At 38.8% G+C, this 144,179-nt stretch overlaps 2 protein-coding genes across 3 annotated transcripts; both read left to right on the top strand.

The window, feature by feature from the left end:
- Positions 1-53,281: 53,281 nt before the first annotated feature.
- Positions 53,282-54,304, top strand: LOC308616760 (RNA-binding motif protein, X-linked 2-like; the record flags this gene model as incomplete). The annotated part of the gene is made up of 1 exon (XM_081233150.1): positions 53,282-54,304. The coding sequence occupies exon 1, from the start codon at positions 53,321-53,323 to the stop codon at positions 54,302-54,304; it is 984 nt and encodes a 327-aa protein (XP_081089276.1). The 5' UTR covers positions 53,282-53,320.
- A 13,381-nt stretch (positions 54,305-67,685) lies between these two features.
- Positions 67,686-135,468, top strand: CLINT1 (clathrin interactor 1). 2 transcript variants are annotated; one of them, XM_081230938.1, is made up of 12 exons: positions 67,686-67,925; positions 105,135-105,239; positions 105,772-105,868; positions 107,631-107,739; positions 108,692-108,856; positions 112,179-112,356; positions 116,155-116,401; positions 118,520-118,589; positions 125,832-125,906; positions 129,612-129,904; positions 131,553-131,757; positions 133,196-135,468. In XM_081230938.1, exons 1-12 carry the CDS (start codon positions 67,885-67,887, stop codon positions 133,540-133,542), a joined length of 1,932 nt encoding a protein of 643 aa, XP_081087064.1. In that variant the 5' UTR covers positions 67,686-67,884; the 3' UTR covers positions 133,543-135,468. The 2 variants fall into 2 exon arrangements, with proteins under 2 accessions (XP_081087064.1, XP_081087065.1); XM_081230939.1 differs by having other exon boundaries at positions 67,687-67,925; positions 131,607-131,757.
- The last annotated feature ends 8,711 nt before the right edge of the window (positions 135,469-144,179 follow it).

Below are 144,179 nucleotides of genomic sequence, written 5' to 3'. Positions count from 1 at the left end.
TTCTCTTAACTTACTAAAGTGTTGGGTTGGCCAAAAACTTTGTTCAGGTTTTTCCATAATATCTTACAGAAAAACCTGAACGAACTTTTTGGCGAAACCAATATTACAACAACACTAAGAGATAGGTCCTGGTATCTCCATTCTCCATATGGGGAAAGTGGGCCTGGAAAGGTAAAGGACTTGCCCAAGCTCACCCACAGCTGATAATTGATGGAGCCTGGAGAGTCCAACTTGGCATCCATACTCTTAACCACTACTCTACACTATCCTCAGTCCTATGAGGTAGATGCTGCTATTACCATTTTAAAGACAGGGAGCCTGAGGCTTAGGGAGTCCCTGGCACAAAGTTCACACAGTTAATAAAGAGAAGAGCTACAAGGAAAACTTCCTCTAATACCAAAATCCTATTCTTCACCCCCACATTTGAAGAATGTGCAGATTGTAGCAGGGTCTAGTCCAGTCATGTATTCTCAGCTCTTCTAGGCTCTACCTTATCAGGTATTTTAACAAGGGTCAGTGAATCATGCAACCCTGATGTAAACTCAGCAGCTCCTTAATCTTCCTTGCCTCCCTTTTGGAGATCATCATAACTTAGAAATATTCCCTTGAGTTCTTTAAATACTCTGCAAACAGCTGGCCCATTTTCAGGAACTCAGAACACACACACCATATTTAGAGTTCAGAGAGGGGAAAAAAAAAACCCTCACAGATCTGCAAGAGACAAGTATTTCTTCTGTAACTCCTCTCATCCTGAAAACCCTTTTGCTCTCTCCTAGTTTTAACTGTGAACCTCACCCCCATCCAGGAAATGTACTTTTCACCTCCATGCCCTACAAACAATGAAGAAAAAAAAGCAACCAACATTTCCCACACACTATTTCATTTGATTCTCATGAGTTTCTTTTAACAGCAAAAGGTATTTCACATATGTAGCATGATAATTTATTGAGAATTTACTGTAGAATGATAATCTACTGAGATATTTTTCTATGTCTATTTCTTATCTATCAGGAAGGAATGAATGGTATTTACTCCTTCCCAGAAGGCCTTTCTTCCAGGGCTAGAAAGGAAAGCTGTCTAAAAGGGATGGGGATGGGAGGACCCTAATTACAACCCAAATCATATTTGTCAGTTCTGAAGGCTCTACCCAGGGTCAGGCCTCCAGGAGAGACAGACTTTTTCTAGTAGGGCTGTAAATACTCAGCCAGTTGGCCAGAGGGGATTTGGGCAAAACATTCTAGGGGTAACTAGCTTGCAACTAATTAGGTTGTTCCAGAGTGAAGAGGAGTAGTCACTTGATGTTTTGGTGCATTGAGGGTAATCTGAGGTGAGATTCCTCAGGCCTATGGCTGGGGGATGAGGAAGAACTGGCCCTCCTCACACTCACGGTCTCTGAGGCACTGGTCTGAGTCCCCAGTGCTGTGACCTTGGGAACCTCAGCCACAGTCCCATAGTAGGGCTTGGCGCCATGGTGACCACTTTGAATTGAGGGCCAGAAACCTTCGCCTTTTTCCTGGACTGTATAAGCCATGAATCTCCGACCAGGCTAGGAAAGGGAGCCGCTGCTAGTCTGCCTAGTCAACCTTGACAAGTGGGGGCCTGAGCGAGGCTTAATATTTTTAGGATATGTAAAAACACGGCATTGCTTGCGCCCCACTTCATGAAACAAATATACTTCCCACAACACATTTCCTATCAGCACACAAGGAAAATAAATTTACTTTAATCTCAATTTCTTTAACATTAACCTTTTCCTCTCTTTCCTCCCCTTGGTTCTCTGATATCGTTCCTGTTGCATAGGCAGCGATACTTGAGGCAAGTCAATTCTTGTTTCTTTTACACATTTGCTTGTTTCATCCCCTCTGGTCCTCCAGAAAATCATTTCCATTATATAGCATTTTTCCTTTATCAGACCATTTACAGAATGTCAACTAGCTTCTGAGCACTGATTGGCAAACTAAGACCCACAGGTTAAATCCTGCCCACAGCCTGTGTTTGTAAATAAAGTTTCACTGGGATACAGCCACTCCCATTCAATCATGTATTATCTGTGGCTGTTTTTGCACCTTATCAGCACATTTGAGTCTTTGCAATAGGGACTCTCAAAGCCTAGAATGTTTACTACTTGGTCTCATTCAGAAAAAGTTTGCCAACCCTCGGTCTAGCAGAAGAAAAATACATGTTGTACTGCATATTACTAACCAGTACTCTATCCATCTTTGGGTGATGCTTTAAATAGAGGTCAATGCAAAGTGTTCTGGGGAGCACCATTAGATTTTAAATGGCCCCATATACATGGTTTATAGCTGCCATCTATATGAAGTTGAGGCTTCATATTGCAAATAATAAACTATTTAAGCTATATTTACTCAAAAAGAATTTGGGGGGACTTCCCTGGTGGTGCAGTGCCAATACAGGGGACACAAGAATCCGCCTGCCAATACAGGGGACACAGGTTCGATCCCTGGTCCGGGAAGATCCCACATGCCGTGGAGCAACAACTACTGTGCGCCACAACTACTGAGCCTGCGCTCTAGAGCCCGCGAGCCACAACTACTGAGCCCTTGCACCACAACTACTGAAGCCCGCGTGCCTGGAACCTGTGCTCCACAACGAGAGAAGCCACCACAATGAGAAGCCTGTGCACCACAATGAAGAGTAGCTTCCCACTCGCGACAACTAGAGAAAGCCCACACACAGCAACGACGACCCAACGCAGTCAAACGTAAATAAAAAAATTTTTAAAAATAGGCAAACTGAATTATACCATTTTTTTAAAAAATAATTTTTTATAAAATAATATGATGTTGAATTCTTCTCTACCAGTCAGAATTCAATTAGGTAACAGAACCACTATCAGTATTATGGAATATAAAATTTACTAAGTTTATTATAGAAATGATATTTTGCACAATTGTGGGAGATGCGGGGGAAGAAAAGGTCTGGAAAGGGCAACTGGAGGACCAGGGGAAAATCACTAACCAGCCTTCCTTTAAGCCTGGCCTGAGGGGACAAGCTAGAACAGAGTAAGGAAGCAATGAGGGTACAGAAAAGCTTGTGTCTACTAATGTCTACATTGAAATTGACTGCTATACCTCCTCTCCCTCTCCCTCTATAAAAGTCCCACTTGCACCCATTCAAAGAACAGAAATGCACCCCAAAATTCTACCCTTTGGAGGAGTTACAACCCTTTACCTTACATTGGAGTGAGAAGGGTCCACATTCAAACTCTTCATCTTTATCCCTTTATGTAAGAAGTGGTGATGATATTCAAGTTTTACTTCTCTGCAGGAGTTTCTGTCTCACTCAGCGTAAGTGTTAAGTCTGGACTTTATTGATGTTGCAAAACTTCCAGAAAAGTGACTGGGTGAGTGATGGTTTTGAAACATGTTTGCAAGTTCGTTGACACTTCTCCCCCAGGAGATGTGGAATCTAATTCAACCTCCCCTTGATTATAGATAGGCTGGCCTTGGTGACTTCTTCAAAGGGATAGAATGCAGTAGACATGACACCATGAGATTCATGTGGCCAGGTCATAAAAAGCAATACACTGTCTACTTGGCTTTTCTTCTGTCCTTAGAACATGCACTTCTGGAGCTCTGAGCCTTCATACACAAAGTGCAATTACCCTGAAGGCACCATGCTGAAGAGGTTATATAAAGAGACAACAAAGAGATAGAGAAAGGTATCTGATGAGCACTGGTTGACCAGCCCTCAGCTGTTTAAGACTCCTAGCCTAGGCTAGGAGCAGCTCTCAGATGAATCCCCTCTCCAGCCTCCAAGCTGCCCCAGCCCACACCAAGTAGAGCAGAAATGAGCTTTTTCCACCGAGCCCTGTTCAGACTGCAGATTTGTGAGCAAGTTAGATGTTGTTGAGGGGTGAAGTCATAAGTTTGGGGGTTGTTTATTGTGTAGCCATAGTAACTGAAATAGAATACAAAGCAATTTTCCAAATAAGCTATGGAGTTCTAACTCAGAACAGTTAGGTAGAGCTGCCAAAGATAAAAATGCACGTAAAGCAGTACAGCACTATGGAAGTTTATTCATCCACGTCATTCATCTGTCCATCCAACGAATATTTATGAAGCATCTACTTTGTGTGCTGGGGATTCAGTAGTCAAGACAGAAATGATCTCTGCCCTGATGGAGCATTCAGGCTACTGTGGATTAAGAGAGACAATGAAGGAGTAATTCATGAGTGTTACAAAAGGGGAAGCCCAGGATGCTTTGTCAGATAATAAGTCAAATGTCTTTTCTGGGAATTTCTTAAAGATACATTCCCCTTAATTAGTAACAGTCTTTTAGATTCTGGCTCTGTTCCAGACATACAGAGCAAAAGAAAGATATAAATTTACAGGTTCAGCAAACACAGGCTTCTCTGGGTTACAGGGGTTTTTGGTGGCTGCTTTCAACTGTGGCAGTCAGCTGTCCTTTCTCTGGATCAAACATACATAGACAAGATGCTAATTGTATGCTTTGTTCTGCACCTACTTTGAAATTATTTATAATGAAACTATACGTCATCTTGTCTAAGAAACATTGCTGTTCAGAGTGGCCATAGTTTGGTTGCAAATCGAAATTACTCACAAGATCTATATTAGAAGCTAAAAGCTTTCTCATCAGGCTGCTGATAATGAAGTTTGCTAACTATCCTGGTGCATAAAGTAGAAATATGAAAACTGATTCAGTCTAATTATCAAAGTGTTGGAGTTTTTCCGCTATTCTCAAAATGTAGCCATTGAAGTGGCTTGAAAACTCGTTGTCCAGAATTTAAATTGCCTATTGCCAAGGCTCAGTGACCGCTCCAGGAGTGAACGAAAGTGCTTAAAATCTCCGGACTGTTTGATTACAGGTACCCATCCATCGTTTGCTCAGTCATGTACAACTGTGCAATTAAAACAAATGGTGGCACATAAAAGGCTGCCTGAGGTAGATCTGGCCTGTGGGCAGAGTGCCAGCCTGTTAGAAGAAAGTGCCAGGCAGAGTGGGGGAAACAATGAATAAAAAAAACACAGGCCCCCATGCAACATTCATGCCTTCTTGGAGCTCAGAGTCTAGTAGGGGAGAAAGACAAGTAAATGGGCATCAGTAACACAATGCCTAAGAGCTGTGTTTCAGAATAGTGTGGGATCAGGGAAAGCTAACCCAGGGATGCAGCCTCTAAGCTGAAGGTTGTGTAGGAGTCAGCAAGGCCAAGGTGGAGGGAACATGGGGAAGAGGAAAACATGGTTCAGGCTGAGTCAGGTACCGCTAAGACACTAGAGAGACAGAATGTTAGAGGAACTAAAAACATTCAGAGTGGTTGAAATATTAGGAGGTAAAATGATGAGAGATACGGCTGGACAGGTAGGGAAAAGGGTCAGTCAGGTCATGGAGGGCTTTATAAGCCATTTTAAAGAGGTTCAACTTTCTATTCCCTAGATTTTATTTTTAACACAAAAGAGACATGTTCAACTAGCCTCAGAAATGTTTTTAAGAGATCCACTTTTATGAAGATCTAGAATAATGAGAGAATCAGTTCTTCCCTGGTCTTACATCAAAAAGACAGAGAACATGGAGTTCCCATTCTCATGCTCAAGTGTTTTTCTTCTGAAGACCAGTAGTTATTTACTCATTTACCCACTTAGCCCTGATCTCTCTGCCAGGCAGATTGGAGAGGGAGGGCACAGAGTGAAAAATATCATTGTTCATTCTCAAGAGAGAATTATCCAGCAAAAAGGATAAGGATTACTGTTTCTAACAAGCACCAGAGGAGGTAAACATTGAGAGTTCAGAATTGTCAAAGATTTTCTTTTTAATGTAAGAAAGATTCCTGTGTAGAACATAAATGCCTTTTCTCCAAGTCTCAGAAAAATCACATATCTTATAGTTTAGCAATGAGCACATGTGACTACACTACCAGCATTTGGTAGTGATCATTTTACTATAGACAAAGTGGTTACACATATGAAAATTTACTAAGTAATAGAATGACCATCATGTCTAAAAGTTGCCCTGTTTCAGAAGGGACACAAGCCAAGTATAGGATGTCTCCTAGATTGAGTGCTAGGCATTAAGTATACCCAGCATGGTGCCAGGGGGTGAGAATAAATGAATGAATTATGATGGTTTAAATAATGATGAATTAATGAATGAAATATGATGGATTAATTATGATGAGTTAAATACAAGTTACAGCTGTTTAAGTCCCGGCACAGGCCTGATGACATGAGGCAGGCAGGGCTTCTAGAGCAAACACAATTCTGTGTTCTGAAAAAACTTCACACTTTCCTGAACCAACCAGGCAAAACTCACAGTTAAGAAATGCTTTAACTTAAAACTGACTAAGCAAAAAGACAAGTGTGTTAGTTTTCTATTGCTGCTATAACAAATTACCACAAACTTAATGGCTTAAAACTACCCAAATTTAGTATCTTACAGTTCTAGAGATCAGAAATCCAAAATGAGTCTTACAGGCTAAAGTCAAGGTGTCAAGAAGGCTGTGTTCCTTCTGGAGACCCTAGGGGAGCATCCAATCCTTGCCTTTTCCAACTTCTAGAGGCTGCCCACATTCCCTGGCTCATGTCCCCTTCCCATCACTCTGTTCTATTTTATCATCTCTTTTTCTGACTCTCCTGCCTCCCTCTTTCCCTTATAAGAATGCTTGTAATGACACTGGGCCCACCCAAATAATCCAAGATAATCGCCCCATGTCAAGATCCTTAACTTAATCATGCCACAAAGCCCCATTCTGCCATGCAGGGTAACACAGTCACAGGTTCCAGGGATTAGGACATGGACATCTTTGGGAGGCCGTTATTCCGCCTCCCACAATAAGAAGAAAACAGACTGTAAGATCTGAGGGCCAGATTTCATCTGATTTATTCAACATCAACCCCAGCATAGTACTGGCTCATCATCAGTACTCAGTCACTACCTGTTGAATAACTGAGTAAATGAATAAGAAAATATAAATGATGTGCTATTTCTGCAATAACTCCTCATGTGAATAAGGTATGGATGGTTTCAAAATCTGTAATTTGCTGTCTCTTACAAATGAAGGATTGAATGGATACCAAGTTTCAGTTTGGGAAGATGAAAAAGTTCTGGAGGTGGATGATGGTGATGGTTGCACAACAATATGAATGTACTTAATACCGATGAACTGTGCATTTAAAAATTGTAAATGTTACATAATATACATATTTTTACCACAATAAAAGAATATAAAAGACTAATTCAAAGAGTATATAAGTCAAGAAAAAAGTTATACAATGGCCCTTGACCAGAACCATAACATCTGACTTAAATAAATATCCTTCTAATAATAATTCCCAGAAGAGAAAGGTATGGAATATCCTCAGCCTTAGGGCTGAATCCTCTTCTCATTATTTTATTTGCCTCCTAAAGCATTAGCATTTATCACAGGTTATGTTCATTAAGCCAAAATGTTTTCATTATGCTTTTTTTTTTTTTTTTTTTTGCATTACACGGGCCTCTCACTGTTGTGGCCTCTCCCGCTGCGAAGCACGGGCTCCGGACACGCAGGCTCAGCAGCCATGGCTCACGGGCCCAGCCGCTCCTCGGCATGTGGGATCTTCCCGGACCGGGTCACGAACCCGCGTCCCCTGCATCGGCAGGTGGACTCTTGACCACTGCGCCACAAGGGAAGCCCCATTATGCTTTTTAAGTTAAACTGATGCAGGAGAGATCAGTCAAGCAAGCAGATGTCTACTTGGGCCTTTGGTTGGTTTATTTTTCTAAGTGTCCTCATTTGTCTGCATCATGGTTTTAAACCCTCTCTAAAACACATTCTAACACACATACATGCTCACATGCACACACCTGCATACAAAGTCAGCATCTACATGGTGCCAAAATACTCTATGGGTTCATAGATGAAATCCAGCCAGACTGCTTGGGTGGGCTTTCCACAGACTCAACAATCAGGATGTGGAGTGAATCTTTCACTTATTTATCAGTTCATTTGGGCAAACTGTAGACACAGACTCAAACAGATCATTCTCAGAATAGATGGTCAACTTTTAACCCAAAGCAACAACTAGGAACCAATTAGAGCCATTCTCTTCAATGGAGCTTATTATTGGTGCTAACCTGTAAATAGAAGAGTCCAATTGTGAGGAAGGTTAGCAACCCCAAATAACACTCCCATAAGGTTTATTAGGCTTCTGCCAACAACCTTTGGGCTGCCTTAATTGCTTCTTCAGGGCTGGTTTCACACAGAGAATGGAGTCATTTCCAGTGCTCTAGTCTACTTCTCCCAGCATCAAATGTAGAAGATGAGAAAGAGCACAGAAAACTTGGGTCACTCTACTAAACCTAGAAGAGAGATATTTTTAAGTAACTTACACAATATTACACAATTAAGATCAGTAGAATAGAACCTGGAGCCCACATCTGTCTTAAAGTCTACCACGTTTCTAGATTCATCACACACTGACCCACAGCTATAGAGGCAGCCCTCAGGAAAAGAACTAGCCAATATCTGTCTTTAACAAATATTGAGCAGTTCTTCCTGTACCCTGCCCCCCTTTCAGCAGTCATGTCTCTCATGCTCTTAAGGGAGTCCAGTCCACCCACCACACATCCCTATTAAGGAAGAAAACATTATGGGGAACAAATTTTCATGCCAACTACAGCTGGAATTTACTGGGTGCTTACTCTGTTGCCTGGGCCTGTGTCAAATGTCTCATGTGCATTATGACATGTAAAATCTTTTTCTGAGATATGATTGGATGAGGCTGAAGACTGAGAAGTCATTAGCAAAACCAAAGCCTGAATTTATGACGCCAGACTGAGTTCCAGGCCTTTGGGGCTATGACTGCATCTTCCCTACCTTAGTGAATGTCAGTAAGTGGAGTACAATATTGACCTTATCATCTAAATAAAGCAGGGCAGAGAGGCAGTGGGGATAGCAAAAGAACAAGGAGCCCTTAGCCAAGGGAAGAAAGGACTTTTCTACAAACAATGCTCTCTTACATTTTGCTTTCAAAGAATTTCTTTATAGCAGCAAGGACTCTATGAAATACATTTGTGTTGGAAAGCACAAGAATGCATCAATATTTCTTCTGTGTTTTCTATGCCTTGGGTTGAAGGAGGTTGTTAGAAATTGTTCCTTCCAGGGTAAAGCTAACCCTGATGCTAAGAGATACGGAAGGAAAGACAAATCCAAAGTCAGTCTTCATAGCATCCCAGGGCCCTCTCGCTCCTCTAATCACCATCCAACATCTTAGAAAATTAGGCTCTATGGTTCCTAAGAGATTCGCTCACAAGAGGTTCATTATTTTTTGAATGAGCATGGAGTAAAAATCCTCTTGTGAAAACTGCCTTCCCTTGGACAGCTTAATGTTTTTTCCTGTCTCAAGATCTCCAGGGCAGAGAGCACCCCTTTGCAAAGTCAGGGAGGGATGTGGAGTGCAGGGAGAAAATACTTTTTATAGAGACTCAGGTCAAGGAGCAAGAGAAAATTCAAGCTGGATCTTGATTCTTCTTCTTTTCTTTTTGTTTTTTTCTCAGCCAGTAAAACCACCCAAGACATTGCTGAAATCCCTCTACAGACCAAAAGACTGAAGTTTGAAAGGAGGGATTCTACGCTCTTAATTTTTAGCTTTCTGAAAAGAAATCTTTTTCTCTGAAATTAAGCAGAGAAGCAAGGTAATGCCACACAAACAGTGCTAAACAACCTTGAAAGAAACTGGGGCAAATCAGTGTGGCAGGGATATTTCTTCTCCTTTGAAAGGGACAGAAAACCATACAGTTGTCAGATAGTAAGTCTCTAGCCTACAACACAGGACAAGGGAGGAAATTTCTCATGGGTGAAATTAATACACAGAAAATCCCTTGGTGGGAAGTACATATTTTCCAGGGAAGTTGGTGCCTGAGCTTAGAAAGAAGCAGAGTCAAAAGCAATGAACAGCTCCAGGACAGAGCTAAGCTGATCGACAACATGGCTTTTGCTTGAACTTGTAAAATTTAAAGAGTTGAAGAGTTCAGTCTTCCAGTGGCAAGTCTCCTGGAGAGCTTGTTTCTGTTCCCCTGCTGGCTACAGCATTTGAAATCCCCCAAGTTGAGTGGTCCTAATGGGGTGTGCAAAGAAAATTCCACTTCATCTAACTGACACCAAGCTAAGGTCAAGTTGTAAAGTTAGCCGAAGCGTTATGGTAAGTCTAGAAAATAAACCACATGGGTTTCCTGCCACCACCTCCACGGGGAAATAAATTCTACACCTTAATTTTCTCCTCTGCAAAATGAGGGTTTGATTACATCATCTCTAGCATTCCGTTAAGCCTTCACAATCTAGGTTTCTAAATTTATCTCTGGTCCCCTTTTATTTCCCTCTATTTCAATTCCCTCTCCCCCAGTTTTGTCACTTGCCTACACATTCCAAGGCAAAAGCCTGTTGCAGGCACTTCTGTAAATGACAATGTCTGTAAATATTGTCCAATCTAAAATACACACACACACACACACACACACAGTCAAAAGGATAAAGATGAGTACCTTCATTTAGTAGATGCACAAACTGAGATTCAGAGAGATTAAAGCACTTGCCTAAGATCAAAGATCAAGAAGAACTCTTGTGTCTGGATTTGAATCCAGGACAATCTGACTCTTAAACTCACATTGTCGCTACACCGTGCAGTCTCCCTGTGGGCCTGGATCTCTTCTATGAATCCCATGGCAAATGGCTCTTTTACTCAGCTTGAAACCCCTAGGTAGCGAGCCTCCACTCTCCATCAAAGTTTACTTGTCCTAGCTCTCATTTCCTCCAATGCCTACCACTATTGCATTTTCTTTCTGACAGAGGACTTAGCACCTATTCCAATCCACTTATAAAAAAAGAGGAAGAAACCAAAGACAGAGGGGGCAGCTTGCACAATCTCACAGAGTATTTACAGGTAAGGCCCAAATATAGCCCATCAAAACCCACCTCTTGGGCTTCCCTGGTGGCGCAGTGGTTGAGAGCCTGCCTGCCGATGCAGGAGACATGGGTTCGTGCCCCGGTCCGGGAAGATCCCACATGCCGCGGAGCGGCTGGGCCCGTGAGCCATGGCCGCTGAGCCTGCGCATCCGGAGCCTGTGCTCCGCAACGGGAGAGGCCACAACAGTGAGAGGCCCGCGTACCACAAAAAAAAAAAAAAAAAAAAAAAAAAAACCCACCTCTTTTTAAGCTATCACATAAAATCATTGACAACTAAAATATCACTGAATTCTCTTAATGTATTAACTCTCATGGATATTTTCTTTTAACAAAAAGATATGTTTTCTTCTTAATAAAAAGAATATGAGTTTATTTTGGACAATTTTGAAACTAAAGCAAAATAGGACAAGAAAGAAATACATTCATAATTCACCCAGAGAAGATTTACTTCCAGTACTTTTTCTTTTTCTTGTCCTTGGCATCATTTCAGTTTTATTTATTTTTAAATAAAACCTATTATTTTATGATGATAAATACGTAGTCCACGATGAGATACCACTAGATACCCATCAGAATGGCTAAAATTTTTTAAAAGACTGACACCATCAAATATTGGCAAGGATATGGAGCAACCAGAACTTGCTTACATCATCGGCAAGAGTACAAAAATAGTACAACCACTTTAGGAAAATGTCTGGCAGTTTCTTTTTTTTTATTCTTTTGAAAGAGAGATGGGTTTGGGGAGGACCTTTTTTTTTTGTAAATTTTTTGGTTGCGTTGGGTCTTCCGTTGCTGCACGCAGGCTTTCTTTAGTTGTGGTGAACGGGGGCTACTCTTCATTGCAGTGAATAGGCTTCTCATTGCAGTGGCTTCTCTTGTTGTGAGCACAGGCTCTAGGCAGGCAAGCTTCAGTAGTTGCAGCACGTAGGCTCAGTTCTTGCAGCACACGGGCCCCAGAGCACGCAGGTTTCATTAGTTGTGGTGCATGGGTCAGTAGTTGTGCTGCGTGGGCTCTAGGGCATGCGGACTTCAGAGGTTGTGGCTCAAGGGCTCAGTAGATGTGGCTCGCGGGCTCTAGAGCACAGGCTCAGTACTTGTGTGCACGGGCTTAGTTGCTCCGCGGCATGTGGGATCCCGGACCCAGGATCGAACCTGTGTCCCCCCCTGCATTGTCAGGCGGATTCTTAACCACTGAGCCACCAGGAAAGTCCCTGTCTGGCAGTTTCTTACAAAACTAAACATACACCTACCCTATGACCCAGAAATCCTACACCCAGGTATTTACCCAAAAGAAAAACATCTCCACAAAAAAGAAAAACTATAACATCTTTATTTATAACAGCCAAAAACTGGAAATAGCCCAGGTGTCCATTAATAGGAGACTGGAAATACAAACAGTGGTGTAGTCATACCATCCCCAGCAACAGAAACAAACTACTGATACATGCAACAGACTGGGCAAATCTCAAAAATGTTATGTTGAATAAAAGAAGCCCTACATAAGACTATAAACTATATGATTCCATTTACATGAAATTCTATAGCAAGCAAAATTAATCTATGCTGGAAAGAATTAGAACAGAAGTTGATTTTGGGATAGGGATTGACTAGGAATGAGGGAACTTTCTGAGGTGATGACAATGTTTTGTATCTTGATAAGGATTTGTCAAGTGGATGCATATGTCAGAACCCACCCACTGAATGCTACATAGGATTTGTGTATTTCATTGTAAGTGAATCTCATAAGAAAAAGTACACAAACAATATTGAATTTTAACAATATGTATGATGAAGTACTTGGGAAGAAGTGTACTGATGTCAACAACTTATTGTGAAATGCATCAAAAAACAAGATGAATTGGGCTTCCCTGGTGGCGCAGTGGTTGAGAGTCCGCCTGCCGATGCTGGGGACATGGGTTCGTGCCCCGGTCTGTGAAGATCCCACATGCCGCAGAGCGGCTAGGCCAGTGAGCCATGGCCACTGAGCCTGCGTGTCCGGAGCCTGTGCTCCACTATAGGAGAGGCCACAACAGTGAGAGGCCCGCATACCGCAAAAAAAAAAAAAAAAAGCTGAATTAAATAAAAGACTGGATAGATATGTGATAAAGCACATGTAGTAAAACGTTGATTGCAGAATCTAGATGGTGAGTATATGAATACTCATTGTAAAATTTTCCCAAATTTTCTGTAGATTTTGAAATGTTATAATAAAATGTTAGGGAGAAAAGTTTAAAAAATTGTAGAAAGTATGGAAAATTCAAAAAGTTCAAAGAAAATGAGACTCTCCCAAAACACTACTGCCCAACAGCAATATTGAAAACAATAGTGAACTGCTTTCCAACCCTTTTTTCTATATTTACGGGTGTGGGTGGGTGTTTCACAAAATTAGTATCAAGCAGATTTATATCTTCCTATTATGAAGTAGCGTTTTATCAATGGCCCTTTTCCAGATGATTAAATATTTTTCAAAAGTATTGTATTATAATTTATTTAAACATATTTCAAATATTTTAGGTTATAACACTTGGTTGAACGTACACAAGTAAATATACATTTTGCCCGGGGCCTGACAGCTACCTAATGCTTTTACCAAAGGAAGTGTTTTTTTAGGTCAGTACAGCGTTGTGGTTTAAAGAGTGCACATGAGCCCAACTCCGGCACCTACTCCACTGTTACCTAGGGAAATTTACTAAATGTTTCTAGATCTATTTCTTCTCCTGCGCTCTGAGGTAGTTTGTGGGAAGTGCCTAGCACTGTGCCTGGCACATAGCTCCCAGTAAATGGCAGCTATTATTATTTCACCCAGCCATGTTACTTGTATACTGTGACAGCTAGTCAAGAATATTTCGGACAACGGAAATACTCAGGGTTACATACAGAACCATAGATATAACAAGGACCATATCTAATTTGACTTAGTATCACTATGCCTTGCATGGTTTCAATCACATAAGAGGTGCTCAATAAATATAAACTGAATAAATAAAGAATGAATGTATAAATAAGAGGGTAGCTACCTGGCTTTAATTCATCTAGGCATGAGGTCAGCCTCAACCTCCCTTGTAATTTTTTCCTGCCCCATCCCCTGGAAGCAGCTGAACACATCTCCCCTTGGTTAGCTGAAATTGTATAATACACCTCAATTAACTAACTGGGAGACCAAGGTTCAAAGTCTTGCTCCATCTCTAACCAGTGGTGTGTCTGTGAACCAAAACATTAGTAACAACATTCCCATTATTCTATTAGATTCTTAAAATAGTCTCCAGTGAGGGAGGTGAAGTAGAGCATGTCATTCTACCCCCTGTTCAGAGGAGGAAACTGAGGCCCAGAGAAGTGAAATGATTTGTCCAAATACCCTCCACCAGACCAGGAGGCAGTCAGGTAAAAAACCTCTACCGGCTGGTTTGGCTCTATGGGTCTTAAACTGCAACATTTCCTCTTGACCACCGCCTGACTGCAAATAAGTTCCCCGATTGTATTGTCCTTTCTGCTACATCCTTCGTTGTTAACTCCCCTCGGGGCTCCCTTCCCCAAAGCCAGCTGTGCCAAGCTGCGCTAGGGATTTTTGACAGCAGAGGGGGCTGCTGAGCCAAACCGGGCTTTCTCCAAATAAGGAAGCGAAAGAAGTATGCAGGCCTGCTGAGATGCAGCCTGACTTCCTCATTCTAACCTGAGTTCTGAGAAGACTCATAGGTCACAGTAGTACAAAATACTCTAGGGATCTGTAGTACAAAATATAATCCATGAGGAACACGTGCTCTGGTCCTTGCTCTGCCAATAACAATTTGTCACCCCAGGAAAGTCCCTTCATTGTAATGTAAAGAAGTCCTAGCTCAGGGGTTCTCAAACCCTGAGCTGCACATCAGGATCTCCAGGGCTGCTTATTGAAAATACACAATCTGGGGCTCCAAGCCAGACCTACTAAACCAGAATCTTCAGGGACGGAACCAAGAAATCTATCATTTTACAATTTAAGATCCCGGGATTTTCTAAAGCACAGACATGTTTGGGAACCACTAAACTAGATACATTTGAAGGTTCTTTTTTTCATTCTAAAACTAAAAACTCAAAATGTAGTGATCTCTTTCCCACTTCCATAAAACATGACTGCTTTTATTTCTGGTTTATTGGTAACTGACTGCCTAAAGAACTGTCTTAAGAATGATTTGAAGGCAGGACCGTACTGTAGTAATAAAACACGAGCCACAAGTATGAATACCACATACAATTTTACATTTTCTAGTAACCACTTTAAGAAAGTTAAAAGAAACAGGTAAAATTAATGTTAATAACATATTTTGTTTAACCCAATACATGCAAAATATCATCATTCCAACTTGTAATCAATATAAAAATTATTGAGATATTTTATATTTTTTCTTTTGTGCTAGGTCTTCATGATCTGGTATGAATTTTACCTATAAAACATACGTCTATTTGGACTAGCCACATTTCAAATGTTTGATGGCTGCATGTGACCAGTAGTTACCAAATTAGACAGAGCTGTGAAGCCACATCAATAGGAGAAAGTGCAATAATCAATTAGAAGCATCCACACTGAGCAGGGAATTGGAGGGGAGGCACTCGTGCCATATAGTTGTCATCGCCGGGTAGTGGACACCAAATGGCCTAATTACTAGCTCTCTGAAGATCAGGAAAAAAAAAAGAAAGATTAGGGGTGACTCGGCCTAGGATTCAATCATGAGGAGGAAACAAGAAATTCCACACTAGTAATTAGTGGTTAGGAGCACTGTAATTGAGTATAACATTAAAATAAGAAAAAGATTTAACCAAAACAAGTGTAGAATAGACCCAAGCACCAGCACTTGAGAATATATGTTGTATTCTTTCTATGAAAATAATCTTCCTGACGGTCAGTGTCAATATAACGGACCTATTGAAGGGCTAAGATTGATTGATCTATAAGGAGAATTCACAGTGTGGTTGAATCTCCACTATGAGGAAACAGCCAGCTAATATACTACAGAAGAAGTGGGGGAGGAGGGTATCTATGGCCTGAAAATAATCATGTAATCAGTAACAATAATAGGCCATATTTAAAATTTATGATTTTAAAAAGCACTTTATCCATTCTCATTTGTTCCTCATGACATATGGGACAGGCAGGTGAGATGCATGTCCCCTTTTAGACTTGGGAACTGAGATTCTGAGTGTTTGCCTAAGTCTCATAGGCAGAGAACGAGTAGCATAGTTTCTCCACATGAAGCTCTCTGGTCCATATGGGAATTCAACCTTGCCTTCATTATCAGTGAGCTCTTTCCAGCTACTTACCTGATGCAGCTATAAATATCGTTAATTCACTTTTCAAAGGCCTTTCCTCTTCTAACAGATTAAGTTCCTGTTAGCCTCCTATCCACCCCCTCTTCTGTGTCTGTGTCTGCATCTCCTCTGCCAGTCTCTAATCATATGTGTCCCTGGAAGGTGTAAATGCCTTTGCCTCAGGCAAGGATGCCTTTTCTAAAGCACCATGTGGAGCCGCCAGCAAGCTTCTAATGTGGGAGCAGCACTTTTCTCTGATGGCTTAGTCCAGATAACAACTTGCAAAGTCACTCAGGAGGCATAGAAGGGTTTCAAGCTTGAAAGTGATGTGATGAGACAGGATGGTGCGTGAGGCAGGTGTGTTCACCTGCCTTACACACCTATATAGCACTAGAGCACTGTTGTTGAAGTGGAAAGAGAGAAACGGAAATAAAAAGAGGAAGAAGAGAATCATATCGTCATCATCATCATCATCATCAATATCGGCTCATCTTTCAGCTCTCAGTTTATATCAGTTCCTCGAGTCCAATCTACCTGTCCAACCTACCTAAAGTAGCCATCCTATCACTCTCTATAAGATCATCATCCTTTACTTTCTGCACAGAATCTGTCATTCCCAGATGTTTTTGTTTGTTATTATCTGTCCCCACTCCAGGTTGACTATCGGGTCCATGAAAGCACAAACTCTGTTTTATTCACTGGTCTTTCCGCAGATAATACAACTACACCTGGCCCTAGTAAACACTCATTAAGTATTAGTTTAATGAATTAATGAGGGGCTGAGCTAAGTACTTAACATGGTTTACAGGTTATATCACTGAATCCTCACATTAATCCAAGGAATTACGTTTTATCATCTGCACTTTACAGGTTCCTAATCTAAGTGTGAGATGACACGAGTTTATAATCTGCATACTGTAAAGTCACTAGTAATTGTCTAATCCCCAAATCTAAAATCCTTTTCTCAATGAAGCCTTTCCTCACTCATTCCAGCCTTGCTTCAACATTGGAGACTGTCAACCCTAGGTTTCTCCTAGAAAATCTCTTTTGGATTCTACTCATTCCAGTCATTCAACAGAAGTTTGTTAAGTACCAATTATGTACCAGTCACTATTCTAAGGGCTGTGTGTGCAAAGTTTTGATGGCCAAGCAGGAATTGGGAAGGGTCCCAATGTGGCGATGTTGCTTTTCTCCCCATCGTTTCTTCTCAACCTCCTCTATTTTTCCTCTATCCCTCAAATGTGAGTGCCCCCAAGGTCCAGCTGTAGGCCTCTCTCTGTGTACATTTCCACCTGTGATGGTGATTTCAATCTACCAAAGCCTCTTAAACAGTCACCTATGTGTAAATGCCTCCTAAATCTATAATCTCGAACATGGACCTTTCTCCTAAACTCCAAATCTGCATCTCTTTTCTACCTGGACATCCCATTACCACCTCATCTCAACTCAACGACCCTAAAATGGAATCTATCCATGTACCTCACCCTCCCAAACTAGTTTGCATTCCTGGCATCTATTCTCTCAGAGAAGTCACAAGAAAGAAACCAAAGGGGCAAACTATCAGTAGGAGTATTGACCTCACAGGATGACAGTCAGATTGGGAGAGTCTGAAGTAGAGCGCCCTAGAAATCAGGGCTGTAAGTACAATGGACACATTTTCAGCTGCACCTAAGGGTCAGCAAAAGGTCTAAAGGCTTCAGTGTAGAAGGTGGGATCAAGGGCTCCTACAAGAATGTTCAAATCCTGGCAATTAAGTCATTATACACTATTTAAAGCTCCCATTGTACTGATTCCACTTCAAAACCCATGCAGGGATGGGCTAGAGTCAATAAGGAAAACCTTTAACCAAATACACTTTCTTGCAAAGTTGCCCAAAGCATTTGAGTTGCAAAAACAAATGGAATATCCTTGGCCTAATGGATCCAGGTGAAAGGAATGCAGAGATTGCATAAGACTTTAGCCTAAGAAGTCAACTCAACCCCCATCACTGGTGGAGGAATTCCCTATACTGCAGAAAAGACAAATTGAATTCACTGAGGACAACCGCTAATCAAAAATCAGTACCTGTGTGCTGCACATTCTTTGAGAAAGAATGTCGTGATTGATGAATGATTTCTGCCATGGTGGGGAGGAAGACACAAGGTAATAACAGGATTATTTCACGTATTTGCCATCTGGGTGGTCAGTTTTTAGACGTATTCTACTAATCATACTGAACAAACATCAACATTTTCTTTTTGTACAAATGCAAAAAAGTAGATTTAATTTTGACCAAACATGTTTTATTTGAATTAAGCTAAGGAACAGCTGCTAACAATACCATACTTCTAAAGTCAAAGCCATGAGTTCAGTCCCTGTGGGCAAGATAACTTTGCTCTAGTGAGCAATTCCTAATTTCATCCCTCTTCAAAGTCACATATTTACTTATAACTATGCTATTCAGTTATGTAAAAACCAAATCAAAATGAAATGCACTGTTGGTATTTAGATGTAAATTCTCCCCAAATTAACCTATAGATTCAGTGCAATTTCAGTCATAAGTCCCAGTTTCTTTACAGAAATTAACAGAAGTTGATTTTTAAATCTAAACAGAAATGCAAAGGATAAGCAAAATAATTTTGAAAAAAAAAAAGTAAGGGGACACACACTACCTGATTTCAGGAGTTATTATAAAGCTATCTTAAAGAAAATGTGGTATTAATAAAAAGACATACTTACAGATAAATTGAACGAAACAGAGACTCCAAAAAGAGATCCACACATACAAACTCAATTAACTGATAACAAAAATGTCAAGGCAATTCAAACAGGAAAGGATAATCTTTTCAACAAATGATACAAGGGAATAAACCTCATCCTTCCTTTATATCATACACAAATGATAACTCAAAAGGAATCTTACAGCTAAATGTAAGAACCAAAACTATAAAAACTTCAAGAAGAAAACTAGGAGACTTTGGCGTAGATAAACATTTCTTAAGTCAGACCCATGAATACAATCAAAATGAAAAACTTTTACTCTACAAAAAAAAAAAAAAAATTATTAAGAAAATGAAAAGGCAAGTCCCAGACTGGGAGAAAATATCAGCAAAATAATTACCTGATGAAGGATTGTAACTAAAAAATATAAAAAACACTCAGAACTCAATAATAATAGCTTAAAAATGATAACATATGCAAATATTTGAACAGTCATTTCACCAAAATAAAAGATATACAGATAGCAAATAAGCAGACAAAAAGGTGCTCATCATTATTAGTAATTAGGGAAATGCAATTTAAACCACAATGGGATATCATTACACAATTCTTAAAATGGCTAAAATTAAAAAGACTGACTACCAAGTGTTGATAAAGATGTAACTGAAACTTGCATACATTGCTGGTAGAAATGCATAATGGTAGGACAACTCTGAAGAAAATTTGACAGTTTTTTTAAAAAGTCAAATATATACCTACCATAAAATTCAGACATTTCTCTCTCCTAGGTATATACCCAAGAGAAAAGAAAGTATATGTCCAAAGAAAGACATATGCAAATGTTCACAGCAGCTTTATTTGTAATAGGCAACTGGAAACAACTCAAATGTCTACCAATATGTGAATGGATAAACAAATTGGAATTCCATACAATGGAATACTACTCAACAATAGAAATGAACAAACTGTGGATACACATGACAACATGGATGGACCTCAAAATAATTAAACTGAGTGAAAGAAATCAGACAAAAAAGACTAATACTGTATGATTCCATTTATACAAAATTCTAGAATATACAAAATAAACTATAGTAAAAGAAAGCAGATCAGTGGCTGCTTGGGAATATAGGAGGGGACATAAGGAAACTTTTGAGAAGTATGAATATGTTCATTACATTGTTTTCAGTGACGGTTTCACAGGTGTAGGCATATGTCAAACTCATCAAATTGAACACTTTATATATGTGCAATTTATTTTATGGCAATTATACTAAACAGTTGTTTTTAAAAGCATGAGAAAAGACTGGAAATTTAAATAAAATGTTTAAGAAATTATATTTGATTACAGAAGTAAAGACACTATACATTTTCCTTTGCCTTATTTGTATTTTCCAAAATTCTAATATTTATTATTTTTGAAGGTTTTTCCCTCAAATATACCTTTATATTTGCTCATTATAACAAAGTTAAACAATAAAGGAGTTTAAAAGGCAAAATCTATTCATCACTCTGACTACCACCATCAAATCCCAATGCCAAATTAACCACCATTAACAATGTGGTGTGAGGCTTTCCAGACTTTTTTTAATGAATTAATTAATATGAATTGTGTGTGTGCGTACATACACACATATAGATTTTTTCCCACTTCTGTGGGAAGTTAGATCATGTAGTTTTAGAGATTACTGAACTAACACTAATTCTTGGAAATGCATGATGCATGATATTACCAGTTAGAAAAGGGCCTTATGACTCAGGTCCATCTCACAGTGAGTCCAGTGGTTCCCTGATTCCACCCCATGTTAAATACAAAATTTCTTGTGCACCCAAACTTATAAATGTGACTGGATCTGGCATAGTATTCCTTTTACCTTCACCCATCCAGATTCATTCCCTAACATATTCCCTGGATTTCCATATATAAAAAATAGAGAGAGACAAAATCTTCCACAATTTTTGGCACTTATGATCCTTCCCCATGAGTTACACTTTGTACCTGACCTCCTGGTGCCTGCCAAAACTAAGTCTGGGTTAAGTCTATAGGCAATGAGAGTGGTGAGAGGTAGGTATTGAGGAGGATCAGTATTCTACTGTAAAGCTACCACCTCAAGAGAGGCTCTTACAGGTTCTTCAGTCAAGGGAAACTAGACTTCTCCAATATGGAAGGTCACTGCTACTGACCAAAAATATTCAGCAAAATTTGGAAGTTCAACAAATAACAAATGTTGGCAAGGATATGGAGAATAGGGAACCCTCATACATCATCAGTGGGAATGTAAATTGTGGAAAACAATATGGAAGTTTCTCAAAAAAACTGAAAATGGAACTACCATATGACCCAACAATTCCACTCCTGGGTATATATCCAAAAAAACAAAAATGCTAATTCAAAAAGATACGTGCACCCCAATTTTCATAGCAGCATTATTTACAATTGCCAAGATAGGGAAATACCTAAGTGTCCATCCACAGAGGAACTGATAAAGAAGATGTGGTATATATATATAACAGAATACTACTTAGCCATAAAAAAGAATGAAATAATGCCATTTGCAGCAACATGGATGGAACTAGAGATTTTCATACTAAGTGAAGTAAGTCAGAAAGAGAAAGACAACCACCATATGATATCACTTATATGTGGAATCTAAAATATGACACAAAAGAAATTATCTATGAAACAGAAACAGACACATAGACATAGAGAACAGACTTGTGGTTGTCAAGGGGGAGGAGGGGTGGGGGAAGGAAGGATTGGGAGTGTGGGATTAGCATATGTAAACTATTATATATAGAATTGATAAACAACAAGGTCCTACTGTATAGCACAGGGAACTCTATTCAATATCCTGTAATAAATCATAATGGAAAATAAAATGAAAAAGAATACATATATGTATATCTACATATAACTGAATCACTTTGCTGTACACCAGAAAGCAACACAACATTGTAAATCAACCATACTTCAATAAATTTTTTAAAAAATTAAATTTCGCCATTTGCAGCAACATGGATGGACTTAGAGGGCATAATGCTAAGTGAAAGCCAGGCAGAGAAAGACAAATACTGTATGATATCACTTATATGTCGAATCTAAAAAATATGACAAACTAATGAGTATAACAAAAAAGAAGGAGATTTACAGATACAGAGAACAAACTAGTGGTTACAGTGGGGAGGGAGGAAGGGGTACTATGGGGACGGGGGAGTGAGAGGAACAAACTATTGGGTGTAAGATAGGCTCAAGGTTGTATTGTACAACACGGAATATAGCCAATGTTTTTGTAATAACTGTAAGTAGAGTGTAACCTTTAAAATTGTATTTAAAAAATAGTATTGTAGGGCTTCCCTGGTGGCGCAGTGGTTGAGAGTCTGCCTTCCGATGCAGGGGACACAGGTTCATGCCCCGGTCCGGGAAGATCCCACATGCCACGGAGCGGCTGGGCCAATGAGCCATGGCCGCTGAGCGTGTGCGTCAGGAGCCTGTGCTCTGCAACGGGAGAGGCCACAACAGTGAGAGGCCCACGTACCGCAAAAAAAAAAAAAAAAAAAAAAAAAAAAATAGTATTGTACCAATATAAAAAAATTTGGAGGTTCAAATTGCTGAGCTTTACTGGAATCTACCCATATATCCCCATCTTAATTTTCAGGATCCCACTCCTGCCAACACGAAGCATAAATTTAACATACGAGACCTTGTGAGACTTGTGAACTCCATTTGTGTTGTAATTCAGCCACTCACAGGATTAGACTTTGGGTCTGATTTTCAAAAACCTCACCCCATGGCTACAAAAGATAAGCCTTTTTTTTTTTTTTTTTTCAGAGAAGTCATAGAAGCTTTGTGTTTCCTTACTTGGCCCTTGAGCTAAAAATTAAAATCCCTGAGCTTATTATTTTCTTTCTCCAAATTCTCTGGTGCCCTTGAAGTAGTTAATCAACTCCAGTCCTTAAATTTTTACTTCCACTACAGTGTTTTATGGTAGCAGCTACTTGGTTACCTTGCCTTCCATAGGCACTTGGCTCCAGGTGACTACAGGTGATCAGTTAAGTAAGTGATTTGCCACTATATACCACATACTATCAGTGTCCCATTTACCACTGGCAACAGGCTGATTTATGCCATAAAATCAAATCTGATCAAACAGCTAATTCCAGATCCCAATCTTTAAGGTTTGATTTCCTGGAACCATTCCAGTACCAATAACTATATCAGAGAGGGTTCAGTCAGAGAAGCAAAATCACTCTGAGTATATAAAATAAATATTTTAATATAGAAATTGGATCTTACACAATTGTGAAAGAGAGGGTTCAGTCAGGGAAGCAAAACCATTCTGAGTATATAAAATAAATACTTTATAAAATAAATACTTTAATATAGAAATCGGATCTTACACAACTGTGAAAGAAACTGTGAAAGAAATAAAGGGCAAGTAGGGAAAACCAGATGATCAGAAGAACCACTAACCTGTTAATCTGAGAAGCCAAGAGTAATCAGCCTCTGAAGTATGAAGTATGACCACAAGTAAGGAGCTTGTGGAAAGGTCTATGGAAAGCTGTTGCTTCTGTGTTGCCACTGCCTCTGTGGGTCCACAGCCAAGCATCTAGTGCTCAGTCTGGGACCCACAGTTAGGAAGACCTGAGAGCACCAAGGACAAACTGGAACCCTACCAGCACCTGTCTGTCACCACAACTGACCACAACAACCCTCTGAGAGTAATGGCTACTTCTTTCTTCACTTCCACCTGCCCAATCTCACAAAACCTCCTCTTTCAGCCAACTCTTAACACAGAACCATACAGGGAAGGGAACTCTGGGAAATGATTCCCAGTTAAACCAAGCTGACCCAGCATAATCTGGCACGTATAGTATACTACAATGTAGGCGTATCATGCTTTCTTTGCTCCTTATTGATTATATGTACTTAACTTGATTCTATTAGCTGTTTAAAAGTGCTCCAATAAATATCCTTGAGTATATATATATATATTTTTTTTTAACCAGTATTTTTATAGATAAATTCTTAGAATTAAAGTTGCTGGGTCAAAGGACATATGCATTTCAAGTGTTTATAGATGAGTCCAAATTGTCCTCCAAAATGGTTATGTCAATTTATACCCTTTTCTGCCTTCTTTCCTTGTCCACACTGAATATCATTTGCCAATATGATAGAGAAAAATGGCATCTTGCTTTTTTATACCTTTATATCTTTCATATGTCAAGAGATTTACATTTCTTCTTTCAGTTATGATTATAGTCTTTGCTCTTTTTATACAGAGTTATCTTTTTCTTGTTGATTTTAGGAGTTCTTTATCTTTTAATATATTTTAGGTAAATATTTACAAATATTTTCACTCAGCCTGTAGTTTACATTTTAATTTGGTTTATACTGTTTGACTTTTTGTTTTATTTTGTTTTGGTTAGGATCCTATCACTTAATAGTGAAAAATGTCAATGTGTGCTTCTGGGCTTAGTGAAAATATGACTCTATCAGTGTAAAAATTCCCCACTTCAAGAAAAACCACAGATGTATAGATCCAATTGATGGCAGGTTAGAAGCAAAGCTGTCCTAAATGAAGCAAAGAATTATAGCTATTCCTCTGCTCTAAACAACCCAACTGTAATTTTGAGAAAGTTCACAGAATCCCAATTCTGAATACAGAAAATCTCTTGGAATATTTAACAAATAATCGCATTAGGTTTCAGAATTCCAATTGGAATTTCTTAGAGCCTATTTGACCAAGGGATATTAAAAATGAGGCACCCATGCTATCATCACCACCCCCGTCCCCTTTTTTCACCCATGGTAGGCAGTGCTAATTGATTATTCTTTCTTTCGGAGCCCAGATGTGTTCTAAAAAGCTTTCTCTGTGAAGCATTCAAGGGAGCTGTTACCAATCAGCCAGATAAAATCTGTTTTGCCACCCTGTTTCTAATCTAACCTCCCATTTTTAGAGGAATAAATGGGAGTCCAAGGCAGGGATGTGACTTACACAAAAACATTCAGCAAGTTAGTTGCAAAGCCAGAGCTCAAAGCTAGTCTTCTGCCTCCCAATCTAACACTCCTTCCATGGGACCACTGTATCTTGCCACCACTAGCGAAAGCCCTTCACGGAGCATTTGGTGAATACCTTTTCAAAGAATGAATACTACATAAATGGTTAATCACAGCATATGTGTCAATAGTATCCTGATAGCTTTAGAGCTGGGTTAACAGGGGACTAAGTTGGGCAATTAATAATCTATAAGAGGCACTGAAATACAATGACAAATCAAAGAAAGTGGAGACCTTGTCTCACTAAAAGCTCCACACGGAATTGGATGAAACATTGAGGATAAGTTGCTTGCAGAGGGCGTAGGGAGCAAGGGTCCCATCAAAGAGCAAGCTCAGCACCAAAAGATCATCTCTAAACTACTGCTCTAGGGACCTCCCTGATGGTCCCGTGGCTAAGACTCCATGCTCCCAATGTAGGGGGCCCAGGTTCCATCCCTAGAACTAGATCCCACATGCTGCAACTAAGAGTTCGAATGCCACAACTAAAGACCCTGCATGCCCATCCTGCATGCCGCAAAGAAGATGCCGCGTGCCACAATTAAGACCCCGTGCAGCCAAATAAATAAGTAAATATTAAAATAAATAAATAAACTAGTGGTGTAATTAACTTTTGTTTTGCAAAGTGGAGCAATAATAAATTGTTGGGGACAATCAAGGAGAGACTAAAGACTAACAGAAGCTAGCCTCCTCTCTGATCCTCCTCCATGCATGTTCCACTTCACTTCTAAACTGATCCTGAACAAATATTTAAGGACTATCAATTTAAAGCATCACCATATTATTGGTCTGCTCTGAGCACCAAATCACTGATCTTCAGGAGGCAGTCCCAGGTCTCCAGCTAACTCTGTTTACCCCCGCCCCAAACTCGACCCATCCTTGCATCTTAACTACTCTACCAAAGCTTTCCTGATTCCCACCCTGCCCACTGTTATCCGTTTCTCCTTTTGCTTATCATCTGCATCCTGATTAGGCCCTGGGAATGCGCCACCTGTTATCAGCAAGTACCCCTCTATGGAGGGACAACCTGCTTCTTCTTCTCTACCAGGCACAAACTGTGCCTTTTCCTTATTTGTATGCCATGCAGCACCTGGCTGACACAGTCAGTGCTCAAAAACTGTCTGTTGATTAAATGGCAAAAAGGAAAATTCACAGTGACTCCTGGGCTTGACTTTCAAAGGGTCTGTGGAGACTTTGGAAGCACACAGAGTTCCATTTCCTCAAAGGCCTGCCTGGGTCCTGTGCCATTTGTGGAACGGTTCTGCTTGGAGAGGAATGATTTTGAATTGCCTACACTGGCTTTTTTTTTGACTGACTCCCATTTTATCATAATACTACACATACAGTAGTAATTTGTTTCTATTTGCTCTCATGCCTAAGGCTAGCAACAATTTGTTGTGAGACCCACAATGTAATTTATGTTATCGTGTATCATAAGGGCTGGAATTAGGGAGAGAGATGAGAAAGAAAGAAAAGTGGGGCAGGAATAAGAGGAGGATGAGGTTGTTGGTAATGTGAGTTCACTGATAAATGCAAATCTTTATCTAGAAGGGTGGCTCTTAACTAGGGGGAGACTGTCCCCCCAGGTAGGTTACCACATTAAATATAGTACATCCAGTTAAATTTACACATTCTAAAATTTATTCATTGTTTCTCTGAAATTCAAATTTAACTAAACCCTGTATTTTTATTGGCTAAATCCAGCAATCCTACCCAGGGGACACGTGGCAATGTCTGGAGGCATTTTTGATTGTCATGACTTAGGGGTTGTTAAAAGATAAACTGAGGCATATTAAAATTCTTAAGAGTTTATTTGAGCAAAAATCAATTCGTATTGGGCAGTACCAAATGGGAAGTGATTAGGAACCTCCTCCAACAGGAGCTGGGGGCAAGACTTTTAGAGATAAGACCACAGAAGCAATGCAAGGAAAGTATTTGATTGGCTATGGCTTAAGTGGTTGCCCTATTTGGGAAAGCCTAGGTTAGCTGTTTGTGCTTGGTTAGCCTTAGGTTTTGATACCTTAACCTTGGGGCATTTACAGCCTTAGTTGTGGTTGCTTACATAGACTGCTAAGTAAGGCATTAGAACCACCTCAGTTTAATGGCTTCCTTGTTTAATTAATTTCACAGGGTGCTACTGGCATCTAGTAGGTAGAGACCTGGGATGCTGCTAAACAGTCCCCCCTATAGCAGAGAATGATCTGGTCCAAAATGTCAACACTGCCACTGCTGAGAAACCATGATGTAGAAGAATAATTTTCATCCCTAAAAAGTACCTAGTATGGCTAAAATAGCACCATAGGAAAAGAGTATGCATATGTATACATAAGCATATATATATATATATATATATATATATATATAGTACCCAGAAAACATGTATGCAAAGCTTTTGTAATTTAAATCTACAAGCTGTGATGATCTATGATTTTATCACAGTAATTTCTCCAATTTCTCCCAGGGGAGATAAGACAAAATTCAGATCACATTTGGGGGAAAAATACTTAGAAATAGTAAGTGATTCTCCAGGATTCCACAGAGCCCCAAGGAAAGCAACTAAAGCTCACAACTGCTAAACACACTATTCATTCCAGTAAAGCCAGCCTCTCTTCACCTCCCCTGTTCAGCTCTCACCACGCTCAGAATAGGGCAATTGCACCGGGTTTTCGTTTCCAAGAGATCAAAAGTTTTCACAACTGATTAGTATCCAAAAAGCAACAGCCTCCTTTAACCTTGAGATGCAAATAGCCCAAGATTGTCAAGGGATCTGAAGAGCTGGAGGCTCTGATTAGTTTCACATGCAAAGTCACAGGATGGTCCTGCCTATTCTCCTCGAGCAGGAAAGCTGTAATAAGACTGAGCTTTACAGACTTGGACTAATTGGTCTGTACCCACCCAGCAGAGTTCATTATTGTCATCCCCATTTCATAAAACACAGAAGGTGGGTAGAAATCTTTTTACTCCACCACCACTGGGCACGGGCTTCTTTATTTCCCTCTTCGGATCACTATACATAAACTCCAGGTACCAAAGGTGGGGATTGCTCTGCTAATTATTCATACTAGAGGGAAGGAAAGGTCTAGAATTAAGTCAAATCTCATTGCATGTGCCTCTTAACATTCCACTTGAAGGTGAGTCCTGGCCTCAAAAAGGTTTAAAACAGTTCAGCACTCTTATCTAACAGTTCAGGAAACCAGGGAGGAAATTGCTATCAATTACAGCCCAGACTTTGGAACATGAGCTAAATTGATTTTGAAAGACCTGATTGCTGAACCACTTCCCGCACACGGGTGGCCAGTACTGGAGCCACGGCTGACTTCTCCAGACGTGCCGTGGCAATCAAGATCCAGCCAGTTGGCCAAGTCCATCCTGCAGCCTGTTGTCACAACGGATTTTCCACTCACATATGTACAGTTATGTCTGCATGTCTTTTGTCATCACCTCGCTCTCTGAAGGGCAGCATGTCAGCCTCCTCCAGGACCATTTAATGGCAGGAGAATCTTCCATCAGGAGACCCTGCCTGACCAACGAGGTTTATGACAATCCCAGACCTCTCTAGGGTTTTCACCTTGATGTTTCCCTTCCTCTGGCACTGATGAGGCTTTATCTTATGCAAGCTGGCAGCTCGCTTTCTCAAATCGGCGAAAGGATACTAGTGGCAAAGACTTGCCCGGAGAGAGTGTGGCCAGCCAAAGATGCTGGTGGAATCCTCGCTGGCAGCACTGACTCTGACTGAACAGCTCGGCACTGGCTCCCTCACCCTTTAGGCTTTCCCCTACCTATCAAGAAAAAGGCAAGGCTGATAACAGGAGGTCCAGGCCCTACAAAGATTTCTGTCCCCCCTTACCTCTCGGGGACGCTTTTAACAGGAAGGTGTGGTGGGTTAAGAACAGGGCTCAAGTTTCTGCCACTTGGCTAACCTCATACAAGTTACTTTTTTTTTTTTTTTTTTTTTTTTTTTTTTTGCGGTATGCGGGCTTCTCACTGTTGTGGCCTCTCCCGTTGCGGAGCACAGGCTCCGGATGCGCAGGCTCAGCGGCCATGGCTCACGGGCCTAGCCGCTCTGCGGCATGTGGGATCTTCCCAGACCGGGGCACGAACCCATGTCCCCTGCATCGGCAGGCGGATTCTCAACCACTGTACCACCAGGGAAGCCCACAAGTTACTTTTTAACTGCCATTTCCTCATCTGTAAATAGGGGATAATGATACTGAGACCACAAAGAGTTATAGGGAACAATAAATGAACCATGGGCACATGGCAAGGACTCAAATAAATATGACCTTGTATAGTGGCGGTGGCGGTGTGGGCTCCCCCTGTCAATCAAAGTCATAGGCAAATTTAAGCCTCAGGCCCACTCTATGACACCCACGAAAATCCATCAATCATGGAAAAAACACACTCCAAGTGGCCTCATTTTCTTGTTAGCCTGTTGCACTCTAAAACCACTCTCTATCCCCACCCAGTCCCAGTGCACTACTCCTGCCCTTTTTTTAACAGAAATCTACACCACCCTTTGACCTTCACTCAGACAGCCCTTTCACATGCACCCTGGCACACATTAAAATCCTACTGCCCATTCCATCAAAACTCCTGCTGTCTCCATCGCTCTAGTCTCCTCCAGCATCACAGCATACACACTGGGCTGGCCCTGGGCACTGGCAGGTCACACCACTACCTTCAAAGGGCGACTTGAGGAATGTCAAGAGGCCATGCTTGTCCAAGGACCTCCCCGCAGTGGTCAGTCTCAGAGCCTTCCTTTTTTCCTTACTGGCCTAAAAGGCCCAGTGTGAAACTTCTAGTTTAGACAACATCAAGTAACCCGTGAGCTACTATAGAGATGTTCATTTATTACATGAGAGGTGAAGGAAAGCCACTTCTCTTACTAGGTACCCAGTCAGTCATTAGTTCACCAAAATTGATCGGATTAGTACATTGAAAAGAGAGCAGACTGAGAGAGCTGGGCCACAGATGGGGAAGTTTTGCTGGGATCATTGGGGAAAACATTTTACTGTATGAAGAACAGGCAGCTCTGGGGACCATAATTTTGGGGGGAAGAATGAGGGCTTGATATCTAGGAACTTAGGAGGTAAGAGGCCCAAGACTGTAGGGCAGACATATAGGAAAGTTCAACTTCTCCCACTTCGTGTCCTGTAGCCTGAGTCCTGCCTCCCTGAACCAGAAGGCAACAGCTGACTGGCTGAATATGCATGTTCAGGAACCCATGCTGCTGCAGAGAGAAAGGCATGAATATTTTAAATCTACATTTTCTGTTTCTGTCAGGAGGTTCAGAAACTTTTGCAATCAAATTGTGGAAGGCAGGAAATCTGAAGGTAGAAGTCATTACCTTCTTGGGCTTAAAGAACAATAAACTTTTTCACCTGTGGGGTCTGTTGGGTAACATCAAAAGAAAGGGGTAGCACAGGGAACTCTACTCAATACTCTATAATGGTCTATATGGGAAAAGAATCTAAAAAAGAGTGGATATATGTATATGTATAACAGATTCACTTTGCTGTACAGCAGAAACTAACACAACATTGTAAATCAACTCTACCCCAATAAAAATTAAAAAGAGGGGCTTCCGTGGTGGCACAGTGGTTAAGAATCTGCCTGCCAATGCAGGAGACATGGGTTCAAGTCCTGGTCCGGGAAGATCCCACATGCCACGGAGCAATTAAGCCCGTGCGCCACAACTACCGAGCCCGTGTGCCACAACTACTGAAGCCCACGCGCCTAGAGCCCGTGCTGTGCAACAAGAGAAGCCACAGCAATAAGCCTGCGCACCACAACGAAGAGTAGCCCCCACTCGCCGCAACTACAGAAAAGCCTGTGTGCTGCAACAAAGACCCAATGCAGCCAAAAATAAATAAAATTCAATAAATTAATTTTTAAAAAATTAAAAAGGAAGGGAGGGAGGGAGGGAGGAAGGAAGGAAGGAAGGAAGGAGGGAAGGAAGGAAAGGGTAGCGAGAAACTCCGCGCTTCCACTGCAGGAGGCGCAGGTAATATCCCTGTTCGGAGAACTAAGATCCCACCTGCATGCCGTGCAGCGCAAAGAAAGGGTCAGGGGAGGGTGCTCCGTGTGGGGCTTTTATCATGTCCCTGTGGTGGGTCACTTTATATGGGAAAAGAATCCAAGGGTAGAAAAAGCAATAATAAATGCAGGTGAGAATAGCACATACTGTAAAGTATCTCAATTTATAAAGTCATTACTTTAGGTGACCTGAAACACTTGAAGTATCAAACGTAATTTTTTTGACTTCTGTAGATGCCATTACCATTTGGCATCTAACTCCCTGATGTCTGCACACCTAAAACTAAAGAGGAAAAAAAGTAGGCAGACACAGTAGGGTAAAAAACTCTCCCCCCACCACCCCAAATCTCAGTGATTTGAGAGATAAAGGTTTATTTCTCATTCCCATCACTGTCCAGTGTGGAATGCAGTTCCTCAAGCACCCAGATCCTTCCAGTGAATTCTCTCTTTGGAGCTGGTCAAGAAGGGAGAAGGAGAGAGCCCAAAGAAGGCTACCTTGTGCTTAAACGGCCCAGCCCAGAGGTGACTTACATTACTTGAGCTTATATTACATTGGTGGGAACTAGTCACATGGCCCAGACTTAATACAAGGAGCTGGAGAAACATAGTCCAATGTATGTGCCCAGACAGAAGAGAAAACAGATTGGCAAGCACCTAGTCTCTACCATAGCAAGTGACGTTAATTTTAGCATCTAGTCAGTTTCACATTTGGTTTTCCCTTCATTAGCACAATACATAGTGCAGATTATGGTTGGGTTGAGCAAGATTCTAATTCAAAGTAGTCAGAGGAATCATCTTTCCCTAGATTGCCACATCCTTGGCAGGTTTGCGGTCACTTCCTATTTCCTGACCATAACAGACATAGCTCATTAATCATGACATTCTTCCCTATAACTCTAGTCACAGCCCCACAATCCTTCTCAGTACAGAACTACAGATATTCAGGACCAGTAGATCAGAGGCAGCATGCAATACAAAACCTATTTTCATCAAGAATCATTGGATTCTTTCCACCCCTTACATTTTATAGATGAAGGAGCGGAAACTTAGGGAAGTAAAATAACTTCATTCACTGACAAAGTTCTCTTTTGTCCCTACTATATATTAGACATGCTAAGTTTAAACAGTGCTCCTTCAAAAAAGATACAGGCCCTGCCTCCAGGAATTTAAAGGCCGGTGAGAAGTCAGATGAGAGGAGGGTAATTACAATACAATGTGACAAGTGCTACAAAAGAGGTAAGGGCAGGATGCTATGGGAGAACGTGACTGACATCTAACCTGCTCTTGATGAGGGTTAGGCAAATCTTGCTAGAGGAAGAGCCATCTACGCTAATCATAAAAATGAACAGACTTTAGCCAGGCAAAGGGTGAAGCTGAAAGATAAGAACATTTCAGGCAGAGGAACCAGCCTGTGCAAAGATCAAAAGGTAAAAATCAGGATGGCAATATATAGAAAACTGCAAGAAATTTAGCCTGACTGGACGCCACAATACAGAGAGATGAAATTAAGGGTGTATCAATTAGCTGCTGCTGTGTAACAAACCACCCAAAACTTAGTGGCTTAAAATAATATCATTATTATTGCTCATGAGTCTATAGTTCAGCTGAGCTGTTCTTCTAGTCTTGGCTGGCTCATTCATGTATCAGCAGACAGCTGAGAGCTGGGCAGGTAGTCTCTCTCTCTCTCGCATGTCTGGGTATTAGCTAGCTATAGACTGGTTTAGGATAGCCCTGGCTGTGACAGCTGGGCTCTCCTCCAAATAGTCTCTCATCCCCCTGCAGGCTAGCCTGACCTTGTCCACATGGCAGTGGCAGGATTCCAAAAGAAAGAGCAAAAGCACTCCAAGCCTCTGATGCCTGGGCTCAGAAATAACACAGTGCCACTTCCAGTGCATTTGTAAGCCAAAGTGACAAGGACGACTCAGAGTCAAGAGGTGAGAAAACAGACTCTACCTCTTGATGGGAGAAGCTACACAATCTTTTTGCAAAGCATGTGCGTACAGGGAGGAAGAATTTAGTCTATTTTTTAAAAAGTCAACCTGCCACAGAGGGAGAGCAGTGGCAAGAGGTAACCTGCAAAGACGGACAGGTCCAAGACATAAAAAGTCTTGTTTTTCAAACTCAGGTGTCCAGAGAGGCAATGGAGAAACAGGGAAGAGCAGCATATTCAGATGTGAACTCTAGAAAGGTGTTACTTTAACCCAAAAGATAGTTGATGAAGGCCTGGATCATGGCAGGAGAGATGGATTGCACAGTGATTAGATTCAAGAGATAACTACAGATACTTCCTGTTGTGGGCATGGAAAAGAGGGAAGCATCTAAGGTTTTATAGCTGGTGAGTAGAGAGCTAAGATTAAAGCCAGGCCTTCTACATCCCAATTTCATGTTACTGCCATTCTTCCCATGAGTACAGTATTTTAATTAAGTTCATGGATTTTTCCATCCCTCCCCTACCAGTTACAGTGTTTCCTTGGCTGCTTTCTGAATCCATTACCAGGAAACAGAGGCACCAAGGCCATTCTAAGAAGTAAACCTCATTGAGATATGAAGCCCTGCTTATCAGAGCTAACTATCAGCGGTAGAAAGCCTTTAGAGACAGGGAAATAACAATAGACCCTAATAACAAGGGTGTCCACCTGGTGTGGCCTGGAAAATCATTAACCATTGTTAACGAAATCCTGCTTATTGCTTACCCAGGAGCATGCTTTTCAAAGTTGCTTATGTGATAAGCAGCTCAGTTGCAAATCAGTGCCCGTCATTAGGAGCATTCACCCTTTTGACTTTCAATTTAGGGCTCATATCTGAAACCATTTTGTTTTTTTCTGCTTACAGCATCTCAGTCCTTTGGCCTGTCTCTCCCAGTCAGCAGTCTGCAGGCCTCAGTTCAATTTTAACTGCTCTAAAGAATGGCTTCTTTAGAGAGAGCTCCTCACAAGTGAATCCCACGCATGCCAAATCAATATTGCCCATATTTTTCTGATCTTTGCAAACATACCCTCCAAACCTGATGAAATCTACCTAATTGATTTTGTAGGTCATGGTGACAAACAGAAATTACTTCTGTTTATTTATAGTAGATAATTGCCCATACACTGCACTTTTCTAGCAAGGGGCTCAAATCAGGGTTTTTTTGTGTTTTTCGTTTTTTTGATGTTGTTGTTGTTGTTGTTGTTGTTTTGCGGTACACGGGCCTCTCACTGTTGTGGCCTCTCCTGTTGCGGAGCACAGGCTCTGGACGTGCAGTCCTAGCAGCCATGGCTCACGGGCCCAGCCGCTCCGCGGCATGTGGGATCTTCCCGGACCGGGGCACGAACCCACGTCCCCTGCATCGGCAGGCAGACTCTCAACCACTGCACCACCAGGGAAGCCCTCAAATCAGTTTTTGAATCTTCTTTCATTTAATATTACACCTTGACAGGTATGAGTCAGCTATCATTATTCGTTTCTTTTTTTCAGGTCCACTGTGACAGTTGATCTCCAAAGATGGTCTCAATAATTCTGCCCACCCTTTATATTGCATACCCTTTTTCAGCAATTCCCACCAAGAAGTGGAATCTGTTTCCCCACCTCTTGAATCTGATTTGGCCTCATCACTCACATGAACCAACAGAATATGGCGTAAGTGACACTGGGCAACTCAATTGGCCTTGCAGCTTCTGGTGTGGCTCTCCTGGAGCTGCTACCATGTTAATTAATGGCAGCCTGCCAGATAGCCTGCCAAGCTAGCCAGCTAGCCAGCTGGAGGATTAAACAAGAGAATGTGTACTAAGTCCCTAGCACATAGTAGGTATTCCAGTACATGTGAGTTTCTTGCCTCATTTTCTATAGTAATCAGTTCCTATCTAGGTAAGGCTTGAATTAAATTAGTAATTTCTGCACATTTCTTTTTAAGAGTAGAATGGTTTTTCCCTCTTCCTTGTTCAGAAATGTACTAAGAACCTGGTGTGATGGTGGCCAGTTGAAGCGTGTCAAATATGATTACCATCTGAAGGACAACAGCAGGGCTCTTCAGAAACCCTCTGCCCCTTACTGAGAGAAAGGGTTCACTTTGTAATATGTTCTCATCAATGAGCACAGAGAGGACTTTGAGTTCTGAATACTAAGTATAGTTCAAAAACCCAACTCATTGGAAAGGAAAAGGAAAATCACAGGTTTTACAACAAAGTCACTCTTCAGGTTCTCGGAATCAGTTTAAAAGACCAATTTTACTGTTTGCCTGCCAAACCTGAGTATTTTCGTCCTATGGCTGCTAACCGCATAGGTCTCCATGGGTCACCAAGGCCTCAGAGACTGGGCTGCTGTAGCAGGAAAAACCAGTCAAACTGGTGGAGGGCAGTGCAGCAGGTGGCAACTTACTCCTTCCTTGGAGTCCTTTGAGGTTTATAAGGAGAAAGGGGTTTGGGGGGTGGGGGGTGGCAGTGGTGAGGGTAGTGTGACATTTTCTTGCCAAGACTGTGTGACAGCAGCAGTGGCAGAGCTGATGACAGTCCAAAATCTGGAGAGTCATTAATAGAAAAAAATACAGTGCCTGCTAAAACCTCCTGACCACCAGCAGGAAATATGATCAACCAGGGTCTGTGGTCTTTCAAAAGCACCCATCCAAGACTCCAATGCACACTCTTCCATTCGCGGAGGCTGTGCCCATACGTAGGGTGCTGTGGGTGCTAGGGACTGAGAACAGAGAAGGGAGGAAGTGAGAAAGTCAATAAGCCCGACAGTCAGGTGGGGAATGTTACTCCTACGCCAGTTTTCTTTGGCATATGAGTTGATGCTTGCCAATACTTGCAATGAATTGAAGTCTGTATGAAAGGTGAGTAGAAATTGTGACTCAATACTCCCAATTTGAGCAATGTCACATTTTTTTAAAAATAAATTTATTTATTTATTTTTGGCTGCATTGGATCTTCGTTGCTACATGAGGGCTTTCTCTAGTTGTGGTGAGTGGGGTCTACTCTTTGTTGCGGTGCGCAGGCTTCTCGCTGCGGTGGCTTCTCGTTGCTGAGCACAGGCTCTAGCTGCACAGGCTTCAGTAGTTGTGGCACGTGGGCTCAGCAGTTGTGACTCGCAGGCTCTAGAGCACAAGCTCAGTAGTTGTGGCACACGGGCTTAGTTGCTCCGCGGCACGTGGGATCTTCCCGGACCAGGGCTTGAACCCGTGTCCTCTGCATTGGCAGGCGGATTCTTAACCACTGTGCTACCAGGGAAGTCCCAATGTCACATATTTTTATTTTTATAAACCATACAATATCCACCTTCATGTCCCAGACGACAAGGTCAGTGAGAAGATGACATCTGTCATCAGTCATTTTTGTGGCTTCTCTCTGTCCCGGTTTGTATCAGAGCATGGGTGTGGTGCACTTGGGGGAAAAATGGAGGTAAGAGCTCTGGTCAGTCCCTGCTGGTCACTGTCATCACCACTGTGCCTTCTAATATGTGTGTGAGGGTTGAGAGCTGCTCCCTCCATTTGTTGGTACTGGCCACTCTGTGTGCTCACTCCCTCAGCCTTCCTCTCCCTAAGGCCCTAGGCCACAGGGGTTGAGACATTCTTCCCAAGAGCACAGCAGCTACACAACCACCTGCTGGCCAAGGGCCTGTGATTTTTGAAGGGTTTTGTACAAGAGGCAGCCCAGATTTCAGACACCCTACACAGGAGTCTACAATCCCCATCCCGCCCCCGTCTTCAGGACAGAACTTCAGCACAGCCCTCTCATCTGGAAAATTAACAAGGTGGTCAATGCACCCGTGGACCAGGAACCTGAAACTCAAGGCTGCCTGCCCTTCCTCCGATGTGAATGGAAAATCTACCTCCTCATTCTTTGGCTCTGAGTCCACCACAATGAATAAAACAAAGCATAAACTAAGTAATTATTAATGACGGCCTCCCTGATGCTGAACCATGGTCATTTCTCTGTCTTTCCACTGTTGGTAAATAACAATAAACCTTTCCTGATAGACAAAGAAATGCAAAGTCACCCAACTTGTCCATGCTTTCTCTGTCCAAGCTACTGTGGTCTCTAAGACCGTCAATTCCCAGGGAGTCATCACCAATTGTTTACTTTTCAGTATGATTACAATATGATGCACAACTAGGCAGTTATGTATAATGGTCCCTTCTAATAATAATTATCATCATCATCATTATCATATATTATCATTTATTGGGAGATTATTTTGTAATAAGCACTATGTCAAGAGATATACTTGCATTACCTCATTTTATCCTCAGAACAACCCATAGAAGCAGGCATTATTATCCCCATTTTCCAGCTGTGAAAATCAAAGCTCAGAAAGATTAAATTGCCCGTGATCACCAGCTAATACATACAAGAAGTGGGGTCAAGGATACATTGTCTGACTTGAGAGCCCAAGCTTTGAACCTCTAGGATACGTAGCCTTCCTACCACATACAGGATATGCCCAAGCATGCCTCACTAAGCCCCCGCCAGCCTCTCCAGGCTTTTGTACAGCCACACATCACATTTCAGGTCCAGCAAAGAACATACAACTCCCTGAACACGATCTGCTGTTTTACACCTTGGAGCCTCAGTTTCTATGGATCACTCTGCTAGGATCACCTGCTCCCCACTGCTTTTGCTCATTCATCTCACACAAATCAGCTGAGACATAAGTTCCCCAGGAAACTTTCCCCAGGCTGGGTTTGTGTCCTCACTTTGTTGTCCCCTAGCACTCTAGGCATTCTTCTGTCATTGTCCTTACCACATCATGTTGTAGTATTATATTTCCTTTTTATTTATCTGTCCTACTAGACTTCAAAAACAGGAATTATGTAACATATGTTTTTTTTTTTTTTTTTTTTTTGCGGTAGGCGGGCCTCTCACTGTTGTGGCCTCTCCCCCTGCAGAGCACAGGCTCCGGACGCGCAGGCTCAGCAGCCATGGCTCACGGGCCCAGCCGCTCCGCGGCATGTGGGATCTTCCCAGACCGGGGCACGAACCCGCGTCCCCTGCATCGGCAGGCGGACTCTCAACCACTGCGCCACCAGGGAAGCCCGTAACATATGTTTTTATATAATATATAGTCATATATAATTTATATAATATATATTATATTATATATAATATATATGAGTCCCTTGAGCCACTGTTAACTAAAGCACAGATGAAATGACAAGGTAGCTGTGTCAAAATACTAAAGCGGGGCTTCCCTGGTGGCGCAGTGGTTGAGAGTCTGCCTGCGGATGCAGGGGACGCGGGTTCGTGCCCGGGTCCGGGAAGATCCCACATGCCGCGGATCGGCTAGGCCCGTGAGCCATGGCCGCTGAGCCTGCGCGTCTGGAGCCTGTGCTCCGCAAAGGGAAGAGGCCACAACAGTGAGAGGCCCGCGTACCGCAAAAAAAAAAAAAAAAAAAAAATACTAAAGCGTATCTGTATATCAATCAGGTAAATGGTATTTATACATATATAAATATATACATATGTCCTGTTATATACATTAACGTTATATATATTTTTAATTTTTATTTATTTATTTTTTTGCGGTACGCGGGCCTCTCACTGTTGTGGCCTCTTCCATTGCGGAGCACAGGCTCCGGACGCGCAGGCTCAGCGGCCATGGCTCACGGGCCCAGCCGCTCGGTGGCATGTGGGATCTTCCCGGACCGGGGCATGAACCTGTGTCCCCTGCATCGGCAGGCGGACTCTCAACCACTGCACCACCAGGGAAGCCCTTAACGTTATATTTTATGATACATTTGTATTTTATATATATTTTTAATCTCCAACGCATCATACATTCCCTATTGTGTATGAGACACTCAATAAATATTTGCTGACTTGTACTTCCAACAATGTTAAGTGAGTTTCCAGATGCTTATCTAGAAGTATTATCCACAGCTTTGAAACAATGTTAAAAATGACCACCATTTAATTCAACCAGTATTTATCACAGTCACTAAAAGAGCACAAAGAGACCTTGGAGAAAATTTAGTTCACAATGGCATATAGATGAAAGACTCTGTCTGGAATGGGAAGCAAGGAGCTGAGTTCAAGTCCCTCTTAGCTACTTTCCAGCTCAGGCACTCGTGACTTCCCTGAGCTTTGGTTGGCTCATCTGTGGAACAGGGTGAATCGTACCTTATCTACCATGAATGGTTGGTGTGAGGATCAATTAGAATATTTATGAATACTGAAAACATTATATAATTAAATAGCTCTGTTTTGTTTTTGCTTTGCATAGAGCCTGGGACATAGTAAATGTCCAATAGTTGCCAATAAAATGAATTAATGATTAAACTCTTCATTGTCTGGTTAAGATATCAGAGGTCAGATTAAATAACTTGCTTAAGTTTCCCCCTAAACTATAAGCTCACAGAAAGCAAGACATTTTTTTTATCCCCAGCACCTAACACAGTACCTGGCCCATGGTAGATGCTCCATGCGTTTGTGGAAGGAAGAAAGGGAGGGAAGAAAGAAGGAACATCATACAGCTGGGAGTGACTGAAAAAAGGCCCTTCCGCCCGATTATGGCACTAGGTACTCTAGGTCAGGGTTCTCAAAGTGTGGTCCTGAGAACCAGCAGCACCAGCATCAAGTGGAAACTTGTTAGAAATGCTCATACTTCATCCTAGACCTTCTGAATCAGAATCTCTGGGGGTGAGTCCCTGCAATCTATGTTTTAACAAGACCTCCAGGAAATTCTGATGTGTGCCAAAGTTAGACATCATTGCTGGAGGAGAAACTCTTCATCATCTGCTTATATTTGACACTAAATGGACAGAAAAGGGTGAATGTATTTATGGCTTTTAAATAATGTATTCAAAAACCCTAATGCACATTATTTTCATTGTCATTTCCTTCTGACTTGATATATTTATGATACAAGGGGGGTACATTGCTGGAAAGATTGCATCAATAATGCAATATGTTTTTGGTTAAAAATAACATTTACTGAATTGTTTTCTAAGTATAGAAGACTACATGATCATTGTTAATAATATGGATAATACTGAAAATTGTAATGACACTTACATAGTGTTACTATATACCAAGCACTATTCTAAGCACTTTTCCTATCTTAAATAACTTATTACTCAAAACAATCCCATGAGGCAGGTATAGTTTTTACCATCCTCATTTTACAGAGGGAAAATTGAAGCATGTAGAGGTTATGTAACTTGCCAAACAAAGGTCACATGGCTGGTAGAGCCAGGATTTATATCCATGTGGTCTAGCTCCAAAATTCTTGAGATTAACCATGTTATACCATAAATCACCCATAATTTAAAGATAATCACTGATTATTAATATTTACAGAGAATTCAGAATTTTCCTTGAGGTTGGTAAAATATATATATATAAACATATATAAATATACACACATATCTGTGCATTTACATATGTGTATATAATATATTGATAAACTACTTATTTATAATTTATTTATTTACATGTAACTAATCGTAATAGTTTTTACATTTTTAACTTATTTTTATATTTTTTACAAATACATTTATTTACAATTTAAAAAATAAAACTGGGTCATATGCTGCTATAACCTAATTATTTTATTTAATAATATATTGTACACACATTCCAATATTACTACAACTCTACAATAATTGTAATGGCTGTACTGAATTCTCTTCTAATTTATTTAATCAGTTCTCTATATTGAACGATCAGATCATATCCAGTGTTTTGTATGGTAACACGGTAATGAATATCTCTGAACTTAAAGTGTGACAATCGTGCACTTCAGTTTTGAATCTCTGAATCACTCTTTTTTATTTATTTATTTATTTTATTTTATTTATTTTTGGCTGTGTTGGGTCTTAGTTGCAGAATCTACGTTGTGGCATGGAGGCTTCTCTCTAGTCGAGGCGTATGGGCTCAGTAGTTGTGGTGCACGGGCTTAGCTGCCCCGTGGCATGTGGGATCTTAGTTCCTGGACCAGGGATTGAACCCGTGTCCCCTGCATTGGAAGGCAGATTCTTTCCCACTGGACCAACAGGGAAGTCCCTGAATCACTCTTAAACATGGGCCCACATAAATAAAGAAAAATAACTCTATCCAAACAGTACATACAGTCCATAAACTTTCTCACTTTAATACTTTATGACAGCAAAATCTAATTATGCCCCACTGCCCAGCAGCAAGACTATCTAATAATTGTACATGTCATTTAAAAATACTCTGAGTGACAATTTTATTAGCTTTATATTAAGGAAACCACAGGCACTATCTTCAGAGATTCAGAGATGCAGTAAAGGAAGAACTGAATAGCAATAAAAGGTCAAAATATTTATAAAGGAAAATAAAAGCTCTCCTTGCATCTAGATTCATCCCAAAGGCTAGACAGCGTCCAGAATGTAGCAAATGTTTTGTGAATGAGTATCCATCTAATACCAGTAAATAGATGAAAACATGAGAGAAACTAGAGAAAAGGAGAAAATAGGTCCTTTTTCCAGACTTCTCTGTAAAAGGCTATTGATTCCATTGTGGCAAATAATTTGGATATGATTCATACACCAACACTAGAGAGAAATATAAATAGCAAAGTGATTCATTTACATACCACCACATTCCTGGTGCAGACTTCTAGGGCCTCGATGTGTTTGGATTTGGCCTGAGGTTTCTCAAATCCAAACTCCCAAGGAACTTGAGGGAAACCAAAATATTTAAGCCAAATTGGATGGGCCCAGAATGTCTGCTGCAAGCTAGTAATAATAGGATCTCTGGGTCCACACCTGTTACAGTGGGAAGGGGAGGTACAACTCTACTAACCCAGATTTAACTGGAGGATCAGTGCTGGGAAAACGTGTGGGGAGGAGGCAGGTCAGTAGTGCCAGGTGTTTCAGGAAACTCCTTCTCTGCGTGTTGTGTGTGTGGAGAATCTGGGTAAGGAAACACCCAACAGTTCCCAAAGTTAAAATCACACTGTAGTATGGGAGTGGAGCTAAGCTTATATTTGGACTAGATGTGATACCTGAAATTGGAGAAGAAAAAATAATGATTGAAATAGATGTATATTGCCAGGAGCGAGCCAGTCATTTCAGTGTCAGAACCTACCGAGACCTCGTTTCCCATCATTATCTCATTCATACTTTCTTGCCAAAGGAAAATTTCGTACTGTGGAGAGACAGGTTCTTCTGGTATAACTGATCCTTTTGGATCATGTAACTAAATTTTAAAGGCATGCTGCTGACTTAAATATCTAAGAAGCTTAAGATGCTGAAGTTGGAAGGACTTTCATGTTCAACAAACCTCAATCTAGCATTTCTCAGATGAGAAAATTAAAACCTAAAGAGATGAAGTAACTTCCAATACCACAGAGTAAATTAGTGGCACAGCCAAGATGAGGGCCACAATTTTGATTTCTACTCCCATACCACATGGCCACTACCCCATGCTTGTGGCCTCAGTGTAATGATATTACACTTCCTCAGACCATCAGCCAACAAATTTTATTTTACCCCAATACTGCTTAATTCCTTTGCATTCTTTTATTCAACACCTATTTACTGAACACTTTCTAGATGTCAATGTTCTAAATGCAGGTGAGAAAGTAAGCAGCAAGATGTGTCCTTGTCTTCATAGATTTAGGGGGATACAGATGAGGAGCAAGTAAAGAAGATAATTTCAGGTCATGATAAATGCTATGAAGACAACATAATACTGTGGCAAAGGGTGTCTAGGATTGGAAGAGGCTACTTTATAGAGAGTAGTCAGAAAAGGCTTATCTGAGCAGGTGACAATTGAGTTAAAACCTGAAATATGAGTAGGAGTTGGTCAATCAAAGATCTATGTGAAAAGCATTTCAAGCAGGGAAGAAAATAAGTGGAAAATCCCTGAGGCAGGAGTGCCAGTTCCAGGTAAGATGATGTAAGCACATTCTCTCCCAGTAGATATGGCTAGAAAGCCTGAAGTTTTCTTAACTTAAACCATAGAAGGCAAATTAGAGAAGATCAGAATTTGAAGTACCACCAAACCAGCTGTGAATTTCCCCTTTTTTCCCTGGTATCCCCAACCTGGTTTCTAGACATCCTGATATCCAGAGCTTGTCAGGAGGCAGAGAAAGAGAGGTCCAGGAGAAGCCTTCTAGAGCTGGGCTAATGCTAAGGGAGAATGGAAAATTTCTTGGGGGTTGTCCTTTTCTCTGTGCTCTCATGCACCAGCCCTCAGGCAATCCCACAGTAGCAACGATAGCAACAGTAACAGCAGCCAGGGCCTACAGGTGTCTACTTCCTGAGGAGGGGATCCTTTCTCTCTCATCAGAGGGACTTTGAGCCTAAGGAGGTGGGGAGAACACCTATTGCTTTTTTCTTTCTTACTGTTCTCCCACCACTGATGCAGGCACAGCTGTAGGAAGTCCAAGGCTGAGTGTTGTACCTAAAGGCCTGAGGACTGAACAGGGGAACACCAGGAACCTGGAAACTACAGGGAGATCATAGAAAGGGAGGAGTCAGAAAGAATTCTTTCATAAAAAAAGGAAATGCAAATGACTCTTAAACATATGAAAAGATGTTCCATCTTGCTCATAGAGAGAGAAATGTAAATTAAAACCATGCTGAGATACCACTTCTTACCTATCAGATGGCAAAACGTTCAAAAGATTGACCACATATTCTGTGATGTTACTTTGGGGAAACAGAACTTTTCATTCCTTTATGGTGGGAAGACAAAATGGTACAACTTCTATGGAGGTTAGCTGGCAATATCTACAAAATTTTCATTTTCTCTTTGACTCAGAAATTCCACTTCCAAGTTTTGATCCCAAAAATACACTTACAAAAATATGAAAATTTCTGTGTATGCTGCGCCAAGTGCAAATTGCATTACTTGGAATAGAAAAAGACTGGCTACAACTTAAGTGTTCATCGGTAGGAAGCTGTCTGCATAAATAATAGTCCATGCTCACAGTGGAGTTCTCCAAGCTATAAATATGCTATGAAGTGATTTCCAAGGTATAACAATGAGTGAGAAAACAAGACAGAGAAAAGTTATTGCAGTAAGCTCCTGTTTAAATACATATATGCTTATACATACATGATATCTATGGTATATATATATACACACATATTATATATCTATATATATATATGCATATATATAAAAGAGATTACATATATTTAAAACAAAATTGTTACCTGCTGGGGAGAGAGTGAACAAGATAGAGGGAATAAGATGAGAAACTAGACTCTGCATATAATTTGTTTTATAGATTTGACTTTTAACCACCTAAATGTCTAGATGATTAACTAACAAAAATAAAAATAAAGGCACTGCCTAAGAAATAAAAACAAAGTAAAACAAAAACTAACAGTATATTGAAAGGAATTATTTCACATGATTTTAAAACATCGTAATTTGGCTATGTATCCCTAGTAAAGAAAAAGAACTGCAAAACTATCTTAAACTATGTTTAGTCATCATATTGTTAGTAATAATATTGCTGCTATTATTCTGAAACTATTATATTCATGGTAGAATAAAGCAAATAAGTAATTGTTAATGTTGTTAGGAACCAAGATTTTCAGATTAGGAGAAAATAGATACAAATACTATGAAAATCAAAGATATTACATAATACCCTGTAATAATAAATTTGTATTATTATGAACTCATGATGTCTTTCCTTTATTTTTTTATTTTTTATTTTTATTTTTTTGCGGTACGCAGGCCTCTCACTGTTGTGGGCTCTCCCATTGCAGAGCACAGGCTCCGGACACGCAGGCTCAGTGGCCATGGCTCACGGGCCTAGCCGCTCCGCGGCATGTGGGATCTTCCCAGGCTGGGGCACGAACCCGTGTCCCCTGCATCGGCAGGCGGACTCTCAACCACTGTGCCACCAGGGAAGCCCCTGTCTTTCCTTTTTAAAATAAAAAAAGTATTGCCAAGATCTCTCCACTGCAATGTCATAAAAACAATAATAAATTCAATAGAAATGAGCACTGCTAATCTTCAGATCATGGCCTCCAAATACCATTTCCTTGGAAAAATGGTTGACTTGAGGTTGAAGCAGAAAATGTAAAAGACAAGTCTGGATATCGTGTAATAATAAAAAGCAAGGAAGCAGTTAAAGAAGTCTGGTGTTGTGTCAAAAGGACTCAGGAGCCATAGTGAAAAAGTTCCCCCTGGCCAAAGTTGGAATAATCTGAACATTAAATAGAATAACAACTGTAATTAATTCAAACAAGTCAAATGTACTAAACTTTGTGAGTTCATTTTAAAAAAGAAGCATTTCTGAAAGATGCTAGGGAACCAACTCACTATTCTGAATACTGGTGAATACAGAGAAAATCAAACATTTATTTTTGTTCTCAGAGTTTCCAAACAATTGGTGAAGGAAACATTTCTCTTTAGAAAAACAAATAAATCCCAGTTGAATGAAAAAGTAATGATAGAATTAGAATGTGACCATTTTTGCAAACCCTGAATGAAATAATGGGTCTAGTCAATAATCCTCCATGGGGCTTCCCTGGTGGCGCAGTGGTTGAGAGTCCATCTGCCGATGCAGGGGACACAGGTTCGTGCCCCGGTCAGGGAAGATCCCACATGCCGCGGAGCGGCTGGGCCCGTGAACCATGGCCGCTGAGCCTGCACGTCCGGAGCCTGTGCTCCGCAACGGGAGAGGACACAGCAGTGAGAGGCCCGCGTACCGCAAAAAAAAAAAAAATAATAATAATAATAATCCTCAATGGCAGTTTATATTGCCATAGAGGGAGACGACCCCTCACTATGTGCCTCGTGATAGAAATTCCCAACACCACCTGTGTTCGTTTTCTAGCCTGGGTGGCTGAAACAAAAGAAATTCACTTTCTCACAGAGGCTAAAAGGCTGAAATCAAGGTGTCAGTAGGGTTGATTTCTTCTAAGGCCTCTCACCTTGCCTTGCAGATGGTCCATCTTCTTAGGTTTTCACTCTGTAACTGTGTCCAAATTTCCTCTTCTTATAAGGACACCAGCCATACTGGATTAGGGACCAGCCATACTAGATTAGGGCCCACCCTAATGATCTCATTTTAACTAAATTACCTCTTTAAAGAGCCCGTCTCCAAGAACAGTTCACATTCTTAGGTACCAGGGATTATGACATAAACATACAAATTTTGGGGAGACACAGTTCAGCCCATAACAACATCCATGACATATTCTTGCCAAAAACTAGAATCTGAATTAGATCACAATTAAATACCAGTTTACAGGGAATCCAGGGCGGGGGGTGGGGAGTGGGCAGTGTTGTGGGGGTGAGAAACATGTTAAACAACACAATGGGAATGCAGTCCGCAAAATTCAGAATTTGGAAAACTCCAAACTTCCAAGTGACCTGCTTCTGCAACAGATAAATTGCAAGGACAAAAGAAAAGAGAAAGGTACCCACAGATTATCAGAGACCTAAGAAATACATGGATCAAATGCTATCTATATGCCTCATATGGATCCTAATGAAACCAAGCAATTTTTTAAAAGACATATTTGTGAGACGATTGGGAAATTTGAACATTAACTGATTCTGAGATTTTTTACATTATTAAGGAATTGTTTTTAGGTGTGCTAATGTAGGTTGTGTTTTTAAAACAGTCCTTATCTTTTAGAGATAACATACTAAAATATTTATGTATGGGTGATATAATGTCAGGGATCTATTTAAAAATAATCCAGTGGGGAAACAGGCAGACAGAGTGCAGATGAAAAAAAGAGTGGCAATGAGTTAATGCTCACAACTAGGTGATGGGTACATTGGGCTTGCTTATACCATGCTCTCTACTTTTGGGTATGTTTGAAGTTGTCCATAATAAAAAGCTTATAAATCAATAAATGAATGAACGAATGGATGGTCATACCATGCATCCCACTGGGCAAGAGCAAAACAACTGAGATGAAAACAGGGAAGGTTAACATACTAAGGGAAGCAATTGGGAATAAAATGTGACTAACACATAATAGCAACTGCCCTTTGTTGAGCAACAGGTAGATTCCAGGACAAGCACTAGGCAATATCATACATCTATACGTATAGTCACAAATCTCTACTGCTTTTCATCTTTATAATGTTCCTGGAGCAGGGGAGAAACTGGGTCATTTTACAAATAGAAAATCCAAGATTCAGAGATGCCTGAAACCATAAACTGGTAAGGACCTGAGATAAACCAGCACCCAAGACTTTGGACTACAATGTATATCCCCTTTCCCTTAACCCACTGTACCTTGGGGGTTCAAAAGGGAATGAAATAATGGCCAAAACTTGAGTCAAGAGGGAGGGGCCTCAATCTGGAAATAAAACTTTGTTTTCTTTCTTTGTTCTTAAGGAAATTAGTTTTAAGAGCTTTCTTAGCTTTGTCCTCTATTAGTATTCTTCATTTTTTTTTTCAGAAAAAAAAGCATTTTAAATGGTCCTCATCCAACAGAAATGCTTGCAGTCACATTTCTCTGCAGGTTCACTTTTACAGTAATGAATACAAAGCCTTTTCTTCATCCCCATGATGATATATGTAGAGCTATGGCACCAACTTGAAAATATAAAGAAAACAGAGATAGTGTGGAAAATATGTGTGCATTTTTATCTTCTGCTATGAGTTTCTAGGTATTCCTCTCTGCCAAAATAAAACTCTTCAGACATGATTCACAAGCACATGGTATCTCAAATAAAATGTCATCCATCTTTTTCATTTGTAGACTATGTTTTGGTTTTGTTTTTTATTTTCAGTACACTCTTTTTAATAACGTGGGGAAGTAGACTCCATTTTAGAAAGATTTCCATCAAGACAGATAACAATGAAAGGATCAGCCCATGAAGCTGAAGCCTGGCTCACCTGTGATTCTATACAACCAGCCATTACTCAAGCTACTAGAATGTCAGCTTCTCTCTCCCCTTAGATTTTTATCTTCCTCATGAATGTTAGGGGAAGAGTTGAGGTGGAAGTGGACGTTAATGATTTGTCCCTTCCAGAATCATCTGCTTGACTGCTCCTTCAGGCTACTTGGTCTTTGGCCACTTCTCTCTCTGCAAAGGTGGAGGGAGGGATCTGGGGAGAGAGGGCCCTTACTTCCCTTTATGAATCTGCCTTGAGCACAAGGATTGGGAGTAGAGGGGTGCAGAGGGGACTTTTGGTCTGGACTCCCATTCATGAAAGGACTAAAGTTCTCCTTTAAAGAGTTTTCTCAATGAGGTTATAAATAAAGATAGGAAGATAAGGTGACAGGACTGGAAGATACTGATGTTTGCCTTGCCTTTCAGCTTTAGGCTTGTATCCTATCCCTGAGCTACAGTGTCCATAGTACACAATTTGTATACCATTGTAATTACCCCATAAAGAGCGCAGTTTTATTGCTAGTATTTTTCATGTGTGTGTTGCAAAGAATTAATGTGTCATATATAAATGTTTAAAGCATACCAATATTTTGCAATCATATTTTGTAAACTGGTAGCCTCAAAAAATGGAAGTAGCTCTGGCTCCTTTCGCTGTCTGAAAGGCCTTGAGAGGGACTTCCCTGGTACTCCAGTGGTTAAGACTCTGTGCTTCCGATCCCTGGTCAGGCAACTACGATCCCACATGCCACATGGTGTGGCCAAATTAAAAAAAAAAAAAGAAAGGCCTTGAGAAGAGGAAGAGGAGAAGGTATGGTAACAATAGGCACAACAGTGAACATATACTGAGCATTTTTATGGGCCAAGTGCTGCTGGGTATCCTAATTTAACTCGTTAATTAGCACTTTAAAAAAATACATTTATTTGTTTATTTTATTTTTGGCTGTGCTGGGTCTTCTTTGCTGCACGTGGGCTTTCTTTAGTTGTGGCGAGCGGGGGCTACTCTTTGTTGCTACACGTGGGCTTCTCATTGTGGTGGCTTCTCTTGTTGTGGAGCACAGGTTCTAGGAGCATGGGCTTCAGTAGCTGTGGCATGTAGGCTCAGTAGTTGTGGCTCGTCGGGCTCTAGAGTGCAGGTTCAGTAGTTGTGGCGCACGGGCTTAGTTGCTCCACAGCATGTGGGCTCTGCCCGGACCAGGGCTCGAACCTGTGTCCCCTGCATTGGCAGGCGGATTCTTAACCACTGCGCCACCAGGGAAGCCCTAATTAGCACATTAATTAACATGTATTAATTAATTTAATCCTCACCTAAGAGGTAGATATTATCTCCATTTTACAGATAAGGAAATTGAGGCACAGCTGATAAGAAGCTGTGTATCAAACTTTACTGAAGGGTTGGAAGAAGCCAAAGGCAATTACAGAATATGAGGGAAATAGTATAAAATTAAATACTAAGTATAACTTTTCGTGGTTAAAAGGAAAAGCACCTAAGAGGTTAAACCCTCCATAAAGGGAATTTCCTTCCTGGAATCCCCCCAGATCCTAACCTTGTTTCTGGACCCTCATATTCTCATATGAAAGCATCACCCTCCTCTCTAATCTCTGGAAAATTCCACCCTTCCTCACAAGGACTGTTTTTGCCCCAGGGCCATATCTCTTCCCCAACCAGGGGATGTGTTTCCCCTAGGGAAAATATCTCAAATTCTGAGTTACTCAGTCTGACATAACACTCAGAAATTTGTCGAGGAGGTGTGCTGTAGGGGAGGGGGTTGTTGATACTCCAGGTGTCCAGTCCTCTTTGGTGTCTCTCTTGACATGGTAGGTGACAAAGATCTTCTATCTTGGCCTGTCAATAACATTTGGACCTACTTGTATCTTCCAAAACTTAACATTAATCATCAAAGGCAGTTAAATCTAAACCAACCCACAGGGATATAGAGAATCATACCTAAATGCTTCATAATTTGCAAATGTATCTTTCTCAACACTGGAGTTAGTGCTCTGGATTACTACGGTTCCTTTATTTGGTTCACTGTCCTCCTCCCCTCAAATAGGGTTCCCTTGAGCAAACTATCTTCCTCCCCATAACTACTTGGGGTGGATGGGAGGTGTGTGGGCGAGGGTATGAAGACTTAGGTCTTCTAGCTGCACCACAATGTAAATAAGGTCATCTGAGACTTTTTTTTTAAAAAAAACATACTTCCTCTATATTCTAAGTCATCAATAAAAGGCTATGGTTGATATTATTTGGTCACATTTTACCCCAGCACCAAAAGTATTCATTGAGAGTTCCCTGAGAGCTTGGTTGTTAATAAACGCTGTATAACTACTTTCTGTGAGGCAAGTACCAGGGCCTGGCCCTTACCCAGTTAAGTTGTAAGAAATCTCATGTTAATGTTTTATTATTGTAAACATTAGTTGGGGCTGGCCCCAAGCACAGGGATAAATCGGTACTATAAACAATTCAAGGGCAGTTTTTAGAATGAAAGCAATGCCCAGAATAAGAAGTTTTCCAAAGCACTTTTACACCTACTACAGTGTTTCAGTCTCAGGAAAACGCAGAAAGGTCCTTAAACTTGTCATTATTACCTGCATTCATAGAACAGGAAATTGAGAGTTTAAGTGATTGGGCAAGGTCACCCAGTTAATTAATCAAAGTGCAAAGCTTGCTTTCGGACAACCTAGTCCAACTTTTGCCAAAGCATTGACATTTGCCTTCTTTATATCTGTAACGCATTTCACAGGGTTAAAACTCATTTAATCCTTGTGATGGTTAATTTTACGCATCAACTTGACTTGGCTAAGGAATGCCCAGATAGCTGGTAAAACAGTGTTTCTGGGTATGTTTCTGAGGATGTTTCAGAAGATGTTAGCATTTGAATTGGTGAAACGAGTACAGCAGATGGCCCTCCTCAATGTGGGTGGACATTATCCAATCTGTTGAGGGCCTGAATAAAACAAAAAGGTAGGGGAAGGGTGAATTCACTCTCTCCCTGTGAGCTAGGACATCTGTCTTCTCCTGCTCTTGACATTATAACTCCTGGTTCTTGGGCTTTCAAACTTGGACTGGGACTTACACCATTATCCTCCCTCAGCCACCTCCCTTAGTGGGTTCAGCATTGTGTTAATCAAGAATACAAGTCTGGGACTTCCCTGGTGGTGCAGTGGTTAAGAATCTGCCTGCCAATGCAGGGGATACAGGTTCGAGCCCTGGTCCTGGAAGATTCCACATGACACAGAGCAACTAAGCCCGTGCGCCACAACTACTGAGCCTGTGCTCTAGAGCCTGTGAGCCACAACTACTGAGTCTGTGCGCCACAACTACTGAAGCTCGCATGCCACAACTACTGAAGCCCATGTGCCTAGCGCCCGTGCTCCGCAACAAGAGAAGCCACTGCAATGAGAAGCCAGCGAACCACAATGAAGAGCAGCCCCCCACTTGCCACAACTAGAGAAAGCCCATGCGCAGCAATTAAGACCCAATGCAGCCAAAAATAAATAAATAAAATAAATTAAAAATAAATAAATAAAACAAAATAAAAATTAAAAGGTAGATATGGGGAGAAAAAAACAAAAGAATACAAGTCTGAGATCCTGGAATGACCTCTGAAACAAAAGTACCCAAATTGAAGGAGACAAAAATTCTTCATGGAAACTAAGAGCCAGCAATAATTCTAGTCATTATTATTGACATTACGAATAACTTCTGAGAGTTATCATCAATCAACTAAAATAATTCATTGGGAAAAGAATAATCTTTTCAACAAATGATGCTGGGACAACTGGATATTCACACGCAAAGAATGAAATTGGGCCCCATTTCACACCATATACAAAAATTAACTCAAAATGGATCAAGGACCTGAATCTAATAACTAAAACTACAAAACTCTTAGAAGAAAATATAGAGGTAGATCTCTGTGACCTTGGAATAAGCAGTATTTAGGTACAGCACCAAAAGGACAAGTAACCAAAGAAAAAAAATTAATAAATTGGACTTGATCAAAATTTTAAAATGTTGTGCTTCAAAGGACGTTATCAAGAAAGTGAGGGACTTCCCTGGTGGTCCAGTGGGTAAGACTCTGAGCTCCCAATGCAGGGGGCCCGGGTTGAATCCCTGGTCAGGGAACTAGATCCCACATGCACGCCACAAATGAAGAGTTTGCATGCCGCAGCTAAGAGTCTGCACGCCAAAACTAAGAAGTCTGCATGCCAAAACTAAGAAGTCCTCATGCCACAACTAAAAGACCCTGCATGCCACAACTAAAGATCCCACATGCCTCAGCGAAGATTCCATGTGCCACAACTAAGACTCGGTGCAGCCTAAATAAATAAATAAATAAATATGGACTTCCCTGATGGCGCAGTGGTTAAGAATCCGCCTGCCAATGCAGGGGACGTGGGTTCAATCCCTGGTCCGGGAAGATCCCATATGCCACAGAGCAACTAAGCCATGCGCTACAACTACTGAGCCTGTGCTCTAGAGCCGATGAGCCACACTATGGAAGCCCGCACACCCTAGAGCCCCTGTGCTGCAACTACTGAGCCCACACACCACAACTACTGAAGCCCGCGTACTCTAGGGCCCATGAGCCACAACTGCTGAGCCCGCATGCTGCAACTACTGAAGCCCGTGGGCCTAGGGCCCATGCTCCACAACCAAGAGTAGCCCCTGCTCGCCACAACTAGAGATAGCCTGTGTGCAGCAATGAAGACCCAACGCAGCCAAAAATAAACAAAGTTTAAAAAAAAAAAAAGGACTCAATTGACTGGTCTTAAATCATTATTATAAATAAATAAATAAATAGGTTTTTAAAAATTTTTATTTTATTTTAATTTATTTATTTTTGGTTGCATTGGGTCTTCATTGCTGCACGCAGACTTTCTCTAGTTGTGTCATGTGGGGGCTACTCTTTCGTTGTGGTGCACAGGCTTCTCATTGCGGTGGCTTCTCTTGTTGTGGAGCATGAGCTCTAGGTGCGTGGGCTTCAGTGTTTGTGGCACACGGGCTCCATAGTTGTGGCTCGCAGACTCTAGAGCGCAGGCTCAGTAGTTGTATCACATGGGCTTAGTTGCTCTGTGGCATGTGGGATCTTCCCGGACTAGGGCTCGAACCCATGTCCCCTGTATTGGCAGGGAGATTCTTTTTTTTTTTTTTTTTTTTTGCGGTACGCAGGCCTCTCACTGCTGTGGCCTCTCCCGTTGCGGAGCACAGGCTCCAGATGCGCAGGCTCAGTGGCCATGGCTCACGCGCCCAGCCGCTCCGCGGCATGTGGGATCTTCCCGGACCGGGGCACGAACCCGTATCCCCTGCATCGGCAGGCGGACTCTCAACCACTGCGCCACCAGGGAACCCTGGCAGGCAGGTTCTTAAGCACTGCATCACCAGGGAAGTCCCTAAATATTTTTTTTTTAAGTGAAAAAGACAGTGTACAAAATGAGAGAAAGGAATGGGCGCGTGGCGCTGGGGCTGCGCATGCGTCTTACGGCTTCTCCCGGAAGTCGCTTCCTAGGTTCTGAGCGTGAAGTCGGTTCCTAGCTTCTGAGCATGAACCCGCAGAGATGAACCCTTTAACTAAAGTTAAGCTGATCAACGAGCTGAATGAGCGTGAGGTCCAGATGGGGGAAGCGGAGAAGGTGTCTTGGCACTCGGAGTACAAGGACAGCGCCTGGATCTTCTTGGGAGGGCTTCCTTATGAGCTGACTGAAGGGGACATCATCTGTGTGTTCTCACAATATGGCGAAATTGTTAACATTAATTTGGTACGGGACAAGAAGACTGGGAAATCCAAAGGATTCTGTTTCCTCTGCTATGAAGACCAGAGGAGCACAATTCTGGCTGTTGACAATTTTAATGGGATCAAGATCAAAGGAAAATCTGTCCGAGTGGATCATGTGTCTAACTATGGGGCTCCTAAGGACTCAGAAGAAATGGATGATGTGACCAAAGAGCTGCAGGAGAGGGGCTGCGGGGCTCACACTCCCTCACTGAGTTCATCTGAGGGCTCTGAAGATGGCAAACCCACCAGAAAACACAAAAAAGACAGAAAGTTAAAAAAGAAAAGAAAGAAAGAAAAAGAGAAGACTGACCAGGAGGTACAGGCAGAGCAGCCAGCCTCCTCTTCATCACCCAGAAGCAAGATGATAAAGGAAAAGGATGACCCTGGCTCTAAAAAGCACAGTGGCAAGAACTCAGAGAGGGGTCAGAAGTCAGAGTCCAGGGAAGTGTGGAAGCCCCACCCCAGCTCCCCTGAGATTAGGGCGACCTGCCGTGGTGGAACAGAGGACCGAGAGAGGGAGCCGAGGAAGGAGAAGCCCAAGCACGAACACAAGTCATCAAGCAAGAGGGAAGAGAGAGAAGACAAGAACAGAGATGGAGACAGAGGTCGAAGCTCAGACGCACATTGCAGCCGGCACAGTGGGCGCTCTGAGGGGCGTAGTCACAGAAGTAGAAGTAGGAGTCAAGATAAATCCCACAGGCGTAAAAGGGCCCGGCACTCCCGGGACCAGGAGTCCTCTAATCCTAATGACCACAGGCATCACTGAAGCCACAGCCTGTTCAGCCATGGCTCACGGGCCCAGCCGCTCTGCGGCACGTGGGATCTTCGCGGACCAGGGCACGAACCCGTGTCCCCTGCATCGGCAGGCAGACTCTCAACCACTGCACCACCAGGGAAGCCCCTGAACTGTGTTTTTAAAATGCAGTGAAATTCAGTTATGCTTTTACTATTTCTATATGTAAAATATCTGAGGATGAGTTCTTTTAATCCCTTGAGTGTTAAAATCATTGAGAGAGCTGTAGTTTTTAACAGCTAAATGTCCTGGATTTTTGAGCAAAATCCATTGTCCCTGGGAGTATACTTGGTACTTTTGGTACTTAACCAGAGTATGTATCCTAAATTTGGGTTCATAAATATGGCCCTTGAATTTGTGACCCCAATTTATGATGAAATGGCCAGGAAGGGGAAATACCAGGCAATTCTAGAATTCCAGTCTTTGTGAGATATTTAGAACCCTTGCAGTAACCTTTCCAGTTGGCAGGTATAACCATAGAGTAGAGAAGTGTGGCTTCACTAGGCTCAGACAGCTTGCTGTGAATGTGATAAGGATTCTTAACATCAGCCTGCTCCCTTCCCACCTCCCCTCCCCCCCTTTTTTGAAATTTTAGACTTTTTTGTTTTTGTTTTTGTTTTGGTTGATATGTCTCCACATCTTTTCCTTACAACTTTATTTATTTATTTATTTTATTGAGAAGAAATTAACATAAAATTAACCATTTTTAAGGGAAAAAAATGAGAGAAAGTACTTGCAAATCATACATCTAATAAGGGACTTGTATCTAGAATATATAAAGAAGTCTTACAACTTAACAACAAAGACAAAAAATTCAATTAAAATATGGGCAAAGGACTTGAATACATAATTCTTCAAAACAGATATACAAATGGCAAATAAGCACATAAAAAGATGTTCAACATCATTAGCCACCAGGGAAACACAAATCAAAACCGCAGTGAGGTAGCACTTCACACCTACTAGAATGGCCATTATCAAGCTCTAAAGAGAACGTGAAGAAACTGGAACCCTCATACATTGCTGGTAGGAATGTATAGTGGTGCAGCCACTTTGGAAAACTCTCTGGCAGTTTCTCAAAAAGGTAAACATAAAAAAAAAAAAAGGAAACATAGAAGTATCACATGACCCAGCAATTCTGCTCCTAGGTTTATACCCAAGAGAATTAACATATGTCCACACAAAAGTTTGTACACAAATGTTCATAGCACTATTTATTCAAATTAACTGAAAAGCAGAATGAATATGCATCAACTGATGCACAGATATACAAAATATGGTATATTCATACAAAAGAGTAATATTCAGCCATGAAAGAGAAATGAAGCACTGATATATGCCACAAATGAATGAACCTTGAAAACATCATGCTTAGTGTAAGAAGCCAGACACAAAATGTCACATATTACATGATTCCATTTATATAAAATGTCCAAAGTAGGCAAATCCACAGAGACAGAAAGTACATTAGTGGTTGCCAGGGACTGGGAAGACAGGGAGATGGTAAGTGACTGCTAACAAATATGGGTTTAATGATAATGTTCAGGAATTAGTGCTGTGTGAATATGCTAAAAATCACTGAATTCACACTTTAAAAGACTATTATGATATGTGAATTATATCTCAATTAAAAAAATAAATTCCAGCTTCTTACAGGCGCTACATTAAGGAAAACAGATAAATCAATTCAGGGCACCTAAGCCCATCCTCAGGGAACCCAGTGAGGAAAGAATAATGCTCAGAAAATCACCAGGGAGGTCAGATTGGTTGTTATGACTCTAAAAGTATTCTACGTGAAATTGTAGCACTCCATGTCAGTCTCTAGGAAATCTGCATCATGCTTTCTACGATGACTAGCCCCAAAGTGAAGCTATGGCCTTAGGACCAAGCTGGTTTCATTTCTCATTAACCTCTATCTTGCCATCTTTCAGGTGTTTCCTCTGCAGTATCAGAAACAAGGACCGTCAAGTTTATGACTCTCAGATAACTGAACTCAATTCATTCAACACATTTTACTGAGTACCTGGAAAGTGCCAGGCACTTGCTACACCCAGGGAATCAGCTGTGATCAGGATAAATGCTCCCTTCCCTTGATGAAACATTCTAATATGAAAAATGGATAATAAAAAATAGGCTGCTTCTCTTCAATGCCTCTCCCATCCCCAACCTATTCAATGGCCTTTTCTGACCTGCTTCTGGAGAGGTAGGGTTCACCTCTGAGAGCTGTGTAGACCAGGCTCCCTTTTACTAGCAAGAAATGAGGCAGCAGGAAGCGAGGGATGAGGGTGTTTCTTCTCCCTGCCTCAGCCTCACAGCTCTGGCAGTAAACTTCAACTACTACATCTCCTGTAGGATAGACTTCCTCTGTAGCACCAGATCTCACTGGAAATTCTACCTTCTTCCTCTGTCTTTTCATACTGAAGCATGTGTAGCAGATTATCTGAAAAGACAGCTATTAATGATTCATTTCAACCTATATGTTCAAGCTGATCCTCCCCTTAACAAGTAATATCTAGTTCACCTCCCCTTGAATCTGGACTTGCCTTGTGACTTGCTTTGACCAGAAGAACATGGCAAACGTGATGCTCTGTCTGTTCTGGGACAAGTCCTTAAGAGGCCCGGCAGCTTTCACTTTGACTTTCCCGGGACCCAGCCACCTAATAAGCGCTCAGGCTAAATTATTAAACAGGGAGAGATCACATGGAAAGAGAGACAAGCCTAGCCCACCACTCACCAGTCCAGCCACCCCAGCACAGAGGCACAAGATGTATGAATGTACCCATCTTGGATCCTCACTCAGCTCCAGTTGAATTTCCCCAGCCAACTCTACCAAGTACAGAGCGGAGATGAGCCATTTCTACCAAGCCCTGCTCAAACTGAATGATCGTGAGCAAATAAATGGTGGTTGCTTTTTTTAAGTCACTAAGTTGTAGGCACCTTGGTACATAGCAATAGAGAACTGAAACTGATGGTGATGGGTCCTCACTGCTGCTTAGTCCCAGATGCCTCGACATCCTTATTAATACCCTTAACCCTGACCTTGGCTCCATGAAGGGTCCACTGGCTTAATTCTCTTCAATTAAACCCTCTTGAGTTCTGCTTTATGTTCTGTTTTGAGTTCTGAGACACTGCCCAACACAACAAGTAAATAAATAAATAAGACAATCACAGATTCTTGTTGGTACCAGGATGAAAATTAGCAGGCTGCATGATAGGCAATGACAGAACCAACTTCAGGCAGGGGGTTCAGAGAAGGCCTTTCAAACTAACTCTGCTTAAGCCAGCTAACATCTGCAGCAAAGAGGCTGAAGGAAATGCAGTGCTAGTGGAAGCAAACTCAGCTGAGGAATACACTTCAGGTTCAACTCACTTCTTCTGGTGTCTCTGCCCTGTGCCACAGAGCTAAGGCTTGCAACTGCTTTCATATCTCTGGGTATATCACTCATTTCATTCATCCCATTAGGCTGAATATTTGAAGTAGAAGAAAGACAAACAAAAAGAATGGGAATGGCTCCTTCCCTGCCATGCTTGCCTCCCATCTCCCAATATACCTGAAAATACAAGTTTGAAGGGTGTGAGCCACACTGCCTAAGAAGAACCAGGACTAAAAAATGGGAGGGATGTTAAAAGGGACTTTTACATAAGGTATGAAAACATATTTTTTTCCCACAGTTAGGAGTAATTTGAAATTAAGGCAACATATTTTTATCAATCCAATTGGCAAAAATTCTAAAGAGCAATAGCATCTAGTGCTGGTGAGGACGTGACAAAATGGGCTTTTCAATATGTTGCTTGGTGAGAGAAAGAACTGCTATCCTCTTTTTGGTATACAATTTGCCAACATCCTTAAATTAAAAAACATATATCTTTCCCTGGTCCCACTTTTGAGAATCTACTCTAAACACCATATGTAAAGACAGATGTGCAAAGATCTATTTTATTGCAATATTGTTCACAGTGGCAAAAATAAAAAGTAGGAACAACCTGATTATCCATCAATAAGAAAATGGTTCAGTAAATTATGGTACATTCATATTAAGGAATCACACCAGTATTAAAAAGAATGAATTAGATCTATATTTATTGAACTGGAGGGATATCCATAATATATCATTAAGCAGGTATTTTAAAAAGCAAGCATCATGTATAGTATGATCCTAAAGCAAAAGTTACATATGTGCACATATATTTGTTTATATTTATAGGAACGTGAAGACAGTGTGGAAAAATACATATGCTTTTAACAGGATTACCATAGAGGGGTGAAAATAAATGGAAAAGGATCAACTTTTCTTTACATATTTTTGGACTGTTTCATTTATTGAAATGAGTGTATTTCATTTTTAATTCTGCTGTCCCCACCCTTCTTTCCACCTCAGGCAACCAGTTCTGATTTACTTCACCTTAGATTAATTTTAACTGTTCTAGAATTTTATATAAATGGATCATAATTTTTGGTGTCTGGCTTCTTTTGTTCACTGTTGTGCCTGTGAGATTCATCCAGGTTGTTGTATACATTGGTAGTTCATTCCTTTTTCATTGCTAAGTTGTATTCCATTCAAATGGTGTATCACAATTTGTCCATATCCTGCTGATGGACATTTGGGTTGTTTCCAGATTTTGGCTATTGTGAACAAAGCTACAGTGAACATTCTTGCATGAGAATTTTTTTTTAATTGAAGTATAGTTGATTTACAGTGTGTTAATGTCTGCTGTACAGCAGTGATTCAGTTATACATATACATACCTCCTTTTTTATATTCTTTTCCATTATGGTTTATCAAAGGATACTGAATATAGTTCTCTGTTGCACAAGTATTTTGACATAGGTTTCCATTTCTCTTGGATAAATACCTAGGATTTGAATTGTTGGGTCAAAGGGTAGATATATGAGGATGTATGAACATATTTTACTTTTGGTTATTAAAAAAAACCAAAAACATTTCCAATAAAAGATTCTGAAGAAAGAGGATGAATCTGTACTTCAAAAAGATAATAATCCTTGCTCTCTTTTTCTCCATCCTTCCCCTCCCAATAGGTGTTTGCATCTGTCAGTTCTTAGGCTTCCCAGGCCAGATCAGTGACCCACTACTTTTCAGGATGAATCATCAAAGATGGGGAAATTCTAATGTTATACCTGCCCAACAGGAACTAGGTTTAGATAACGCCCACCAGAAGCCTTAAGACTCAAATGATAATTCAAGAGAACTGCCAACACACAGGAAAAGCGGCTTCTATAGTCGGAAACTTATTGCAAACCAAACAAAACTCATGACACTCCTTTTCTATAATAACAAGTTGTCACCAGAATAGATACTTAGCATGAAAAAGAAGAAACGAGTCAAATCAACACATCAACAAGAGTAGCAGAAGTAACCCTACTGCAAGGGAGGGTTTACAAACAAATTGGGAACCAAACCTTGGTAACTTTCCAAACTTAAACTGAAAGTCCAAGATGCTATAAAAATCCAGTCAGTACCATGAAGACCTGTTCTAGGAAGGATTGGCTGGAATAAACATATTTTTTAAGTGTTAAAAAAAGGGGTACTGCCACACTGTCAATGACAGATTTTAGCACCCTTTTTCTCAGAACCGGCCTTGAGTCTTAACCCATAAGAGGGTCACAGTTTCAGTATATCCTCCAGGATACAGCTGTTTAGACCAGGGATGGACCTCAGACAGTTCAAGTTTGGATTCGAAGTGCCATGGGAAGGCAATAAAGTATTTTGTGCAAGTAGTAACATGGTCTGATTTATGATTCAAAAAGATCTTGGAAGAATAAATTAGCAAGCATTTGCAGTAGTTCAGATGAGAAATGATTATGGTTGACGATGGCAGTGGAGAAGGAAAGAAGCCCTAGGCAGCCCCTCAACGTCTACAAGCCAGGGAGAGGAACAAAGGGTTTCTGAAGGAGTCGACATGTAGACCTAAAAGACTGTGGGGTCATGAAAGCTAAGAGAGAGGGAGTTTTTGAGAAGGAAGAAGTGATCAACTGCGGCTTCAGAAGTAATGACGAGGAGCCTGTTTGTGAAGAAGACAGCCTTCTGTTAAAGGGAGCAGAGAAACGGGGCGGTAGCAGGAAGAAGATAAAGTGACAAGGAAGTGACTAAAGCATATTTGTAGCTTCTTTTGCACTGCAGATAGAAATCTAAAAGGCCACGTTCTGTTTTTGTTTTTTTTTTTGCGGTACGCGGGCCTCTCGCTGTTGTGGCCTCTCCCGTCGCGGAGCACAGGCTCCGGACGCGCAGGCTCGGCGGCCATGGTTCACAGGCCCAGCCACTCCGCGGCATGTGGGATCCTCGCGGACCGGGGCATGAACTCGTGTCCCCTGCATCGGCAGGCGGACTCTCAACCACTGCGCCACCAGGGAAGCCCAGCCATGTTCTTAACTTGCCATACAAGTCCCTCCATAGTGTAACTACTTTTATCAGTCAGGTTCCCAGTAGCAGACGCTGGCACACTCAGAGTTTAGCTGAACAGGACACCGCAATGGGACAATTTACAGCCGTGCAGGCAGGGTGAGGAAACTCACATCATTTGGGGAAGCACCCAGGTGTTAGCTTCAGGGTGAAAACATTGCCACACAAAGCCTGAAGAGAAAAGGGAAGGAAACTTAGCTGGAGCCATGGAAGGGGGGCCACCTGACACCAGCAGTGGCCACAGAGGGCCAGAACCCCGTTGCTAAAGCAGGAAGGAAGGAGAAAGAAATATCTCTCCCCCCGTTTTCTGATCCACCCTCACAACATTGAACCCAACTGGAAACCAGAAGCCATGAGAATGCAGATGATGTACTCCACAGAGGTCAGGAGGGCACAGAGCAAGGCAGAGAAATCCCTGGGAAGTTGACTGAGCAGCCAAATCACCAGCACACCCTTGCTCACGTCCCCAGCTCACCTCTGACCAGTTTCCCTCCCCTCACCCCCACCACTGAGCCTTCTTTCACATCCAGGAACATGCCGAGCTGCACGCTACCTTGGGCCTGGGTACAGGCTGTTCTTTCTATCTGGAATACTCTTCCTCTCTCTGCCTCATTAGCTCAAAATTATCTTTCCACCTTCACTTTAGATGTCACTTTCCCAGAGAGGCCTTTCCCTGCCCTTGTCCCTATCCCATCTTCAGGAAACACCACCATTACATTCTCTCATAGCACCCTGTTCTTTTTCTTCTACAGCATTCTTCATCGTGTGCAATGATAGCTTTACCACAGCATTATTTGTTTAACATCCACCTACTCCTTCAGACTAAACATCATGAGAACAGGAATTCGTGTCTGTCTTCACAGGATGATTTTGGCAATGGGGTAAATGCCCAAACACATATTTATTTAAAGACTTAATGAACCTGTTATAATACCCTCTCCACATCACCCATGATCTCTGAATACAAACGATTTAGCAATGATAACAGATCTTATTTAATCCGTCCTTGTTACATGTCAATCAGTGTGCTAGAAATTTAATGTACGTCGTCACATTCACGGCCCACAACAAAGTCCTAAGAGTCAGGGACTCTTTTCAGCCCCATTTACCCAGAAAGGGCGTCAAGGCATGAGAGGTCAAGGAATTCAGTCAAGGTCACACAGCTATGGGTTGTGAACCAAATCCCACTGATACCACCGCCTTCTTCTGACCTTCTTCCCCCACCCCCCCGCCCCCATTATACTGCCTCATTAAACATCTCCCTCTGGTTTTTGCTTGTTTGTTTATAAGTCTATCTTCCGTATTAGACTATAAGCCCCTTGGGTAACAACAGGTTTTAGTCAACTATTTAACCCTACTGCACATTGCAGATGCTCTATAAACACTGAATGTCAACTCTTTCCTACCAGAAAAGCACGTCTTGCGCTGACTGACCTCCCCCCTCACCTCCAGTCTTTACCCACATTCATTCTGTTTATTAAAGAACAGTGGTCTCTCAGACTCTTTTGATGTCCACTGCAGTGAGCTCTTCCACTACAGCACAATTCTTTTAATGAACTGATAAAAGAGTTCAAGGACCAGCAAAGCCTCCTGTGAACTCTGAACACCTGGGGGCTTTCCCAGGATACTTGCCCTTATCCAGAAAGACCCTGCCTCAGAAAGCAGCCAGCCCATCCTTTCTGACATCCACCCAATTCACTCCTGAATCTCACTTGACAAAGCAGGATCAGTTCCCACAGTCACAGGCTGCCTAGTTGCTTCACTGACGGCAACTTGGATTCCTGTGAATAGAGCTTCAGAGGCCCAGCCACTGGGAGCAGCACATCTACTCTGGGCTTGCCTGTGGTTGGGGACAGAGCATTCCAGGAGGCAGGAAAATGATTGCAAGAGCACTTCTGCCTCCATCTCACCTACGGCCAGCACCTGCGAATTCTTGCAGAAGGACTTGGAATGTGTTAGCCCTTTAGAGAACCTACCAGGCTCTCTGAATAGGTCCACCCAAGCCCTCTAACAGCCCTGAAAGGAGACTGAATTTCAGCCAAGAAGAGCCCAACTGTCAGCAGAACAGAGTTAGCGAGGGCATGCCCTCCTACCAGCTTACCTGCTGCACGATGCTGTGGCTCCACTTAACTCCTTACTTCTTCATTGCTTCTTTTTCTTTTCAATTATCCCCATGGCAGTCTTTTTTCTTTTGCTCTCCACAACCCAACTTCTGTGTAATGTGGACCAAAAAAAAAAAAAAAAAAAAAGTCAGAGCTAGAAAGAACCTTGTGTCATCTAACCCAAGGCATCCCAAGCCCTGGCAAAATCACTTAAGAGGTTTTTTAAAATACAGATTTCTAGACCCTACCTTAGACCTGCAGTAGTAAATAACTATTGTTTTTGTCTGTCGAGGCATGGCTTTCTTCAGAGTTTCTTCAGAGAACTTTCTTTCCCCACTCTACATGGTTCTCCTAGGACTAGCAATTCCATAATGCATGGCCCCAAGATAGGTACATGATCCAAATTGGGCTAATCAGTCATTCCCAGTGCTATTAGACTCACTGGATGAAAGATTAAAGGGTCCCTTTCCACTGGTTGCCTAATCAAAAAAAATGCAACCCACTCTCCACACAGTAGTAGCCCTATTTCCTGCCAACTAGAAGAAACTTATCTGCAATGAAGGAAAATGAAAATCAGAGAGAGTTCTGACCATATCTGCTGAGTTCCTGAGGCAAATTCTATCTCCGAACTCCTCTGTCTCCTGGGTCAACAAATTCTCTTGCTTTGCTTAAGCTAGTTTTGAGAGTTTCTGTCATCTGTGACCAAAAGTATAGGGATTAATACATCTACTGAGTCAAGAACTCAAAGGTTAGGAAAGAGAATCTGAAATTTTGAAAGATGTGCAGGGATTTCTGATGTATGGCTAGGTGTAGGATATTCTGATAGACCAACCCCTCAGCTTATAAGGATAAAAGCTGAGATCCACATAAGGGATTTGATAATAATGGTGAGGTAGAATTTAGTGAGCACTTACTACATGCAGGACTCAATGTGAAATGAGTTATATGTATTACTTCATTCAATCCTCAGCACATCACTTTGAATTTAGTATGTTTACCATATCTATTTGCTTGTTTACTATGTCTGTTTTATCTCCAATTATACATCTACCACCTTACCACCTAGCACAGTGCCTGCAACATAGTAGGAGCCTACTAAATACTTGCAATATTGAATAAATTTTACAGATTAATACAATTACTAGCAGCAGCAGTAGTAGTAGCATCAAGATTACTAACATTTACTGAGTGTTTATTTTATATTAGATTCTATTCTAGGTTCTTTTTAAACATTAGCTTAATTGTCTGAAAAAGCTTTTAAGGTAGGTTTCTGTTATTCCCATTATGATAAGAAAACTGAGTCACGGAGATATCAAGTAATTTCCCCAAGGTCACATAGCTAGTAAGCAGCAACACTAAGACTCAAACCCAGGCAATCCGGCTCCAGAGTCCCAGTTCACAACCACTATGCTATACCGGTTTAATTAACTTATTCAGAATGACCAAGCTACTGAATAGCAGATACAGAATTTAGGCCTAGGTTTGTCTGAGTCCAAAATCTGCATTTTTTAACCACTACTTTATACTTCCTGTCTGTGGTTAATTGTCTGACAGTTCATGGTAGTCCACATAAATGGTCCTGGGGCCGTGCAATATATAATCTGCATAGCTCTTGTGGCAACCCTCATAATATGATTCGAAACCAAGTATCCTGACTTCTAGAGAGGAATAGTTAGGTGTGATCAAAAACAACACTCACTGGGCCAAATACTGAAACCAAGTTACAACTGTTTGCCTCTTGTGTCAGTTTGGATACTGCAAGAAGCAAAAGCCAAGATGGAATTAGAAGTATAAGAGATTTATTGAAGGATAAATGGAAGAAGGAACAGGAGTATGTGGGAAGAGTTGCAGACTACAAGGAAGTTCTGTCAAGAGAGAAAGGAGAAGGAAGATTGGGTTGGAAGAGAATCTGTCCAGTTGCAGCAAAGCTCTGAGGAAATGTGGGCCAGGTCAGTGGGGAGCCCAAGGCAATGCTGGCCCAGCAGAGGAGTCCTGCTTTGGGCAGAAATAGCCTCACTCCAGAACACCTTGCTCAGTCATTGCCTGGGAGCAGCCCAATGACAGCACAGCCTTGGCATAAATGCTGTGGCTGATCCCCAAGAAGTGGCTGTCGGAGCTGCTGGTCATCCACAGTCCTCTCAACTGGTTCTCTTAAAGAAAGATCTGGCCGGAGCCTTCCCATGGCTGCCACAGCCCTGTACTAGGAATCAAACTCCTCCGGAGGAAATACCAAGGAGCCAGCCATAGGAGAGAAGCAGTGTTTACAATTGCTCCTGGCACATAAATAACACTACTGAGTACATTTGCTTTCAAACCTTGTGTTGGTTTGGCCTTACTAAAAGCCCATTTAGTGAAAAATATGTTTTCCTGAAGAGGGGTAGGTGGGACTTTTTCTTGTTTATTTTTCTACTGTGGACACATTTAAATTGCCACAAAGAAGTTACTATGGAAACTGCTCCTAAACTTGCAAGATAAAGGGTAAAAATGGAACACTTTGTTAAAATGCAAATGATTAGTCTTTAGAGACCAGAGCACTTTTTAACAAACTCTCCTTGTCTGCTTCTTCTGGGTCCATTAAGGGCTCTCTTAAATCAAAGGTAGACAGGCAGGTTTTTTGTGTTATATTCTAGATGGCATTAGTCAACTGTGGAAACACCACAGGTGACGACTCTGGAATAAATCTAGACACTTTCAAACTTGTTGGATCAGGCAAAGTAGATAACAGCATTGTACTCTCTGGGTAACTCTGGTGAAGCTGACTATGAATTACTATGAATGTGCAAACAGGTCGAGGGCAGGGAAGGTGGTTATTTTTATGCCAGGCTCATTCTGCTGGTGTACCCTGAACCCGCTTGTTTGAAAGTTAACTTGCTGAGCTCTTATTTATGGAAAGCAGTTTCCCTTTCTTATCTCCCCAGGCCACATTCCACCCTTTGAATCTTGAGCTGGACAGTCCTTTCAACACGAAACACAAACTTCTCATTCGAAAGCCCCATTTCTCTGCCTTTCTCTTTACCTGCCCCTCCCCACCCACTCTCCAACTCACTTTACTTCTGTCTGCCTGAGCAATCCTATCTTGACAAAGCTCTCAGATAGCTTTGTCCTGATTTCTGCTTTTTGTACTTTTCTGCCTGGCAATTCTTTCAACTTGCTTGTCTTGTTGAAATCCCGAAGTCTTATTGAAACTCTTTTTCAGAGCTGCTTCCAGTTATTAAGTGGATGCAGTATGAAGGGGTGATTTGACCTGAAGAACTAACTAAGGGGTCACATGTTGTAGATTCTTGATTTGGGATCATTGTTACCTAGCTTCATGACTAGCAGCAATCAATTTCAGGTCTCCTTTGCGAATCAGAGTCGTCCTCTGTTCCCTTCACCAGGAATTCTTTTCTTGCAGTTTTTTTTTTTTTTTTTTTTGGCCAGCTCCTTTTTATCATTCAAATTTCAGCTTAAATAAAATGTCATCAGGGGACTTCCGTGGTGGTCCAGTGGTTATGACTCCAGGCTTCCACTGCAGAGGGCACAGGTTCAATCCCAGGTTGGGGAACTAAGATCCTTCATGCCAAAAAAAAAAAAAAAAGTCCTCAAAGAGGCCCTAAATACCCCCTAATGTTATTTGCCTCTAACATCATTCTTCATAACATTATCTTCTGTTTTCTTCAAGCACTTTCTATCTGCAATTATCTTAAATGTTCCCTTGATTACTATGTGTTCCTCCAAAGGACCTTTAAGATCCATGAGAGCTGAGGCCTTGTCTGTCTTCTTCCCAGCTGCATTCCCCACTCCTGGCACATAGAAAATGCTCAGTAAAAATTTGTAGAATGAAAAAAACTATAAAATTTAAGCAGTTGGACCAAATGAACTTTAAGGTTGCTTGTGGCTTTAACATGAACACTGTCAAAAATGAGTAAGTGAAAAATAAAATGACAACAACCATTTAAATAAAACAATGAATGCAGTGTGGATGTATACTTACGCTTTAAGAATATACACCTGCCAAGTTCTTGGGCCTGTCATAGTGTTGTACTGCTGGGGTTTTTTTGTTTTGTTTTTTTTTGTGTGTGGTACGCGGGCCTCTCACTGTTGTGGCCTCTCCCGCCGCGGAGCACAGCCTCCGGACGCGCAGGCTCAGCGGCCATGGCTCACGGGCCCAGCCGCTCCGCGGCATGTGGGATCCTCCCGGACCGGGGCACGAACCCATGTCCCCCAGATTGGCAGACGGACTCCCAACCACTGCGCCACCAGGGAAGCCCTGTACTGCTGTTTTTATACAGTTTCCCAGGGAGTGTGAACTGAATTTCTGAGCTTTATAATACAACATTTAACAAGGATATCAAGTAGCTGTCTAAATATAAGAACCCCGTATCACAGAATAAGAGTGGGATAGGTTTTAAAATACAATCTCTTCAATTTACAAGGATGTAAACTAAAGCTCTGGGAAGGAAGTATATTTGGACATTTGGAACCAAATTCAGCGTTGCTTCTGTCAATGAGGAATACATATACCAATCACACTTCCTTATATGTAATCATTATTAATAACATAACAATGCTTTATATTTGAAAAACAAGTTTGTGTGACGAGATTCTATACCGGTGGTTCTGAAACGTGAGAATGGAGGATTTGTTAAAGCACAGACTGCCGACCCCACCCCTAAGAGTTTCCGGTTCTGTGGGTCGGGGGCTGGGGAGGGGGGGAGAACCCCGAGAGTTTAAGAGGAACCCTACTAATCTTACCTCAGCAACTCTCTCAGCTTAACTGGCCCGCTTGGCGCGCTGAAAGAACTACAAGTCCCAGCGTGCCCCGCGCGCGACGGGAGGAAAGTCGGGCACTTCCGGTCCACGCAGAGCCTCTGTCCCCGCGTCTCGACGTGTCACTGGCGGCGCCACCGCGGCTGTGGCACGATAAGGCGCTGACTGGGGGAGTTTGAGGCGGCGGCGGCGACCCCGGCCTGGATCTGTCCCGGCGCGGAAGGGTTCTGGGGTCCGTGGGGAACAGGAAAGGGAGGTGGCGGCTCAGCCCGCTCGGGGCACGATGTTGAACATGTGGAAGGTGCGGGAGCTGGTGGACAAAGCGTGAGTATCTGGGGTCAGTTGTGGCCGAGGCCCACGCGGGGGAGGGGCGGGGGGAAAGGGGAGCCGGGTCTGCGCGCGGGGCCTCCCGCGTCACGCCCCCCGTCTCGGCCGGCCCCATCATGGCGGCGTCCGGCTGTCTCCTCGGCCCCGGGCCGCGTCCCGAACCGCCAGTCTGGGAAGGGACCCTTCTTCGTTCGAAACATCCTCTTAGCCCCCTTCTCTCCTATGCAGGCCGTCCTCACCCTGCCCCTACCCCCACCCCCACCCTTCTAGGCACAGACACTTTGGTCGGGGAGGGGGTGGGGTTGTCTAGAGATGGGTCAGTGCCCTGGCCGGAGAGCTGTCTTGGCCCCAGGCTTTGGGCTTTGCCTCCTGGGCAGCAGCGAAAGCTTGCGGGTGGAGGACTCACTTCACTGGCTCTCTGTGCACCTCAGAGTGTGGTGCAGAGACCTTAGGCCTGCTCGGGAGGTGTCCTTTACCTTGCTGGGTTTCTTTTAATTCCTAATTAACCTGAAGTGTTGGAGTGGGTGGTAGGTGTAACAAGTGGCCACTGTGGTCAGACTGAAGTTACTCAAGAGGAGACTCATCCTTCGCTTTTCTAACATCAGTGAGAGTAGATCACCACATAGCTTACTGTGATTCTTTTCCTCTGTTTCCTTTTCCACTACACTTCATTTTTGGAGGGCCACTTGTTCCATTTGGTTTAATTAACAAGTCATTGAATTAACAAGAAATTTCCCCTAAAGAAGGAAACAACCCAGGTTTATATCCTGTTGATCTACTTTTAATTTCCCTGACAGGTAAAATGTTGATTTTATAGTTGATTTTCTTTAAGATTTAAGTCGTAACTTTAGTATCTTACACTTAAATTGAGTGTATCAGATAGATGTAACAGTGGTTAAGTAAGGTCTGCTAGGCCAGCAGGAAGTAAAGTTTAAGAATTTTCCCCTTCCTTTCGGGTTTTAGTGATGATACAATGTGTGGTGACAAAAACATTTCATTTGTGCCACTCACCCAACCTAAAATCAGGAAATGTAGATGGCAAATTCTTCAGGCTTTCTTGACCCCAGAAAAAATAATTCATTAAGAGATACAAACTACTAGGTATAAAATAAATTAGATCCAAGGATGTAATGTACAGCACAGGGAATATAGCCAATATTTTATAATAACTTTAAACAGAGTATAATTTATGAAAATATCGAATCGCTATTGTACACCCGAAGCTAATATTATAAATCAGCTACACTTCAATAAGAAAAAAATTCACAGTGGCTTGGGTAATACCTCAGATAGAATTTAGAGTCTGACCATATTTTCAAATTTTCTGTGCTACCAAGAAGGCAGTAGAGTGCCTAAGGAGCACAGGTTTGTGAACCTGCAGAGCTGGATTCAAGCTCTGTAACCTTGGCAGATTACTTAACCTTGAAGTGCCCCAGTTTTCTCAGGTGCAATATGAAAATAATGATAGATACTTAGAGTGTTGTTGTGAGAATTAAGGGCTAAGGACTTAGATAGCATATAAAGCCCTTAATACAGTAGGTTTAGATCAGTATGCTTTTGATAACTATAGCAGATGTTCTGCATCAAGAGTAAGATTAAACTTCATTAAGAGAGAAGCTCCATGTTTGAAAAGTGATTTGGTGATTTTGCTTTATCAGCTATTTGTTTGACCGTTAAGTTCTCAGTCCTTTATTTTAGGTTTGTTTTGCTATTTATATAACCTTTGCTTTCCAAAGATAAAATAAAATCATGGTGTTTTTTTTTCAGATCCAGGTTCGTTGGTTGTTTTTTAATATTTGGTGTAAGACTAGGATACCAGCTTAAATAGTCTTTAAAAATCCAAAAGCCTCTACAAAACTATCTCTTTATTTCTTTGCCAGAGGACAGTGGAAGAAAAACCACTAAAAAAACACTTTCTTTTCTTAGGGGACTAAGTCTGTAGTACTCAAAAATTTGAAGAGACTGTACATTTTTCAGGAGACAAGTCAAGGCAATATTTCTGCTTTAATTGTTCGTTTCATATTGTTTTTATCACCTTTGTTACTAATTTTCAAGTGCTTCAGGTTAAATTTGTCACATAAATAGTTATCAAGTCAATCTAATGGAAGAGCTGCTGTTGAAAAATAACTTCTCTCTTCCTTTTTACTACCCAATTTAGAATGGAGACTTGAACCAAGTTATTCAAGAACATGTAAGAATGTTGCCACCAAGGACTTTTTAAAGCTTTCGTGGGTGTCTGACACATGATATTAGGATTACAGCATGAGGTTATTTTACTGATGAATACTCAGAATTTAATTTTCGTCTTTCACTGGCAGGAGAGAAGAAATTCTTCCCCCCAAATGAAAGCATTTTACAGAACCAGTAACTGTGGCACTGTGCGCATTTAGACTGTTCACCTTAAATTGCCATAATGAAGGTGAAGCAGATCCATAGAACCGCTGTTCTGATTATCAAGGGGATAAGGTGATGAGGAAACTTGCAAATGAGGAAACAATGAAGTGACTAAGGACTGCTCTGAGAGCTTTGTTGAATAGAAATGAGGCTTTATATGATAGAGCACTGGCTAGAGGTTTAGGAGACCTGGGTTCAGATTCTGATACTGCCTTTTAAATTAGCCGTATGTCTGATCTGAGGCAGAATCATATGACTCTCCAGACCTTGGATTCCTCATCTTTAAATTGATGGGATTGGGCTAGAGTAAGACTTTTTCCAACTTCGCTGGCATATTGGAGGCATGAATTTCTATCAGGGGGCAAAGAAACAGAGCAAATATTTCATAAGAGCAGATAAATTTTAGAAAGTCATTATCCTCCAGAGACAGTTGCAGCTGAAAAAAGAATTTTGTTTAAATGTGGCAATCAATAAATATTATATTTAAATGCTTTATGCAGTAAATAAGTGCAACCCATGACTCTGGAAAATTAGGACTTTTATTTATCATATATCCCTACCCATTGAGGTTTACTTCAGAAAGAAAAATGTGGTCTTTGAAAATGTGTCCTCTGGAGCTACTGTTAGATCCAGCATGGTGGCAGTTCTTAAGTATAATGATATATTTCAAATACTGGCTTTTGAGATTTTATGGAAGGTTGGGGAGGTATTTTCCACAATTGTTGCACCTGCTGGTGGTAGTAAATGGCTCTGTTTTGCAGAACATTGTGGAACTGAGGAAAAGCTTATAAAACCATAGGCCAGCCAGAGCTTGGAGTGCCAGTTTCCTCCCACTTGTACTCGAGTTGCATTAAAGAGAGCTGTGGCAGGAAAGGATAAGTGGCACCACTCCCACCAACTGGGAAAAGCTCGACCATCGTCATCCTTTGACCTGCCTCCCTTTATTTGAGGCTGTAATAAAATTGAACATTATTAAAATTGAACATAAAATTATATTTTGTTATCCTGTTTATGGTATAAATTGAAAGTTGCTACAGTTCTGTTGTCTTTTTTCTTCAAATTTTGGAAATGCAGTGAAGGTAACCTGGTAGTGGTCAATCAAACTGCTACTTACTGTTCAAGCCCAGCCAATCCTTCTCTTTCATGCAGGGAGTAGTATTAACAGTAAATCTATTTCATCAGTGGCCCCTATTCTTTTTATGATAGTGATTCAAACAGGGCTGGCCAAGGTCCTAAGGCAACTGCTATAGATACTCCATTTTAAGTTATTCTCTTAAGCATAGCTTGCATTTTTTCCCCCATAAGTTGATTTTTGTTGGTGTTGTTTGCATGATTTTAGTTTCTAAATGGTCACATAATGTAATAGAACTGTGGAAACTACTGATCTAGTCTAGCTGACCCCAGAGGGAGAACCCTTTGCTCTTACAGAAAATATTTCATTCAGTTATTTCAACAGATAATACATTTATTATTTATTGGAATAGTACTGTATTTTCTGAACTTGAAAAATACAATACCTGCCTTCAAGAAATTTGCCACTGCAAATTGGTGCACTTGAACTTATCATTGGTTTTCCACTTCAGTCCTCGGATGTGTTCCCCCTATTTCCCTATCTTACCAGTAAATCTCTGTTCAGTTTGCTTCTTAGAACTTGAAAACAAAGGTGATTTTCAGCTTTCTAGTCTCCCCCTGTCAACTTTTCTTTAAACCAGTTGTTATTGCTGAAACAGTAAATTCATTATCCTTCCTTCCTCTCTTCTAGTAACTGGACACAAGTAGATATTAAGACTTTAATTGCAAAGAAAGATGATTTTATCTTTGCCAGCATTTCTTAGGAGTGATTTTCTGTAGTTCAAATTAGTCTGTTTAGTACCATTGCCAAGGTGCTTTTAAAAAGCTCTTAGCTGCCTCTTACATTTTCCTGTGCCCTTCCTGTTTTCAAGTAGTTTTTCATTTGTTTACTATGCATCCACTCAAAGTATTTGGCCTTTTTTATTTTAAGTACCACTTAATAGTACTCACTCCTAGGTTTTACAGTATGACTCCACAGTTGAAGCTTCTTCTATGCCCTTGTATTATTTTCTTACTTATTTCCAATGTTTATTTAATATTTCCTTTAAGAAAAAAAGGAAGAGTATAGGCAGCTTAAATAACTTTTTTTAGTCTTGAAGAAATTTTATTGTTTTATCTTTAATATTTAGATCTGTCTGGTTGGAATTTACTCTTTGGCTTTTATTATGAAAGATTTCAAATATATCCAAAACTGGAGGGACTGTTGTAATGAACCTCTGTGTACACAGACCTAACTTCAACAGTCTGACTAGTCTTGCTTTATCTGTGCCTCTGCCTACCACCCCCACTCCGTATTATTTTGAAGCAAATTCCAGACACTGTATCATTTCATCTATAAGTATATCAATCTCCAAAAAGTAAAGAGTCAATTTTTTTATCATAATCATAATACCATTATCACACCTTTTAAAAAGGATGATTACTTAATATCAAATGCCCAATCAGCATTTGTTTCTCATTTGCCTCATGATTCCTCTTTGATGTTTCTGAGTTGGTGGGTATATCTCTTGATTCTTTTAATGTGTAGGCTCAATCTCTGTCTTCTTTTTTTCCCTCTTAAGGTTTACGTATTAAAGAAACTGAGTTTTTTGTACTTTCCTCAGTTTGGTTTTTGCTAATTGGATCCCATAGGGTTGTTTAAGTGTTTTTCTAACCTCTGTATTTCCTGCAATTTGGTAATTTTATCTACTCACTTGATAAATTCAAGTTCCAATTTGGGGGGCAGCAAGACTACTTCATAGATTCAAAGTACATTTTTAGTACTTGTAATGGGTCTTATGTATAAAGATTTAGCTCTCTTTAGTCTCAGCTGACATTACTTAACATTCTGGGACAATGTATTTAACTGTTTATTCTTTTTTTTCCCCTAACGTGTCACTGCATATGAGCTTTCATTGTTTAGTCTAATTATGTGAGTGTGTCCATCTACGTATATATATTTTTGATTTATTTATTTATTATTTTTTTGGCTGAATTGGGTCTTTGTTGCTGCGCGCGGGCTTCTCATTGCGGTGGATTCTCTTATCGCGGAGCACGGGCTCTAGACACGTGAGCTTCAGTAGTTGTGGCACACAGGCTTAGTAGTTATGGCTCATGGGCTCTAGAGCGCAGGCTCAGTAGTTGTGGTGCTCGGGCTTAGTTGTTCCGCAGCTTGTGGAATCCTCCCGGACCAGGGCTTGAACCCGTGTTACCTGTATTGGCAGGTGAATTCTTTTTTTTTTTTTTTCTGACTGGTGACAATGTTCTTTATTCTCTTCCTTCTTTTCTACTGATTTTTTTTTTTTTTTTTTTTTTTTTTTTTTTTTTTTGCGGTACGTGGGCCTCTCACTGTTGTGGGCTCTCCCATTGCGGACCACAGGCTCTGGACATGCAGGCTCAGTGGCCATGGCTCACGGGCCCAGCCGCTCCACGGCATGTGGGATCCTCCCGGACCGGGCACGAACCCATGTCCCCTGCATCGGCAGGCGGACTCTCTACCACTGCGCCACCAGGGAAGCCCTCTACTAATTATTTTTTAACATCTTTATTGGAGTATAATTGCTTTACAATGGTGTGTTAGTTTCTGCTTTATAACAAAGTGAATCAGCTATACATATACATATATCCCCATATCTCCTCCCTCTTGAGTCTCCCTCCCACCCTCCCTATTCCACCCCTCTAGGTGGTTACAAAGTGCCGAGCTGACCTCCCTGTGCTATGCAGCTGCTTCCCACTAGCTATCTATTTTACATTTGGTAGTATTCGTAAGTCCATGCCACTCTCTCACTTCATCCCAGCTTACCCTTCCCTCTCCCCGTGTCCTCAAGCCCATTCTCAACGTCTGCGTCTTTATTCCTGTCCTGCCCCTGGGTTCTTCATAACCTTTTTTTCCTTAGATTCCATATATATGTGTTAGCATGCGATATTTGTTTTTCTCTTTCTGACTGACTTCACTCTGTATGGCAGACTCTAGGTCCATCCACCTCACTACAAAAAACTCAATTTCGTTTCTTTTTATGGCTGAGTAATATTCCATTGTATATATGTGCCATATCTTCTTTATCTATTCATCTGTCGATGGACACTTAGGTTACTTCCATGTCCTGGCTATTATAAACAAGGCTGCAATGAACATTGTGGTACATGACTCTTTTTTTTTTTTTTTTGCTGTACGCGGGCCTCTCACTGCTGTGGCCTCTCCCGTTGCGGAGCTCAGGCTCTGGACGCGCAGGCTCAGCGGCCATGGCTCACGGGCCCAGCTGCTCCACGGCATGTGGGATCTTCCCGGTCCGGGGCACGAACCTGTGTCCCCTGCATCGGCAGGCGGACTCTCAACCACTGCGCCACCAGGAAAGCCCCCTACATGACTCTTTTTGAATTATGGTTTTCTCAGGGTATATGCCCAGTAGTGGGATTGCTGGGTTGTACGGTAGTTCTATTTTTAGTTTTTTAAGGAACCTCAATACTGTTGTCCATAGTGGCTGTATCAATTTACATTCCCACCAACAGTGCAAGATGGTTCCCTTTTCTCCACACCCTCTCCAGCATTTATTGTTTGTAGACTTTTTGATCATGGCCATTCTGACTGGTATGAGGTGATACCTCACTGTAGTTTTGATTTGCATTTCTGTAACGATTAGTGATGTTGAGCATTCTTTCATATGTTTGTTGGCAATGTGTATATCTGCTTTGGAGAAATGTCTGTTTGGGTCTTCTGCCCATTTTTGGATTGGGTTGTTTTTTTTGATATTGAACTGCATGAGTTGCTTGTAAATTTTGGAGATTAATCCTTTGTCAGTTGCTTCATTTCCGAATATTTTCTCCCATTCTGAGGGTTGTCTTTTCGTCTTGTTTATCTTTTCCTTTGGTGTGCAAAAGCTTTTAAGTTTCATTAGGTCCCATTTGTTTATTTTTGGTTTTATTTCCATTTCTCTAGGAGGTGGGTCAAAAAGTATCTAGCTGTGATTTATGTCATAGAGTGTTCTGCCTATGTTTTCCTCTATGAGTTTTATAGTGTCTGGCCTTACATTTCAATCTTTAATCCATTTTGAGTTTATTGTTGTGTATGGTACTAGGGAGTGTTCTAATTTCATTCTTTTACATGTAGCTGTCCAGTTTTCCCAGCACCACTTATTGAAGAGGCTTTTTCTGCATTGTATATTCTTGCCTCCTTTATCAAAAATAAGGTGACCATATGTGTGTGAGTTTATCTCTGGGCTTTCTATCCTGTACCATTGACCTATATTTCTGTTTTTGTGCCAGTACCATACTGTCTTGATTACTGTAGCTTTGTAGTATAGTCCGAAGTCAGGGAGTCTGATTCCTCCAGCTCTGTTCTTCTTTCTCCAGATTGCTTTGGCTATTCAGAGTCTATTGCATTTCCATACAAATTATGAAATTTTTTGTTCTGGTTTGTGAAAAATGCCAGTGGTAGTTTGATAGGGATTGCATTGAATCTGTAGATTGCTTTGGGTAGTATAGTCATTTTCACAGTGTTGATTCTTCCAGTCCAAGAACATGGTATATCTCTCCATCTGTTTGTATCATCTTTAATTTCTTTCATCAGTGTCTTATAGTTTTCTGCATACAGGTCTTTTGTCTCCCTAGGTAGGTTTATTCCTAGGTATCTTATTCTTTTTGTTGCAGTGGTAAATGGGAGTGTTTCCTTGATATCTCTTTCAGATTTTTCATCATTAGAGTATAGGAATCAAGAGATTTCTGTACATTAATTTTGTATCCTGCTACTTTCCCAGATTCATTGATTAGCTCTAGTAGTTTTCTGGTAGCATCTTTAGGATTCTCTATGTATAGTATCATGTCCTCTGCAAACAGTGACAGCTTTACTTTTTCTTTTCTGATTGGGATTCCTTTTATTTCTTTTTCTTCTCTGATTGCTGTGGCTAAAACTTCCAAAACTATTTTGTATAATAGTGGTGAGAGTGGATAACCTTGTCTTGTTCCTGATCTTAGTGGAAATAAGGTTTCAGTTTTTCACCATTGAGAATGATGTTGGCTGTGAGTTTGTCATATATGGCCTTTAATATGTTGAGGAAAGTTCCCTCTATGCCTACTTTCTGGAGGGTTTTTATCATAAATGGGTGTTGAATTTTGTCAAAAGCTTTTTCTGCACCTATTGAGATGATCATATGGTTTTTATCCCTCAATTTGTTAATATGGTGTATCACATTGATTGATTTGCGTATATTGGAGAATCCCTGCATTCCTGGGATAAACCCCACTTGATCATGGTGTATGATCCTTTTAATGTGCTGTTGGATTCTGTTTGCTAGTATTTTGTTGAGGATTTTTGCATCTATGTTCATCAGTGATATTTGCCTGTAGTTTTCTTTGTTTGTGACATCTTTGTCTGGCTTTGGCATCAGGGTGATGGTGACCTCATAGAATGATTTTGGAGTGTTCCTCCATCTGCTAAATTTTGGAAGAGTTTGAGAAGGATACATGTTAGCTCTTCTCTGAATGTTTGACATAATTTGCCTGTGAAGCCATCTGGTCCTGGGCTTTTGTTTGTTGCAAGATTTTTAATCATAGTCTCAATTTCAGTGCTTGTGATTGGTCTTTTTATATTTTCTGTTTCTTCCTGGTTCAGTCTTGGAAGGTTGTGCTTTTCTAAGAATTTATCCATTTCTTCCAGGTTGTCCACTTCATTGGCATAGAGTTTCTTGTAGTAATCTCTCATGATCCTTTGTATTTCTGCAGTGTCAGTTGTTACTTCTCCTTTTACATTTCTAATTCTATTGATTTGAGTCTTCTTCCTTTTTTTCTTGATGGGTCTGGCTAATGGTTTATCAATTTTATTTATCTTCTCAAAGAACCAGCTTTTAGTTCTATTGATCTTTGCTATTGTTTCTTTCATTTCTTTTTCATTTTTATTTCTGATCTGATCTTTATGATTTCTTTCCTTCTGCTAACTTTGGGTTTTTTTTTCTTTTTCTTTCTCTAATTGCTTTAGGGGTAAGGTTAGGTTGTTTATTTGAGATGTTTCTTGTTTCTTGAGGTAGGATTGTATTGCCGTAAACTTCTGTCTTAGAACTGCTTTTGCTGCATCCTATAGATTTTGGGTCGTTGTGTTCTCGTTATCATTTATTTTTAGGTATTTTTTGATTTCCTCTGATTTCTTCAGTGATCTCTTGGTTATTAAGTAGTGTATTGTTTAGCCTCCATATGTTTGTATTTTTTACAGATATTTTCCTGTAATTGATATCTAGTCTCATAGCATTGTGGTCAGAAAAGATACTTGATACCATTTTAGTTTTCTGAAATTTACCAAGGCTTGATTTGTGACCCAAGATATGGTCTATCCTGGAGAATGTTCCATGAAGACTTGAGAAGAAAGTGTATTCTCTTGTTTTTGGATGGAATGTCCTATAAACATCAAATAAGTCCATCTTGTTTAATGTATCATTTAAAGCTTGTGTTTCCTTATTTATTTTCATTTTGGGTGATCTGTCCATTGGTGAAAGTGGGGTGTTAAAGTCCCTTACTATGATTGTGTTACTGTTGATTTCCCCTTTTATGGCTGTTAGCATTTGCCGTACATATTGAGGTGCTCCTATGTTGGGTGCATAAATATTTACAATTGTTATATCTTCTTCTTGGATCGATCCCTTGATCATTATGTAGTGTCCTTCTTTGTCTCTTGTAATAGTCTTTATTTTAAAGTCTATTTTGTCTGATACGAGAATTGCTACTGCAGCTTTCTTTTGATTTCCATTTTCATGGAATATCTTTTTCCATCCCCTCACTTTCAGTCTGTATGTATCCCTAGGTCTGAAGTGGGTCTCTTGTAGATGGCATATATACGAGTCTTGTTTTTGTATCCATTCAGCCAGTCTGCGTCTTTTGGTTGGAGCATTTAATCCATTTACATTTAAGGTAGTTATTGGTATGTGTGTTTCTATTACCATTTTCTTAATTGTTTTGGATTCGTTATTGTAGGTCTTTTCCTTCTCTTGTGTTTCCTGCCTAGAGAAGTTCCTTTAGCATTTGTTGTAAAGCTGGTTTGGTGGTGCTGAATTCTCTTAGGTTTTGCTTGTCTTTAAAAGTTTTAATTTCTCCGTCAAATCTGAATGAGATCCTTGCTGGGTAGAGTAATCTTGGTTGTAGTTTTCTACCTTTCATCTCTTTAAATATGTCCTGCCACTCCCTTCTGGCTTGCAGAGTTTCTGCTGAAAGATCAGCTGTTAACCTTATGGAGATTCCCTTGTATGTTATTTGTTGCTTTTCCCTTGCGGCTTTTAATATTTTTTTCCTAGTATTTAATTTTTGGTAGTTTGATTAATATGTGCCTTGGCGTGCTCCTCCTTGGATTTATGGTGTATGGGACTCCCTGTGCTTCCTAGACTTTATTGACTATTTTCTTTCCCATACTAGGGAAGTTTTCAACTATAATCTCTTCAAATATTTTCTCAGTCCCTTTCTTTTTCTCTTCTTCTTCTGGGATCCCTATAATTCAAATGTTGGTGCGTTTAATGTCCCAGAGGTCTCTGAGACTGTCCTCAATTCTTTTCATTCTTTTTTCTTTATTCTGCTCTGCAGTAGTTATTTCTACTATTTTATCTTCCAGGTCACTTATCCATTCTTCTGCCTCAGTTATTCTGCTATTGATCCCTTCTAGAGAATTTTTAATTTCATTTATTGTGTTGTTCATCACTGTTTGTTTGCTCTTTAGTTCTTTGAGGTCCTTGTTAAACATTTCTTGTATTTTCTCCATTCTGTTTCCAAGATTTTGGATCATCTTTACTATCATTATTCTGAATTCTTTTTCATGTAGACTGCCTATTTCCTCTCCATTTGTCAGGTCTGGTGGGATTTTGCCTTGCTCCTTCATCTGCTGTGTGATTTTCTGTCTTCTCATTTTGCTTAACTTATTGTGTTTGGGGTCTCCTTTTTGCAGGCTACAGGTTCGTAGTTCCTGTTGATTTTGGTGTCTGTCCCCAGTGGCGAAGGTTGGTTCAGTGGGTTGTGTAGGCTTCCTGGTTGAGGGAACTGGTGCCTGTGTTCTGGTGGATGAGGCTGGATCTTGTCTTTCTGGTGGGCAGGTCTACGTCTGGTGGTGTGTTTTGGGGTGTCTGTGGCCTTATTATGATTTTAGGCAGCCTCTGTGCTAATGGATGGGGTTGTGTTCCTGTCTTGCTATTTGTTTGGCATAGGGTGTCCAGCACTGTAGCTTGCTGCAGGTCGTTGAGTGGAGCTGGGTCTTAGCATTGAGATGGAGATCTCTGGGCGAGCTTTCGCCGTTTGATATTACGTGGAGCCGGGAGGTCTCTGGTGGACCAATGTCCTGAACTTGGCCTCCCACCTCAGAGGCACAGGCCTGACACGCAGCTGGAGCACTAAGACCCTGTCAGCCACATGGCTCAGAAGGAAAGGGAGAAAAAAGAAAGAAAATAAATAAAATAAAGTTATTAAAATAAAAAATAATTATTAAAAATAAAAGAATTAGAAAGTAATTTAAAAAGTGGACAGACAGAACCCTAGGACAAATGGTAAAAGCAAAGCTATATAGACAAAAATCACACAAAGAAGCATACACATACACACTCACGGAAAGAGAATAAGGAAAAAATATATATATATCTTTGCTCCCAAAGTCCACCTTCTCAATTTGGGATGATTTGTTGTCTATTCAGGTATTCTACAGATGCAGGGTACATCAAGTTGATTGTGGAGATTTAATCTGCTGCTCCTGAGGCTGCTGGGAGAAATTTCCCTTTCTCTTCTTAGTTCGCACAGCTCCTGCAGTTCAGCTTTGGATTTGGCCCCGCCTCTCCCTGTAGGTCGCCTAAGGGTGTCTGTTCTTCACTCAGACAGGATGGGGTTTAAGGATCAGCTAATTAGGGGGCTGTGGCTCACTCAAGCTGGGGGGAGGGAAGGGTATGGAATGCGGGGCGAGCCTGTGGCGGCCGAGGCTGGCGTGATGTTGCAACGGGGCAGGTGGATTCTTAACCACTGCGCCACCAGGAAAGTCCCATCTATATATTTTTATAGTAATTTGCTAGCTATCCACACTTTTTTTATTAAATTTTTTTGGCTGCTTTGGGTCTTCGTTCCTGCGTGCAGACTTTCTCTAGTTGTGGTGAGCAGGGGCTACTCTTCGTTGTGGTGCGCAGCCTTCTCATTGTGGTGGCTTCTCTTGTTGCAGAGCACAGGGCTCTAGTCCCGTGGGCTTCAGTAGTTGTGGCAGGCGGGCTCAGTAGTTGTGGCACACGGGCTTAGTTGCTCTGCGGCGTGTGGCATCTTCCCAGACCAGGGCTCGAACCAGTGTCTCCTGCATTGGCTGGCGAATTCTTAACCACTGTGCCACCAGGGAAGTCCTATACACACTCTTATATTTAGACATCTCCACGTGATGTTTACTGGATCTGGGAAGAAGTTTGTGGTTCAGAGATCAGAACTGGATTGAAATCTTAGGTCCACCACTAAGAAATAGTGATCTTGGGGATTGGGACAGTATCTCCAAACTTTCCCATCTATAAAATAGGATGGTATTTATTTTACAGGGTTCTTGTGCGGATTATATTTATGTGAAACACTTAGCATAGCACTTGACATAAAATAAAGTCTTGAAACACTGTCATTATTGTATAGTTAAAAAAGTAATTTATAACGTGTAGAAAAAAGTGAAAGGAATATAGTGTTTGAAGGAATAAAGAAAATGTCAGAGTAGATTATTTACATGTTTGTAAGAGCTGTGTCTCAATATATAAATCATCATTTTCAATGTATATTCACCTCAATAGACATGTTAAGCAATGTATAGGAGAACTTATAAAAATATCTGTAATGTGTGCCTTATGTTGTGTTCACCAAATCACAAATGCCTTTAATATTGTAAAGCATATTACAGAAATAACAAAAGACATAAGTAAGGAATAAAGTCTTTGGAAGGACATATTGCATTTCCATCTGCTAATTTTTATTCAGCTTGTTTTGTATTTTCTCAAGATTTTAAAGATGCTGCTAATCTAAAATATTTCTTCTAAAATATAAAAAGATTTATTTTATGAGGGCAATTTGAAGTTGACAGTCTATCCTTAAAGAAACTGAACAAAATCAAGAAAAAGAATCCTCTAAAATGTGATATCCAATTCATAATCTGATGATGGATGAGCAGTATATATAAGGAAAGCACATTGCAGTGTGCTTTCCAGTTTTTCAGTACACTCTCCCAAACTGGCAAGAAATTCTTTTGGCTTACCAGAGCCCTTTAGCCAGAAAATTTCATACAGGTAAAATAACATAATGCATTCCCATGTATTGATAGCTCCTCATGACTATGGACTATAGTAAATATGAGTGATTTTGTTAATGTGTAACAATAGCCAAGATGTTTTGTACTTAAGAGAAGTCTAGTTAGCCAATTATTTTGGAGTGTCTTCTCTTGACATACGAGTTGTATTTACTTTAGAAATTCTTAGGAGAGTAAGTTCTACCTAATTCTAATATAAATTTTTTTTATAACTTCCATACAAACTCACCATTATGTGATAAACGTGTATGTATGCATTTTAAAATGTTTCACTCAAAAAAATTCTCGTCCAGATAGGGTTTTTTTTCTTTGGCCATGCCACATGACTTATGCAATCTTAGTTCCCCCGCCAGGGCTTGAATGGGACCCTCTCAGTGAAAGCATGGAGTCCTAATCACTAGCCTGCCAGGGAATTCCCTTAGGTAGCTTTTATTTTTATAGTAGAAAGAAGACATATATTTAAAATTCAATTTCTTGTTTTTCTTGCTATTTGTTTCTATGCAGTTTTAGCAGTTTTAGCAAATCATTAAAGAACAGTGCATATTCATCACTTGTAATTTTTAAAAGTGACTTAAGATTGTATGATAAACACTTTTTACTTGAAGTTAAACCATAATGGTTAAAAATAATATCCTTAGTTTGATATGTTTGGTTTATAGTTATAAGTTTGGTACTGAATGGGTTTCTGAAGTGTGGCTCATTTCTCATGAAGGCATATAAAAATTTTAATCCTATAATCTGTTCCGTCTGCTGCCTCTGGGATATAAACTCCTTGAGGGCGGGGACTTCGTTTTGTTTACTGCTATATTACTTACTCCAAGTACAGTGTGTGACATACAGTAGGTGTTCAATAAATATTTTTTGAATGAGTATGTTAAATTTGGTAAGTTGTTTTATATTACTGAGGAAATCTTTTAATTACAGATATTTCTTAAAAAAAAACAAATCGTTATTGAGCATTTGTCATGTGCCAAGAACAATAGTGACAACATTATTATTATTCTCAATTTGTGGTTGAGGAAAATGACCACAGAGAAGTCCAGAAACTTGCCCGAAGTAACACATCTAGAAAATAGAGTCTAGATTTAAATCTAGTGTCTGCTTTCAGAACATATATTTAACAGTTTTTGCTAACTTGTACAAGACATTATTCACTGTAATAGAGGTGAATTACTAGTGTATGCCTTAAACAAGTTAAAAATTACTTGTAAAAAGTTTATAATAAGCTTCTGAACCAAATTCAATGAGTATTTATTCCTTTTTTCCATATAGGTACCAGTCATAAAAGAAAATTTTTCTGGCCTCTTGTAATACTCTGAATAATGTAAGTAGGATGCCCCTCAATGATCGAGAAGCAAACAGTTGTAGGTGAAAAAGGAAGTCTTTTCTTGTAATGAACTTGCTCACTGTAATTAATCCTAAAAAGAATGTCATGACAGTCATGAGCTGTAGTATGTGTTTCAGAATTAGTCCCCTGTAGCCAGCTTCCACAACTTTAATACGTTTCACACAATTTTTTGATCTTTATATTGTGGTCAGTTAGCTGTGCCTGTAGTGCTATGTCTTATTACTCTCTGATTTATGTACAACTTTTCCCAATTTTTCTTATGCTCAGATTGAATAATTTGGGAATAATTTTCCCTAGTTCATTATGTACCTATCCAAGGAGTATGTTTTTGGCATAGGTTGTAAATGTTTAAATGGTATATAATAACTGAAAATATATTACTGATATCCTTACTAATGTTCACCATATCTTATAAGGATCTTTCAGTGAGTGCTTATTAAATATCTACAACAAGCACTGTACAGTACTGTAAACTGACTGACAGACCTTATAGTTCCAGTAGCAGCTTATGAATCTGTGAAGTGGATGCACATGACAAGCACATGAAAAAGACAGAATAACATAAGATGATATGATATCTGAATTTGGGGTATAGGTATATATACTGTAGAAATTCAGGGAATGGAAAGAACAATTAAGACAGAGCAAAGGCTTAATGAAAAAGATAGATCCTGGTATTTCAAAATATGTGTTTGCTGAAAGGAGGATAAGGCCAAATAAGGAATCAAACATGGAGTGAAAAATCTTAAACACAGGTCAAACGATGTGGGCTCACTGATAAGAACCTACTCCCAAATGGTTCCAAGCAGAGGATGACATTACTGAATACTGTCTAAGAAGCTGTTCTGTTGCAAAGGGAGGTCCCGCTTCCACCCCAATCTCATAGTCCAGATTAAATAATTTAAAGTGTAGATGTTTGGTGGTTTGTGTTTGTTTGAGTTTGAGGGGAAATAAATTATTTAGGCTTCAAAATTTTAGTAGTGAGGTTCTGGAAACAATTTCCTTCATGTCAGAAAAATTGAGCCTAGTTTTTGGGATTTGGAAATGCATTTGAGTAAATCTAAGTTTAATCCATCATGGATGAAAATGGGGGAAAAAACTATTGCTGACTTACTTAATATTTTTAAGTTTTAAATTTTATTTAAAAATTTTAAATTATTTGAGTTCACTTACTGGTAGTTTTACAAACTTATCACTGCTGAGGTGCAGGATTTCTCATTTTATTATTCTATTGATAGGATTTCTTAGTTATATACTTTCAGTTAGTGTTTGATATTTGGCAGTGCATCTGAACCTAATCACATAGAAGTGAAAACATCTATAAGTGATGTGATCAAACTGTACAACGTCAAGCATTTGTGTCTACAAAGATGTGGTTTTCACTTTTTTTTAGTTTTTTGTTTTTTGTTTTTGCGGTACGCGGGCCTCTCACTGCTGTGGCCTCTCCTGTTGTGGAGCACAGGCTCCGGACACACAGGCTCAGCAGCCATGGCTCACAGGCCCAGCTGCCCCGCGGCACATGGGATCTTCCTGGACCGGGGCACGAACCCGTGTCCCCTGCATCGGTAGGCGGACTCTCAACCACTGCAGTTTTCACATATTGTCCCAGTGCAGGATGTTTCATAATTTTCTCATTCTCTTAGAAGGGTTTTAGGCTTTTTTTTTAAGCTTAAGTAATTTTACTACTTTCTTTTAGATTTTTTTCCTGAAGGAGTCTCATAATATAGTTAATAAAATTACCTTAATAGGGTATTTTAAATAGGGTGCCACATATTTTAAAAGATAATTTGTTATGAGTATGCCCAAGCTGAGTAAACTTCTTTGGGTTTCAGTTTTATTTTTAAATGAGGGGTGGGAGGAGTAATTTGAGGGAAGACATCATAAGTCAAGAGACTTTTTGTGCATTTCTGAATGAAATGGGCATAAGGTCTACCTTCCAGGAATGATGAGAGAATTAAATGAGTTAATATATTGTGAAAAGGTTTACCATTGTGTTCTCAGTAAATTCTTGTTCTTTTGTTTTGTTTGGTCATTATGAGATAGCTTTAAAAAGGTGTAACCTAAAATTAAAAGATATAGGTGAACAAAAACTGTCATTCCTTAGATTAGTTCTAAAGAGTAGGAATTTAAAAGTTGGCAAAAAATGTTAATAAACTTTAAACCCCTCTAACAGTAAAAATTTTTACTATTATTTTAGTAGCTACTCTTTTATCATACCTGTAAAAACTAGAATTGGGATTTATGATGCTAACAATTCTTATGCTATGCTCTTTTTTTAATACACTGGGTTATTTGATTTGCTTCTGAAACCAGTTTAACATATGACATCTCTTGATAAGAAAAACATCACACTGTCCTTTCTTTTTTGGAAAAAAAAAATTGATTTACTAAGTAACCTGAGCAAGTGACCTTAAGCAACTGTCAGCAATAGGAAAGATTGTTTCACAATTAAACTTACACACAAAACAATGCAAGTCTGAAGCTGCTTAAAGTAGAGAAGGACTGTTTCTGGTTGTTGAATAGGAGTAATATTCCCATACTTAAAAAAAATATGGACCTCAGGAGCTTACGCTTTCAAAATTTATTAGAAGTTGCATTTGAGGAACTTGTGCTTGAATTGTTAATGTGTGTCATAAGATATACAGTTGAATTTGTAATGACTGGTATTTCCAGAACAATTTTCAAATAAATACTTTATGCTAAATATTTAACTAAAAGTTTTTCTAGCAAGTGGGAATGGGTGTCCTAGTTATTTAGAGTCATAAATAGAACATTACTGTTGTATCTAAATATAACATTTAGCTAGCTTTTATTAACTTTTGTCATTTAAAAAAATGGTAATAGATTACTGTTTTTCATGGGAACTTTGTAACTAGAATAATCCTAAGAGAGTCCTTGAGGGTGTGATTGGCCTATTTATAAGTTGTGTGAAATGTTTAACCTTTAGGATTTTTTACTCATATAAGTACTTAACATTGCTTGACATGTTAAAATGGTTTGGGGTGTGTGTGTGGTAGTTGGTGTACCAAAAGAATGATTTGCATATGCTATGTTACTAATTGTTCTTTTTTACTATAATTTAATTATAAAATAGAATGATACTAATTATAAAAAGTCAGGAGAGCCTAAATTTCATAATGCATTTTAACTGTGATAAACTTCCTTTACATTAAAACTGATGCACTCTATATCTAAAAGCATAATGTATAGTGTTCACTCTATCAAAACTCTTCGATGCTTTAATGGAGGAATGATTGCACTTGAGAAAGCTAGTTACTGCCTAATTTGACACTGAAATAAATGTTCTCCAAATTATAGAATCAAGAAAATGACAGCTTGAAATGAAAAAGAAATAAACCAATCAACCCTTTCATGAAGTTTGACTTAGTTCCAAGTTATTTGTGTTACTTAGAGGGATAGTTTTAGAAAAAAAATGTTTTTTATTGCCGTTAAGATTCACATAGCATGAAATTAACCATTTTAAAGTATTGAATCCAGTAGTGTTTAGCACATTCACAGTGTTGTGCAGTGAGGCAGATTTTTAACTAACTTTTTATTTTGAAATCAAAGTTTTAAGAATAGCAAAGAGAATACCTGTATACCCTTTATCCATATTCACCAATTTTTAAGATTTTGCCGTAATTACTTGTCATTTCCCTCCTCTTCTACTCTCTATTTCTCTGTCTGCGCACACACGCGCACACACTCTCTCTCTCTCTCTCTCTCTCTCTCTCTCTCTCTCTCTCTCTCTCTCATCTCATCTGATCCATTTGAAAGTAGGTTACATGACCCCTTTGCCTCAAGACTTAAGTGTGTATTTTCTGAGAACAAGGTTTATTCTCCATATGGCTATGATATAGTTATCAGATTCAGAAGATTTAACATTGAAACAATAATTTTATCTCCCTGTAGCCCATATTCCAATATTGCCAGTTATCCCACTCCAGTACAGGATTCTATCTGGGATCATGTATTTAATTGTCATGACTCTTTACTCTCCTTTAATGAAAAGTTCCTTAACCTTTCTTACTAACAAAAATGGCATTGGCACTTTTGAAGGTTATAGACCAGTTATTTTATAAAATATTCCTCAATTTAAGTTTATCTGGTACTTCCTCAGGTTATGTATTCTGAGCTGGAAAATTACATTAAGTGATGCTGTGTCCTTTTCAGGGGGAAAGCAATTTCTGTATGTTGCTCAATAGTGATGTTAATTTTGGTCACTCATTCAAGGTGTTGTCTGACTCCTCTACCATATAGTCACTATTTATCTAATTGCAACTAATCAGCAATCTGTGGGGAGATAACTCTGAGACCCCCTCCTCATCAGACTCCCCCCTGGATTTAGCATCTACAGATGATTGCTTGAGCCAGTCTTTACTATAATGGTTAAAAATAGTGATGCTCATCCCTCCCCTTCTCTTCAGAGTTATCAGTTTACTTTAAGCAAGAGCTGTTATTTTTTTTCTTTCCTCCATCCCTCTCTCACGGATTTTCATTTTATTCAGTGGATTGTAATCTATTACTGTCTGCCACTTATTTCAGTACTCAAATTGTCACTGATGTAGCCAGTGAGAGCCCTGTGAAGCTGGCCTGTATCCTTTCGTCATGCCGTTTTATTTTTTTTCGCCCTTTCTGGCACAAGGTGTTTCAAGCTTGTCCTGTATTTTCACTGCTTCAGCCCTGGAGTCAGCCATTTCTGCAAGGACCCCTGGCTTTGGTTCTTTTTAGCAGTGGGACAGATTTTAAAAAGAGATTATATGGTAGATTAGAGAGATTTTTGTCATAATTAAGATGTTGCTAGAGCTTCTTACATTTAGGAACACCTACAGTACAGAGAGGTGGCACATGGGATAAAGACCTCTTTGGAAATGTGGTGGTGGTATTTTTCTTTTGGATAATTAACGTTTTAACATTTTGTTTTCATATTTTTAAACCTTAAGAGAATAAGATTTGTGAAGGATGCTGCATTGCTATTCTCTCCTGCTATTCCCACATCCAGCAATGTAATTTGCTTTCAGTAAATCAATTAAGTATGAAAAGACAAAAATCAAAGCCCTTGCTATACAAGTATATACATTGTAGATAATCTGATTATGTCAATAAAATGCTGTCACAGAGTACACTTTTCCTAATGGTATTTCATGTTACAACCATCTACCTGTACTTCACATACTTTTTATTATATCTCCTGTTTGGCTTTTGAATTGTTTATACTAGCAGCTGATTACTGAGTAATTTAAGTCTCACTTAATTATGGCAGTACTGTTCTAATTAGAATGCTGGATGTTGGTGCTTTATTTAGCTAGCAAATGTAAAATACTTATGTTTGTGACATTTGTAGAAATAAGTATTGAAGATTAATTTCCTGTAGATAATCTTAGGATGTATAGCTTAAATGTAGACTTATGCCTACTTTACCCCCAAACCAAATAGATAACTTCATTTGGAATATGAAACACTTATGACTTAAATTGGAAAAAACTGGCCATATGTTGAGTCTCATTTTCTGAACAATTAAAAAAATAACTATATATGCATAAATAAAGCACAGCAAAATTACACAATTTTAAATAATTAAATAAAAGTAATTTGAACATTAAGAGTTAGAAGAACTTGAGAAATTTGCTGGAGATACAACACTGGTGTTTGAATTTAACATAGGTAATATCCCTTTGGTCATGTTGAGATTTATAAGGAATAATTTGAAAATAATAACTACATAATTAACATTCCCTTTAGACTGATAACATTTTTCAGATGAGTTTTTTAGAATAAATGGTGATGATCATCTTTTAATGAATGAGTTATATTCTTAATGCTTAGATAATCTCTGATAGAGAAAACTCAAATTATAGGTATGCTTCTCATGCCAGATACCCATACAACAAAGAGAATGAGGTGTTGTACTAAGGATTGCAGGAAGCCACAGGATAACCTGGCTTACTCATTTAATGAATATTTACTGAGCATCTGGAACTCTTTCAGATACTTGAAGTATAGTTGTAAGCAAGTTTTGGTGGGGAGAGATAAAAAGAACAAGTAAGCAAAATAATTACGTATTTTTTGAGTGTTATGAAGAAAAGGGGCTGAAGTAGAGAATGATGAATGGGGCTGTTTTAATTAGGGTGGTGAGAGGAGACCTGAGAATATGGTATCTACATTAAGACTTAAAGAATTTAGAGCACACAGAGTAAAGGAGGAGTGTTCCAGAGAGAGGGCATTATGGAGTGAGCAAAGACACAGAGTGGGGAAAGAGCTGGTGAGAAAGAGAACAATATGGCAAGAGCATGTGGAAGAGAAGTGGTAGGCTCAGGGACTTGTAGACCATTGCATGGAGTTTGGATTTATTTTAAGTGTATAAAACCAGTGAGGAATTTTGATAAGCAAAGGAGTGAAATGATCTCACTTATGTACCTTACTCTTGGTACTGAGTTGAATAATAGATTGAGGGTGGGGACAAGCGTAGAAGCGGGGCACTGGTTAAAGTCATGATTATAGCATAGCAGTTAGGAGTGTAAGCTCTGGACCTTTATCTCTGGAGTCAGATCATCTAGGTTCAAATACTGAGGTCACTGATGGTTGTGTGGCCTAGAGTGAGATAACCTCTTTGTACCTCAGTTTCCTCATCTGTAAAATGGGGATAATAATACTGTCTCATAAAGTTGTTAGGAGAATTAGATGAATTGTTTTTAAAGGGCTTAGACATTGCCTGGCCTGTAGAGTTACAGAAGTGTTTAAGAACCAATAAGCAAATATATATGGCCATCTTATGGAATAGAATGTGAAGCAGGCGATAAAATGTGCTTATTTACCTCTGCCATTTGTGTTACTTTGGAAGGAGCACACAAGAATTACTGCTATGCAGTCTTTGCTTTGCTTAGTTCTTCTGTGGTAATAGATTGTGCCAAGTGAGGGCCTGGTCCAATATGTATGAGTTTCAGTTAACAAGGTGCCATGCAAAGGGAGGGCTGCTTGTATATTAGAATTCCAGCATCTAGAGAAGTGAAATTTATGATGCTCTCAAATTCATAGTTGATACTGAGCATGAGTTTAAAGTCTTTGAAGTTTTTTTTGGTTTTTTTTTTTAGCCTTAAATTTCATATTTAGCTCTTTACATGTTTCTGTGGGACACAGAAGTCCTATGCCAAGGTATCTTAACTTTTTAAGTCTTTGCTAGGGGTCAGTAAGCTAATTTTAAGGGATATAGTAAATTAACAAGTCTTTCTTGCTGTGATTCCAAAAAGCCTGAGATTGAAACATTCTATGTCAGCTTTTTAAAAAAGAAATTTTGTGAGGGTAGTATTTCTTATGTCATTCTCTTTTGTGTATTTGTTGGTCAGTGGGTGTTTATTTTAGTCCTCTCTATTCATATCTTAATCTCAGCTTCCTTATCTTCCATCCCCCCCCTCTGTTACCAGGAGATCATAGATTTCATTTATGTATTCACTGGTCAGTTATTAAATACCCATTTTATGTGAGGCATTCATTGTTAGGCACTGAGAGGGAAACAAAAATGCATAACATATAAGTACAGTCAATTCTGATTATTTGAGGTAGTTATGTTTTAAAAAGTCACTACAAACACTGAACCTTTGTTCATAGGGGAAATACAGGGTTAGTTTCCTGTAGGCCTCTGGTCACATTTTCATCAACCAATTAGTAACCTTTTATGTGTGTTTCTGTTTAAAGACACCTTCTTTAATACGTATATTGTTGATTCATTAACATTGAACTCAGGGCCAAGTACACTATAATTCATGTCTTATCTAACATAGGTATATTCTCTGTAAGGCACATCATAACCTTCTTACTTTTAGAAACACTAGACAGTACTTCAGCAGTCAGCTTGGGGGCCATATTAAACAATGAAATCAAGAAAAATCATAAAGATGTGAAAAAGCAACACTGATTAGACCAGAGAACGGACGTTTGTTTACAGTACAAGAACTGAAACAAGAAGACAGAGCATCACCTTTTTGACCTCATCTGAGAATGCAGGACAGATGACTCAAATATTTTGCTGCACTCTTCACAAATGACCACAAAAGCACTGTGAATATTGATTTTGGTGTTAAAAATACATTTCAGTGAGCAAATATAAACTAACAAATACAGAGTCCTCAAATAATCAACTCTACTTGCATTTTAAAAACTTACATTGTATTAAGGGAATTAAGATAAATTCATACATAGCCATTGTATGGGCAGAATATAATTCATAAGAGTTATAAATTAATGTTTATTTCTTCATAGGAAAGGGAGACTATGGGCTGGAAAGAGTCAGGAAGGCTTCATTTTTGCATCTTCGTTTAAAACTAGGCTTGATTTTAACTGAAAGAAGAGGTGGGGATTCCAGGAGTGAACAGTTACTCAGGTAAGAAAGTAAAGGGCATGTTTAAATTCCAACTAGTAATACAGTATGATTATCCTGTAAAGTAAATGAAACAGAAGTAGTGGGAGAAAAGGCTAGACAGATAGGTTGAGTCCAGATTATGTAGGTCCTGATCACCTGCATGATCAATGAGGACTTTTTTAGTCAGAGGAAAGAAGCTATTTAAGGATTTTAATCCTTTTGTTTAATTAGTCAGTAAATATTTATTAAACATCTGCTGTCACCAAGCCTGTTCCTGGTACTGGGGATTTTAAGTGAGTTAGACAATTTGTGTCCTCTGGATGTTTTCAGTCTAGAAGGGGAGACAGGCAAGTAAACAAACACGTCCGTTATATAGTGCACTGGTTTTAGTTTTAGTTCAAGGTAATAGAAAGCACATAATGTGCTTTGCTGTGTAGAGCACATAGGCAGATCCCCAGAGTTGAAGGAAGATTTCTTGGAAGAAGTAGCATTTAAGCTAAAATCTGATGCTAAGGTGGGATTAGGTGGGGGGGATGGGATGTTTGGGCAGAGGATTTAGAAACAGAGGGAATAGCATGTGCAGAGACCTGGAGAAAATAACAGTGATGGGACTGAAGAAATAAATTGGTATCTCATATGAAGGAATGTAGACTTCATCTCGAAGGTAATAAGGAGGACTTTGCTGGATTTAAAATGGGAGCTGAGATAGATAGGATTTGTATTTCAGCAAGAGTTCACTTTGTTTCTAGCCTGTTGGAAGATACAGGGGAAGCAGAGAGACTGGTTACAAGGTTGTTGGCAGGAATCCCTGTGAGAAATGGTGGTCAACCTGGACCAAGGTAGTGGCAGTGTGTGTAGCTAGAAGTGGATGGACATATTTGAGAGATACTTAGAAAATGGGGTTGAAAAGACCTGGGAATGGATTGGATGCTAGCTAGCAGACGGGAGAGGAAGTAATCAATAGTGATGTTCAAGCCATAACCCAGGATGGTACTGTTTGTTCACTGTACAGGAGGAGGAAGATGTTTTAAGGGGAAGGTGGTAATGAGTTTGTGGTAGACTAACATGACCAACACTAAATATTAGGAAGATGAATCTGATTGTGCTTTGGAGGATGAATAAAAGGAGAATACACCTGAAATGAAGAGATTGTTAAATGCTTTTGTAGGAGTCTAGGCTAGAGGTAGTGCCTGTATCTTTAATGCAGATTGAACAGGTTTTGGAAATTAATGGGAAGTAGGCATTGAGGGAAAAGACTCCTGAAGATGACTCCAGACATCCCAACAACTGCACCCAGCCTGTCCAGCTTTATGATGTGCCCTGAGATCATATATCAGGATGAAAAACAGTGAAGCTACTTTCATGTTGTACCTCTCAAATACATAGGAATGAACATTTTATTGTTAAAAAGCAGCTCTAGGGTTTCCCTGGCGGCGCAGTGGTTGAGAGTCCGCCTGCGATGTAGGGGACATGGGTTCGTGCCCCGGTCCGGGAAGATCCCACATGCCGCGGAGCGGCTGGGCCTGTGAGCCATGGCCACTGAGCCTGCGCGTCTGGAGCCTGTGCTCCGCAACGGGAGAGGCCCCAACAGTGAGAGGCCCACGTACCGCAAAAAAAAAAAGCAGCTCTAATTTGTAAGAATAATCATTTTTTTCCCCGCTCTTGGGACTTTCTTTTGGGGTATCTCATATATGTATATAATTGATCCTTTTGAAAAATGTTAGCTCTGCATGAGGGAGCTTAGAAAAGCAGCTACCAGTGTGAGAGTAAGGAGCCATGGGGAGAGGCCATCCATCTCTTTTCCTGAGCTCTTTGCTGTGGTTCTTGTTCAGCTGTGCATTATAAAATATCATAAAATAAGTAAAATATATAGGAGATAAAGATGTTTAACATAATGGTTATTAAATGAGGATTAAGAAATTAAAACTTGAAGCTGAAATAAAGTGAGAACTTTGAAGGGGTTAGAATAAAGTTTTAAAGTTTTTTAAAATCCAATGCAGAAAGGACTTTACAAAAAGAGTAAAATAGATGAGTCTTAAAATAATATTGAGGGAATTCCCTGGCGGTGCAGTGATTAGGACTCAGTGCTTTCATTGCCAGGGCCTGGGTTCGATCCCTGGTCGGGTAACTAAGATCCTGCAAGTTGCATGGCACAGCCAAATTAAAAAAAAGAAAAATGTATATGTATAACTTAGATCAACAATAAAGTTCAATCAAGAGGTTTTTTTTAAGTGTGATAAAAATAAATACGAAGTAAAGCAAGGTAAAAGGCTGAAAGCCAGTCAACAGATAAGAGTTTAAAAACATAAAAGGCTTTCATTAGGTTAAAAATGAGAAATAACAGATACTAAAAATAATGGTAAGGTAAAAGGTATCAACTGACAATATTTTTGGAAGTTTGGAAAAAAGGGCCTTTTTAAAAAAATACATCAAAGTGGGTTTCTTGGGACACTTTCAAAATGTCACAAGGGAAAAGGTGTCTTGTCCCCAAAGTTTTAGCAATGTTTAATATAGTCCCTGTTGGAGACTCATAACGCACTTGAGAATAGTAAAGCCTCCAACAAGTGTTGCAGTAATAAAGTTGCCTTTGTTTTACGTAACATTTCCTAAACCTTACCATGTAACACATTTCTCACACAACACCTATTAATGTCTCCCAGAGCATTTTTCACAAAACACTAGAGTACTGTTTCAGAAGAAAATAAAAAATGAAAATCTTAACAGTTACAGAGATACGTGATAAAAAGGAAAAAGTCAGCTGGAAATAAGAAAATGGATTTGGGTTGGGACTGGCATTCATTCCTTGGGTATGTCTCCTGTTGAAGCAGCAGTGTTCTGCAGGAGCCAAGGGGCAGAGAGCAACCTGATACCTTTACGTTCTGGCCCTCCATCCATAGCTCTCTTCTTAGAAAGCTTTTTATCTGTGCAGACAGAGCATTGATAGAACACACAGGCTGCTGAGGCAGGGGAGTGCAAGCTGATCGTCCTCCAGCCAATGGACGCTTACCTAGCAAGTGAAAAGAAGTTTTATATACAAGTACTGTTTTTCTTTTCTTTAAAAAAAGATCATGTTTTTTCATTGTGTAAGTGAAATTTTAAACAAATGTGCCTCCACTCCAACACTTCTTTTTTTTTTTTTTTTTTTTTCACCCCAACACTTCTTATGGACTTTTTTCCTTTAGGCTTTGTCCACATGCACATGTGTTTTTATATAGTTGGTAGTGGTTAATATTCATACAGTTTTGTGTTGTGAGAGCTTTTTTCCTATGGCCATGAAAGGAAGAAATTCCTAGTGGTGGCTGCCTCTGCCTCTTCTGTTGCTACATTGTTCCAAGCACCATTTCTGCAACATCTTGGGAGCAGTTTTTCATTCTGCTTCCCTGAACCACTCAAAAGGTCTTCCCTTTTCCCAGCCTCCCCAAATCTTACTGCTGCCAGAGTGCCTCTCTGGAAAATAATAACTCCTTAGCATTGTGGGACTAGCCTATGTTGGGACAGCTTTTTTCTAAGCCTATCGTCTGCTGCCCAGGTCATGTTAGCAGTGCTTATGCTAGAGAGACATTAGAAGGGCTTCCATATAAACCATCAAGACCCGTGAATATCCAGACATTTCCTAGTATAATGATTTTGCTGTTACAGAGGAAACAGGATAGAGAAACTGGGTGTCATGGCTTTTCTAACATCCTTTGTTCAGCTAGACACCTCATGGAGTGAGTTACATGGGCCTTATTTTTGGTTCTTTGAAGCTCAGAATTCTGCAACTTTTTCAATATCCCCAAATTTTAGATATAAACTTCATGCTAAATATGTTTCTTCTTATAATAGCTTAAAAGTCTTTGTTTTTCGTGTAATCTGCTTTGGGATGTGTGGCTTCAGTAGCTGATATTTATGAGTTAGTTTAGTGAATCCAAAAAAATGTTAAGAGACATTATCAGATGATGTCGGATTACCACTACAGGAGAAATTGCTGCTTAATGTAAAAATAAAACCCTAGCTCATGGTTGGTGGTGTACCAAGGTTAAAGAGAGTGAACTTCAAAATACAAACTCTGTTAAGCGTAAAATGGCAGTTCTGTGCTAGGGCTTGTATTGATACTTGTACTGTCTCTTAGTGAAACTCATTTCCAGATCTTTGGCCATTTTTATTTTTTATTTTTTTATTTTTTTTTTATTTTTTGCGGTATGCGGGCCTCTCACTGTTGTGGCCTCTCCCGTTGTGGAGCACAGGCTCCGGACATGCAGCCTCAGCGGCCATGGCTCACGGGCTCAGCTGCTCCGTGGCATGTGGGATCTTCCCGGATCGGGGCACAAACCCGTGTCCCCTGCATCGGCAGGCGGACTCTCAACCACTGCGCCACCAGGGAAGCCCTGGCCATTTTTAAATAATAGCCATCCTGCCTTGTTGTATAGTTATGTGCTCGAAATCTTCATTTCAGTGTGCACACCGGGGTCACATAGGCTGCCAGTTACCATGACTGTAAAGTCCCACAGCAGTGAATGAGATGGGTAAGTAATAAGTATTCATGCCAGTGTACTCTAAGGGGCCATATAAAGAATATCTTCAAACTAAAAATGATAAATACTGGCAGAAAAGTAACCATGTGTGCTAAATGCTTTACATGTCATTTCATTTAATCTCTGTAATACATAGGAACTACCTTTCAGATGAGGAAACTGGGACACATCAGTGGTTGATTTGTCCAGGGATCAGAGACAAGATATGGGCCCTATTCATTTCTAATAAATTATTGATCAATTAATATACATATTACTTTGCTTTTCTACAAATAACCATAAAAGATGAATCAGATCATGAAAATACATTAGATGTGCACTGTTTTCCTCTAGTGTGGCCTTGTGTTTTGGAACAGTTCCTGGAGTCAAGGCTCATTTTAATGTCTGAATAAGGGCTGCTATAAAATGGATTATGTAATTTGCTATTGCTAACCACTGAAGTTGTAAGGAAAGGGAAATAGTTTTATAGTTTCTTTCTCCCACAGGTCATAATTTAGTTGTGGACATCAGGATGTTTTTCTTGGCTTATCTCATCCATGTAGTTTTCCTTTGCACATCTGTTACATAAATTACTAAACTATTTTCTTGAAAAGGTGCCAGTTTAAGTCACACTTAATAGTGATAAAGGGGTCGGTACCTTTTGGAAAAAAGAATTAAATGACAGATTTTGAGGGGCAGAAATCCAACTACCATCCCAATTTAAGTATTTTTTTGTTTTGGATCAATTCCTGTGTTTTTTGAAAATTGAAATAATTATATGTGGTTTCTAGTGTTTCCCAAAAGACCTTATGTTGGACTATAAATATTTAATGATCTTTCATATAAAATGAGGTATTTTAGTTACTGCTTCTGTAAATTATCTTTCCAGTGATCAATTTATGTATACATTCTAGTCTGGTACAAAGTTTGCCGTTTGAAATTAAATTTGGAGTATTGATTTCTTTAATGATTATTCATCTTATGTACCCTTACCTTGAATTCTACATACACCATAAAATAATGATTTTTTCTGGGGTTTTTTTTGGGGGGGGAATTCATAAGATTTATTATTTCTGCTAGTTACATGTTAGGACTACTTTATACTTAAATGATGAACAAGTCAGTTAGGAAACTCAGAAATTTTAGATGTGGGTCTGGTTAATTTTGGCTTGTGCAAACTGATACTGAATCAATACTGGAAATTTTCATGGAATGTTCGGTAAACTGTTACATAAGCAAGGGCCCAAGTATTTTTTTAATGCACATTGTGAAATTGTGTAGATTTGGAATGCTGATTTTTAAGCTTGAAATCTTTAGATAAAGATATCATTTAGAATCCTGATAATCTGTAATGGCTGTTTTTAGGATTGGAAGAGAAAGTACGTTATAAATCGGTGTCAGTTACTGATAAAAGTTCTTAGATAAAATTTTTTTGCATTACATTTCCTACTGTGTAACCGGTCTCCTTTCTAAATTACGGTAGAGTCTTGATAGATTTTTCTGTTCAGAGTTTTGACTTTTTAGAACAGATCTTAGAAGATTTGTTAACAGGAAATAATGTATAATTTTGTTATGATCCAAATCTGACTTGCAGTATGGGAACTAGTCACTTAGCTAATAAGCCAGTCACTGGCATCCACCTTGCAGCTCAGCCCTGTTGTGCTCCAGTTCTGGGGCTGTGGTAACACCTTAACTTTTTGTGTGTGAAAAACGACTCAAAAGAAAGCCAACCTCTGGCACTGGTATTGAATGTGGCAGAGCCTAAGAAATGATGATTCACAGGCAGAAAATAGAAGTTTTACGCGTATTTAAAGAGGAACACAGTTAAGGGTTTGGTCATACCTTGGACTGATGACACAATCAAATCCATATGGAATCAGTAAAAGAAATTTATGGAAAATGTTCTGCCATGCAAAAGTTTCTCACCTAAGAAATAAAATTTAGTGAATCTAAATATTGGTTACCCTGTGTTAAGGAAGTATAATATGCACAGGATACTTTAATTTTTGATTGAATCTGGGAGACTGTCAGGAGTCTACATTAACATTTTTATTTTCACAGTTTTAAAGATACACAAAGGTCTTCAGCTCATCTTTCAAGAATGTTAGGGGTTTATTATAGTTTCTTCTACCTGCAGAGTAGTGTTTAGTGTTTATTTTGCTCTCTGTTTGCTTTGCCCCCCGCAGAATGAAAAATACTTTTATAGAAAACAGTTTTGTAGAATTTATCTTTCCACTTTATCTGTAAGTAGTACAAATGCAGTGTAAAATTTTGAGTTAAGATTACGAGAATATTGAGCCATATCTATCAACAGTGTTCAGTAATAGTAAAACATCACAGGTGATTAAAATTCTATAGTTCATTTCTCCACCCCATGATAATACTGGTCTGAACTATTTATTGAAATTGAAGGCCAGCATCACTGAGAATGGATCAAAGAATTTGGTAGTAGAATTGATGTGAGAATAGCTTTTGATTAAGAAAAGAGTATATAGTCCTTAATTTTCTTACAACTTAAAACAATTAGAATTTCAAAAATAGTTATGTCAGTTAGGAGTACTTTTCATAATAATATGTGGGGAGGGAACAATTAAAATGGTGTTTTGAACATTAATACATTTTCTGTGGTTTTAATGTCATATAGGCAGGCTGCTTGAGTTTGGACTTAGTTTTTCTGTCTGTGCCATGTTTTTAAAATGTATTAGGTATCTAGTTATAGTACGATCTTTATAACTGGATCTTTAAGTATCTAGAATTATTTGAAAACTTAGAAGCTTTAAAAAGGACTGTGGGACCCCCTTCCTCCCTCAATAAAACCTGGCAGCAGATTGCTCTTTAATATTTATTTGGGTTTAATTTTTTTTTTTACTGTGATAGCTAAAGGAAGAGGTATAATATTTCAGTGCATATTCTTGCTGATTATTTTTAAAAGTAGCAATTAAATATTGTAGCATTTAGCATTTTAATGTTCCCTCTTGAAAAGTGAAGAGGAAAACAGAAGGTACATAATCCAGCACAGTCCTCCGTGTAAATAGGTGAAGTCATAAATAATATGCACATGAGCATACTACATACCTATATAAGTGGATTGAAATAGGGTATTTTTTTTTAAGTAAGCAGGTTATTCTTTTCTGAAATCTTGTTACTGCAGAAGAATGGTTGAGAGCCTCAGATTTTAGATGTCTTCAATTTCAGTTCTTTCCTATTTAAACTGTTTTCTTTACCTTGCTTTTAAGAATATGTATGTTTAAGAGGGGTACATTGGTTTCCTTCTTTTCAACTGGATAGTTTGTTTTTAATTTTACTAGAACCAAAGAAAATGTAATTTCCATGACCGAGAATATATCTTTTTAGACATTAATTCAGCATTTAGTTCTTTTAGTAGCACAATTTGTGATGTCATCTTATATATTAATTAGTAGACTTTTAGCTCAGATGATACTACTAATTCTCTGATTTTAGAGCATTATGGCATAATAGAAAATGGGCTACATTTAATTAGAATTAGAAAACCTAACAAAATTTGGACATCTATTGCTATTTACTAGTCATGTGATCCTGAGTGTAAGTTTATTTAAAGTTCTCTACTAAGGAGATGCTATTAAATATTTTTCCCTCTCTCCTCACTCAAATTTTTAAATTATTTATTTTTTGGTAGGGGGGCCTTTGCTAGTAATGGCAGTGTGGTAGCACTAGAGAGAAAGTGGCAAGCATCAGGTTTGTTATTTGTTTCTTCTGTACTTATCAATATTTCATTATTTTCTTCTTATGATACAGATGGAGTACTATAATTTTTTCCTTGTTTTAGCACTGTAGCTATATAACTATGTTTTACTGTATAATCAAATATGATAATAACATCTGCTTTAGCAACATTTATTCTTCTACTGAACCATTGCTTGTGTTAAGACATAATTCATTGCTTTGTGTTTCATTTTCAGATCAAGAAAAAGCTTTTTTTTTTGGATGGGTAGCAATATGAGTATTGAACCTGTAAATGTTCAGCTTGCAAATAAGGGTAATGTGGTGAAGACCATCATCCCCTGATGAAAAATGAATGTTACATGGTCCATTATCTAGCTTTTAGAGCAAGTATTCTTAAAACTGTTTCTCTGCTCTTTTGGTTAGAAATATTTTAAAAAAGGAACAGATTTTCCTGGCATAAGTAATTTGTTACCTGAGAAAACTGTCTTTTTCAGTGTTCATTTTAAGGGTGTTTTATTGTTTTTAAAAAGTTTCTTAAAAGAGTGATATTTTTAGAGGGAGTTTTACCTATATCGTAAAAGTATCTTCTGAAGTCTGTGGCATTAAGATCAAGAGGTCACTTTTAAATATAGATTTTAATGTTGGGAATTATTCTTCCCTAATACAGTTTTTTTTTAATCGCATTAATTTCAATATTAGGTACCTAAGTTGTCCCTGTGGTTTTACACACATAGCATTTGGTATACATATTTTAGTTACTAGTTTGCTACACTTACTAGCCTGATAACAAGACATTGGAAGTACAAATAATACTAATTTGGTCTACCATGATGCTTATTTGCCTATAAATAGTTAAAATGTTGCTAATGATGATATAGTACTCCATTTGTATTCTTTTTTTTTTTTTTTTTTTTTTTTGCGGTATGCCGGCCTCTCACTGTTGTGGCCTCTCCCGTTGCGGAGCACAGGCTCCGGACGCGCAGGCTCAGCGGCCACGGCTCACGGGCCCAGCCGCTCCGCGGCATATGGGATCCTCCCAGACCAGGGCACGAACCCGTATCCCCTGCATCGGCAGGCGGACTCTCAACCACTGCGCCACCAGGGAGGCCCTCCATTTGTATTCTTAATGGCATTTTAGTACTTTTCTCTTGGTTACAATATAATGTTCATAGGGGAGATTTTGGAAAATATAGGAAAAAAGAAAACACAGTTTGAAGAAAAAAAAATACATTATTTAAAACCATTACTTTGAATGCTGTATTTGTCTCTGTCTCTTGCTGCCTCTGTTTTTCTGACTCTCTTGTGTTTGTAAGTGTGGATGTTCGTACGAAAAAACACAAGTTTAACCGTCTAATAGAAAATACTGCTGAATATTTTTTCCTGAGCTCGGAATGATTAAAGTCTTTATAATAACTTTAAAACAAAAAGAAGAAACCATATTAAAAATACAGACCCATTTGATTCCATTTTGTTTAGAAAGAAGTAAAATTTAAAAGGCAGGCTAGGAAAAAGGCTTCTTACTAAATCTGTTTCAATTTTCGTATTCCTTTGTTAGCAGTTAAGACTGGATTATACCTGTACTTTACCTTTTCTCCTGGTCTGTCGTTTTGTTTTAGCAAAGCATATTCTTGAACTTTTGGCAGGAAAAAATACCATAAGACTATTCAAGTTTTTTCTTGTCAGTCATTATACTGATTATTCTTAATGCAGATTAGAAGAATGACTGACCATCTATAGGTAAAGCTCCATTTTAGCTTTTACGTTCAACCAATTTTGCCTCTAAAACCTGGACCCAAACTGTTACCGAGTAAAAATAACTTGATATTTATCAGTAGTGACCAGTGAAATAAGCAGAAAATAGGGAATAAAGAGGAGGGCCCAAATGAACACTAATCATTAACAAATTGAATAATCAACCCTTGACTTAGTTGAATATTGGCTGTGTTCATATAGCCATAGAAGCATGTGTACAGGACTTGAGGATGGTAACTTTTAGTAGTTAGCATTAAAAATCCAACTGAGTGAGTAGTGCTGGGTAGTGCAGAGTTAAGTACTCTCTTTGGGGACTCTTAGTCCTGTCCTACCTGCCTGTTGCTGGGGTGCTATGAGGAGCACATGTGAAGTGTGTGAAAACACTGTGGTTTGATTTTAATTGTGGATTTTATCCTGATAAAAAAAGCAGTGGTTCAATATTACTTTAAGGTAAAAATCTTCAGAACATGAGCAGCTTCTTACGTTCCTCACTCCGTTCACTCCCTGGTAATTTCCTTTAATTTTGTTTGCAGAACAGATCCTTGACCTTTGTCTGAATTTTGTGTGTTTTAAAAAACTGATGAGAGATCCCCCTCTAGTGTCTGAATTATCCATTCTTAAAACATTTGTGTCAATCATAAGAAGTTTTAGGAATTAATAAGCTGGATGTTTTTTCCTTTCACATCTGGACATAACTTTTTTTTTTAACTTTTCTTTTTTGGGGGAGAGGGGAGGAGTTATTTTCCTTTCTTAAAAAGGGCACTGGAATTATGGGTAGGGTGTGGATTGAGGGCAATAGAAAAACATGGGAAAGGAAGGATCAAAATGCCATTTCTACCTTTTTAGAAACAGTTATTTTTAAATGACCTGGAATAAGGCCAAACTATACAGTGTTGTTTTGTTTTAGTTTATATTTGTTTCTGAATTAAGTGCAGCTTAAAAATACTTTGTTTTGGAATTCTTTATGCCATCGGATCTCATCTTGAGCGTTCCAGTTTCTGGAAAGCAGCGGTATTGTTAGAAAATGGTTTTAAAATACAGCCTGATACTCTCCGTGGAGGTGTTCTAACTTTGTTACTTTTTGTTACTATTGTTGCCATATTTTTCCATGTTGTTGCCATTTTATATTTTATGTTGTGTGTTCTAATGGCAAGTTGTCCTTTTACATAGTTCCCATTGTTTCTCAACCAAGGAAATAAGGAGATTCTTAAGCTATTGGCTCTCTGCCACCTCTTCCTCTTAAACACACAGCACTCAAACACATATAGGCCTTCAGCTAAGAATTTTGCGAAGGGTTAGGGAAAACAGGACCTTTCTCATTCGACCCATGGGTTTTTGTAGCTTGAACAAGGAAAGTAGTGTTTGGAAAGCTACAGCATTTATGAAGGCTCTAGTAAAAATATTTCATGTACATGGCCTAGGGATTAACTCTTCATCTTGTTCTCCAACAAATTAAACAGTGCAAACAATTTCAAGTGCATTCTTGGTCATGAAATGCTTGAATGAATTATAATCCTAATTGCTATTGTTCATTCCCACAGCTGCACTTTTAACTGCCTAAGCTGTGCATTCTTCAGCCAGTAAGATAAACAACAGCATTTTGAAATCCATTATTTTGTGGCATCTTAAATTGCAAATGTGTCATTGGCCACCTTAATTTTATTTTGGTTCAGTTGTTAGCAAAATTATTTTTAAAAGTTACTATTTCTTTATATTTATATATAAAATTTTTGTTAATAGAATGATTATGGGTTTTTATAAAAATCCATTCATTAATAGTCTTAAAATTTGAAGGAGGCAGTGGAGACCAGGGATTTATTTTAGTGCCATGGCAATAATTTGTATTTGTTATCAAACAGTTGGTATTTTAGGAGAAAGAAAGTAATAGGATTTCGCTTTTCTACCTTAATAGAACAGTATTCTGAATGTAAATCTAGAAGCCATATTTATTCTGTGATTTGTCGAGTCATTTATATGCATAATGGTTCCTTTAAAATTTGAACTGTTTATTAATTGAAGTATTTGTAATAAATTTGAAATTTATATTTGAGAGATTCGAGTGCCAATTATAATCAAACCTTCCTTATTTAAAACAACTCTTTTTTTTTTTTTTTTTTTTTCTGTGCGGTACGTGGGCCTCTCACTGTTGTGGCCTCTCCCGTTGCGGAGCACAGGCTCCAGACGCGCAGGCTCAGCGGCCATGGCTCACGGGCCCAGCCGCTCCGCGGCATGTGGGATCTTCCTGGACCGAGGCACGAACCCATGTCCCCTGCATCGGCAGGCGGTCTCTCAACCACTGTGCCACCAGGGAAGCCCTAAAACAACTTTTTGATGACTGAAAAACCATACAGCAAAAGTGGGGTAGATATAACTAATAAGAGTTATTACCAAATTCTTATTTTTTCGCTATTTCTAAAACTCAATTTTAAGTGGAAGATTTGAATTACCATATTTACAGGCATTTGTTATAACAATTGTTCAGTAATAATTGGAGTGTTACATGTCCAATGAGTACTACTATAATATGTCACATTTCCGCAGTATGTATTCCTCAGAATGTCTTTGAATTCTTCAATCCATATGAGCATGAGAAATTCTTTTTTAACAACCACACATTTTGCCATCTCATATCTTAATTGTAAGGTATTTTTTTCAAAGTTAGTTCTTTCTTATAAAAATATTACTTAATATTGATATTTTAAAATTCTAATAGGTGATATTATCTCTAATAATAATAGCTAACTTTTATTGAGCACTTCCTATATATGTCAGACACTGTACCATTGTGTATCATTTGATATGTTACCCTTTGAGATAGTAGTAGTATTCTTCCTTGTTCCCATTTTACATTTGAGGAAACATTAAGAGAAGTATTGGGTTGGCCAAAAAGTTCGTTCAGGTTTTTCTGTAAGATCTTATGGGGAAAAATACAAACGAACTTTTTGGCCAACCCAAAAAATAATTTTGCCAAAGATCACAAAGTTAATTGGAGTCATATCTTTCTGACTCCTAGAATCCATGTTCTTGACCACTGGTGAAGTCTTAAGTGAAAGTTAAATACATTATCATACAGTCTCCAGATGGAATATTATGTAGCCATTAGAAATGAGGGCTGGGACTTCCCTGGCGGTCCAGTGGTTAAGACTCCACGCACGCTTCTACCACCGCAGGGGCACGGGTTCGGTCCCTGGTTGGGGAACTAAGACCCCACATGCTGTGCAGTGCAGCCAAAATATAAATTAATTAATTAAAAAAAACAACACTGAGGGTTACAGTGACTACACAGTGACAGAAAACACATGTGGTACAGTAAGTGAAAAAAGACAAGGACTACAGTTAAATGTTCATACTGGTTCTAAACATCTTTAGACTGTTATCTTTGATTTTTCATTGCTTTTTTATACTGTATAAATAACATTTAGCTTTTATATAATTTTGCTCATTAATTTAAAGAATTTCTGTGAACAGGAAACCTAAGACTGCATGTAAACCAGGTCTGGTCAGCAAAATGACAACTTAGCTTTATAATAGACTGTAGCATGTTCAATTTCCTTTTTAATTTGACCTAAAGCCATTTTTTACTGGACTTATGCCAGCTCTAATGTAATCTCTCATCTGTATTCTTGAAGCCTAATGGAATAGTAAAATCTTCTTAAAGATAACTTAAATGTGTTATATAGTGTCCTCAGGGTAGCTTGTGCACAAAAGATGTTTTCTTTCCCACCTTGTAGAGGTATCTCATTAGGACACCCAGTAGTGTCATTATTAAGTTTTCATGTGTTTCTCAGTTTTGATGCTAATCTTTGTGCGTATGTGCATGCATTTTTTTTCTCTGCAGCACCAATGTGGTTATGAATTATTCAGAGATAGAGTCTAAGGTTCGAGAAGCAACGAATGATGATCCTTGGGGACCTTCTGGGCAACTCATGGGAGAGATTGCCAAGTAAGTGATAATTTGACTCAGCAGTGCAGAAAGAATGCAACTATCTTCACCTAGAAATGTGAAATTTGCTTTCAGTTTTAAACTGTTTAGCTGCCAGATATAAATTTTGCATATAATCATTCAGATATTAATGGGGGAAATTTTACAGAGGATCCATTCCCCTTAGATATTAGCTCAGAAAAGTAAAACAAAATTTTTCTTTTTCAATGAAGTTTAGACAAACTTTGTTAAAATTTTGACAAATGCATGTAAAATGACTTAAAGCTAGGAAAATATTTCCCTGTTGAACATCTGGACGATTATGCCAGTGAATGAAGGGCTTGTAAAATATGATATTAATTAGTGGGACTTATGAATGTGCTTGATATTGTATAAAATATAAGAAAGACATATTTAAGGAAGCATATCTAAATTTTTTTGAATTAAGCTTATTAATTTTTTAAAGCTCTTTAGGAAAACACAGAACAAGCCTGCCATCTACTGTCAGAATTAACACACTGCAAACTCTTAAGGAAAATTATTCTTTTTTCAGGGCTACATTTATGTACGAACAATTTCCAGAACTTATGAACATGCTTTGGTCACGAATGTTAAAAGACAACAAAAAAAATTGGAGAAGAGTTTATAAGGTATGGGTTTTCGTCTGTATTTATTATTTGACACGTTGAAGACAAATGCTTGAAGTTTTAAGGTGTATATAAGTGATTATGAAGGATGTTGAATCCTAGAATAGAATATTCTAAAACAGGTAAAAGTAGTAGATTTGCTGTTTGTGTTCTGTTTTCTAGTCACCATAAACAACTCTTCATATATTTGTGCATATTGAAAGTAATGAATCTATAGTAGTATGCATGTTTAGTGTATGAGCAATTAAGATGAAAACCACCCTCTAATATGCTTTGTCATCTCTACATAAAAATTTGCCAGTATTATTACAGTATTGTGCACCAAAAATATGTTAAATTTAAGTATAACAGGAGATTCTAAAGCGTTAAAATTCTAACATTTTAAAATTTGCAAGTATGTACTCTTTTGTTATTCATTTAATACTGATCTCATCATATAATGTAGAATTCTAAAACAAGATAGTAATCTGTTCTTCCATCCCCACGATATTTTCTTGCTGCTCAGAAAGTTTTTCTGTGCTTTCCAAAATGGTGTTATTATATTTATATTTGAAACTTCGAAAGCAACGTTTCTGGCTTTCAGTATTGAAAATCAATGCTTTATTTAGTTCCATGTTTTTGATGTTGTTTGTCTCTGAAAACATTCACTGTCATTCCTTTAGCTTATACAGTAGTAGTGATGAAATAGTTTAAATTTCTATAAATTAATTTTTTTAAATTAGAGCTTTTTGTTTGTTTTAATAATTCTTGGATAAACTACTTTTTTAACGAATAAATTCCTGGTAGAATGAGGGTTTTTTCCCCCTCAATTTCTTCAACCTAACTAGATTTTCATAGATCTAATCATCTTTATGTGAGGTTTGTTCCAAACAAAGTTAAGTTCATAATTCATAATTCATTGGTTTTTAGTGCATTCACAAAGTTGTGGAGTAGTTACTAATGTCTAAACCAGAACATTTTCATCACCTCAAAAAGAAATCCCGTAAACATTCTTTTCTCATATTTGCTGGCAGCAAGTTTTTTTTCCCTTTCTTTTTTTTTTACGTGTCAGCATAAATCACGTTTTTAGCAGAAAATATAGATATTTTCCAAAACAAGCAGCAAGTTTTTTAAACACAAGCTACATCATAAACCTCCCAAATTAAATTTTATCTGGGAAAAATGCTGTGAGGTCATATAATTACCAAATACTTGTTCTCTTTAAACTGATGTTTCTAACACTAAAACTGAACCAGCTTTCTAAAAGCTTAGTGTTCATTTATATCATACATTCAGATATTTAACATCAAAGTTTTTTTTTAATCTTTTTTTTTTTTTTTTTTTTTTTTTTGTGGTATGTGGGCCTCTCACTGCTGTGGCCTCTCCCGTTGCGGAGCACAGGCTCCGGATGCGCAGGCTCAGCGGCCATGGCTCATGGGCCCAGCCGCTCCACGCAGCATGTGGGATCCTCCCGGACCGGGCACGAACCCGCGTCCCCTGCATCGGCAGGCGGACTCTCAACCACTGCGCCACCAGGGAAGCCCCGTGTATCCAGTGGACAGTTTATAATTATTTAGTACGCTTGGTATAAGAGGAACTTTAAATTGATAATATGAGTTTTTAAAGGTACTTTTAAAGTCTAATGTAAGGTAAAGAACCCACACACACATACACACACAAAGATTATTTATTGGCTAATGTTAGAATTTTTTTTTTTTAGCCATTTACCAGAGCTCTACCAGAATTTATTTCATTAAATCTCATTTGGTGCTTTGTATTTTTACAGTCATTGCTGCTCCTAGCTTACCTCATAAGGAATGGATCAGAGCGTGTTGTTACAAGTGCCAGAGAACACATTTATGATTTGCGATCCCTGGAAAATTACCACTTTGTAGGTGAGCAATGGAAAAACCTTATAAGCAAATTAAAACAGTAGTTGGAGTTGTCAGTCACCTGAACCAGCTTAGAAGCTTCTCTGCTCTAATTAGAATGTGACTGTTGCTGGTTGTGTGACGAGTGCAGAATCCAAGACGCGGGGCCCTAGAGTATTAATTAGTGAAGACAAGAACTTGCAGAAAATACTGGCTAATAACAACAGAACCAACACAACATGAGTGTTCGGGTTTATATTAAAATATGCACTGGAGACTGGTCCCCTGTGGTGTCCATAAAGGAATAGCTTTAATCATATGGGAAGAAAAGGTTAGAGCTCCAAAACACACACATCTGTTTGAAGCTGGGTTTTTTTTTTCCTCCCACCAAATAATATTTACTGTGCAAAGGCAGCAAGGCCAGAGTGTGTTTTGAATGTGAAAGAGGATACAGAATGAACCACGTTTCATTTTGTAGCATACCCCAGTTGAAAGCACTTTAAAAATTCAGTTTTTCAGCTACACTAAATCCTGGTAATTAGTGTTTCCAAACTTGTATTGGGGAGATGAAGGCATTTGGGTGCTTTTCAGTCATTAAAATGTACGTTTTGTTTTGTTTTGTTAAAATACCATAGAAAAAGAAAATAACATTTTTGGATATTAGCCCATTTTGTATGGTTATTGTTAGTAATCCTTTTTAGTGGATCTTTAATTGATTTTGCATAGAACCGTTATCTGTGGTCCTTTTTAGTTCATCTTTGCACTCTCTTATAAGCCAGAATTGCATCTCAAGACTTAGGATTTGATGAGGAAATGACAAAATTCAGTAACACAATTTGCCTCTTTTTATTCACTGTAAAATATTGAAGTTGGTTTCTTGTGTTGAAATTTTCATGTCTTTTTTGTGTGTGTTAAAGAGTTTGATACATATTAACTGAATTCTTAAGGTTTTGTTTCTCCCTTACCATCCTCACAGATGAGCATGGCAAGGATCAAGGTATAAATATTCGCCAGAAGGTGAAAGAATTGGTTGAATTTGCCCAGGATGATGACAGGCTTCGTGAAGAGCGAAAGAAAGCAAAGAAGAACAAAGACAAATATGTTGGGGTTTCCTCAGACAGTGTTGGAGGATTCAGATACAGTGAGTATCAAAGACAGACTGGCACCTAAGCATCAGTTTAGCTTCTTGGGTGTATTTTAAGAATCATTGAAATACCGAAGACAAAAATGCTATTTTGAATACATACAATATTGAGATATATGTAATACTCGTTTTGGCTCCTGTAGATCTTAGGAATCTTTCTATTTTTTACTTTTGTGTTTCAAGAATATGATTTTAACCATTAAGCATTATTGAATGACCAAACTTTGAGTTGACATACAGAGAATAAAATAGATATATGCCCTTTCCTCTTGGGGTTCCCATTCTAAGAAGAAAAAAGGATTTCTGTAACTTACCATGTAGAGCATTAAAAAAAAAAGTTTGATGAAGAGATTCATCCTCCTAATTCAAAACTAGTTTAGTTCTATTTTTGGCCAAAAATAGAGCTACAGGTTAGTCCATCCTGAGTCTCTTCCCTTAATGAAGCACTGCGTTAATTTGACGTAGAAAAAGGTAACTCAGGGCTTCCCTGGCGGCGCAGTGGTTGAGAGTCCGCCTGCCGATGCGGGGGACACGGGTTCGTGCCCCAGTTCGGGAAGATCCCACGTGCCGTGGAGCGGCTGGGCCCGTGAGCCATGGCTGCTGAGCCTGCGCGTCCAGAGCCTGTGCTCCACAATGGGAGAGGCCACAGTAGTGAGAAGCCCGCGTACTGCACACACACACAAAAAAAAAAAAAAAAAAAAAAGGTAACTGACAATACCATCAGTTTTTCATCTAGGCCTATCACTGTATTGTTCCTAACATATTTAAGAACAGCTAGAACATTCATCTCTCATGTTTATTTTATTTATTTATTTTTTTTTTTTGCGGTACGCAGGCCTCTCACTGTTGTGGCCTCTCTCGTTGTGGAGCACAGGCTCCGGACGCGCAGGCTCAGCGGCCATGGCTCACGGGCCCAGCCGCTCCGCGGCATGTGGGATCTTCCCGGACCGGGGCACGAACCCGTGTCCCCTGCATCGGCAGGCGGACTCTCAACCACTGCGCCACCCGGGAAGCCCGGCCATGTTTATTTTTAATGTAATAATATGGTTTTCCTAAAATAGATCACTAGGTAGGTGCTTGAAACATACAGAAAATAAGAACTCTCTTTCACAGGATGTTCCTTTGGACTCGTTCTGTCTTCTGTGAACACTGACAGTCCCTTGTCATTTTGTATATACACAGACAGGCCAGGGCCACGTATACTTAGCAGCTGCATATTGGGGTTCTCTAACTGCCCCCCAACCATATCTAAGTTTGTTTATATTTGAATTATACTGAGATCTCATAACTCCTTCATTGTACCTGTGTAAAAGTCTTCTATTTCTTACCTTGCAAGTATCTATAAAATGTCTTCGCTCCTTTGATCCTCTGCTTTCTTACCCTCAAATTAAAAATACTGCACTTAATTGGTTAATAATGCTTTTTCTAACAGCAGAAAAATTCCTTTTTTTAACGTCCCGTATCACATTTAAGTCAGTTCTTGAATTGGGCAAAAATGTTTCTCTTAAATAAATCACATAAATATGTTTTGGCGTTTTTATTTGTTTAGGGGAGTAAGAAGTCTTTTAATTATTTACCCAAGTAAATATTTTATTCTTTAGATTTTTCAAAGTAGCTTTAGCAGTTTAATGTGTTTTTGAGTAGAAAGAGCTGTTCACCACTCCTTTCCTCATTCTACTTGCTAGTAGTCCTTTTTAAAATCAGCACAATATATAATTAGATAAATTTAGACAATTGAGTAAGTTTTTAGACTTAGAGTGAACTAATTACATCATCTGCATTAGAGATAGAGTTGAATGTCCTGTGTATGTGCATTGCCTTTTTTTATAAATTATTTTTAATGTTATATATATTATTCAGAGACTTAATCAACTTTAACTATTTTACATGCTTTTTATTTTGACATTAGATAATGTTTTGCCAATATCCAGTATCTCTGGCACTCATTTAGTATGATGTCCACTGTGCTAATTTAGTTTTCATCTGCTTTCATTTATCCTGTAAATTTGTTTCTTTTCAAAGTCTGGTTCATCACATTGTTATTGAAGTGTACATATACATTGTTGGAGAGCCGTTCATTTTTATAATACCATCCTGGCTTAAATTTTGTCTAGAAAACATTTTGTCATGTTCTCTTTAAGTTGGTGGTCACTTTCAGATTTAGTAGACGTATTTTTAAGTCCTCAAACTCTCACAGAAAATTTTGGCTTTGCAGTTTTACTGAGTAATTCAGCAAAATGGTTTTGTTCGATCTCCAAAGGGCATGTATGCCATCAGAACTTGTTAACCAAAGTTTAAACAAAAGCTCAGTTATCCACCTTTTGATTATTTTGCTGTTTCTCATTGGTCTTTCCTTTTTCTCTGCACCCTGCCTTAATTTTCGGTCCTCTTTTAACCACACATGATTTTTCTGCACCTTGTACTCTTGCCTCTTAAGTTGAGTTTGGACATGAAGATGGAAATGGAGAAGGTTCCATTTAGTGCCTGTAATTCCTATCTCTTCTTTAGGCCCTCAAAGTCAAGGACTAAAACAAATCTTGACATTTTGGGGCTTTTTTTCACTGCCAGTGATCTACTAGCTCCATTATCAAATTCACACAGAGGCTCCCTAGGTTTTGCCAGTCCCAGCATAATGTTTGGGCTTGGTGTTTGAATAGATCATCACTGTTCTGAACTGCTTGAGCATATCTCATGATTCTAGTCTGTATAGTTTTTGGTAGTTAGAATATTCTTTTCTTTTTAAAATAATTGAAGGGTGCTTTCCCATGCCATGAAGTACATTTATTTTTCTAGTTTGATGGTAAAGAATGACAGTTATGAGTCTTTACAGCATATTGGGATATGCAGCATTCAGAGTAGTGTTTCCTATAGTTTGTGTTTTGTAAGAGATGGTTGCTGTCCAGTGCTTTTCTAATAATTGAAAAACCATTAAGAAATGGGAATGAAATATAATGCATTAAGTGACTTTTGTGAAGACAGAAGATTTCCATTTCTCTTTTGCTTATGTAGCTCGTGTTGGTTTCTGTGTTTTCCTCTACTCCTTTCAGCAGCCCTTAAGAACTTCCTGATTTGCTGTGCTGTGCATTGAGGTTGTGTTAGTTTTCATAAACAAAAGCTTTTGAATCTGCATTCCTGACACTTAATGACTGGCACTACATGCTGTGCCTTGCTGCAATTGTGTTGATTCAGCACTGTGGGAGCTTTCTGTTTTCCTTTGAAAACTATTTTATTATGAGGAAAAGCTTCAGAAATAAGGACTATAGACACCTTTTGAATTTAATGTCCTTAGAGTTGCTTCTTTTTTTAATGCTTTATATAGGTGAAAGATATGATCCTGAGCCTAAATCAAAATGGGATGAGGACTGGGATAAAAACAAGAGTGCTTTTCCATTCAGTGATAAATTAGGTGAACTGAGTGATAAAATTGGAAGCACAATTGACGACACCATCAGCAAGTTCCGGAGGAAAGATAGAGAAGACTCTCCAGAAAGATGCAGGTATTAACACTTTGTCTCCTGGGTCTCTTGGAAAGGGTACTAAATTGACACAGCTGGGTCTTGGGTTTTTTTGTTTATTTGTTTTGGGTGTTGGCATTGTCTGAAATTCAGCTTTATTTGTTTCTTTAATAGATTTTATTTTTTAGAGCAATTTTAGCTTCACAGAAAAATTGTGCATAAAGTACAGGGGGTTGCTACATAACCCTACCTCTCCGAGTGCAAGAATGCATGCACACACACACAGTTTCTCCTGTTACTAACATCTTGCATTAGTGTGGTAAATTTATTAACAATTGATAACCAGTATTATTAACTAAACTCTTCAGTTTGCATTAGAGTTTACTGTGTTGTATAGTTGACAAATGCATAGTATCCACCATTACAGAACCATACAGAGTAGTTTCACTCCCCTAAAAATGCCTTCTGCAAAAACATGGAAAAATTCATGAATTTGCATGTCAGCCTTGCACGGGGGCAGGCTAATCTAGTTCCCTGACAAGGGATTGAACCGAGACCATGGCAGTGAAAGTGCCAAGTTCTAACCACTGGACCGCCAGGGAATTCCCAGGTCATGCGAATTTTCACTGTATTGTTCCAGTTTTAGTATATTTGCTGCTGATTTATACATATATATATATTGTGTGTGTGTGTATTTACACACACACACATCATATATACAGTGCAGCTGTTTATAAAATGCTATGTCAGACATTATTTGCATTTAGTATTGACACACTTTCCTTGTCTGTGTCTATTTCTAAAACTGATCACATTTCCTGTATGTTTTTTTTGTTTTTGTTTTTGTTTTGCGGTATGTGGACCTCTCACTGTTGTGGCCTCTCCCGTTGCGGAGCACAGGCTCCAGATGCGCAGGCTCAGCGGCCATGGCTCACGGGCCCAGCCGCTCCGCGGCATGTGGGATCTTCCCGAACTGGGGCACGAACCCGTGTCCCCTGCATCGGCAGGCGGACTCTCAACCACTGCGCCACCAGGGAAGCCCTCCTGTATGTTTTTATTCAGGCCATTTATTGGAATTTTTTTTCCCAGTAAGAACTTTGACAGCTTATTTTGCAATTGGGCATCTGATGATCCAGGGATCTAAGGTATTGCTGAGGGATAATGAAGTTTATTATTTTATTAGATTTAAACAAAAGTTAGGGGTTTGAAAATTCTTCTGTGACATTGCATTAAGATTCTGTGCCAGTTTATACCAGAAAAAGAAAAATCCAGATGGATATTTGGACTAAATGTTTTCGAGTATGACCTATATTTACATAGATTACATTTTCTAATGATGCGGTATTTGTATTTAGTTTTACATAGAACAGCACTAGGAACCTTTTAGCGTTCACGTTTTCTTACCTACCAGTATAGCTATTAACTAGTTTTTCTGCCAGTTGTAAGGACAATATATGTAGCATTTAATTTGCAAAGCAAGTTTTATAAGTTCTTTGTTATTTGTGCCTCACTGTATCTCTATTAGATAGTCTAGAGCAAGGATTTTACCATTATTTTTTTGGAGTAAGAACTGAAGCCCCATCAGGCTGTGTGGGACTTGCCTAAAGTAACACAGAGATGCAACCAAAACTTCAAGTGAGTTCTTGTAACTAAGTACCATCTCTTTTTCTCTTATAAAAAAATCTTAACAGTTCAGATTTAGGGGTCATTAAAAAGAAATAAAAATAATAATTTTGAAACTATTCAAATTCTAAAATATTTTAGTGTCTTCTCAGTATGTTTCCATATTTATTAAATCTGTGGAATTCCTGTCTGTTTCTGGAATATGATCTTTGAAGAACCAGAATTTATTTTTAATACTTTGAATATATTTTACAACTATATTTCTAGCTCTTTTATACTGAAAGTGTATGCATATGGTAATAAATAACTAAACTTTGGAAAACGATGCCTACCTCAAATACTCTGTGCTGTTTTTCCCTCTTTAATGTTCTTGTGGCCTTTGTGTTCACACTTCTGGTTTGACTTAGAAAACATAGTAGCCACATATTCTGTTGCTATTTCCTGAAGAAGTATGGGAATCAGGTAGGTAGGCTGCTTAGAAATCTAACTGTGTACCTTCTTGTTTTGTTACTTTCTCTTCTTTGCCCTCCACCCTCAATTTTTCTTTCCTTGCTTTGTCTTCCTATTCTTTTTTTTTTCTGTTTCTCCCTTGATTTTTTCTTTTCTACATTTGCCTGTAAGACAGGATCTGCTAGAGTTCCTAAATCTTTTATACATTTAGGTTTAAAAGAATGAAAATATAGTGTATGTTATTTGTTTTAGTAACTAAAGAGCAAACCAGGGACTTACATCTTGGAGTATTTGTGAGAGAAGAATAGATTTTTAGACAAAGTTGCATGGGACCTATCTGGCATGTTATCAGAATTTTAGACTTATTAGCTCATTATTAGATTCAGGAATTCTTGAACACTGATCATATATGAAGCTTTCATTTCATTGTGTGCTAGTCAGGTTTATATTCTCACCTTGTAAAGAAATTATCTTGCACTGTAATCAAATTGGACATCAGAAAAGTAAGAAGTTTCAGTCTTAGAGGACTGATGGTGGGAATTTTTAGGTCATTTGTTGCTGAGAAATTAGTAAGTGACAAGGGGTTTTGAACACTTGATCAGAACTTGTAGATTCCCTAAAATGTTTATAGATAAAAATACATTTAACCCCTTTGCTCAGTGTGGGAAGCCATTCTTCTTGATTCTTGATTTATACAGGTTCCAAATTGATTTATATTTAAGTAGAGATTGCTTTAGATTAGTCCGAGTTAAATTGCATCAGTAGTAATAGTCATAGTTTTAAGGAGAATTTTAAGTATTTTACTTCAGAATATTTATAATTTAAACCACCTACTCTGAAATTAAGAAATAATAGGTAATGGAACGTATTTCAGGCAATTTCTCTCTCTGTCCTACTTGCACCAGAAAAAAAAAAACCCAATGCGTCATTACTGGAGAGCACACTAGTACTGACACATTTAATTTGGGGCATATATGAAAAACACAGTTCTTTACTCAGTCTGTATTTTTTTCCTTTTGCATGTTAAGAAGAAGAAAAAATCTTTGAATGTGCCTGAAAAGGAATTCTTTTAAAATACTTTAAATATATTTAAATTTTCTGGAAAGCAGTTTTCTTAGTTTTGTAAAAGTTTGATCTCGTGATTCTCTATAGTAAAATAGAGCACAGTGCTTGTAAAGTGCATTACCTCATTTTTCTGCATTTACACATGAGAGTTTAATCATTTGAATGCAGATAGGATAATATTTAAAAGATATCCATTGAAATTACAGTATTTTATTATATATTTGCATTAGTATATGAGAGTCAGTGACAGAATCATGTTATATAAATGGAACTGTAGTTGTTGCACACAGTCCATTTCAAGAAAATGGTTATCAAATGCAGCTATTTGAGCTCCTATAATCAATTGATTCTGATATGATAATAACCCTGCTATTTTATTTTTTAATTAAGCTTTAAATCTATAATAAATAAGCACTTGAATTATTTCAGGCTTCTTTATTTGTACACATTTATGTAAATACTTTTTTGTAGCAGTATTTTAGACTTACCTGGGGAATTTGATGGGTTCCCACTTCCACTCCCCAGTGCATACGTATGATTATTCAGATAGCTTAGATAACATTCTCTTGATCCCTGTCAAATAGTCAAAGTATGGAATTTTGGAGTTACTGCATTTGAAATTCTTTAGCTCAAATCACTGAGGGCTCCATTTTAAAATAATCCTTAGTCTTATTATTTTCCTTCATTTTTAATATCTTTTAGTGACAGTGATGAGGAAAAGAAAGCAAGAAGAGGCAGATCTCCCAAAGGTGAATTCAAAGATGAAGAGGAGACTGTGACGACAAAACATATCCATATCACACAGGCCACAGAGACCACCACCACAAGACACAAGCGCACAGCAAATCCTTCCAAAACCATTGATCTTGGAGCAGCAGCACATTACACGGGGGACAAAGCAAGTCCAGATCAGAATGCTTCAGCTCATACACCTCAGGCTGCAGTTAAGGTGGGAACGGCACGAGTTTACACATTATACACAGTTTTATTCTTATAAATTACTTTTAGAATTACTGCATTAGTAGGCTCAGGCATTTCTAGGTAATCATATTAATTATAGATCATCTGGCATGTATTAGTCATTAATAATAAGAAATCTCTTTGGAGGAAGAAACCTGTCCAACTGCTGAATGATTATCTATGTACTTTCTATGAAAATAGTAATAACACTCTTGGTTCATTTGGGAAAGGTTGTGAATCAGAATGTGGTGCATCTGTTTCCTTCTAGACACCACCACTGGTACCAAGTGTGAGATTCACTAAGGAAAACATGGTAGTGTTTGGAAGTTGTAAGAAATGACCACTTGTATATATGACAAGTAGTTATATAGCGGAACTGGTCTTGTTTAATACAGAGATCGTTCCTCTGAAAAGGAGGTTTATTTGCTCTGTGGTCAGTATTGATCAGTAGCAGCACTAATTCTTGTAGCTGTCTTCACTTTTTATTCACCACAGAAATGAAATCTACCTGCTAGATACCTGGCTGCAAGCTAGTCTTTTGGACAGAAATCTGCCTAAGAGGGAGGTTTGCCCTGAAAGCCTCAATAGTTGTTTTGTTACTCTCCCCCCACTAGTATTCACCCAGCTTGGATCTTTGCATCAAATATAGCTGAAAGCTAGGGAAAATATTTTTCTAATGTATCTTGCAAATTGCAGGTGACTCTAAAAATAGAGCTAGTCCTACTTAGTGTCAAAAACTGTGTCAAGTTTTCCCACATATCTTCTGGTGTATAATTTCACCCATATTGTGCTCTTTTTAGTTTTGACGAAAACCTCAAAATTACAACTCAACTTTAGTTGTAGTTAAAAGGGGGAAATGGATGTGTTATTTCCTTGTGGTCTTAGTTTTCCCCTGCTGTGGATACAGTTAGCTTACTGATGACTGTCTTAAGATCTGGTAGATAGTCATAATTAAAACCCAAATAATACATGATGGCTGTTATATGGAGAGTTCATTTATGGTTGCATGGGGAAAATCATCCAACCTGTATAACTTTTTTTAACAGTAAACTGAGACTTTTATATCTTAAAAGGATTTTAAATATCAATTTGTAGTACAGCCTGAATGTATGTCACTGCCATAAATATTTTAAATTTATAGTGTAAGCTTTTTGACTTTGTTTTTATTACCAAAAAAATGCATAGAACTCTGAAGTTCTCGGCAAGTTACTCAGCTGCTTCAAATCTCTTTCAACTTCAAGGCCTTTTTGAACCACAGTATATAGTGTTTTAATCTTCAAAGCTCAAATTAACATGCCTAGGAATTTACAGTGTTTTCCTATTGCCTAGCACTTCTGTTCTAATTTAACATGTATGTATTGAACATACAGGACCTATGCATTAGGGTGCTTAGAACTATGTATAGGAGAAAAATCATATTACAACTCCAGGCCCACAGTTTAGTTTGGGAACTAAATATAAAACAGATGTCAAGGTATATCAGACCAACATAGAATTATACTGACCTGTATGGTATACAAACAGTGTTGCTAAAGTTCACAGAATCATAAAATTTTAGAGCTAGATAGGATGTTGGCCTCCAATCCAGTAGATCTCAGACCTTCTTATGCACTGGAATTACTAAAGGAGCTTTCTAAGACTGTACAGACCAAGATCCCAACCTGGGCAATTATGATTCAGTATGTTGTGATGGAGCTGGGCATATATATTTCTTTAATGCTTCTCAAGTGATTCTGTGTTAAGATTTGAGTGGGATCTGGAAGGTATATTTTTTCAGAGTGAAATGCAGTAAGAAATGAGAAAGTAACCCAGGAGTAGTGGACATGCCTAATCTTGTCTGATCTCCGAAAAGAAGTGAGTTAGGGAAAAGAGGAGTGTGGATGTTAGGGACTTTCACAATGCTAGGCATAGAATTACTTTAAAAATACTCTCTCTCCATAAGGATTCAAGGTCACTTCTCTTTTTTCAGAAAAGGAAATCTACCTTTATTAAGATAATTACAGGTATTTGTGTCTCAGTTGGGAATTGGAGATGAGTAGAGCAGATTAAAAAAAAAAATAGTAGAAATATGTTTTCTAAGCTTATTTAGTTCTGTGTGTGTTTTCAGACTTCAGTGCCTAGCAGCAAGTCATCTGGTGACCTTGTTGATCTGTTTGATGGCACCAGCCAGTCAACAGGTAAGCTTCCACATTGGCTTTTTCTTTCTATCAATAGTGTCCTTGGTTTCAGAGTAATTTTTTTTAATGGCAAATAAAAGATGGAATGAAAATTTAAAAAAAAATTTTTTTTGCATTAGATTTATTTTTAATGTGAAATTAATTCACTTTGAGCATTATTTGGGAGGAAGTGTTTAATTGCCTAAAATAAGGAAGGTGAGCACTTAAATATTTGACTGATAATTCAGTAATCTCAATTTCTTTAGCACTGAGTATTTGGGGTCCCTTTGCTTTTTCTATAAGCGAAATGGACTGCTCTGCCCATTTCACTGTCTTTCCATAAATCTTAATTCTGGCTGTCAAACTACCCATGCCTAGAGTTCATTTAAACTTTTCATTCATTTATGCACTAAACATTTATCGAACCAGACACTGGCCTGGGTGCTTGTGGTATAATGCTTAGTAAAACAGTTCTTGCCCTAATGGTAAGGTCAAGTGGAGGAAGTAATCATTAATCAAAGAGTCACAAATAGTTACCTAGTTACAAACATACAGAGTGCTTTGGAGGAAAGGCGCATTCTGTGAAAGTGTGACATATTTTAAAAAGGGCTGCAGCAAAAGAATAGTCCATTTACCAAGATTTTCTCACAGAGAAGATTAATGAGTTCTTCAGTTTCATGTCCAATATGTGCTAGATTTTTTTTGAGTAATTCCCTATAAATTGTTTTCAAGAAAATTGATTATTTTAGGTTGCATTTGATGATTATGGAGTCGTAATAAACTGTACGGCAAGTCAAAACAGCCTAAGAAATAAAACTTATGTTTAAAGTTCATTTCACATTAAAATGTAACTGGCGAGATTGACATAGAAATAATGTCAAAGTAAATCTGTTGTTTCTAGTTGTGTGTAATAATTTTTCAAAACTGAATTGTTTTAAAATTTACATTAGTGTTTATGATGAAAATTACTTCTCACTGATAGTTTAGTACATATGATTAATTTAAAGTCTCCTATTATTTTCTCCCTGCCCTTGCCTACTATCATAAAATTAATTCTTAGACTAGGTGTGAACTTACTAGGGTGTCTGGTTCAGTCCAATTTCTGAGATTCTTCAATTCCCACTCCCTTTTTTCTGTAAATGTAACTGTTCGTAAAATTATTCCTTAAACTCTATTGAACTGTCATACCCAAGTTTGCAAACAACTACATTAGTTGTTTAACAATTTATGTGCTGTCTTTTTGTACTTGAAGATTTTAATAGTAGTATTAACTGGTAGTTAGCATGTAGTCATATAATACAGACTTGGTGTCACAGAATATCAACTATTTTGGATTTCCTGGTATGAAATATTAAAGAGCCCGTTTCATGCATCTGTGAAAATTTTTAATGGAGCAATCAGAGAAGAATTAACTAGGAAGGTCAGATGAGTGAATCTAACTTTTTTCCTTGGTGTTAGCCAGATTGCTTTGAACAGAGAGAATTATTAAATACCAGCATGCTTCCTTTGCTTGGCAAGAAACCTTTGAGTGGTTTTTCTTCTCCAGTGCAAGCAGTAGATTGGCTAATTAAATAGAACTAGCAATTAATATTAATACAGTAATTGAGACAAAGTCTGAATGAAACCTGGAATATTTCTTGCCTTAATGTTTATCTTAATAATTTCTAAAAACCAACCGAAAGTGGATTGACATCATAATTTTTTTTTAATTGTTCACTGTTTATTATTACGGTCACTCTTTTTTTTAAATAAAATTTTTTTTTTTTTTTGGCCCCATTGGGTCTTCGTTGCTGCGCGCGGGCTTTCTCTTGTTGCCACGAGCGGGGGCTGCTCTTTGTTGAGGTGTGCGGGCTTCTCGTTGCGTTCTCATTACCGTGGCTTCTCTTGTTGCAGAGCACACGGGCTCTGGACGTGCAGGCTTCAGTAGTTGTGGCACGTGGGCTCAGTAGTTGTGGCTCATGGGCTCTAGAGCGCAGGCTCAGTAGTTGTGGCACATGGGCTTAGTTGCTCTGCAGCATGTGGGATCCTCCCAGACCAGGGCTCGAACCCGTGTCCCCTGCATCGGCAGGAGAATTCTTAACCACTGTGCCACCAGGGAAGTCCCCATAATTATTTTTTAAAGTTCTCTCCTACTTGAAACAGTTTGTTTAACCAGTTTGTGTAGAACCCCCTCCAATCAGTAAGATGAATTTCATTACTATGAATTTCTATTTAAATATTTTAGTAATAATATATTTTAAATTGAATTCAGCAGTGGAAAAAGAATTGGATGTTAAATCTTTAGCACCTACATGTAAGAAAGTCTAAGAATCTACCATATTAGCATTGCTATTTGGTATGCCATTTGGGTGTCATTTACCATATGTGCCTATATTTATAATACTGCTGTCATGCAAGTAATATGGACATGAACTGTAAACCTAAGCAGATATGGCTTCTGTACCATTCACCAGATAAATGTCTCCTTGGAGAAAATGCTCAGATTTTCTTTTTTTATGTGTTATTTCATCCTTTTTGTTAGCATCTTCAGAAGTATATGTGGTAAAATCATTGTGGAATATCAACCAAGTTTAAAAATACACATGTGAAACCCATTCATCAAGATTTTCTTGAGACTGTGATGATAAATGTCCCACTCTGGTGCTGTTCTTTTAAAATCTGTACTCAAATGATATTTTGGTGACATTTATATATAGTATGTTTCTAAGTAAACATTTTTTAAATGAATAATAATGTATTTAGAAAATAAGCCAGTTACAAATATAATGCCAGGAACCATTCCATTTCAGTTTTAGTATATCTCTTCTTCAGAGTTTTCATTGTCTCCTTTGTCCCTTTTGTAATTAAGGAATTTAGGTCTTGATTAACATACTACTAGGTAAGTTGTTTCTAGTACAATGAATGAGGTTGAAGAGAAAGTATAAAGACTTTACAGGGCTTGCAATATCTTTTGATTTTTTGGTTGTTAAAAAATATTTTTTAAGATTAACGTGTATAAAATCCAAAATGTTCATTACATTTACATTTGAACCTGTTGCCCTGTACTCTGTTATCACTAAAATTAGTTGAGGATATTTACATGGATGTGAACCACCTTGTTATAGCCAAGTTACTGGTTATTACAACCCAACTTATATATTAGAATTTTCATGGGCTTTGTCTCTAGTTTAACCTAAGTTTACTACGAATAAAATGTTTTACCATATTCTGTTTTCACTAATTAAAAGCAGTGTGTGCTCATTTTAGAAACTTTATGGAAAAGTAATTCACTGTAACTTAGGTACATAAAGTTAACTATTAATAATTTTGGTGAATAGTCTTTCTTTAAACATTCTCTATATAATCAGTCAATATATTTATTTAAGCATTTATTTATTTATTTATTCACAACTCACACACACAGTGTATTTTATTTTTACAAGAGATAAATAAACTGACACCAAGCATTGTAAATTAAGCATTTATTATGTTGCAAATCTTTTTCAGGCTTCTAGATAAAGATTTTATTGTTATTATATTTTCTTGTAAACTCTTTTTCATCTAAAATCTCATGACCATTTCCTTATTATAGTTGGTATTTTACGGACCTTTTAATTGCTTTATAATCTTAACATTGTGTAAATATGCTATAATTTACTTGACCAGTCAGCCTCTTATTTTTTGGACATTAGGTTTTGATTTGTTTCCAAACTTCTCTCTGTTATAAAGTAGTGAAGTAGCATCTTTCAAAATCTTCCATTTTGGTAAGGAGAAAATAATATTTCATTCTATTTTGCATGTGTTTGATGACTGACTTTGAAACTTTTCATGGTTTTATATTGCTAGTTGTAACTTGCCTATTCATGTCCTTTGTCCTTTTTTTTAAATTGGGGTTGTTCATTCTTGTCGATTTTTTAAAAACTTATTTATATTAGTTCTTCATCATATATTTACAATTTTTTGTCATTTCTTTTAATTTTGTATTTATTAGAACTCCTCATGCAAAAGTTTTCATAATGTAATCCAGATTTAATTCTTCGTTAAAGAAAATTTCCATTTATAGTTAAAGCACTGTCTAGTTCAGCTATATTTTTCCTGTTCACAGTGTTGCTTTGGAAAATACATGTTCCCAGCTGGTGATTGTAAATAACCTCCTTGCTTCCCTGAAAAGGCAGATGGAAATGGTTCATTTATAATGATACCTCTCATGTGGGAATCTTGAAGGATAGCTCTTATTGTGAAATTTAGCAGTCTTCCACATGCAGCACTTTTTGGTAGACTCTTATTTAAATTCCCTTAGATAGAAGTTATCTGGGGAAAATGCTTAAGTATAGAAAATGTCTGTTAAATTTAAGGCATTGGTACGAATAACATCATGCATATAGGTTTGGATAGTCCCTCCTAGGAGGGAGAAACTTTTGCTAAATGAAATAAGAGATTTTTAATTTCTGAGATAGTTTCCAAGGTTGAGGATCACATTATGTAAAACACAGTAGAAGTATAAATCTGTGGCACTTCCGAAGATGGAGAAAAGTTAAATCCTTTGCAAGGAAAGGTGGCTTCTATTTGTTAAATTCTTATGTGTGTGTTTCCACTCTTTTACCTCCAGTGTTCTTAAATTAGTCATGTTTGAAATTAAACTCCCTGTAGTGTGGATGGAAAGAATAATATTTGCTATAGACAAGTTATGAACATAGTATAATTTTAGCTTAGGTGTTAGAAGGTAGAGCAATAGAATAACTAAATAGATAATTATTTGAAATATTAAATTCAGGATATGACAAAAATAAAATATGTCACCCAGTTTGAAGATGTGATTCAGAGTATTCAGTGCTATACTCCACAGCATGAATTTTCTTTGTAGCCCAGACTGGATAAGATTTGAAAATTCCGAACTCATTTGGCATAATAATTACATATTGATGTTTATTCACTGCTTGGATGAAGAAAATGAAAATAATCCCCTATTTTCAAATCCCCAATGTTATAATAAAAGATGAACTATCATTCTGTTACCTAACAGTATACTTTGATCAATATTTTTAACATGAAGGAATTACAGAAGACATACTTATGAATATTAAGCAGCAACTGTTCACACCATTGATTTCCCTGCTAGATTTTATTAATATATGTGCTTGTTTATATAGTTTAAAAATATAGCTCATTGATCTTTTGTACCTATTGTCACATTTATTATGACATATGTACCTTTAAAGAAGAGAAAAATCACTGATATTTTCCTCTGGATAAAGCAAAAGCAGACATATGAGCTGTAGTTGTTGCTAGGAGTAGAGAACCTTGGCCTTGGTGGAAGTTAGTTCACGGTGAGTGAGTATATGTGTGAATATGTGCATCTGTAATGAGGTGAAGGAATAAGGAATTTGTTAGGCCTGCTGATAGTTGACTACAGTAAATGTGCATTAAAAAGAAATACCAAGTTCACCTGTGTCAGAAACTGATTTGTTCCTTTTATTACTGCTGGCTATTTATTAAGAAGGGGAGATGGTTCTAGTTTAATTAACCCAGTTGAGTGTAGCAGATGGGACAGAATGTCCTGCAGCGATAAGACAATTCAGAAATGGCACCAGATGTTGGAAGCTGTCCCTGGTGGTATTTGAGTGCAGCCCAGATGTTCCAGTCCCACCTGGCTAGTTTCTAAGCACTGCAGGCTAAGCAGCTGTGATGTAACCTATATAATGTTCACATAACACTAAAAGCACTATAATTGAAGTGCCACTCTAAATTTCTAAGGTTGTGACTCTTAAGAGGTGAAATCTTTAAGGACAAAAATAAGGACAACTATTTAAGGTTTTAGATCCTTTGACTATTGATGTTTCATTGATAACTGAATTGAGGAGAAGTGGAATGTAAAATTTAACAATGTTACTGTTCAAATTATAGATAAAAGTAAATATTCTTACCTATTTAGTGTTTACAAATGAAAATTTGTATGAGAATGTGATGCTATGCATGCAGATTGATCTGCAGCCTTATGATTTGAATCTCACTCCTTTAAAAACACCAGTCTGGAAGTAACAAAAAGCTACTGTTTTTTTTTTTCAAGGATTAAAAATGAAAGTATTTTGCAAATATTTGCAAGTAAACAATAGGAAAAAATAGTCCACCTAAATCATTGCATTCATTTTTCTTCCTATAGCTATTAAAACTGATTACTATGCAGGTCAACTTCAAGGGTTTTGGGGTTTGTTTTTTTTTCCCCCTTTTATTTAAAAAAAAGTCAAACTGCAGAAAATTTGTCACATTTTCTTTGTCTCTCTCTAGTTCTTTTTTGGTTTTGTTTATTTATTGTGCACCGTTTGAGAGAATTGCAAACATCATGACATTTTGCCCCTAAGATACTTCAGCGCATATCTCCTTACAACAAGGACATTCTCCTTCACAATCATAATATAATTATCATACTTGGGGAATTTAACATTAAAACAGTACTGTTGTATAATAGACCATATTCACATTTCCCTGGTGTCTCAATTACGTCATTTCAGTATAGCACTTACTTAAATATCCGGAGTCCAGTCAAGGATCACCCATTTCATTTACTTGTCATGTTTCTTTAGGCTTCTTTAATCTGGAGTGGTCCTAGTCTTTTTCTTTTATGATGACATTTTCTGAAGAGTCTTGAGAGCTGTTTTGCAGAATGTCCCTCAATTTGTATTTGTCTGATTGATTCTTCATGATTGGAGTCAAGTTAAATATTTTTGGGAAGAATTTGGGTGATGATCTCTTTTTTAGTCCCTTTATATTAGAAGACCCATGAGTGCTATTTTGTCCGATTATTAGTGACATTAAGTTTGAGCACTTGTTTAAGGTGGTACTTACCTGATTTCTGCACTGTAAAAGTAGCTTAATCTCTTTTTATTTGTAAGTAATCTGTGGAGTGATGATTTGATTACTCAGCAACATTTTACCCAGGTTTTAGCATCCATTGAAGATTCTTAAAAAGAGCATGATTGGCCAGATAAACCGCATGCCTACATTATGTTCGTGAAATGTAAGTAAGGGGTAATTGTAACCACAGTTGTAGTATCTATTATATTACTAGTTATAGAACTGAGGGATACTGTAAGAGAGTCTGTCCTGTGGTAGCTTAAAGGGAACATGGTGACATGAAAAGCTGGATCAACTAACTAGCTGTTATGATGGGTCTTGGGGCTCTAGTATTGGGTATTTTTTGAGTGCAGTGCTAAAATGGCTTCCTAAAAGTGCTATCAATTGTGCTGTGGTTCTGACAGGTTTTTTTTCCTCATACTTAATTTCTAGGAGGATCAGCTGATTTATTTGGAGGCTTTGCTGACTTTGGCTCAGCTGCTGCATCAAGCAATTTCCCTTCCCAAGGTACGATATGATTTGATTGGCCAGAAATCTAGGGGCAGTGGAAATGTTACCAAAACAAAACAACTCTTCACCACCCCACCCCTATCTGCTTCTTTTGGCCATTTTCTACTTGTAGTAGTGTTTATAATTCCCAATTCCCAAAGAATTTATTCACAAAGGTACTTTATTGGGCCAGTATCCTAAATGTGCCAGACGAATTAATCTGGTTGCAGACTACTCAGGTACACCTAAATAAAATTGCCCTCACTCATAAGTGACTCTTGTTTTATTTTTGGGGGCGGGGGTGTGGGGAGTAGGTACATAGGGAGTGTGAATAAGTATAAATCTCATTTTAGCAGCAAGAATATTATGGTTTATGTTTAGCTTATATGATTTTCTTGAATGAAATTTGGGGACATTGGAGTTGGGCAGACCATCTTACCAAAATTCATTTCTTTATAATTTAGATATCTTAAAAGAATTTCTATGAAAAATAACTGAACTTCATTTTGGCATATCCTTAAATGTGAGCAGTTGAACCTCAGGCAAAAAAAAATTCCTCATTCCATGTTAAATTAGAAATTTTAAAATACACTAAATTTGTTGTGATCATTTCACAGTATTTGTAAAGATCAAATCATTATGTTGTCCACCTGAAACTGATAATGTTATGTGTCAATTACACCCTCAATTTTTTTTAAATGGCAAAAAAAAAAAAAAGCTAACATCCAAGCAGAATATAGGCTTAACATAATGGATTGAGGTGAAGGGCTTGTATTTTTCCTCCTTATTATTAATATTTTTATCTTACTACCTCTGCCATATACTTTGGTAGCTATTTAACTTTATGAAAGCCTCTGAGCCTCCACCTTTATAAAATTGGGAATAATGCTACTTGTCATGGTTCTTTATAAGGATAGAGTAACGTCTGTAGAGATGTGTAGAATAGGGTCTGAGTTCATTATTAAGTGTCTTTTAGGTTGTAAAGGGGTTGGTTCTAACGTTTTTTTCCATAAAATCTGGTCAGTCTGAAGTTTGAGAGATAATATAAAAAATTTAGCTATAAATATCATAAACATGAGGTGAGGCAAGGAGGAAATATTTAACTGAATTAGTTTTATTATTCATTTCAAGTAGAGTTATCTATCCCCATTAATTGGATTAAAATTTATATTTAGTACTGTTTAGGTTAGTGAGGATTTAGGAAGAAAGATGCATAGGTTTTAATGAGTAATGAACTGCTTCATTTTAGAAGTGTGGTTATACCTTGTAAGGGTTAATACCTTGCTTTAGGCAAATCAAAGTGGAAAATAAACATTGCCCTAATTTTACAGACTGCCTGTGTAATTCTCAAAGTTTTTATGTATATAAAGTTGCCTACTATGCAAATAATGCAAATATGTTAATGTTGCTAAGTGATAACATCTCTTCATCTTATGTGATTAACATAACCTGATCACCATTATGCAAGGGGCTGAAACTGTTGCAACAATGATTAATGATTGCTGAACAATATATGCCTCACTAGAAATCTCTTCCTCCCATGATTAATCATCTCAGATAAAGTTTTCAGATGGGGCAACACATTTTGCCCCAGTTTCCATTCTTATTCTGTTTTCTAGATCAAGCAGATAGAAAATCAGCATAAAGTTTACCTTTATCCAGCAGTCTTCCTTAAATTGTTTAAATTGTTTAATACATAGAACTAATTGTAAAACTCTTAATTCAGTCTTTTTTGTGAAGAAGATCAAAGACGTGTTTTAGCAAAATCCAGAAGTAATGAATATCAGCCCAGTTCTTATATTAAATTGTTGGTAGAACTTGGGGTTTCTAAGTGAATTATTTTCTCTTTTGAGGGTGCTTACATTACAAAATGGTAATAGAAGATATAATTTTAAAACTTAATATTATTGTTCTCTTGATATTTAGCATAATGAGACACAGTATCACAGTGGTTGGTTACCTTTTAGGCTAGACAAAATGTATTTCCTAGTTGTAAGTGAACATGTAGTGCAAAGAAATGGTGTTAATTAACTTGAACTACATACTGTTCGCTTTCAGATGACAGTTTATATGTAGCTCTTTCTTCACCTTTGCTTTTTTCAACTTCCATTAATTCATATTTATCTGTTTGTCCCTTTCTTAAAGCAAAGTTTGTTTACTTAGTATAGCCTAGTTTAAAAAAATTTTTTTTCAAGTATCACTTGCCTTTATATTTATTGTGTTCCAAATAGTATTATGTATGCAGAATTTATAGAAGCTTGACTTATACTTTTATATGGCATACCTAAAGGAAAGAAAGTGTGATGCTTTCCCTCTCCTCTGTCTTTTCACAATTAATCCAAAGTAACAATAAACCTCAAATGGCACTTACTATATATTAAGTTATTCAATCTTCACAACTTAGATTTTTTAAAAAGTATGGCACGGGGGACTTCTCTGGCAGTCCAGTGGGTAAGATTCCGTGCTTCCACTGCAGGGGCATGGGTTTGATCCCTGGTTGGGGAACTAAGATCCCGCATGCCTCACGGTGTGGCCACATAAATAAATAAAAGCTCTCCTTTAAATAAAATAAAAATACAAAGGCACAGAGAAGGTTAAGTAAGGTCACACAGCCAGTAAAATACAAAATCCGTTCTCTTAAATATTTCAGTCTATTAATTAACCTATTAATTTTGGGGGGGCGGTACGCAGGCCTCTCATTGTTGTGGCCTCTCCCGTTGCGGAGCACAGCCTCCGGACGCGCAGGCTCAGCGGCCATGGCTCATGGGCCCAGCCGCTCCTCAGCATGTGGGATCTTCCCGGACCGGGGCACGAACCCTCGTCCCGCGCATCTGCAGGCGGACTCCCAACCACTGCGCCACCAGGGAAGCCCTAACCTATTAATTTTTATATTATTAAATGCATTAAATCTTTTTTATGCATTAAATCTTAAACTTGTTATAATTATACTTTGAAGCATAGTGATAGTTTTGTTTCTTTTTTTAAATATTAGCATGAGTTCCCCTCTTAACACTATACCCCGCTTTTTACTTAAATAGATTGAACAGTCCCATTTGAAGTAAACAATGTACTAAGGTTATATATCATGGCTCTCTGTAGCCTTTGTGTTGTCAGTGGAAGCATGGCCAAATGGGTGAGAACTTCTTACACAAATTTAGTAATCCTAGTCTTAATTTTATTGAGTTTTGGGGTTTTTCTTTTTAATGAATTTGGGGTTTTATTTACATGAGATGGTATAAATCATAGTCTGATTTCTCTTTGAACCTTTCCAAATAATGAACAAAATGAGTTGAACTGTCTGATTTTACTGAGTTACTCCTTGCATGAGGATTCTGGATCTCCCAGCAAAGAGTTTAACCAGTTTAGAGTTTTTTTCTTGTTTTTTTTGGGATCTCAGGCTAGTTCATATTTGTTTAGCTAGAAACATATTTGATATGCAAACTTAGGTTGAAGGAAAGTTTTAGTTTCTGTAATTTCTTTGTGTCACCTCAGACCTGCCAATGCCAAGAGATGGATTTTACTTTAAATGTGGAAGTTTTTTTTCTTTGCCACCTTGTTAACACTGGTGGAATTTTCATGAGAAAGAATAATGTCCAGATGGAGATGGTACCTGCAGATGTTAATCTGGATGGACACAGATCAGCTATAATTTGTTTCAGTTGGAAGACTGTCATATGTGTTCTGTGCATTTCAGAAACTTTCTTACCCTTCCTTCTTTCTCAGTAACAGCAGCAAGTGGGAATGGAGACTTTGGTGACTGGAGTGCCTTCAACCAAGCCCCGTCAGGCCCTGTTGCTGGCAGTGGTGAGCTCTTCAGCAGTGCCTCACAACCAGCTGTAGAGCTTGTCAGTAGCTCACAACCAGCTTCAGGCCCACCTCCAGCTGCCTCAAATTCTTCAGACTTATTTGATCTTATGGGCTCATCGCAGGCAACAATGACATCTTCCCAGAGTATGAATTTCTCTATGATGAGCACTAATACCGTAGGTCTGGGTTTGCCCATGTCAAGATCACAGGTAAGTTGTCTGCCTCCCTTGGAAATTGTGATTCATAATCTTTGAGATGCTCTAACTAATCTAATGGCAGATTAGCATAAGACAGAAAAATAAGCAGGTGACACATAGATTACTTTTGTACATTGCGTTTACCTTGTGTCCTTTCCCCTGGAATAGTCATTTGGGTTCTCCAGGGCAAGGCCTCCTCACTCATCTTGCTGTCCATGCAAAGCCAAGTGTGATGGCTTGCACAGAGGAGGCATTTGTTGAAAATTTATTGAACTAATAAGCAAATTGGAATTTAATAGTTTAAAAAATTGTTTTTAAGAGGAAGGAATAAAGGAGTTCCCTGGTGGCCCAGTGGTTAAGACTCTGCGTTTCCACTGCAGGGCATGTGGGTTCGATCCCTGGTTGGGGAACCAAGATCCCTTGTGCTGTGCAGCACGGCCTAAAAATAAAAAATTAAAGACATTAAAAAAAAGAGAAGAAGAAGGAATAGAGATGTATTGCTAATATAGAAAATTATTCTCTAAATGTTCTTCCCTATTCTGGACCTGCTCTACATTATGTAATGTTTATATAGGCTCTTCTTTCAACTCTTATTTTCATAAAGGAAAATAACTAAACAGGAACTTTTAAATTCACTTTTTAAAATTAAATCTAAATTACCTAATACTAGCTTAGAATTCAAACAAGTGCAGAATATATGTGTCTGAGTTGTATCAGGAACTTGCTATTTTTGACTCAGGCTATTTGGAATATTTGTTTATGAGGCTAATTATTCATTTTAATATGTAGAATCTCCTGTTTTGGGTGTTAGGATGAAGGAAGAGAAGAAAGAAGCAGAAAGGTGACTGATCTGTATAACAGATATTAGACCTAACATTAAGAAAAAGGACATGAAAGCCATACCAGTACCATTAAATTGAACTGAACAAACTCAAGCCAGTTCACTCTGTTTCTTTCATATGGTCTAAGCATAAAGCCAATCTACTAATTTTCAATCTTAATTGCAACTGTGTTGTGAGTCTGCATTAGTCCATTTTTAATGATTCTTCCTATTTGTATTTATTTCCCTTTTTCTGTCCTTGTTACAATTATTCTGGTAGTAACTACCAGGCACCTCTGCTGCTTTTTCCTGAATTTCTCCTTTCTTCTGTATTGGTCCATACTGTATCAAATTCCACTAGTGTTGCTCGCTTTAGGCAATAGAAGTATACTTGGAGCAGGGATATGTCAGTCAGGTTATGTGGAATATAATTTGCTGTTTTGATGGTTTTGTTTTTTTAACATGAGAAATCATATCCCAAATTCCATTTTGTAAGAATAAATTTCCACTTGTATATTTCTTTATAGTTGCACTAACCCGAAGTTAATAGTTGCCCCAGGCTTGTGGCTTCTAGACTTGGGGTGATGGGAGGATAACTGTTAGTGTAAATATGTTAGTTTTTTCCCCACCCCAAACATGATTTGGACTTCAGAGGAATATTATGGGAAGCTGGTAATTCCGTATATTGAAGACCTTAATGTAGAACATTTGTTGTTCTTATTGGTTTCAAGAGTTTATTACAAATTTTTGTATATATTTGGAGTTACTATGATTAAATTGCTGTCTGGTAATCTTTATAGAGCAGATGCTTAATTTTTAGAGCATTTTCCTATTTTCCAGCCTTTGCAAAATGTTAGCACAGTGCTGCAGAAGCCTAATCCTCTCTATAATCAGAATACAGATATGGTCCAGAAGTCAGTCAGCAAAACCCTGCCCTCTACTTGGTCTGACCCCAGTGTAAACATCAGCCTAGACAACTTACTACCTGGTATGCAGCCTTCCAAACCCCAGCAGCCATCGCTCAATACAATGATTCAACAACAGAGTAAGTTACTGCAAGACATCCCATTTCTTTTTGTACTTGTAATCCTTTGCCCTTATGCCAGGACTACTTCAAGCCATGAAATAAAACTGTACTGAAAGCAACTGTGTATTCACTTAAGATTTTTTTCACACAATACCTGGTATCACTCCTGGCACATTGAATTGCTTTGTATTCTGCTCTTGACATGTTAACATTTATTGTATGGTGGTGAGTTTTGGGAGCCTGATCACTAAAATAAAAGTATTTGTTGAGAAAGAATTTTTAATATAGGCAGATATGTCAGTAAACAAAAATCATCTGAACTCCATAATCCAGGGATAATCACCATTAATTCATATTTCTTCATAATCCATCTTTTCTAACCACATTTTTAATACTTGAGATCATTCTGTCTATATTTTGTTTCTTGCAGTTCATATTCAACATTATTGTTTTTTCTGTGTTGAATATTCTTAAAGAAAGCAAGGGGCTTCCCTTGTGGCGCAGTGGTTGAGCGTCCGCCTGCCGATGCAGGGGACACGGCTTCGTGCCCCGGTCTGGGAAGATCCAACATGCCATGGAGCAGCTAGGCCCGTGAGCCATGGCCGCTGAGCCTGCGCGTCCGGAGCCTGTGCTCCGCAATGGGAGAGGCCACAACAGTGAGAGGCCCGCGTACCGCAAAAAAAAAAAAGAAAGAAAGAAAGAAAGCGTGATTTTTGGATCTTTATAGTTATCCATCATATTAGTGTGCATTTCCTCTATTGTTGGTTATTTCAGTTGTTTCCAGCTTTTTTCCTATTATAAATAACTCCATGATTTTGTATAAATCTTTTTACTTGTGATTTTTTCCCTTAATATAATGTTCTAAAAATAGAACAAGTCGGGCTTCCCTGGTGGCGCAGTGGTTGAGAGTCCGCCTGCAGATGCAGGGAGCACGGGTTCGTGCCCTGGTCCGGGAAGATCCCACATGCCGTGGAGCTGCTGGGCCCGTGAGCCATGGCCGCTGAGCCTGCGCATCCGGAGCCTCTGCTCCACAACGGGAGAGGCCACAACAGTGAGAGGCCCGCAAACCATCAAAAAAAAAAAAAAAAAAAAAAAAAATAGAACAAGTCAAAGGATATAAACTTTTTAAGGTTTTTGATACACAGTAGCTCTTGACAACTTGTTAGGTCAGATTCAGTAATAGATTTTATAGGAATGGTTTTAAAGTGTCTGATGTTTTCTGCCAGCCCACTCTTACTGTTTCTGCATCTTGGGGAAATCAGAGCTAACAGCCACTGAATATTTCTCAAGAGTAAACAATACAAGTTAATTGACTTCTTTTATAAAAAAAATCACTATAAAGTAATTTTATTGGAGTTTACAAGTATTCATGGTCAGGAAGATTGTATTATTTTTCTGCTCTGTGAATCTAAGAATTCAGTGTGATAAAGTTCTTTTGTCTCTTTTCTTCTGTTAGATATGCAACAGCCTATGAATGTGATGACCCAAAGTTTCGGAGCTGTAAACCTCAGTTCTCCATCGAACATGCTTCCTGTCCGGCCCCAAACTAACCCTCTGATGGGGGGACCCATGCCTATGAGCATGCCCAGTGTGATGACTGGCACCATGGGAATGGCCCCTCTTGGAAATAGTCCAATGATGAACCAGAGCATGATGGGCATGAACATGAACATAGGGATGTCAACTGCTGGGATGGGCCTGACAGGCACAATGGGAATGGGCATGCCCAACTTAGCCATGACTTCTGGAACTGTGCAACCCAAGCAAGATGCCTTTGCAAATTTCGCCAACTTTAGCAAATAAGAGATTGTAAAGGAGCAGATTGAATGAAGGATTTTTAGTGGTGCAGATAGGTGATGTTGGGATGGAAAATGCTAAGTCAACTCCCCTTTCTTTCATCAATTAATTAAAATAAACCTACATTAAGAACCAAAAAGGTTGTTTTATAAAAGCGAAATATCTAGTATTTCAGATGGCCAGGCAAGGGCGCTTCAGATGAGGCAGTCAGAATCATTTTTCCCAATGAGACTAGACCACAAATGGGGTAGTGAGACCACTGAAAGCCTTTATAAATTGAGGAGCCCATTTTAATATCATAATATGTGGGAGTACTAGAATAGGGCTGAATAAATGTGTTTGAATCTCTAATTTTATACTTTTCTTTTCCTGAAGAACTTGATTTTTCTGTCCCTGAATCGCCTTGTCACAATTGGGTCTGTTCCTTTTACTACCACTCTTGAGTCCATATATGAAATCATTAAAGTTGGATGATCAGTTTTTTATAAAAATATATATTTTTGTCCAAAAAAGGCATACATATGTGATTATGGCTAAATCAAAGGTAACTGAAATGTATATACTTTTGCTAATGTTCCAGCAATACTGCTATTATACTATCCAAATTTTTATTGTAACAAAACCTCTTTAGGCAATTGGTGATAGCTATGGGACTTTTCCCATTTCTTCTGCTATAATTATCCTGTGCAGAACTCGGAAAAATATTTTTTTCAGGACTGCTCTATGGTTTCCTTTAAAAGAAAAGAAAAAAAAAACCTCCAGTGTTTTTATTTGTTCTTAGCAGTCATTTACACTTTGCAGTGATAACTTGGCAAGGCTTCCTTCTGTGTTTATCCCTGTAGCCACCATGTAATAGTCAGGAACAGTCAAAAAGAAAAATATTTATTTTTTTTTTTGGTGTCTTCAAAAAATTTTTGAAAAGGGTAAAAATCCATTAAGACCTTAAATATAAATGTTAGAACTCAACAATGTTGGCTTTTAGATTTTATACAGTATTGTTTTGGTTTCGAGTGTATATAATATGGCATTAGCAATATGGTTCCAATAGAGAGAAGTTAAATACATATATTATTAAAGGAGACCTGTAGCAGTCAAAGATTTTATTGATTTAATGGCAAACAAAGGAAATTAAAATGTTTTTGTTTTCCTGCTGTAATTCTGCATTAAGGTCACATGAAAATCATTATTCTAGAGTTTGGAATGCAAAATTGTTTCACCCTCAAGCTGGGAATATTTTTTAAAATAAATACTATAATATAGACATCAAATTATTACCTCCCTACTTTGTGTTGAAATTTTTTTTATTAAATTGATAAAACTTCGTTTCCATTGTATTCATAATATAGTTCTGTTATACATAACATTAAAATGTTCATTAAAATCAATGTTGAACTGCTTTTCCTTTCATTATGTTAGACATTAGAGACCGTTTGGGGAAAAAATAATTATAATTTGGGCAAAGTAATTTTTATAAATAATTTAAAATTATTTAATGACTTCTCTATTCCTTCCTATCGGACTCTGCTGTTAGGAATTAAAAATGAAGCAGCAAAGATATCCTGACCTGCTCCATTCTTGCTAATGTTCCATCTACAACATTTCTAATTAGGCAGAAATTCATGTACTTCAGCTAAGTGGTAATGAAAAGTGATTCATTTGCTGAATAAGAGATGAGAGAGAGTGTAATTAGCTGACTGTGGTTTTTAATCTTTCAACAAGTCAATGTGTTTAAATTAGTTTCAAAGGATAGGAGCTTTCAAGTGTTGTTACTTCAGAGCAATCAAGCCAGGCTCTGGTGGCAGCTTGGAGAATATCTTCACTGATATTTAAAACCCGCAATCTTAAATGAATTTTTTCTTTAAATTGAGAGGTGTGGCATCACCTTTTCAAATATGTATGGTTCTTAAAGGAAATAAATATTTTGTTTCTAAACTTTCGTGTTTAAAATTTCTTTCCATTAAAACTGATTTATTTCTAAAGCATTTTCTTTACTACTATGCCTTCTTCCAATGTTGTGTTCTGAAGACAGAAGGGAACCCCTACCTTAGTTATTACTGTACCTCAACGTACAGTCTGCTGTCTTACCAGTATTTTTTGTTTCAGAGCCCATGAAAGAAGAAAACAAGAATTGCCTCATTGGGGTTCCATTCAGTTTAATGACTTGTCTCTGAAGGGGTTATTAAGTGATACCTAAAGAAAGGTCTGAATACCCCAAAATAGTTTGGAGCTGGCAAGAAAATACTCTTCTTTAATAATCTGTTGGGCTCCCTTTTGCCCATGCTGTACCTCTTTCCTTTTTCAATAGCTTCTCTGTTGTATCTGTTTTTCATTTTGCCTACTATTTTGGGGAGAGAAGGAATTAGTTACTCTTCCTGCAATTTACATATAAAGTGTGAATCTCCCCTGCCATTCCAGATTCATTTTTTTCCCTCTTAAAATGTTTTTTACTTCTCTGATATGATCTTCAGGAACCATAAATAGATACAGTGTTCTTATACAGTACTTGGGATGTCTACTTTTTTGTTTAAAATAAGTTGCCTGAATGATACCCATAATGCCGTTGGAACTAGTCACTAATAAGTTGAGGCCTATAGTTACTTATATTTGGAGGGAAGGGTTAATACCTTTTTCTTCTCAAATATTTTTGAAACACTAAAATAAAGCTAACTGTCCTAAGCACAGAACACACCTTACGGTAAATAGATTTCTGAAATAAACTGGCTTTGTGTATCAGCTCTCCTGGGAGACAGCACTGCATTGTGGAAAGAGCGTGGACTTGGAAGCAGACAGATCTAATCCCATTTCAAGCCCTCATTGTGTGACACCTTGATCAATTGATCTGACTTTTCTGGGCCCTAATACATTTTTTCTAAAATTAACTTAAAATCTGGAAGTGTTGGATAATTAAAATAAGTGAGATCAGCAGCACTGACATATATATGCTGTAAATGTTTCTCTGCCTCACGTTTTTATTATTTATGCAAATGTGCTTAAATATCAGGAATTTCCTATGTGCCAGTCACTGTGCTAACCGTTTTACATGCACGTCATTTAATCACATAGCAAATCCCAAAACCTCATACTCCTAAAAGGTGTGTATAGTTAAGAAAGCCTGAGAGGGGGCTTCCCTGGTGGCGCAGTGGTTGAGAGTCCGCCTGCCGATGCATGGGACATGGGTTCGTGCCCCGGTCCGGGAAGATCCCACATGCCGAGGAGCGGCTAGGCCCGTGAGCCATGGCCGCTGAGCCTGCGCGTCCGGAGCCTGTGCTCCGCAACGGGAGAGGCCGCCACAGTGAGAGGCCCGCGTACCGCAGAAAAAGAAGAAAAAAAAAAGAAAGCCTGAGGGACTTCCCTGGTGGCACAGTGGTTAAGAATCCACCTGCCAATGCAGGGGACACAGGTTCGAGCCCTGGTCCAGGAAGATCCCACGTGCTGTACAGCAACTAAGCCTGTGAACCACAACTACTGAGCCTACGCTCTAGAGCCCGTGAGCCACAACTACTGAGCCTGTGCTCTAGAGCCCACGAGCCACAAATACTGAGCCCGCATGCCACAACTACTGAAGTCTGCACGCCTAGAGCCCATGCTCCGCAACAAGAGAAGCCGCCACACTGCAATGAAGAGTAGACCCTGCTCACCGCAACTAGAGAAAGCCTGTGCACAGCAACAAAGACCCAATGCAGCCAAAAATAAATATAAAAAAAAAGTTTAAAAAATAAAAGAAAGCCTGAGAGACTGTTACTAAGCTGATTTCTAATTGAGCATTTTCCTATCTGCCTGTATTTAATTCTACTTTCTTTTTTTAACCAACAAGCAAATTGTAAACGAGCTGCTTTGTGAATGTATTGACTCACTCACACTTACCACATTAGTGCAGATGTGAGGGAGAGAACTATGAAAGTGAGCTCTTGACTTGCCACACAAATAACCCTCAGAATGTTCTCAGCTTTTAGAAGCAGTAGAGATCTCAATTTTTCTCTTGACTTCTTGCAATTTTCTTGACTAAGATCTTGTTATTCTAATATCCAGAGAAGCAATCTGATATAAAAACTAAAAAAACAAAAACATAAAAGAGGATTATTTGCTCTCCTTTTCTTTTCTTTTCTTTCTTTCTTTTTTTTCTTTTTGGCTGCTTGCAGGATCTTAGTTCCCCAACCAGGGATCAAACCCCACACCCCCTGCAGTGGAAGCACAGAGTCCCAACCACTGGACCACCAGGGAAGTCCCTAAAAGAAGATTTTATGTTTACTTTTAACTCATTATGACCTTAATTCTTATGTGTCTTCCTTCTATGAAAATGGCAGCCTTGCTAATGCACTGCTCTCAGACATAATAAGTAGCTCCTAGCACCCCTTCACACTGCACTGGATTACCCCAGTGGGGGAAGAATCAGCATGCAGCCAATTCAGATGCTTAGTTTCCCAGGGATTTTGAATGGATTTGAAAGTCCTGATGGGCAAACATAATTTTCATTTGTTACCCTTTAAAACAAGTGTCAGGGGGCTTCCCTGGTGGCGCAGTGGTTGAGAGTCCGCCTGCCGATGCAGGGGACACGGGTTCGTGCCCCGGTCCGGGAGGATCCCACATGCCGTGGAGCGGCTGGGCCCGTGGGCCATGGCCGCTGAGCCTGCGCGTCCGGGGCCTATGCTCTGCAAACGGGAGAGGCCACAACAGTGAGAGGCCCGCGTACCGCAAAAAACAACAACAACAAAAAAAACATGTCAGGAATTCCTTGGAGGTCCAGTGGTTAGGACTTGGCGCTTTCACTGCGATGGCCTGGGGTTCAATCCCTGGTCAGGGAACTAAGATCCTGCAAGCTGTGTGGTGCAGCCAAAAAAATAAAAATCATAAATGTATTACTTTAAATAACTGAGTCCTGGACTATGGAACCCTACATTTCCATTTGATTTTTCTTAACTGTCCATCTGTGTTTTTTAAATGCTCCAAGCACTTTCTTCCATTTGAGATAAGAGTGCTTAGAGTTGGTATATGGAACAGTTTGACCTCAGGACGCCCTTAATGCCATTAACAACTAATGAGGACCCCAAGGAGCTTTTGTTTATGTGGGTCCTATCTGTTAATACTAACTGAAATAAAAGGTGAGAAACTTGAAAATTTGAAATAAAAGCTGAGAAACTTTAAAAATATTAATTGGTTTTATAGTAACAAGCCCATCACCTGCCAAATTACAATTTTATTAAAAACTTTTTCAAAATAAAAATCTGTGAGAAGAGTGGCATTGTTTTACATTTCTGAAAATGTCTTTATTACCTGGCTTAATAGAATACAGCAAGATTCTCTTACCTGCTTCTGCATTCGATCTGCTGTGCCATGTTGTTTTGGTAGAAATACATGAAAAAAGTCCGGCCTCAGAAATATATGGTTGGAAAAGGTGGAACCTCGCAGGTCCCCTGAATGGGTCTCAGGGCTCCCCAGTTGTCCTCAGGCCACAGGTAACTGCTCCTGTCTGTTGAGAATTAACAGATAAGTATTTCTTAGTAACTATGTATCCATTTACTTGATTTATTCTGTTTATAAGGTGAGCTGCTTGAGGTACAAAAAATTTAGTTTTGCCTTTCACTTCAGTCACAAGCAAAATACCTGTCATGAACTTGTTCTCTGGACCCTGATTATTAAAAATTGGTGACACCAGAGCTCTTGCTCAGTTTTCAACATTATTTCTTCAGATACATAGTGCATATTTACTAGCTTTTTATAATTATGAAGAAGTAAGTTTCTTACCCACTTTAGGTTTTTTTAGGAAAGCTTAGATTGAGAGACTGGGTGTTGAGTGCTTGGTGAATTTTAAACCTTTTGAACCCCCTTTTCTATCCTTTGAGAAGAGAGAGTAAAACGGGTCAAACCTGAAGGCCTCTGAGTTGTTTGCAAGGGGGCCTGGCAATTTTGTACACTGTTCTCTGTCAAATACTTCACAGAAGGATATGGCTATAGAAATAGTGCATCCATATTCATAGTGTTCCTTATGAATCCTAGATAAATTTTATCCCTAACAGAGGAGGAATCCAGCAAGATTTCCATCCTCTTCATGAAATGGCGGTAGCTAGCTCTGTCCTTATATACATCAGCTCCCTTCATTGTCATAACCTATGGAACAATGACCTCCCTCTGATAAATACAGAACAGGCGTGTCAGAAACACATTAACCAAAAGTAGCTTTGCAAAGATTGTTGTGCAGGGTCCCCAAAACAGATTTCCAGTAACTGATCACCATGGTCAGCCTTCAGTAAGTATGCCTGGCAGAGTTTTAATCATGGAAATAGGAAGGAAATCCTAGGCAGAATTCCCTCCCATATCAGAAGAGCTCTGTTTTAGTAACATGCATATAGTAGTAACAGAATCAGCTTTTGTTAATGAGTGAAGTGTTGAAGATTTGATCTTTTGTGTCTGGTAATTTATAAACCAGTTTTAGTGGACTGTATTTTCTAAAATGTAGCTAAAATATTAGGTAGTAGACTGAGTTCCAGTATTCCTAGATTTTTTTTCATGATATTTCACTTCTCAGTCATCAAAAATTTAAATCTAGGAAAACAATCACAAAACAGTCATGATAAAAGTGTAGAAAGTCCAAACACTCCCAGCTAGGAAACAAGACTACAATGTGGTAATGAGCCACTAAACCAGAGGACCACCACACACATGTTCTTCCATGTGTTTGTGCATGCAGAGATCTGAAGAAAGATGAGAAGGAGCCAGCCCTGTGAACTACACACGTGAACACCCCAAGACAAGAAACGTCAGAAGTTTAGTAGGGTGTGTCCAGAGCTTGATGTAGAAGGAGTGGGACTGGGGACATAAGCAAGGACATGGTAATAATAGGTGCCTTGGGCAATCTACAGATTTAATGCAATCCTTATCAAATTACCCATGACATTTTTCACAGAACTAGAACAAATAGTCCTAAAATTCATATGGAACCATAAAAGACCCACAAATGCCAAAGCATTCCTGAAGAAAAAGAACAAAGCAGGAAGCATAACCCTCCCAGACTTCGGACAATACTACAAAGCTACAGTAATCAAAACAGTGTGGTACTGGCATGAAAACAGACATATGGATCAATGGAACAGAATAGAGAGCCCAGAGATAAACCCACACACCTATGGTCAATTAATCTTCGACAAAGGAGTCAATGGGAAAAAAGTCTCTTCAGCAAGTGGTGTTGGGAAACCTGGACAGCTGCCTGTAAATCAGTGAAGTGAGAGCACACTCTCTCACCATACACAAAAATAAACTCAAAATGGTTTAAAGACTTAAACATATTACATGACATCATAAAACTCCTAGAAGAGAACATAGGCAAAACATTCTCTGACATAAATGGTACCAATGTTTTCTTAGGTCAGCCTCCCAAGGCAATAGAAATAAAACAAAAGTAAACAAGTGGGACCTAATCAAATTTACATGCTTTTGCACAGCAAAGGAAACTATAAACAAAACCAAAAGACAACCTACAGAATGGGATAAAATATCTGCAAACAATGCGACCAACAGGGGCTTAATTTCCAAAATATATAAACAGCTCATACGACTCAACAACAAAAAAACAAACAACCCAATCCAAAAATAGACAGGTGATGTAAATAGACATTTCTCCAAAGAAGATATACAGATGGCCAGCAGGCACAAGAAAAGATGTTCAACATCACTAATTATTAGAGAAATGCAAATCAAAACTACAGTGAGGTACCACCTCACACCAGTCATAATGGCCATTATTAAAAAGTCTACAAATAACAAATGCTGGAGAGGGTGTGGAGAAAAGGGAAACTTCCTACACCATTGGTGAGAATGTAAGTTGGTGCAGTCACTGTAGAAAACAGTATGGACATTCCGCAGAAACCTAAAATTAGAATTACCATATAATCCAGCAATCCCACTCCTGGGCATATATCTGGATAAATATATAATTCAAAAAGATACATGCACTCCTATGTTCATAACAGCACTATTCACAATAGCCAAGACATGAAAATAACCTAAATGTTCATCAACAGATGAATGGATAAAGAAGATATGGTACCTATATACAATGGAATACTATTCACCCATAAAAAAGAACAAAATAATGTCATTTGTAGCAACATGGATGCAACTAGAGATTATCATACTAAGTGAAGTAAGTCAGAAAGATAAAGGCAAACACCATATAATACCACTTATATGTGGAATCTAAAATATGACACAAATGAACTTATCTATGAAACAGAAACAGAATCATTAACATAGAGAAGAGACTGGTGGTTGCCAAGGGGGAGGGGGTCGGGGGAGTGACGGAGTAGGAGATTGGGGTTAGCAGATGTAAGCTTTTATATAGAGAATGGATAAACAACAAGGTCCTGCTGTATAGCACAGAGAACTATATTCAATATCCCATGATAAAACATAATGAAAAAAATACATATTTTAAAAAAGGAATGTATATATGTGTATAACAGAATCACTTAGCTATACAGCAGTAATTAATACAACATTGTAAATCAACTATACTTCAATTTAAAAAAATGAGTCACAGTCCCTCCCTTTAAAAATGCACAAACACTTTATACTTTTTTTAAACATCTTTATTGGATTATAATTGCTTTACAATGGTGTGTTAGTTACTGCCTTATAACAAAGTGAATCAGCTGTACATATACATATATCACCATATCTCCTCCCTTTTGCATCTCCCTCGCACCCTCCCTATCCCACCCCTCTAGGCAGTCACAAAGCGCCGAGCTGATATCCTTATGCTATGCGGCTGCTTCTCACTGGCTATCTATTTTACATTTGGTAGTGCATATATGTCAATGTCACTTTCTCACTTCGTCTCAGCTTACCCTTCCCCCTCCCCGTATCCTCAAGTCCATTCCCTACATCTGTGTCTTTATTCCTGTCCTGTCCCTAGGTTCTTCAAAACCTTTTTTTTTTTTTGTAGATTCCATATATGTGTGTTAGCATATGGTATTTGTTTTTCTCTTTCTGACTTACTTCACTCTGTATGACAGACCTTAGGTCCATCCACCTCACTACATATAACTCAATTTCGTTTCATTTTATGGCTGAGTAATATTCCATTGTATATATGTGCCACATCTTCTTTATCCATTCATTTGTCGATGGACACTTAGGTTGCTTCCATGTCCTGGCTATTGTAAACAGAGGTGCAATGAACATTGTGGTACAGGGCTCTTTTTAAATTATGGTTTTCTCAGGGTATATGCCCAGTAGTGGGTTTGCTGGGTCATATGGTAGTTCTAATTTTTAGTTTTTTACGGAATCTCCATACTGTTTTCCATAGTGGCTGTATCAATTTACATTCCCACCAACAGTGCAAGAGGGTTCCCTTTTCTCCACACCCTCTCCAGCATTTATTGTTTGTAGATTTTTTGATGATGGCCCTTCTGACTGGTGTGCGGTGATACCTCATTGTAATTTTGATTTGCATTTCTCTAATGATTAGTGATGTTGAGCATCCTTTCATGTGTTTGTTGGCAATCTGTATATCTGCTTTGGAGAAATGTCTGTTTAGGTCTTCTGCCCGTTTTTGGATTGGGTTGTTTGTTTTTTTGATACTGAGCTGCATGAGCTGCATGAGCTCCTTGTAAATTTTGGAGATTAATCCTTTGTCAGTTGCTTCATTTGCAAATATTTTCTTCCACTCTGAGGGTTGTCTTTTTGTCTTGTTTATAGTTACCTTTGCTGTGCAAAAGCTTTTAAGTATCATTAGGTGGCATTTGTTTATTTTTGTTTTTATTTCCATTTCTCTAGGAGGTGGGTCAAAAAGGATCTTGCTGTGATTTATGTCATAGTGTTCTGCCTATGTTTGCCTCTAAGGAGTTTTATAGTGTCTGGACTTACATTTAGATCTTTAGTCCATTTTGAGTTTATTTTTGTGTATGGTGTTAGGGAGTGTTCTAATTTCATTCTTTTACATGTAGCTGTCTAGTTTTCCTAGCACCACTTATTGAAGAGGCTGTCTTTTCTCCACTATATTCTTGCCTCCTTTATCAAAAATAAGCTGACCATAGGTGCGTGGGTTTATCTCTAGGCTTTCTATCCTGTTCCACTGATCTATATTTCTGTTTTGGTGCCAGTACAATACTGTCTTGATTACTGTAGCTTTGTAGTATAGTCTGAAGACAGGGAGTCTGATTCCTCCAGCTCTGTTTTTCTTTCTCAAGATTGCTTTGGCTATTCAGGGTTTTTATGTTTCCATACAAATTGTTAAATTTTTTGTTCTAGTTTTCTGAAAAATGCCATTGGTAGTTTGATAGGGATTGCATGGAATCAGTAGATTGCTTTGGATAGTATAGTCATTTTCACAATGTTGATTCGTCCAATCCAAGAACATGGTATATTTCTCCATCTGTTTGTATCATCTTTAACTTCTTTCATCAGTGTCTTACAGTTTTCTGCATACAGGTCTTTTGTCTCCTTAGATAGGTTTATTCCTGGGTATTTTATTCTTTTGTTTGCAATGGTAAATGGCAGTGTTTCCTTAATTTCCCTTTCAGATTTTTCATCATCAGTGTATGGGAATGCAAGAGATTTCTGTGCATTAATTTTGTATCCTGCTACTTTACCAAATTCATTGATGAGCTCTAGTAGTTTTCTGGTAGCATCTTTAGGATTCTCTATGT

Source organism: Mesoplodon bidens (assembly GCF_964165515.1).
Source record: "Mesoplodon bidens genome assembly, chromosome: 4".
Classification (NCBI taxonomy): domain Eukaryota; kingdom Metazoa; phylum Chordata; class Mammalia; order Artiodactyla; family Ziphiidae; genus Mesoplodon; species Mesoplodon bidens.
This window is presented reverse-complemented; position numbering and strand designations above follow the sequence as displayed.

Excerpts from the sequence above, each read along its gene's own strand:
- CLINT1 (XM_081230938.1), top strand. The coding sequence starts at position 67,885 with ATGTTGAACATGTGGAAGGTGCGGGAGCTGGTGGACAAAGC. Across the intron at positions 116,402-118,519 it reads CACCTCAGGCTGCAGTTAAG|ACTTCAGTGCCTAGCAGCAA; the intron begins GTGGGAACGGCA and ends GTGTGTTTTCAG. Across the intron at positions 131,758-133,195 it reads TACAATGATTCAACAACAGA|ATATGCAACAGCCTATGAAT; the intron begins GTAAGTTACTGC and ends TTCTTCTGTTAG.